Source organism: Furipterus horrens, unplaced genomic scaffold, assembly GCF_987537825.1.
Source record: "Furipterus horrens unplaced genomic scaffold, mFurHor1.1.pri manual_scaffold_13, whole genome shotgun sequence".
NCBI lineage: Eukaryota > Metazoa > Chordata > Mammalia > Chiroptera > Furipteridae > Furipterus > Furipterus horrens.
Genome location: NW_028327183.1, coordinates 209,569 through 326,146, shown reverse-complemented (window position 1 = coordinate 326,146; position 116,578 = coordinate 209,569). Strand labels below are relative to the sequence as shown.

At 61.6% G+C, this 116,578-nt stretch overlaps 9 protein-coding genes across 19 annotated transcripts; 5 read left to right on the top strand and 4 right to left on the bottom strand.

Moving 5' to 3' along the window:
* The first annotated feature begins 7,422 nt into the window (after positions 1–7,422).
* CPNE7 (copine 7) lies at positions 7,423–18,341 on the top strand. The gene is made up of 15 exons (XM_090261206.1): positions 7,423–7,731; positions 9,227–9,409; positions 11,933–12,007; positions 12,182–12,256; positions 12,675–12,758; positions 13,096–13,185; positions 13,276–13,374; positions 13,555–13,641; positions 13,853–13,912; positions 14,709–14,842; positions 15,365–15,419; positions 15,908–15,959; positions 16,023–16,156; positions 17,219–17,455; positions 18,139–18,341. Exons 1-15 carry the CDS (start codon positions 7,558–7,560, stop codon positions 18,274–18,276), a joined length of 1,677 nt encoding a protein of 558 aa, XP_090117332.1. The 5' UTR covers positions 7,423–7,557; the 3' UTR covers positions 18,277–18,341.
* A 9,159-nt stretch (positions 18,342–27,500) lies between these two features.
* On the top strand, positions 27,501–34,558 carry DPEP1 (dipeptidase 1). 5 transcript variants are annotated; one of them, XM_090259937.1, is made up of 11 exons: positions 27,501–27,574; positions 30,109–30,282; positions 31,901–32,033; positions 32,295–32,427; positions 32,540–32,690; positions 32,842–32,911; positions 33,289–33,465; positions 33,546–33,630; positions 33,706–33,781; positions 33,975–34,110; positions 34,192–34,558. In XM_090259937.1, exons 1-11 carry the CDS (start codon positions 27,519–27,521, stop codon positions 34,357–34,359), a joined length of 1,359 nt encoding a protein of 452 aa, XP_090116063.1. In that variant the 5' UTR covers positions 27,501–27,518; the 3' UTR covers positions 34,360–34,558. The 5 variants fall into 5 exon arrangements, with proteins under 5 accessions (XP_090116063.1, XP_090116065.1, XP_090116064.1 ...); XM_090259939.1 differs by lacking the exon at positions 27,501–27,574 and adding an exon at positions 27,660–27,740; XM_090259938.1 differs by lacking the exon at positions 27,501–27,574 and adding an exon at positions 29,748–29,880.
* Positions 34,559–37,167: 2,609 nt separating this feature from the next.
* On the bottom strand, positions 37,168–42,793 carry CHMP1A (charged multivesicular body protein 1A). The gene is made up of 7 exons (XM_090259837.1): positions 42,734–42,793; positions 42,212–42,231; positions 40,744–40,821; positions 39,599–39,745; positions 39,212–39,340; positions 38,687–38,874; positions 37,168–38,266 (listed from the first exon to the last, which is right to left on the bottom strand). The coding sequence occupies exons 1-7, from the start codon at positions 42,738–42,740 to the stop codon at positions 38,245–38,247; spliced, it is 591 nt and encodes a 196-aa protein (XP_090115963.1). The 5' UTR covers positions 42,741–42,793; the 3' UTR covers positions 37,168–38,244.
* SPATA33 (spermatogenesis associated 33) lies at positions 42,744–45,774 on the top strand. Its single transcript, XM_090259838.1, has 3 exons — positions 42,744–43,041; positions 43,294–43,461; positions 44,784–45,774. The coding sequence occupies exons 1-3, from the start codon at positions 42,924–42,926 to the stop codon at positions 44,993–44,995; spliced, it is 498 nt and encodes a 165-aa protein (XP_090115964.1). The 5' UTR covers positions 42,744–42,923; the 3' UTR covers positions 44,996–45,774.
* A 1,336-nt stretch (positions 45,775–47,110) lies between these two features.
* CDK10 (cyclin dependent kinase 10) lies at positions 47,111–53,153 on the top strand. Of its 5 annotated transcripts, none has more exons than XM_090261445.1 (13): positions 47,115–47,267; positions 48,748–48,820; positions 49,405–49,476; positions 49,943–50,045; positions 50,151–50,232; positions 50,330–50,397; positions 50,957–51,009; positions 51,136–51,205; positions 51,620–51,679; positions 51,939–52,062; positions 52,128–52,249; positions 52,565–52,617; positions 52,908–53,153. In XM_090261445.1, the coding sequence occupies exons 1-13, from the start codon at positions 47,181–47,183 to the stop codon at positions 53,003–53,005; spliced, it is 1,065 nt and encodes a 354-aa protein (XP_090117571.1). In that variant the 5' UTR covers positions 47,115–47,180; the 3' UTR covers positions 53,006–53,153. The 5 variants fall into 5 exon arrangements, with proteins under 5 accessions (XP_090117572.1, XP_090117571.1, XP_090117569.1 ...); XM_090261443.1 differs by having other exon boundaries at positions 50,127–50,232; XM_090261442.1 differs by having other exon boundaries at positions 50,127–50,232; positions 52,128–52,267.
* A 1,119-nt stretch (positions 53,154–54,272) lies between these two features.
* On the bottom strand, positions 54,273–57,476 carry SPATA2L (spermatogenesis associated 2 like). The gene is made up of 2 exons (XM_090261441.1): positions 56,438–57,476; positions 54,273–55,217 (listed from the first exon to the last, which is right to left on the bottom strand). Exons 1-2 carry the CDS (start codon positions 56,738–56,740, stop codon positions 54,273–54,275), a joined length of 1,248 nt encoding a protein of 415 aa, XP_090117567.1. The 5' UTR covers positions 56,741–57,476.
* Positions 57,477–58,227: 751 nt separating this feature from the next.
* VPS9D1 (VPS9 domain containing 1) lies at positions 58,228–68,459 on the bottom strand. 2 transcript variants are annotated; one of them, XM_090259397.1, is made up of 15 exons: positions 68,320–68,459; positions 67,026–67,101; positions 65,410–65,502; positions 65,163–65,325; positions 64,313–64,424; positions 64,180–64,242; positions 63,700–63,752; positions 63,514–63,601; positions 63,248–63,333; positions 62,381–62,878; positions 61,306–62,052; positions 60,854–61,062; positions 60,499–60,595; positions 59,189–59,293; positions 58,228–58,943 (listed from the first exon to the last, which is right to left on the bottom strand). In XM_090259397.1, exons 1-15 carry the CDS (start codon positions 68,416–68,418, stop codon positions 58,850–58,852), a joined length of 2,583 nt encoding a protein of 860 aa, XP_090115523.1. In that variant the 5' UTR covers positions 68,419–68,459; the 3' UTR covers positions 58,228–58,849. The 2 variants fall into 2 exon arrangements, with proteins under 2 accessions (XP_090115523.1, XP_090115524.1); XM_090259398.1 differs by having other exon boundaries at positions 59,189–59,296; positions 61,306–61,435; positions 62,385–62,878.
* Positions 68,460–68,832: 373 nt separating this feature from the next.
* On the top strand, positions 68,833–79,426 carry ZNF276 (zinc finger protein 276). Of its 2 annotated transcripts, XM_090259394.1 has the most exons (12): positions 68,833–69,135; positions 69,823–70,126; positions 70,404–70,450; positions 70,548–70,988; positions 71,836–71,914; positions 72,973–73,056; positions 77,307–77,417; positions 77,487–77,562; positions 77,824–77,941; positions 78,332–78,420; positions 78,671–78,770; positions 78,844–78,958. In XM_090259394.1, the coding sequence occupies exons 1-12, from the start codon at positions 68,946–68,948 to the stop codon at positions 78,897–78,899; spliced, it is 1,695 nt and encodes a 564-aa protein (XP_090115520.1). In that variant the 5' UTR covers positions 68,833–68,945; the 3' UTR covers positions 78,900–78,958. The 2 variants fall into 2 exon arrangements, with proteins under 2 accessions (XP_090115520.1, XP_090115519.1); XM_090259393.1 differs by lacking the exon at positions 78,332–78,420 and having other exon boundaries at positions 78,844–79,426.
* FANCA (FA complementation group A) lies at positions 78,172–108,278 on the bottom strand. Its single transcript, XM_090259396.1, has 43 exons — positions 108,188–108,278; positions 107,779–107,888; positions 107,435–107,507; positions 105,572–105,714; positions 105,366–105,461; positions 105,111–105,184; positions 103,617–103,729; positions 103,171–103,253; positions 102,621–102,654; positions 102,088–102,154; positions 101,721–101,833; positions 101,033–101,109; positions 100,724–100,865; positions 100,134–100,267; positions 98,755–98,865; positions 97,664–97,759; positions 97,512–97,571; positions 96,727–96,815; positions 96,558–96,618; positions 96,416–96,465; positions 95,429–95,505; positions 93,961–94,074; positions 92,782–92,918; positions 92,287–92,357; positions 91,959–92,055; positions 91,693–91,880; positions 90,517–90,613; positions 89,385–89,561; positions 88,313–88,386; positions 87,116–87,244; positions 86,206–86,290; positions 85,508–85,674; positions 84,899–85,004; positions 84,233–84,292; positions 83,980–84,084; positions 83,124–83,233; positions 82,272–82,425; positions 81,309–81,371; positions 80,831–80,933; positions 80,423–80,498; positions 80,088–80,244; positions 79,881–79,973; positions 78,172–79,553 (listed from the first exon to the last, which is right to left on the bottom strand). The coding sequence occupies exons 1-43, from the start codon at positions 108,264–108,266 to the stop codon at positions 79,446–79,448; spliced, it is 4,353 nt and encodes a 1,450-aa protein (XP_090115522.1). The 5' UTR covers positions 108,267–108,278; the 3' UTR covers positions 78,172–79,445.
* Between the last annotated feature and the right edge of the window lie 8,300 nt (positions 108,279–116,578).

Below are 116,578 nucleotides of genomic sequence, written 5' to 3'. Positions count from 1 at the left end.
TTTTGGTCGGAAAGTGTGGTCTCAGCGCTAGGAAGGCTCGTTCCTAGGAAGTCTCAGTGCTGTCATTGTCCTGTTGGCCACAGGGGATGGGGCGACACATGACCATGGGACCTGAGCTGAGGCCGAGTTTTCCCAAACACAGAGGGAAGGGCAGGAGAGTGGAGGCACGAGCCGTGTGGCCTGCCCCGGGCACCGTCAGTCAGGGTCTTGCCTCCTGTCTCGTTTCCGTATTTTACATCAGCCGTGAAGAGTATTCGCTGTTCTCTTGTACATCTTCAGTCACTGTGAGCGGTTGGCCTCTATAGAAAAACCCAGAGACCGAATACAACCATGACTATGGCTGATGTCCTTGGCAGACAGGCAAAGACACCCACACAGTTGGTTTCAGGGTTCAAGCCACAGGTGCACGGGCCTTGTCAGGGCCCTGGAAACACGGTCTGCGTGGGATGTCAGCAGGTCTCAGCCCCGAGGCGGCTTTGGGGCCTGCAGGCGGGGGAAGTGTTCACTCGCGGTCAGACGCCCGAGGAGTCCTCTTCAGTGCGGTTGGAGAGTGTCTTTCATTTGATGTCTTTTCCAGGAAACAAATCTCTGGGTCAAATCTCAGTCTCCTGGGAGCTCCCCATGAAAGCAAGCAGGTGCCTATTAGGCATCACCTTCTAGAAACTTTATCAACACGTGTCCACGGTGTGCGATGTCTCCTTTCAGTCTGTCTGCCCCAAAGCGCCTCTCCTCAGTCCGTCACAGACGCATCGGGATCATGAAGGAGCACGAGCCCCAGGAAAGGGGGTTTGCCCCGGAGCTTGGAAGAACCAAGGGTCATCTTAGGCAAATAGATGGTACCAGGTCCATTGTGAGTTGATAGTTTAAACTAGCTTTTCATAATGAAAAGAAAAACACTAGAACCAGCAAAATAAACCAGGAAACTAGGAAGTTTAGAAGATAAAGAGCTCAATCAACAAGAGCAATAGAAAGAATGAAACATTCCCCCAAAAGACAAGGTTTTTAAAGGCCAAGTGATATAAATACCTGATAAACCTGATTAAGAAAAATATACAAGATTTAGGAACGTGAAGAAAGACAATCTTAGAATCAAAATTGGTAAAAAGAACTATATAAAATAATGTATACAATTCTATGACCAAAAAACAAACAAACAAAAAAAAACCCTGACTTCTACAAAAAAGAAGAAAGAAGCCCTTCAGCAGATGGGTGACATCATAAAACAAATCACCCTGGCCGGTGTGGCTCAGTTGGCTGAGCGCCGTCTCGTGGACAGAAGGACCTGAGTTCGATTCCTGGTCACGGTCTCTGCAAGAGAGGCGACTGATCCGGTTTCTCTCTCACATCGATGTTTCCCTCTCTGTCTCCCTCTCTCTAAGCTCAGGATAGAAGAAAACATTGTCAGAATGGCTCCCAAAAGAAGTTGAAAACTGGACTAGACAAGAATCATAGATCTGGAAAGGTGTCCAGTGTTCGGGCAGGAAGGGCGCACAGCCAGCGCCTGACTTTTGGAGAACCGTGAGTCCGTGGTTGTTTGATCCGGGCCGTCGGACGGTGGCAAGTTTCTTCCCCTGATTTCTTTTAGGGAACTGGGCCAATTTTAACACCAGAACTCAACACAGCGTATTTGTTTCTGTTGCTACGTAACAAACTGCCACAAACTCTGAAGCTGGTCTCACAGGTGTCGCGCAGGCCGCCTGCCCATCTGGACCGTGGGTGCCCTTCGCCCCTCGCGCAGGTGGCGGGCGCTTGAGGACGGGGGCGGGCCATCACCTCCTGGGGGCCATCCCTCCCCGTAGACAGTTCACAGCGGGAGTGGCAGAGGGGACACGGGGCCGGCACAGGCCTGGCGCGAACGCGGACCCTCCTTCCCTCCGTCGCACAGAAGACGCGCAGCGCCCGCGTGTCCCCTCTGCAGCCGCAGCCGGGCGCACGGCCCGAACCGCGACTGTCGCCAGCAACGCCCGCCGCGGCCACCCGGGGGCGCTCGGGCCCGTGCAGATCGGCCGGTCCTCCCTGACGGTCGTGTGTGTGTGTGTGTGTGTGTGTGTGTGTGTGTGTGTGCGCGTGCGTGTGTGTGCACGTGTGTGCATGTGTGCGCGTTTGTGTGTGCGTGTGTGTTTGTGTGTGCGTGCGTGTGCGTGTGTGTGCGCGCGCGTGTGATTGACTTTAGAGAGAAAGAAACACGGACTTGTTCCACTTACTGACGCATCGCTGGTTGACTCGGGCATGTGCCCCGACCCAGGATCAGCGGCAGCCGTGGCGGATGGGGGCGCCGCTCTCACCAGCGCGGCCGCCTGTCCAACGCTGGGTGGGCATCGGTCCAAAGGGCCTGCAAACACGCTCTCAAGTTATGATGTTTATTTTGCTGCTTTTTTTTTTTTTTTGCCAGACATTAGGAATTTCCTTTGATTTTCCCAGGCTGAGTTTTCCCTTTTCTGATAGCATTTCCGTTATCACACAGTATTCCTGACTCCGGAGGGAAGGTGTATGTAGGCCTCTGGATTTGGACGCCGGGCATGTGACCTCTGCAGAATGGGTTTCGTTTTGTATCCTGTCGTCACTTTGTTATGGTATACGTAAGTGTGACATATTCTAAAGGAAGAATTAAAATTAACACTAGTTTCCAGTTGCTTCCCGCTGTTATAACGTAGTGGGGAGCCGGTCGTTCTAGGTGTTTGAGACTTTCCCCAGCTTTACTCCACTTAGTTCGAGCCAGAGAGTCGCAGGCCGTTCCCTGCGAGGCACAGACGCTCCCGCTCGACTTTCCAGGTCTCCACGCGGGACTTTCAGTTCACAGGCAATTGCACTTATTTCTTCCTTTAGATTTCTGCATATTTTCTCCTTTAAGTTACAGAAGAAATATATGCTGTTTGTTGAGAAGAATCTGAAAGGAGGCACAGACCTGCGTCCTCCAGACCCTGCTCCAGGCCCCGGAGGCGTCTGCGCCACAGGGAAGGCAGTTACCTGTAATTATTCGGTGAATTAGCGACGGGCTCTTTCTTCTTACACAGGCCAGCAGAGGGCCCAGCGTTTCATCTGAGTAGTTCGGTGGGGAGACTGGAATACGGTTGTGTTCATTTGCATTTCTTTCTCTGTTCGTGAGCCTGAGCCTTCTCACACACCTGCTGCGGTTCACCTGTTACACCTTTGCCCCTGGTGTGCTGTGACATCCGTCATGTGCTTGAATCGTAGCAGCTCCACACATGACACTTGCCTTCTGTCATGTTGACACCTTTGTCCAGTTTGCTCCCCCTGACTAGTCTTGCTCAGCTCTTGGGGTGCAGGCTGGGGTAGAATACCCTCTCTGTGTAGCAGGGGCCACAGTGCGGCCTCTGCCATTGGTGATTCTCTTTGGCTTTCCGGCCTGAGAACCCCCATGGTGGGGGGGGTGTTGAATACGTGAGAGGCTGCAGGTGCTGGGAGGCACCTCACTACTTCCCACTTCTCATGGCAGGCGTGTCCCCGCCCCAGGCAGGGCCCTTCCTGGGCAATGCCACCTTGCTGTCCCCTCCATGGGCTTCGGGATGTCCCCACTCCCCGGTTCCAGGATTCCACAGTGTGCTGTGCTCATGTGCTCATCCAGCTGTGGCCCCAGGCTTGCCTGGCACCAACCGGCGGGAGACTCTCTCGACATGTGCTGGGTGCTGACCACACGGCGCACCTCGGGAAGCCAGCAGGGGCTCGGGGGGTGGCAGCCACTGGGCAGACAGCCAGGTGGGGGCCCAGGGGCGGGACTGCTGTGGAGGGAATTATTCATGACAAACAGATGACGTGAGAACAGGCGTTCACTCACCCAGGTGCTTGGTGAGCACCCATTGTGTGCCAGGCCAGGTCCCAGGCTGCAGGGACACAGCCGTCACCAAGCGGGACACACTGCACCTGGATCTTTATCGCCTTCTCAGGGTTTCCCTCCTGAAAAGGCAGGAGACGCAGGCTCTGGCTGAGGCCTGTCCCTCACTGTCACACTGTGGCTACCCATCTGCCCCTCAGGTTGCTGGGAGGGGGTATCCATCATGAACATAAGAACCTGCGGGTGCCCAGCGGCTCCCTCGTCTCAGGTAAATCCAGCCGTGGGAGGGAGGGCAGGGCTCCTAGTTGGGGGGGATGCACGGGGGAGCAGGCGAGGGCAGATGTGCTGCTTTGCCCCTGCTGCCCAGCCCCAGGGCTCAGTGAGCAGGATGGAGCTGGGACTCTCCTCGCCCACGGACAACACACAATACAGCAGGTGCCGGGCGCAGGTGTGCAGAAAGCCTGGTGGGGTGGCTCGGGACCCTAACGGTGACCCTAACTGCCAGTAAAGACTGCCACCTGTTGCCAGGCAACAGGAGGACTGTCTGGTGGTCCAGGGCCCTCCGCGCAGGAAGAGCGCTGGCTTTCCAGAGCCTTCTCCAGACCCAGCCTCTTGGGAAGGGTCAAGCTGGTCAGTCCCCCCTCTTGGCTCCTCCCAAATGTTGGGGCGGCAGGGCATGTGGGGAGCAGTAGGTCTGGCTGCAGGGCCTCAACAGGGTTCCCTCCTTGTTGGGCTGCATTTCCACGTCTGCTGACTGACGTCCAACTCTATGGTGCTGGGGGTCCCGGGACCACAGCACAGTGCCTGGCCAGCTCCTGCCCTTCTGGGAACTCTCCCGAAAGGGTGGTGCTTCCTGGGGAGGAGGCGGCAAAACTGGGTCACTGATGAAAGGGACAGAGAGAGTGCAGGGACAGGCAAAACCCCATCCAGGCCTGCACATACTGAGAATACCATCAAAAGCCCAGATGAGTCAGAGAGATGAAGCCAGGACACCCGTCAACTGTAGATGTGGCCCTGAGGACTGTCCTGCCGCCCCGGCCCACGTCGCCATTGTTTCCGGGGGTCCCCGCAGACAGCTGTGTCCCTCATGGTCTCTGAGCTCCTGCCCCATGTCCCCACCTCCTGATATTCATGCCCTGGTCTAATCCTGTTCTTACGTGTGAGCTGCACCCGGCAACTCGCACCTGCTTGAACAGACAGAAGTGAGGGTGTCAGGCTGGGATTAGGTGGCAAAGGTTGCTCAGAGGCAGAGCTGCGACACAGGAGTTTCAGGGTGACAACATTCATCAGTGGCATGGAGGGAGGCCATCTAATGCTGTTAATTTTAAAAGGGGGAAACAGGTTACCAAAGAGAAGCAGCATGGCCAGGTGGACCGTGTCCCCACTGAGCACTGACCATGCGCCAGGCAGTCCACGGCCCGGTGACTGGACCCTGAGCTGTGATGGGATGGGACAGTCCCCGCAGCTGGCCGTCTAGCACACCCCATGTGCTCAGGGCTCAGGGGTGGAGACAACTTTAGAAACTGAGTACAAATAGATTTGCACGGGAAAAAGCCGGGGGACAAACGTAAAATGCTAACAGGTTGCTGGGTCTTTATTTTCACTTGCTCGTCTCTGTTTTCTGATTTCTCACCAGGGAATGTGTTATTGTTTTCCGGAAAATGGCAACAAAATCTATGGAGTGAGGGGACCTCATTTCCTGCTGTGGCTGCCAGAGCTCCGGCGCCCCGCTCTCCCAGCCCGGCCCGGGGAGGAGGGGCGGCGGCTGCCCAGGCCCCGGAGACCAGGGCTGCAGGACTCCAGCGTTTCCCCTGTGGTTTCTCCCATCAATGTCACTTTGTCCCGAGGCAGAGGCCCAGGGTCGCTCCGTGGGACCTGTCACTGTGAGGCTGCAGCTGGAGATCCCAGTGGCCCATTAGCCTCTGGGCCTTGGAGACTTGAACTCCCAACTCTGAATTCTCCTCCGGTGGAAACGTCACCTGTTACCGTGCTGAAAGCATGGGATGTCCATGAGCCGACGCGGGGGCCCGCACCGCCATGGCAACCTGGGCAGCATGGGTGAGTCCCGCTGCCTGCCTTTCCTCTTCTGTGAACTGCGCGGGGAGGGTAAACCCGGGTCCCAGCGGCCCAGGGACCTGCAGGTGCCGGTGCTGCCCTTGCTGCTGACATCGGGCCTGGGGCCAGTCCTGGGATCCATCCCCAAGGCCTGGCAGGAGGGAGGAGGTTGGCTGGGAAGACCTGGAACCTGTCAGGAGCTACCCCACCAGCCTTTGCTCCCTGGAGCAAGCCACTCACCCAGGCTTCCGACCCTGCTCCCCCAGGAGCTCAGAAGGGCCAAGGGGCCGGGCAGCTGTCCTGGGGAAGCAGGCTCTGGGAGGGCCTGGGGCCCTGTAAGCTCAAGAGGCACCCCCACAGCCCACGCGCGCAGCTGGTGAGCTAAGGAATCAGCGCTCCGCCCCCCTCTGGCAACCCCTGGAAAGTGGGCCTGGGAAAGACGCAGGGGTGGAAGGCAGGTTTCCAAAGCTGTCTAAACCTGGGCCAGCTTCTGGCAGGGGCAGACACAGAGGCTGGCGGGTAGAAGAAGGGACACAGGGTGGCCCCCACATCCTCTCTGTGTGCCCTGTGCCTCAGCTCATGAGCCCAGGTGATGGGGTCAACTCACTCAGCGGGGCCCAGGACACTCGCCTTCTCTGTGAAGCCTCCCAGCACCCCCTCCCAGGGCACAATGCCTTTGTCCAGCCTTCAGGGGCGCTGCCTGCGGCCTCCCGCCCATGGGCTCCTCCCCTGCGGCGGGGCCTCCAGCCACCCAGGGCCGCTGAGACCCCTCTGACCCCAGGACCTCCAGGGTCCTGGTGGCCGAGGCTGAGCCCTGGTTTTAGGCAAAACTTGGCAGAGAGATTGCTGGGAAGTGGTTTCTGCCTCTGCCAACTCCCCCTCTGTCAGAACCAGGTGGTGGTTGGGGGTGAAGACTAGGGCGGAGTCCCAACGTCCCCCCACCCCCCAGCCCAGACCTCTTGCCTACGGCTCCGGGGCTCGAGTGTGGAAGGGCCCCCAGGCGCACTGATCAGACTCAGACCCCCAGCCCAGGTCCCCCAGGACAGCGAGGGGCTAGCCCTGCTCTCTGACGAGTTTCATGAGAGCAAACACCAGCTGCGCCGTCTGCCGCCCAGCCCAGCACGGCTCCGGGCACACAGCTGCCCCTGCTAAACGCCTGTTGATTGAGGTGGCCAACACCAGGCGCTTCGGAGCCTGCGATGGGGCCCAGAGCTCAGGGAGGGGCCCAGGGATCTGATGCTAAACGGGGGCTCTACTGCCTCCTCACCTGCCTGGAGGGACCCTGGCCAGGGCGCCTGTGAGCTAGCACAGTCCAGGAGGGCGCGCCCAGGCCCCGACCCCTGACCCAGCCCGAGCTTACCCAGGAGATGCCCGAAGGAGAAGCAGGCGGGTCCCAGGTCAGTCCACCCCTGCGTCCTCCTGAGCCACCCTTTTCCCAGCTGCTTCCGGCCCAGGCCCCCCTCCACTGCCCTATCCCGTGCCCCCCACCCCACCCCCACCTCCTAGGCCCCGCCCCCACCACTGACCCCTCCCCAGTCCCACCCACTCCCGCCTCAGTCCCGCGTGGTGGCGGCCCCGGGAGGCACGTGTGCCCGCGCCCGTGCAGGGACGCGCGGCCACGCCTGGCCGGGCCATCTTTAGCCCGCGCGCGGCGCTCACTTGCAGACAGCGGTCCCTCGGTGCACCCAGCGGGGTCCCAACGCCGGAGCATGAGTGCAGGACGGGCGCGCGGGGCGCTGGCGGCCCCCAGGGTGGTGCCCGCGCCCTGCGCCTCGAGGGTGGAGCTGCGGGTGAGCTGCCGGCACCTGCTGGACCGCGACCCGCTCACCAAGTCCGACCCCAGCGTGCTGCTGCTGCTGCAGTCGCAGGGTGGGTGGGTGCAGGTAGGGCCGGGCAGGGTGCAGGGCAGGGCGCCCAGCGCTGAGGCACGCAGAGTCGGGGTGGGGTTACCAGGTCCAGAGAGTGGGTGCCAGGAGCTGAGGGAGCGGGCCGGGGGAGCAGACTGGAGGTGGCGGCAGTGGACTGGGCTCCGGGGAGGGGGGCGCCCGAGTTGGGGTGCCACCCCAGGTTCCACGGGGCCTGGAGGGTGCTGGCAGGAGGTCTGACTAAAGGGCGCAGAAGTGAGCGATGCGGCTCTAGTGGGGTCACGGGTCTCCCTCTGTGCGCACCGCAGCCGGGAGCTTCGCCTCCGTGCGGGGTCTTCCGCCTCCAGGCAGACGCGCCGGCCGCGGAGCCCAGAGCAGGGAGGGGAGCGGCGGCTCCGGGAGCCGGGACTTGATCCCGAGATTCGGGGCGCCCGCCCGGAGGGCCCCGCAGCCTGTCGCCTCGCTCCTGGAGTGCCGCTGGGGCGACCGGGCCAGTGCGCGCCTGAGGCGGGAGTGGGGACAGCTGGAGCACGCGCGTGTGTCCTGCGGACTTAGCTCTGGGCGGGCATTTTAGTTTTAGTTTGGCGGCGCGGGGTTCTCCCCTTGACACCCTCCGGTGCTGAGGGCGACTTCCCCATGGCCGGAGCCTGTCTCACGCCCCCACCTGTCCCTCTGTTTGGGCGGGTCAGGGGCTCCAGCGCTGCGCAGTACAAAGCGCTTTCTTGGTCCCCATCTCCCCAGAAAGGGCTGGAGCAGAGGAGGTCAGTGGTTAAAGGCGTGGTGCCACCAATTGGGGAGGGGGGGCGGTGTTGGCCACCAGAACACAAGGGGGGGCCTTGGAGGGGCCGCGTCAGGCGCACTGCTGCTGAGGGACGGGAGCTCTGACCTTGCACAGCCTCTTGTCACCTCTGAGCCCCCAGCATCCGGGGGCTAAGAAACCAGGAGGGGCGGCAGCTCAGGCGTGAAGGGCAGCCAGGCCCAGACCCCGTCGGCCCTTGGTGCTTGGCTTGAGTGTTGCTATGCAGGTGGCACAGGAGCCCCTCTGCCCAGATGGACTGTGGTGGGGGCGTAGGGGCCGAGTCAGACGGAGAGAGCTGGGCCCAGAGGGCACCCACGCCCCCCAAGTCTCCCTGCTGGCCGGCTGGGTGCCGCGGGGAAGCCTCTGCTGGGGCTCTGTCCCTGACTCAGACCGCACGCAGAGCCGAGCCCGTGTCCCCAGCATGATGTGGGGATGGAGTGGGTCAAGGTGGGCATGAGAGGAGGGCCTGCAGAGAAGCTGCACCCTGTGTGCGCCGGGGGGTCACCTGCGTGTCAGGGGTGGAGGTCCCCAGAGTTCCTGGAGAGAGTCCCACTGGGGGGCGCGCAGGTTGGGTGGGCATCTTCCTAGGGCATGGCCTGAGTCAGCCGCCCCCCACCCCAGGAGAAGGGAGCCTGAGGCAAGGGGGCCCAGGCCTGGGCTGCGCCCGGGAAGCCCCACCCCCACCCCGTGGGTCTGCTTGCCCGGCTGCTGCAGGTCGACAGGTCGGAGGTGGTGCAGAGCTGCCTGCACCCCGTGTTCTCCAAGGTCTTCACGCTCGACTACTACTTTGAGGAGGCGCAGAGGCTGCGCTTCGAGGTCTATGACAGCCACGGGCCCGGGAGCCCCTGCTGCCAGGACGACGACTTCCTGGGGGGCACGGAGTGCACCCTGGGGCAGGTAGGCACCCGGTCCCCTCGGGAGGGATGAGGGCAGAAGGGCACCTGGGCTGGTGCGGTGGCCGTGTGGCGGGGGGCAGGCCCACTGGGTCCCTCCAGGCAGCCTCCTGGCTCTGCCCATGTCCATGGCTCCTTCTCTTTAAAAATCCCTCATTGGTCATTTTTTTAAATATGTCACTTTGAACTGGGTAATCCAGTCACACGCTTCAAAGTTCAGTCTGAAGGGCATGCTGGCAGGTGCAGCCCTGTCCCCAGTGTTCACAGGCCAGCCAGAGAGCCAGATTCTCACAGGAGGAAAGAGCAGGTGCGTTTTGTCTTTATAGATTTAAAATGCAAATCACATGCCCTGGTGTGCAACCTGTTCCTTCCACCTCCAGGTGGGGGGCTCCCTGCCACAGGGGTACCAGGGCTGTCCCCTCCCTTCCTGTGGCAGAGGCCAGCCGGGCGCCGTTCACCTAGTTCCCATGGGCCAGGGGGGCACGTTTAGCCAGAGCTTGTTGCCAGGCTGTGCCCCAAGCCTGTCATGGCCCCGTCTAGTGCTCATAAGAGTGGGGGACACTTTCTGTGCTGAGGTCTAGTTTACATACAGTAGGGTGTGCAGATCTTAGGGGTGGAGACCCATGAGCTGAGACCTGGTGCCTGAGCGTCCCCAGAGCATGCAAGACATTTCCATCACCGGCAGGAGTCCCCCCGCCCCCACCCCCGCTCCTCTGCAGCCTGCTCTAGAGTCTCATGTCCTCATGTCCATGAGTCACAGGGGACGTTCTTACTGGCGTCCTGCACCTGTTATACGACATGGGATCTGCATGACTCATCCCTCGCTGCCTGGGCCAGAGCTGGTATAGGGCATGGCCTCTGCCGCACATTTCACTGATGAGAGGACTGAGGATCAGGAATGATGCGGCCCCGAGAAAATGCAGCTCAGGGGCTAGCCTGCCACCTGCCATCATTAGCATAGGAGGGGACAGCGCACATGTGGGAACACATGCACATAAGACACACATGTGCTCACACAGGCACACGTGTGCAGTGTGTATGTAGATGCCCATGTGCATACACAGACCCGTGCACCCACGTGCATGCACAGAGCCGCATGTGCAGGCAGGCATGTGGCCCGCCAACACATGTGTGCATGCATGTACCCACAAACACCTGCGATAAGAGTGCAAACACGCATGCGCAGGCACGCACGTGTCGGTGCATGTAGAGACACTTGCAGGAGTGGGTCAGGTGCACAGGCACACAGACACATGCACACAGGCGTGGGTGCAGATCCATGGACACACATGTCTGGGGTCCCTGTGAACTAGAGACAACAAACAGCCAACAAGAACCTCCTGCTCGGCAGCCCCTCTGGCCGACCCCCCAGGACTGCAAGGCGATCAGGGACCCCGCAGTCCACAGCCAATGGTCGGGGGCAGGGTGGGAGAAGACACTGCTTTCAGTCCCGGTGCTGTGACCTTGCGCAAGTCCCTGACCTCTGCCTGAACCTCCTTGTCTGGGGACCGGGGACGCTGAGAGGCCACCTCGGCTGTGGAGCATTGGGCTTCATGGAACGGAACCGCACGCCCCGCCTGGCGCCACACACGGGGAGCGCTGCTGCCCTCTCACTGTCGTCAGGCTAGCCGTCCCTCCTTCCTGACAGGACAGCCCAGGAGCGAAGCCCACAGATGGGAGGATCTGGGGGGCGCACGCGGCCCCCGCACTCGCTGAGAGCGTTCCTACCCTGGGCCTGTTTTCTCTTCTGCACAGAATGTTCCCAAGTGTCAGGAGCTGTTAGCCAGGCAGCCCCGGTGGGGGATGGGGCATATCCTGTCCCCCGTCTGGACTCAGCTCCCTTTGCCATGGTCACCCCAGGTCCCCCGAGACAGGAGCCAGTGTGGGGTGGGCCAGGCAAGTGCTGATGCCTGTCAGTGCCCCTGTCACCATGGCGGCAGCTGAGGACACTCTGTCCCCATGTAGGAAGTCACTGGCAGCCGTGGGGGGCTGCGTGGTCATCAGTTATTGGGGGAAGAGCCCCAGGCTGCACAGTGTCCCTCTGTCACCTCACTGCCCCGTTCAGGCCACTGGGGAGGCAGCCAGGTGGAGGGACAAACCCCCAGGCGGTGCCGCCCGCGACCCTCGCAGGCAGGCGGTGGAGAGCGGGGCTGCATCCCAGTCTAGCTCCTGCCCCTGTGCTACCCGCTCCCACGGGCCACAGGCCGCCCAGAGGCCTGCTCTGCGGGCGCCTGAGAGAGGCCCTGTGCTCATCCACGTGTGACCCTGGGTGGTCGCTCGCTCGTCTCCTCGCTGAGCCTCAGTTTCCCCCTCTGCCCCGTGGGTGGTGGAGCCGTGTGCGCTGAAGTGACGGTGGCCGACAGGGCAGGAGGGTTGCCACATAGCCAAGTGTCTTGGGGGAGAGCCATGGGCTGGTGACCGCCAGGCCCCAAGGGCACGGGGCCCCATGTAGCAGATTTGGAGGAGCCAGGGAGACAGGGCACCTGAGGGGCTGGAGCTGACCCCTCCCGGACCTGCCTGGCTCCAGATTGTGGCCCAGAAGAAGATGACCCGTGAGCTGCTGCTCAAGTCTGGCAGGAACGCGGGCAAGTCCACCATCACAGTGAGCGCTGCCCCCCCCAGACTGCACCCCCGTCCTCGCCGTGGCCCTGAGGGTCCTGTCCACACTGCTGCCTGGGGGGACCCTGGGGGCTCAGATGCCTCCCCTCCAGCCTCTGTGGGGGAGGGGAGGGGAAGGTGGGGGTGGGGAGCTGGACTTGTGGCTTCGCCTGCCCAGGTCACAGCGGAGGACATCTCCTCCAACAACGGCTACGTCGAGTTCTCCTTCCGGGCCCAGAAGCTGGACGACAAGGTGAGTGTGGGGTGCCCCCACCCCAGGGCTGGGACCGTGGTGGGACGAGGGAAGGCCCAGCCCAGCCTGGACCTGCTGCAGGGCCTCCGCCCGGAAGACGCCGGCCTCAGGGAAGGCAGTGTGGGGCCTGTGGGGGGCCCGGTGGGGGCCACGTCATGGCGTTGTTTCTGTGACTGCTGTCAGCTCGCGCGCCCTTCGTGTGTCTGGGGGAGGGGCCGAGGGGCAGCAGAGGGTGTTGGTGGCAACTGCAATGGGGATGGAGAGAGTTACAGAGAGGCGGCACTGGGGAGCCAGCGCAGGCTCTAGAGGGAGGGCAGGGCAGGCTGCTTCCACTTGATGGCTGAGCAGACAGAGGCTCTGGGGCTGAAGGGGCAGCGGGCAGAGTGGGACCGGGCCGCACACCCCGCCATCCCCACAGGACATCTTCAGCAAGTCGGACCCCTTCCTGGAGCTGTACCGGGTCAATGATGACCAGAGCCAGCAGCTGGTGTACAGGACGGAGGTGAGCTCAGCCCTGCAGCGCTGTGGGGACAGCTGACCCCCGGCTCCCCTGCGTCCCCTGGACCCCAGGGCCATCAGGGTAGTCACCCCCCCACCCCCCCACCCCCCGTGAACAGGGAGCAGTGCACAGGTGTGGAGCAACACTGAGAATTCAGCGCTTGTCTGGCTGTCCCCACCTGCAGGTGACAGGCACTTCAGGAGGGCAGTCTGGGAGCACTTCCTGTTTAGATGAATTAGTGTAATTAGTATCAGTTCCTAGAAGAGAGTCTACTTTAGGAAAAGGTGTTTCCCAACAAAAACTCAGCCCCGGGCTGAGGCGGCCGCCTGCCTGCCCGCAGGTGGTGAAGGACAACCTGAGCCCCCAGTGGGAGCCCTTCAAGGTGTCGCTGAGCTCGCTGTGCAGCTGCAAGGAGACGCGGCCCCTGAAGGTGGGGACGGACGGCCGTGCAGGGCGGGCAGGGTGGGCGGGGACACCAGGCTGGCCCTTGGGGCAGGAGGCTCAGGGCCCGGCTCCGCAGGGCCTGGTCTGGGACCACGACTCCCGTGGGAAGCATGACTTCATTGGAGAATTCACCACCACCTTCGCGGAGATGCAGAGAGCCTTTCGGGAGGGCCAGGTGAGCCGGCCGCTCCCGGTCACTGAGACTCCGGAAACAGGGTCCTGACCCAGCGCTGAGGGCCCCTCGGAACAGCAGCCACAGGGGGCAGGAGACGCAATGGCGGCTCACGTTGCAGGCCTCCCCGGGCCCCTTGGGGCGGCCCTCCACGTGGGGGTCTCTGCGGTCTCTGTCCCGCAGGCCCAGTGGGAATGTGTGAACGTCAAGTACAAGCAGAGGAAGCGGCATTATAAGAACTCCGGGGTGGTCATCCTGGCAGAACTGAAGGTGAGCGCAGCCCCTGCCTGCAGATCTGCCCCACCCCCCACTGTCAGAGAGACCCTCAGGGGCCTGGTCCCCGTGCCTGGTGGTCCCCAATATGTGGGGGAGGAAATGGGTGGGGCTAAGGGAAAGGGACCACCCCTCCCCACCTCTGCCTCAGCTTCCGGGGCTGGGGTGCGGTGTCCTGGGAGGCCCTGCTGATCCCACTGCCTGGCAGTCCTCCAGGGTTTACTCCTTCCTGGACTATATCATGGGTGGCTGCCAGATTCACTTTACGGTGAGTCCATGGGGTCCCCCACGCAGCCAGCAGGTGGCCCCCAGCAAGATGGGTTGGTGCCCAGGCCGCTGCAGCTCCAGGGGCCCCTCCCTACCCTGGACATGGTTCAGAGCTGGTTTGGCACCCAGGACAGAGGTGGGAAGAGACTTGGGGACAGTGGGGCCCTTCTGCTGGTCCTGGAGGCACCTCCCCACATGCTAAGTTTTTCCCGCGTCTTTTCCGGGGGCCCTCTTGCTGTGCAGGGGAGCCGGGCACCCTTGGGAGGGACGTAGCCAGGCCCTGCCCTCAACAAAAACAAGGAACAGAGAAAATATGTGAGGAAAGACAGAGGGAGCATTGACTCCCAGGGACACCACGAGGGACAGCCCGGGACAGGTAGCCTTGGCCCGACCCGAGGCCCCGGTGCAGCTGGACAGAGCCGGGCCTTGCTTCTGCCCCTCCTGCCCATTCTCCGTTCCTGCTGCTTCAGTGAACGGCACAACTCACCTGAGGGGCGGGACCCAGTGGGCTGGCTCCTCAAGGAGGGTGGCAGGGTGGTATCGCTGAGACGGGCCCCATCCTGGCCCAGCCCCCTCCCCCCCCACGCTGGCCCACGGGTGCAGCGAGTGGCTCTGGGTGCAGAAGGCACTGACTGCTGTCCCCACAGAGCCCTCACAAAGCCCTGGGAACCGCTCAGAGATGCCCCCTTGCTGAGTGGCTTCCCACACCTCGGTTTCCCCTACCGGTCACATGGGGTGCAGGAGCCTCCCAGGCCAGCAGGGCGAGGGGCTCCGGCATCACTGCGGTGCCTCCGCAGGTGGCCATTGACTTCACGGCCTCCAACGGGGACCCTCGGAACAGCTGCTCCTTGCACTACATCCACCCCTTCCAGCCCAACGAGTACCTGCAGGCCCTGGTGGCTGTGGGCGAGGTCTGCCAGGACTACGACAGGTGTGTCCCCCACGGCCTCCGACCCCGGGCGGCCGCTCGAGCCTGGGCCACAACCCAGAGGGACCCGCCCCAGGCCAGGCACCACTGCGCAGCCAACCATGCGGGGGGTGGGGGGCAGCTCCCTGGGCAGGAGGGGGTCAGAGTCCCCGTGTCCACGTGGGTATCGTTCACCCTTCACACAAACCCCGGGGGGTCTGTGTCCCACTTCACAGAGCAGTAAACTGAGGCCACAGAGGGCGAGCCTACTTTCTGGGGGATGGCTGGGCCAAAGTCCAGCGGACAGGAAGCCAACCTTCATGGGGTCAGGCTGCCCCCCCAGCAGGTGCCCAGACCTGGAGCAGAGGCGGGAGGTGTGGCCTTGGCAGGACTCAGAGCCATTGAGGCTCCGTCCCCTCCCGCCTGCCTCAAGCCCTGCCCCGCACTGCGCCCAGGGCCTGGCTGGGTTACAGAGCTCATCCACCCCCCCATCCCACACCCACCTGGAGTCGGGGACCCCGAGTGACAGAACCACCTCTTTTCCAGCGACAAGAGGTTCTCAGCTTTGGGGTTTGGAGCTCGGATCCCCCCCAAGTTTGAGGTAGGCCGGCCTGAGGACCGGGCCTCGTGTCTCCCTCTGTGCCCCTCCTGGCAGAGGTCATCCCGGGTCCGGGACCGCTGCCTCTCCGCTGGGAGCTGCTGCCATGTGACAAAGGACCCTGAGAGCCTGGCCTCCGAGCCCTCTAGAGGGGCTGACCTCTGACCTCTGACCTCTGGAGACAAGGAGACAGGCGCCATTGGTCTGGAAACTCCCAGTTACAATTAGCAGTCCCCCTGACTTAGGCAGAAATCACGGCAGCGGCAGGGGGGGCGGGGGGGGCACTTATTGGTAATGCAGCGCAGGGCTCAGGTCCCTCTGGATGCAGGGGCTGGAGCGGTGCCCAGGACCAGTCTGTCTGTCATCTCTCTGCCATTTGCCCTGGTGACTCCCTTCCATGGAGGCCTTTTCCACATGGGGCTCCCAGGGCTGCCGGCCCGCACAGAGGCTAGGGGGTGAGTGGCTGACAGGGCCCTCTTCTGTCCGCTCAGGTGTCCCATGACTTTGCCATCAACTTCAACCCCGAGGACGATGAGTGTGAAGGTAGGAGCCTGAGGGCCTGGGGGCCTGCAGGGGGCCCGGCTCACCGCCTTCTCCCACCCGCAGGAATCCAGGGCGTGGTGGAGGCCTACCAGCGCTGCCTGCCCAGGGTCCAGCTCTATGGCCCTACCAACGTGGCCCCTGTCATCTCCAAGGTGGCCCGCGTGGCGGCAGCCGAGGAGCACACCGGGGAGGCCTCTGTAGGTGCCAGGGGCGGCGGCCCGGGCCACAGGGGGACTGGGCACACTAGAAGGTGTGGGTGCCTTGAGGCGATGAGGGCCAGCTGTGTGAGCAGTGGGGATAGCGGTGCAAAGGCCCTGAGGCAGGAAGAAGGCAGCCAGGGTGGCCGGAGCTGGGAGGGGAGACTTGGGGCCCAAAGCGGGCGGCTCGCTTCTGCTCTCAAAGCTCAGGGAGGCCTGTCACCTGGATGGGCCGCAGGTCTCCTGACCGGTCCTGGGCCGCCACCCACGTCTCAGGGTGTTCTGTTGGGCAGAGGTCGCTGCTGGGTTTGCACAGACACTGCTGTGCCAAAGGACGCTGCGGCCTTCCCTTCCCTCCGTGTTCCGCAGACCTGCCTGTGCGGCTGTGCACAACTGGTTGCTGCTTTCTTTCAGCCTTTTATTCTGATAAAAAAGAAAATCAAATATACAGAGAAGTGGTAAGACCAGCACGTCCTTCGCTGGGATGGAGCGATCACTGGCTCCTGGCCTAGTCCCTCCTCCTCCCCCTCCTTCCTCTCCCCATGGGCGTCTGTGACTGCGCTCTTCTCCCGGGACCCAGGGAGCCAGCTGCTCACCCCCAACACCCCCCACCCCAAGCTCCCCGCACACGTCTGCTGAGCAGCTTGGCTCTCACGGCCAGGGCATTGGAGGCGGCCGCCTGCTAACTCACCCCGCCTGTGTCCCCCTGCCCCCCAGGATTGTCCCTCTCTGGCTGCTGTTCCTGAGGTCTCAGGGTCTCTCCAGGGTGTGGGGAGCCCCTCCCCACCGGGACCCGCAGATCCCTCCTCCCTGGCCTCAGTCCCTGCCTCTGTGAGGGGGTCACCCCAGCATAGCTGGGTTGAGGGACAGGTAACGTGAGCACAGCTCAGACTCACTCCAGAAAAGCTGGAAAACCACAGCCAAGGGCTGTCCGCAGCCACTCCCAGGTCGTCTGGGAAGAGCACTGGTTGGTGAACTTGGGAGCTTGATGGAAGCGGGGGAGGGGATGCAGCCGCCCTGGAGGGTCCCCACGGGGCCACGACTCCTTCCCTGTGTCCCCAGCAATACTTCATCCTACTGATCCTGACGGATGGCGTGGTGACAGACATGGCGGACACCCGGGAGGCCATCGTGCGCGCCTCCCACCTGCCCATGTCTATCATCATCGTGGGTGTGGGCAATGCGGACTTCACGGACATGCAGGTCCTGGACGGGGACGCCGGCGTCCTGCGCTCCCCGCGGGGAGAGCCCGCCCTCCGGGACATCGTTCAGTTCGTACCCTTCCGGGATCTCAAGAGAGTGAGTGCCCACGGCTGAGGGGCAGGGCCCGCCCCGGAGGTCAGAGGTGCAGGCTGCGGCAGGTCCCACCTGGGCTACACGCGGGAAGACACAGGCACTGGGTGGATGGAGCCCAAGCCCCCCCACTCCCCCACCCTGCCCACCCGCCATGAGCAGGAGCTGAGCCTGGAAAACGTCAAAGCCACACCGAGGCCAGCACCGCGCAGCCCCACGAATCCCAGAGGCTGCCTCTGTCGCTTTCAGACCCATTTGCGCCCCCGTGAGAAAAGCACATCACGTGACCACATGAAGGGCCTCTATGTCGTGTGGACACATTTGCAGCTTCCCAGGGGAGTGTGGGCCTGGCCTGAGGAGGCTTCACCGTCCTCTCCAGGCCACGGTCCCCCCGCGCCTGGCGAGCTGGAGCCCTTGGACCAGGGGTGGGGTCCCTGAGCACATACGCCCCTCAGGACAGGGCCCGGAGGCCCTCAGGTGCTCTTGCCACGCCAGCTGTGGGTAGGACGGCCAGGGCACCACAGTCTCCTGTTTCAGGGCGTGTATGCTAACGCAGGCTCACCTGGCCACCAGGTGAATCCCTGACTGGGCTGTGACAGGTGGGGCTCTAGGGCCTGCAGCTGGGTGTGGCCAGGCAGGGGCGGAGGATGGGAAGGCCACCCTGTACGCAGGCTGTCCCCACTCCACAGGCATCGCCCACGGCTCTGGCCAAGTGTGTGCTGGCGGAGGTGCCCAAGCAGGTGGTGCAGTATTACACCCACAAGGAGCTGCCTCCTCTCGGCCTCGGCGCCTGCACCCAGGACAGCAGGCCGGGCCCTGCACCCTGAGCCCCCCGCAGAGGGGAGGCCGGCCTGGTGCTTCCTGGCTACAGCACACCCGTGGGGCCCCTTAACTCCCCCTGACCTTCCAACGGCCTCCTGTCCCCCAGCCCGGACCCACCCCTCGTCCTCAGGGCCCCCAAGGCTAAAGGATGAGCAAGCCCAGGCCTGGGAAACCCAGGAGCAGGGCTGAAGGTGAGGGGCTGGCAGAGGCCCCCATGCCCGGCCCTGCCCCAGGGAGAGCAGGGGGAGCCGGGGGTCTGCTTTGCATCTGGCCTTCACGGGGAAGGGCCAGCAGCAGCATCCGCCACGGAGAAAACTGGGAGCCCCTAGGCCCTGTCCCCACAGTCAGGTTGCTCTTTGCCAGCTTGTGCCCCTCCTGTGCCCTCCCTGCACCCTGCTCTGGCACCCTGGGGCTGCGGCTGGGGTTCAGGGGCAATAAAGCGTCCTCACTGTCCCCGGCAGCAGTTTGTGCCTTTACTGCCCTCGCCCTCCCACCCGCAGTGGAGGGTCTGCCCCAGCCTCCACCCTGAGACAGGCTCACTGTGTCCCCCTGGACTGAACGAAGGGCCTCCCAGGAAAGCAAGCGTGTGAGGGGGCTGGACCCCGGGCAGGGCCAGATGGCACCGTGGCTGCCCAGCTTCCGAGTGACCCCGCTGGGCTCCGGGGGGGAGGGGCCCCCAGGCAGGGCCTCTGAGGCTCTGGCCTGTATTTGGCTTGATGGGCTTTGTGAGGACCTACTACGTGCCACAGGTTATATGTTCTGCCTGTGAGGGGGCTCCACCTGCCAGAGCCCCCCAGCCCTGTGGGGCGGGATTTCCATTGAGTTCCCCTGGAATGATCTTGTCTGGGAGGAACAAGCTGTCCTGTCCCTGAACCCAGGTCCACCACCCGCCCACCATCCACCCCTCCATCCATCCGTCTGTCCATCCATCCACTCTGGGAGCCTATTTTTAGCTCCTGATTGATTCATCTCCTGTTAGGCAGGGATAATGGGCATTGCCATGGTAACCCGGCTGCGTTGAATCCTGGAAGGGCTGATGGTGGTCTCTTTGGCACTCAGAGGACAACGGAGAAGCAGCGCCCGGTGGGTGGGTGGGGCTGTGGGTCCTGAGGTGGGAGGACCAGTGTCAGCCTCGTCCTGACCCAGCGCTGAGGCCATGTGATGATGGACCAGTGGCCTCCGTGCCCAGAAACCTCCGGCAGGCCCGGGGCCCCACGGGGCGGGGTGGGGTGGGGTGCGGAGCCATGAGGTGGGTCCGTTGAAATCTGGGGGGAGGCATAGAGGGGTCAGCTGAGAAGAGTGAGGGTCCTCACACAGAACGGAGCAGTGGGGGCCCAGGGAGTAGCCTCAGGCCGGTAGGGACCCACTGAGCTGGGGGCCGAGGGAGGGACCTTGAATCGTGACCCTCCCAAGCAGCGGTGGGGTGGGGGTGCCTTCTCCCAGATCTGGGCAGACTTGGGTCCTAGGTAACTTCCAGGCTCAGTCCCGAAACGCCACACTGCTGCCTGCCCCCTCCAGACTTGGGCCCCTGGGGCTCAGGCCACACAGAGATCGAGGAGGCCCAAGCAGCGGCCGGGCCAGGGGCGGGGGGTGGCGGTGACCTCCAGCCTGCTGACTCCATCCTGCAGCCACAGGCCACCATGCGCTAGAACTACCTGCGGGTCCCTCCTGTGTCCCTGATGCACAGGAGTGCGAGGCCACCCTGCTTGCTGCTGCCGTGAGCTGCCACACTTTGGGGTGATTTGTTAGTGGCAGCAGGCGGCTGGCTGGCGGGGCCCTTAGGCAGACGGAGTGCATGGGGTCTCGTACAAAAACACTCTGCGGCCAAGCGGGGCCACTCTCTGCTTCTGTGGGGTGGTCGCATCCCGCTCTGCCAGGAGCAGAGACTTGGGGTCAGCATCCCCTCCAGCGCCTGGCCCACCATCCCCAGTCAGCCGTGGGCGGCCGGGAGCGGGCCCAGGGCCGCTGCACATCCAGACTGTTCTTTGTTCTGCTGCCGAGAGGAGGAGGAGCGCTACAGGAAGCTGTGACTGAGTGCCGGTAATTGGTGCGGGGGCGCCGGCTGTCAGCTGCAGAGCCTGGCGCAGGGCCCCAGGCGCGAGCCATCCGTCCTCTGCCCGCCACCCCCACCCCTGAGTGGTGTCGCCCTGAGCAAGGGCAGCGGGGCCCCGGCCTGGCGTGGACCCTCATCCCCGTTAAGATCTTCAGTGGCCACCAAGCCCCCGCGTGGGAGCTCTTCTGCTCCGGCACCTGCCAAGCTTGGCTTGGACATCCCTCAGCGAATTCTCACAACAGCCCCAAGTGGCCGCCCCTGTGAATGGCATTTCGCAGCGGGGAGCCGGGCCCAGGGAAAGGGGAGCCACCTGGCCCAGGACACAGCAGGGAGAGCGGGGGGTCTCCAGCAGGTGCTGAGCCAGAGCCGGCCGCTCTCACGTCTGCAGGAGCACCTAGCGGAGCCCTCCTGTACGTGGTGGCTGGTCAGCTTGCACCCTTGGGTGACCTTTGGCTCTCAGCTGTGAAACAGAAGTGACAACGCTGCCCAGCTCTGTCTGCCCCCCTTTTCTCTCCGCGTTTTCCCGCCTCCCTGGCTCTCGGGTTGTCGTTTATGCCGATGGAGGCTTTCTGGCCGTTTTCTTGCCGCGTTTTCCCCGTCCTGGTTTGGGAGTTTCACAGTTTTCTACCCTCCGTGTTTCAGAGTTGGGCATTGGTCCACGACCTTGTCCTGCCCCAACCCACACAACGACTCGAGAACATTCCAGGTCTGATCACTCCTTCCCAGTCTTCGTCAGGGCTTGCAGCCGTCATGTGGGTATAAGTGATGTGACTTTACACAGGTGACCTGTGTTTAATTTACCTCCACGCCCTTTCTCTGCTCACCACCCTGTTTGTGCCAGTCCCCACGGCCCCCCGCACCTCAGGAAAGGTGAGGTGCCTGCCCAGCCATGGCCTGCTCACCTGCCTAGTAGGCCACTCCGCTCAGCTGGCCCCTAATGCCCATTGGTCCAGGAGCGGGGCTGCCAGCCACGGCTCACCCCTAGGGGACCCCCACACCCTTGCCTAGGACTTCAGGCTGGCCCCCAGGAAGGAGGAACAGTTCTGTGCTTAGACAGACCCCTCAGACCCCCTCGGCTGAGGGACGCTAAACACCATCTGTTCCTGGACTAGCTCACGGGAAGCCAGGGTCTGTCCCCAGAGGCCACGTGCCCACCAGGACCCTAGGGTGACCCAAGGCCCTGTCCTGTGCACACACCCAGCCCACTGCCCTCAGCACCCTTCCTACCAACGGGCAGGGACTCGTCCACTGGGAGGCGGTGACAGCGGAGCTGTGCTCAGACGTCACACCCGCCTGGGCAGCGCCCCGGCCACACCGACCTCTCCTTGCCACAGCGGTTTGCACAGCTGACAGGCAGGCAGGCCTGCAGACTACCCGGACTGAAAACTACACACCCTCCTCCGCATCGGGGCTCGCTGGGCCTGTACATACGGCCCCCGCCCTCACGTAGCTGCCCCCTTCCCGGCTCATAGGCAGCCCTGGCCTGGCCTCCTCCTCGGAACACGGTCTGCGTTTTGCCTGAATCAAGCTTCCCGAGTAGCTCTTCTTTCTTCATCTGAAATAAATGCTTATTGCCTCTCACTTCGGCTTTTGGTTTTTAGGTTAACACCACACTCACACTCAAGTCCAGGGACATATTTGGGTGAACAGACACACTGGGGCCGGGAGGAGGCTGTTGGTGGGTGCGGGGCGTTTGCGGCTGTGCTCTGGCCTGGATGGAGGGATTTGCTGCCAAGGGGACTGCTGGGGGCTGAGGGGAGCCCCACAGGTGCAGCCAGTGCCTGAAGTTGCCCGTTACAGACCCGGTCCTGCCTACAGGCCCTGCCAGGACCAGGTGCAGGACACCGCCCTGGACAGTGATGGGAAGGGCCTCTGGGCCTGCCCCCCACCCCGTGCCAAGGGGGGAAGGAGGCCCAGGTGGGGTGGTTGGCGGTAGAGACCTGACGGGGTCCTGCACCCGCCCAGCAGGGCCCGTGGGTGCTCTTGCCTGGACGAGAGTGGCTGGGGGACGCTCTGCTGCTCTTGTCCCCAAGGCTCCTCACATTCGCCCTTGCCAGGCCCCCGAGCCTGCTTCTCCTTTGCAAAGGCCTCAGCTCGGCCTGTAACATACCCTCCCCGGTCGCCGCGGCTGCTGTGGCTCAGGGATCGAGTGCCAGCCTGCGAACCAAAGTGTCGCTGGGCACAGGCCTGGGCTGCGGCCGGGTCCCCGGTTGGGCTTGTGTGAGAGGCAGCCACACAGTGATGTTTCTCTCACTCTCTTTCTCCCTTCCTTCCCCTCTCTCTAAAAGTAAATAATTTTTTTTTTAAAATAAAGAAAAAACTCTCTCTGGGACGACCTGCCCCTCAAAGGGTATGCCCGAGCCGTGGCTGCTGCCCAGCACCCCCTGAGGACAGGCCACCCCCAGAGGGTGGGGGGGCAAGGGCCTGGCTGGGACAGGGCCAGCCAGCACGTCCTGACGGGTTTCACAGGGACCCAGCCCCCTTCCTTAACGTGACGTTGGTTAATAAAATGATACAGCCCTCAGGTGTGCACTCCTGTGAGGCAGGGCAATCACCTGTATGTTGTTTGGTGTGTTTATCACCCAAGCCCAGTCTCCTCCCAGCACCATTCACCCCTGTACCGTCTTCTGCCTCCTCCTCTCCGTCCCTGCGGACAGCTGTCTGTCCTCCGCATCTATGTTTCTATTTTGTTTGTTTATTTTGTTCATTAGATTCCACGCATAAGTGAGATCATATGGTGCTTGTCTTTCTCTGACTGGCTTATTGCAACGTGACAACTTTTAGTAACATCGTTCTGTCACACACGGAACAGAGAACGCAGTGTGGGCTGTCAAGACCCTGCCCAGGGAATGAAGCTGCCTGTTTACCACAGCGGCCGCTGCTCTGAGCGCTTTGGTCAGAGAATATCCAAAACAGAATGTCACTTTTTTCGCCCCCTGAGCTTCTTAAGAAACTAGACCAGAATTAGAAAATTTTCAAGGTTTCTGCTGAGTGCAGTGTTTTCCGGTGTCACCGGCCAGAAAAATGAGAACTTGCCGAACGGCCATCACGAACTGAGCACAGTCCACAGCTGCCTTCCACACCCCACTCGCGTCCCTGGTCTCCACCCCAGGCAAACCCGGGCTGGGCTCACTCGGGCTGGGACTCTTCACCCCCTGGTGTTAGTCGGTGCTGATTGACGTTTGTCCGCTCTCGGACCTGCGTCTGCGTGTTCTTCTCTGAGGCGCGCTGGGCAGGCGGCCGCCTGTTTACGGGACTCAGTCCAGCTGCGGTCACTGGGGGCGGCCAGGGCAGGAAGTGCAGACAACACACAGTCCTGGAACAGAGCGTCCCGATGTGATACACGCCGAGGAAGGGGGGCCTGAGCCCTCGGCCGTGGGCGGGCTGGGCCTGCTCCCGCCTCTGCCCCCAACGCGAGTCCCTTCTGGGCCTAGAGATACCCCGAAACCCCCGGCTGGGTCTGCCCACGGCCACGCTGCCTGCTCAGGCCGCTCACAATCCTCGCCTTCAAAGGAAGCGAGGGGCTGCAGTGCGTCCCTGGTGCTCAGCCCCTCGGAGCAGGGCGGGGCAGTTATCAGAGACGCAAGGGCTGACCTGAGAGCCACATCCTCAGGACAAAAGGAAAACAGTCCAACAAACTGTTCGCCGGAGCAGCCAGGGGAAGGAGAGGCCCCCGCCCATAGCCTGGGCTCCAGACCTTCATTGCTCTTGGAGAGAGAAGCCCCCCCCCATGCTGGCCCTGCACCCACACCTTGGCCCCTTGGCACCCACCCCTGCTCCAGGCTGTAGCCTGAGGGGGCACCTGTGAGAGCCCCTCCAGAAGCCTGCCCTGCTTCCCTGTCCACCCATCGTCCCAGCACACAGACCCCTGGAGGCTGGGGCTCTTAGGGCCGCGACCACTTGGGATCCAGGGGGTGTGGAGGACAGGGGGGCAGAAGTGACTTCCTGCTCTCTGACTCCCCCGTCACCCTGGGTCATGATCACCCACAGCAGGGGGGAGACTGGTGCTGCCTCTCGCACCCAGAGGAGACGCCGGTGCAGGCCAGTGGCCCAAGGACCTTCCCCAGCTGGGGGTGTCCTCACCAAGGACAGAGCCTGGTGCTCCGGGAGCCCAACACCCCTGCAGATCCGCACAAGGGGTCTGTGAGCGGACCCCCTTCCGCCTGCTGGGCCACCATCCCGCCTGCCCCAGGAGCTCCGGTTCATCAGGGCACAGCTGGACACCAGCAGCCTGAAAACAGGTGGGATTCTAGCAGGTGACAGAGCTGTCATCAGCCCCGTGTTTACAGATGGGAGCGGGTTCGCCGTGTGTCCCAGCTTGGGGCTCTTCCCTGCACGCAGCCTCCTCTGTCCCGGGACGAGGCCCAGACCTGCGGAGGCCCCTGCCGCCCGTCCTGCTCATGTCCTCAGATTGTCCCCCACCTCTCTGCCCTCTCTGCCTAGAATGTCCCTTTCCAGCTGCCCGCCCTTCAGGACGCAGCAAACGTGTGCCCACGGGGACGGGCTGAGGGGCTTGGCAGACTCACCACTTGGATACAGAAGCATCATTTTCCCGGGGGGCGGTCCCCCCTGAGATCCAGGGAAGGTCTCCGACCTGTCTCCAGCCCCAGGAGGGAGGCAGTTGGTGTCATGGATGGGAGGGGTGTCCGGTGCCCATGTGCCCCCCTCTCTCCTGGCCTCAGTCCCCTGTGCAGAGAGGGCAGATTTGCTGCCGAAACCTGGGTGTGCACACCACCCCTCTGGGGACTGGGGGAGGAGGTGCAAGGTGGTAGCGCTGGGACGCCTCTGACTGCCCACTGGGGTGGGGGCAGCTCTGAGAGGCCTCAGGGTGGAACACAGACCCCCCGGGGACAGGCCGGCAGGGGAGGGCAGGGCCCCCTTCTCCCCACACGCTGCCTTGTATGTTTCAAGACATAAAACAGTCATAGTGGTGGACGCGCAACTCACGCCCTCTAGAACCCTGTGGCCGGGACTAGGGCCAGCTCTGAGCCGTGCGGCCTGGGCACGTGCAGTCTGACCTCAGTTTCCAGATGTGGGGAAGGGGGTGAGAGCCCCTGAGCAGCCTCCAGAGCCCCACAGGGCAGTGACCTCCTGGGTCACACCTGCAGGCAGCCGTGGTTGCCAGTGGGTTGGACACCTGCCACCCAGCTGTTGGGGCCCCCTGGGGCTCACGCCCATGGGGTGCGGCCACAGACAGGACACAGAGGCTCCCACATAGCGCATTCTCGCACACCTCTCTCCTTCAAATTGAGAGTAACCACGCCCAGGGGACAAGGCCGAGCCCAGCAACCTCGGTGCTGGGGTGGGAGCGTCAGACCGTGCTCCCGAGGTCACGATCGGCAACTCCCTGCGCTGGATGAGGGTTGTAAAGGGGCGACCTGCTGACACAGCAGTGACAACCTCAGGTCCCAGCACTGCCTGGGCGAGGACCGCCGGACCCACCCTCCCGGGGCACTTCGGCCAAGGCCTGCGAATCATCCATGAGGCCCACCAGGAACAGAGGCCCAGTAGCCTGGTCGGAGCCCCGAGGGCCCTCAGACTCACATGCACCAGGTCCAACTGTTATCAGAGAAACGCTGTAAAGAATAACAGATCAGTGAGCCTATCGCATGCACGCAAAGTTTATTAGTGAACGGGAGAGCCAGGCAAGGGTGGCCAGCGGCCCTGCAGCCAGAAGGCCAAGAGCCAGGAGAGTGAGTCCTTTGTTCTGAGGACGGATATAGTTGGAGGGATGGGGGTGAAGAAGTTACACGCTGATTGACGGGTAAAGATAGAGCCAGCTTCTCTCAGGGTGTGGGGACGTGACGACCCAAACTTAGGGATGTGTGGGAGTCTGTTAGCACGAACCCCTATCTTGCTGCGGACTCCGTTTGTTCATCTTGCTGTAACCACGTACGTGAAGGGAGGCAGCAAATTAAAAGTTGGGGGAGTGACCCAGAGCTATTCATGGGCTCCCTCTGTGAGCACCAGGGACTCCCTGGGAAACAGACGGTGGCCAGAGGCAAGCAACTAACCAAAGCTGGTTTCTGGGCTCTTCCCTTTGGGCGCCATGGACCCTCTCCCACCTTTCTGGCCTTGGGGTGGAGGCACAGGCTTTCCTTCCCAGATGGCGGAAAGGATGCATAAGTGTCAAGGACTTTCCTCCTCCCATGAGAGCCTGGTCTTTCCTGTGATGGTGGAAAGCCTGGCGATGTTATCAGACCCAGGACCGCTGGGTGGGCGGGTAGGACGCGTCTCCCCCTGCTTCTGGCCTCCTCTATGAAGTTCTTCGTTAGACTGTGACGGTGAGGGTCCTGCCTCTGTCCCCTCTGCTCCTCATTCTCCTGTAACACGGCCACCCAACTGCGGACACCTGCACAGCCCGGACCGGACACAATCCAGGGACCCACAGAGCCGCCCAGGGGCCGGGGAGCCACAGGGCAGATGGTAGGGTCGGCTCCTCAGCCCTCGGGGACAGGAGGTCAGGTCTGGGGACAGCAGGCAGAGGACAGGCGCAGCCCCTGTGAGGTGGAGCCTCCAGGAGGCAAAAAGCAAGGCAGCGAGAAACCCTACCAGCTGTGGGGCTCTGGGGGCTGATCTGGGGACCGAGGCTGCACGGCTCAGAGCCGGCGCCAGCCCAGGCCACGGAGTTCCAGAGAGCACGAGCTGCGTGTCCACCACTATGACGGTTTTTATTTTTCAGGGCAACTTGCATTCCATGATTTACTTTTCAGGGCCTGGGTCTCCAGAGGAAGACGCTGAGAAGGGACGCTGGAACCCCTGAGTCCTTAGCTGACCACTGTCCACGGCGCCTGGGGAACAGCAGGGGTCAGGCCCTGTCCGGGAGCTCAGCTCCGAGCCCCCTCCCCCACTTCCTACATCAGCCTCCCACTGAGCCGTGCCCCACAGCACTGCCGGGGGACCCGACTCCTTGCCACCCACGCCGTCCCTGTGGTCCTGCCTGCCCTGGGCCCAAGCCAGCCTGTGGGTCAGAGGGAGCCCGAGCCGCACCGGCCCGGCCGCCTGCAGAAACCAGAACCAGCTGACATGTGTCAGACGCCCAGCCCCTGTCCTGCACCGTGGTGTTGCAAAGGCCCCTGGGGGATATTTTATTATTTTTAAGAGGTGGCTTTTTTTGTGCAAGTGAAGCTGGCTGAAAAACTCAGGGGAGGGATGAAACTTGAGAGAAACAAACAGCAAGAAACCCCCAAGCTCATGACCGGGGAGCAGAGCAGCCTGACGCAGGGTCTGGCGGCATCTTCCTGCTCGCTGTGAGTCTGGGGACTCTGGGGCTCAGGACAGGGCTGAGGGCCTGGGCTCTGGGGTTCCCTCACCTCTGGAGCCACCTGGGTGAGGTGCCTGCCAGGGCCTCTGTGAGCGGGCACCTGCTCTACACTCGGTGGGGCCTCTGAGTGCGAACCGGGCGCAGACACGCAGGTGAGCGCATAGTGGGGGGGGGGCGCAGCAGGCTGGGGCTTGGGTTCTCTGGTGATGAGTGGGGGGCAGGGGTCACTGGGGCCAGGCTGAGGGGTAAAAGGGTGGCTTCTGGGTGAGGGAGGGAGTGAGATAAGGCTGGGGCCACCCTTCTCTCAGGGCCCCCAAAAGGAGGGACCCGCCGCTGTGCCAACTGGGGGTCCCCGGGCAGCCAGCTGGGCTGCACAACCACCCAGGGAGGGGAGGAGTAGGGCCAGAGCAGGGCCACCTGGAGGGTGTGGAAGAGCCACCGGTCTGTGAGCTGCAGACTCCTCGGGGACAGATCCAGGGGGTAGACAGACGACATGCCAGCCCCAGCCTCGAGAAAGAGGGGTCAACATCACAGCACAGGCGAGCATGTGGGTGCTCTTGAGCCTCCCTTCCACTGGGGACAGGTGACAGGAGAGGCAGGGATCGGAACTGGGAACAAGCACAGAGAGAAGCTGTGCTTGGGTTGAGCTCTGGTGCAAGTCCCACCTAAGGCGGCCGCTCGCTCCTTCTGCACACGGCCTGGCGCTGGGGGCGGCCCGGGCGGCCCACGGGCCCAGTGCAGCCACCTCCCCGGCACTGTGCTCCTGGGAACTAAATACCGAGGCACAGAGGCCGCCCGCTGCTGGAGGAAAGGCTGCAGGCGCAGCCACGGGCCCAGATAAACAAACGAGAAAAATGAGTCCGGTCAGCCAAAAACAAACACCTCAGATACGAGACAATCCTGTTCCCTTAACCAGAACCGGCTGCCACAGCAAAAACATCAACAACCGCCAGGGCACAAGGAACCACTCTTGAGAAATTAAATATATAATGCCCTAAAGAAAATATTCCGTGAGCATGCTGGGGACGGAATAAAAGCAGAAGGAAACCTAAAATGGGAGAGAAACACCGGGGACAAAAGGGACAACGCAGGAGGCCAAGGCCACAGATGTGTCCCAACAAGGGCAGCGTCACAAGTAAACCAAACGCTGAGCCAGCTGTGTGAGGCGCTCAGGCCCGTCGCTGAGACACTGCAGAGCCTGAGGTGACAGTGACTCCACACTGCTATCCACAGAGAAGTGGGACTCAGATGACACCGATGACACCGGCCGTGCACAGAGTGCAGCCTTCAGGCTCTGAGGGGACCGTCTGCTGCCCAGAAGTGCGTCTGAGGGCACAGTGGCAGCCTGCAGACGCCAGGGCACAGACACCCGCTCCCCGCAGGCTGCGGCCATGGGAGGAGTGAGTGCCCGCCCCAGCAAGACAGCAGGGCCCCTGAGGAGGAGGAAGGCGCAGAGCGCAGAAGCCACGTGGAAGCTGCGGATGAGAGCGCAGAGCTTGGGAGTCAAAGGCGACTGGCAACCCCAGGATGAAGAGAAAACCTACGGAGCAAACAGGTGCGACCCACAGGCTGTGGTGGAGCAGGGACCACCGTGGCTTTGGACCTGACTCTGAAGCCCACTCGGCTCTCACGGGGCCACCCCACAGGACACAGGCCGAACGGAGAAGTGACGTCGATGGGCCGGCCCTGCTCAGAGGGCTCCCGCCCACGTACGTGAGCTCTGGGATTCCGGGGACCCCTTATGGTGCAACTGGGTGGTGGGGTTCTCTCCAAGCAGCACCTAAGGACAGTGGTCATGCCCACAGCATCCTTCCTAGAAATGCCGTCCTGTCCCCGACTTGTCCGAGACACTCGCAGCTGAAGTTACGACCCAGAACCTGCCTGGGCGTCCCCGTGAGACCGGAGCCATGCAGAGCCGCGTTCACACAGATTTGTGTTTTTGTTGTTGCTTTGCATTAAAATCCTACTTCCCAAGGTGAACAGGGCGTCTGGGGCTCCCAGTCTGACAGCTGCGCGTGGGGGACGTGCCACGCCCTGTCACCTTGTCCGACCTTGGGCCACCCAACGGGCTGAGCCAACGCACCCTGACGGTGGCCTGAGGAAGGAAGGAAGGCCGTCATCCTGGGGCCTGGACTTCGGAGCCTGAGGACACTGGAGGCCAGGATGTGCAGCCAGCAGGGAAAGGCCACCAACACAGAGGGAACACGGACTTCTGAGCCACAGCCTGGGCTGCGGGCCTGTGAGGCCGCTGCTGCAGGCCCTGGGGTGCGGTGCAGACGCGGAACCTGGCAGGTGCGGTGGGAGCAAAGTTCACGCAACTTTCAGCTCCACTGGCAGACCTCAGACCCGCCCCACGGGAGAGGTGGTAATAACAGCTTGGCCCTGGGCTGTGTCCTTGTCGGCCCCTCCCCAGCCTTCAGCAGCCTTTTACTGCCCCTCAGCCTGGCCCAGCCACAGGTTCTGGGCCAATCGCTGATAAACAGCAATCACCTGAACAAAGGGCTCTGCGCTGTCTTCCAGCTGCAGCTCATCCTCCGTGACGAGCAAGCCACGCCAGGAACAGCCTGGAAGCAGGGCCCTGGGGACTCTCATGTGGACCTGCTGGTGGCTCTGGCCCCTGGTGGCCGTCTGCACCGCAGACACGTTCCGGGAAGAGGCAGAGAGAATTATGCGGGGCACCCCTGTCATTGACGGGTAAGCAGCCACTCATGCGGACGGGCTGGGGCTGGGGAGCCAGGCCAGGCCATGTGTCCCCGACTTGAGGCAGGCACTGCCCCATCTCCGCCAGGATTCAGTCACTCCAGCTGGCACATGGGCCTTGCCCTTTTCTGGCCTTTGTTCTTCGAGGGGTCTCACAGGGGCCCCCAAAGGCCTCCAGGGATGGGGGTCTGCAGGGAACAGAGCGGAAGGAGGCATGTGGCGAGGCCCCTGGGCACCTCACCAACTGGTTCCCGCTCACAGCGGGTGCTGGGTCGGAGGGACGTCGGGGGCCTGGCCGGGGTCATGCCTCACTCTGGCCTCATGGCCCCAGGGACCCGCTTTCCCTCGTGGGCCTCCACTTCCTCACCTGAAGCTGCAGGGGTGGTGGTGTCCACCACAGGCCCCAGGGGCCCCTCTCAGCCTCTTCACCCTCCTCCCTGAGACCCCACCCGCACAACCAGTAGGCATGTGGTCAGCTTGACCTCACGGCCACGCTGGGAGGGGTCCCACAGTTCAACACCCCAAACCAAGCCCCTGGTGTGCCCACGTCGGCAGACAGCCAGGACCCTGGTGACAGCTGTTACTCCTCTGAGGTCACAGCCCACTTGGCAGCACCTGTCCCCTCCACTCCCAGTGCATCTGCGCTGAACCTCTCCCTCCCCCCACCGCCCTGCACTGGTCACCCTGTGAGCCCCCTCCAGCCTTGCCCCAGGGACAGCACCCAGAGCCGAACCCTGCCCACCACAGTGAGGCCGTGACCTCCCCCACTGTTCCCCATCAGGCAGCAAAGGGGGCCTGACCCCCAGCCCAGTCCTGTCGCATCAGTCAAAGCTCACGGTTCACAGAACCCCTCCCCCACCCAAAGAGCAGGGGCAGCTTTCAGGGTCCTAGCTGGAGCTCCCAGAGGAAGGAGTGGCCTGGTGGGGCATCCCAAGGACAAAGCCCTCTCCAGGCCCAGACCGTCCTCAGAGTCCCTTGAATCCAGATGATAACCTGCCTAGATACCCTGTGTGTGCTCACACCTCTATGTGCATGTGCGTGTGCATGTGTGTGCTCACGTGTATGCATGTTCTCCTACTTCTGCATGCATGCATGTGCGCATGTGCTCACACCTCTGTGTGCATGTGTGCTCACATGTATGCACGTGCTCCTACTTCTGTGTGCATGTGTGCACATGTGCTTGTGCCTCTATGTGTGTGTGTGTGCATGTGTGCGCATGTGCTCCTACTTCTGTGTGCATGCGTGTGCGCATGTGCTCACACTTCACGTGCGTGTGTGTGTGTGGCGTGTGCGTACACTCGCACACGGTGCCTGATGAAGCCCAGCTTCTGACTGGGGGGCTGGATGGGCCCAAGACTCTGCATTCTGATCGGCTCCCACAGGAGTGTGTTCCTTCTGCACACACATCTGACTCCTAGGAAAGGCCCATGGCGGGAAGATCCACCCTTTTCCAGCTCTCAGCACAGGTTACCTGGCTCAGGTGTGTCTAGGTAGTGAGTCACCTGTGCCCCACGTGGGCAGCCTTGGTCCTGAGCGTGTGAGAAGCAGAACTAGATAGGGGACAGAGCCCGGGGTCCATGCGGCCATCCTGACCGGTGTCCCCTCGCTCCAGGCACAATGACCTGCCGTGGAAGCTGCTGAACAAGTTCAACAATCAGCTTTGGCATAAGGACGCTGACCTGATACATCTGGCCACCACACACACCAACATCCCCAAGCTGAAGGCGGGCTTTGTCGGGGGCCAGGTACAGCCTGGCTGCCCTGTGCTCCCCCTGTGTTGGGGTCCATCTCCCTCCTCCCTGGGGTCCGGGCTATGGTGCTACCCTCTCTGGTGGCAGCACACCCCCAATCTCCTTGGGGCCACAGATCTTTGGAGGGCAGTCTGACAGCCACCCAGGCTGTGGAGACAGCTTCCAAAATGCGAGGGAAGCCAGACGTTCCTGCGCACGTGGCGGTTGGGGCCTGAGGCCTCAGGTCCTAGCGCCAGCCCCCCTCCTGGCCCCCAGTTCTGGTCTGCATATACACCCTGCGACACCCAGAACAAAGACACCGTGAGGAGGACGCTGGAGCAGATTGACGTCATCCACCGCATGTGCCAGAGGTACCCTGAGACCTTCCTGTGTGTCACCGACAGCAAAGGTGGGTCCTGGCCCGGCCCGCCTCCCTGGCCCCTGTCCACCCCCACCTCGTCCAGAGCAGAGGGGCTGGTGCAGCCCAGGCGCCCACAGCCCCGGTCGGGCTCTGCTCACAGGCATCCGACAGGCCTTCCGGGAGCGGAAGGTGGCCAGTCTGATCGGTGTGGAGGGCGGCCACTCCATCGACAGCAGCCTGGGCGTCCTGCGGGCACTCTACCACCTGGGGATGCGGTACCTGACGCTCACGCACAGCTGCAACACGCCCTGGTGAGCGGCTGGGAGGCCCGGGCCTGGGGAGAGGTTGCGGGGGGTGGGGGGGGTGGACAGTGCTCAGCGTGGCAGCGTGGCTCTGCACCTTCCTCCGGTCCTGCGAGTCCCGATGCAGGTGGGCGGGGACGACAACTCTCCTCCCTCCCAGGGCTGACAACTGGCTGGTGGACAAGGGGGACGACGAGGCCCAGAGCCAAGGCCTGTCGCCCTTTGGGGAGGTGAGTGACGGAGGTGGGGGCCACAGTCACCCTCAGAGGAGACGTGACCCAGGACCACGGTGTCTCGCCTCCTGGCACCTGTTCCCTCACTCGCAAAACGAGGCTGGCCGGGGTCCCCCAAGGGCGGGCATTCAGCTGGAACCCACTCCTTAGCATGGCCCCCATCTCCTAGCCGCTGGGGGTTTACTAACACCTGGCCAGGCAGGGCCCCCGCCCAAATGCTCTCCCCCTGCCCGCCCTCCCGGGGGCAGCGTTGAACCCGACGAGGCTGCACCAACACAAGTGTGCATGGTGCCCCCCACCCCCGGCCCGGGCAGTGGCCAGTGCCCCCACGCCCGGCGTGGGCTCCCCTGGCTCCGAGCCCCGTGTCCCCTCAGAGTGTGGTGCGGGAGCTGAATCGTCTGGGCGTCATGATCGACCTGGCCCACGTGTCTGTGGCGACCATGAAGGCTGCCCTGAACCTGTCCGAGGCCCCCGTCATCTTCAGCCACTCCTCCGCCTACCACGTGTGCGGGCACCGGCGGAACGTGCCGGACGATGTGCTGCAGCTGGTGGTGAGGCGCCTTCTGGCCCGGGGGCGGGCGCACGGGCTCCGGGCTGCCCCGGGCCCACAGCTCCCCTCTGTCCTGAGCAGAAGGAGAAGGGTGGCCTGGTGATGGTGAACTTCTACAACGACTACGTCGCCTGCAGAGCGGAGGCCAACCTGTCCCAAGTGGCGGGTAGGTGGGCGTGAGCAGCCGCGGCTGAGCGGGGAAGCGCCTCCGGCAAGACCCACCCCGCTGCCTCCCTTGCAGACCACCTGGACCACATCAAGAAGGTGGCGGGGGCCGGAGCGGTGGGCTTTGGTGGGGACTATGACGGCGTGTCAAGGTAAGGCCCGAGGCTGCGTCCCATGTGTGAGCTGGACGGTCGTGACCCCCAGGAGCCTGTCCTGTGGGGCTGGGGGCACGTGTCCCAGCAGGAAGCCCACCCTACTGGGCCCCTGGTGCCTCAGGACAGGGAGGTGGCCGGGTCCTCAGGCCCCGACCCCTGGACCGCGGAGCCTGGGTCTCTGTCCTCTCAGGCTCCCCTTGGGGCTCGAGGACGTGTCCAAGTACCCAGACCTGGTCGCTGAGCTGCTCAGGAGGCAGTGGACGGAGGAGGAGGTCAAGGGCGCCCTGGCCGAAAACCTGCTGAGGGTGTTCGAGGCAGTGGAGCAGGTGAGGGCACCTCCCTGCCCATGCAGCTCCCCCAGCCCCGGGCGGGCTGGAGGGAAGGTGACCGACCGTGTGGGCCCGCAGGTGAGCAACCACAGCCGGCCCCCCGAGGAGACGCCCATCCCGCTGGAGCAGCTGGAGGAGTCCTGCAGGACCAAGTACGGCTACTCAGAGGCCCCGCGCCTCCTCCACGGGCCGGGGACCCTGCTGGCCTCCCTCACCCCCGTCCTCCTCGGCCTGCGTCTCCTGTGACACCTGGGGCACCGCGCTCCTCGGGCTCCAGCAGCTCAGGGACGACTCGGCCACCGGGCAGCCAGACTCTGGGAACACTGCTCCCCACACAGGACTGGATGCCCAAGCAGGCAGCTGGCCTCCCCTGGGTAGCACGCTGCGGGGGTGCCCGGGACACGGGCCCGCAGAGGACCCTCGATAAAAAGCACTGACCCTTGGAGTCCCGAGGGTGTGTGTCATTCTGGAAGGGCCTCGTGCGCACCCCAGGGCAAATCTGGTAACACGGCCCCTGGGTGGACATCCAGGCCCAGGAGTGCCGGGTCTTAGGACAGGGCCCAAAGGACTCGGGCTCTGAAGAGGGACTCGCCTCCCATTGCTGAGGGGTCTTTAAAAACAGTCCAGGCTCCAGTGCCCCAACATGTACTTGTATAACATCCGCACCTACACACTCACATCCTCCTAGTTGTCTGCACACACATGTACACACACCTGCACATGTACGTGCGCACACAGCCGCACCCCCACGTGCACACATGTACACGCACACCTGCACACACCCACATGCACGTGTGCCCCGCACCCCCCAGCCCCGCCTCTGTGGAGAGCCGGGAGCAGGGCTGAGCAGGGCCTCTCGGGCCTCCTCTGCAGGGTCTGTCTCCTCACTACAGGGCGCACAGTCCTGTGGGACCTGCCGGGCAGAGCGCACCTGGGGGGACAGCACCTCCTGCTGGACAGTTGGCGGATGTGTCCTGAGATGGATAACCCCGCCGGGGACAGACCCAGCGCGCCAGGGCCCTCTCCAGGCCCGAGAAGGCCCCCTGCACAGGCTGACACTGGGCCCTGCGCCTCCTGCGGACCCCTCTGTGAACGAGTGTGAGTCCTTGGCCGCACAACCAGGTCCTGGGAACCAGCCTGCGGGCAGAGGCCCTGCCTCATTCTCCCCTGGGGCCCTCTCCAGAGGATCCAGTGACCAGAATGCACACTTGTGGGTATTTGCTGATCACTTAAGATCGAATTAATGTTAAAGGAGAAAAAAGGCGAGCCAGAGTCCTCTCCAGAGATGACCAGATCCCGCCAGGGCCCCGTGTGCCGGGGCGGCCAGACAGTAGAGGGTCCCCTGGGGGCTGCAGCAGTACCCCTGGGTTGCTAATCTCACAAGAAAGGTTTTAATACTCATCCTGATATAGCCTCAACCACATCAAAGTCACATCAGAGGGAAGCCAGACCTCAGAACCCCCCAAGGATACATCCAGTTCTGGGGAGCTCTGCTGTCCAACCTCAGCTCAGAGCGACCAAGTGTTCCCTCATCTGAGGGGCAGGAACTCACCAGCCCTCCCAAGGAGGGGCAGCACCTCACGGACAGCCTAGGGGTCCTGGTCACCTGCCACACAAGCAGGCCAGGGCTGCAGCCACCGCACAGCACGGAGCCTCGGGGTGCAGGCACGTCTCAGCAGCATCTGCATCTGTCACTCTGGGAGACGGGCCACCTGCCAGGCCCATCGCCCCCTGGAAGGGTTCACATTAGTGCTCAGCCTGGGCGCACAGCAGCCCCAGGACCATCAATGTGGGGAGCAGTGGAGGAGGGGTCACCATAACAGAACACAAATGACTCTCAGTGATGACTAACCACCACCTGGTCATGGGCATGGGAACAATGGGTGTCGCCAACGTGCCAGAGGCCACGGCAAGGCCAGCACTGTCCCCCTACTTGGCTAGGCTTGGGCTGGGCTGCAGTTAGTGTGAAACTCTCTGTACCAGGCAGACGCGCAGAGGACCACGTGGCAGGCGGGTTTGGAGGAGGGGGAAGGCCAGGTGAGAACAGTTATCAGTGCACACAGGTGTGCAGATGTGGCCACAGAATAACATCAACGCCCACAGTCTGAGCTGACACAGAGATGGCAGTGACAGGCAGGGGCAGTGACTTCCTCAGGACAGAGCTGCGACAGGAAACCACCGCCAGCAGCTACCAGGAGATGCGCGCGTTGAAGCGCCGCGGGGCATGTGCGCATTTGCAGCCTCCAGAGCTCTCCTACGGGACACTCCAGAGGGGAGAGCGCGACTCTCCAGGGGAGATGCTGGCGGGCGCCACCTGTCCCAGGTGGGCAACAGGGTGGCCCTGGCAAGACACAGGGAGGATACTCTGCCACGCTGGGATTCTTGCCCACAGCTGTGGCTTCATAGTCATCATGTGAAAACGTTACAGCAAAGGGGCCGTGTGCAGTCACAGCCAGCACATGACACCATCCAGGTGACGGAGACAAACAGGAGGGACTGTCCCAGGTGGGAGTGGAGGCAGGACAAGTCAGTCGTGGGGGCTTTCCTGCTTTAGCCAGTCGCACACGGCTAACCAGGAAGTGGATGTGCGGGAAGCTGGTCTGCCAAGTACAGGGACGATGCACTTTGCCACTTTTATATAAGTTTAAAATTATTTCAAGGTAAAAATTCCAAATTCTCTCTGCTGGGAAGGGCCCAAGACGCTGCATTCCCCGGGCCCGCCTGCCCCGCCCTGCCCCAGGTGTCCCCTCGGCCACCTGCATGGGGGCTGGATGGCCACACTGAGAGTCCCAGCCATGGCTCCCCCCACCCCGAGGCCACTAAGGCAACCCCGGAGCCGTTTCTCAGTGGCCACCTTGTTTATTTACAACAGCACTTTAGGAAAAGGGCACAGACACCCAACACCCTTTCACACACCGCAGCCCCTCCCCCGACAAGACAGCACACCTGGACCTTTTCTGACACCCAGCACACGGGCACCCCAAGGAGCCATGGCCAGGGAGCGAGGCGGGGTCCGTAGCTAAGGAGAACAGCCAGACAGCGCCCAGACCCGCCCTAACGCCACCCCACAGGCTCCCAAGTCCAGGAGGAAACCAACGCAGAAGTCCAGGTAAAGGTCTCCAACATTCCTGTTGCCAAGAGCCATCGGTGTGAGGAGACTGAATGGCCGGGCCTCGGGATGGGCAGGTCGGGCGGAGCCGGCCTGGTCAGCACCCACTGCGCAGCTCCCAGCAGCTTGTGCCGAGGAGGGTGCCAGCCTCATGCTCCCCACCAGCTGCCCGCTCCTTCTATTTTGGCAAAAAAAAACTAAAAGAAAACCTCAAAACAAAACCAAACAGCTTCAAGAAAACGCAGTAAACGTCAGGAACATGAAGGGGAGAAGTGCATCCCACCTCTCGGCCACCCCAGCAGGTCACCCAGACGAGCCTGCTGTCTGTCCTGGATGCGTGGCCACAGCTGGCCCTGCCGGGGCAGCTCTTTGGGCTCCCATCAGCCCCTCTGGCTTCCAAGGTCAACGACGTGAGCACAGGCAGGAAGGGCCGTTGGGGGAGGCACTGCAGTTCCCTGCCAGGAGCTGTGACTCCGTGTGGCGACTGCTCCTGGGCCAGGAGGGGCCTGGGCTCCGAGGGGTCAGCGTGCACCCAGGGGCCCTCCAGAGGCAGCGGGGGTTGGAGGGTGCACATGTCTGGACTTGGGGCCAGGCACCGCAAGGGCGCAGCCAGCTGGCAGGACCCCCCTTTGGGACGTTCTGCAGAGGCAGCACAGGACGTGTTTGCTGGGGTTCTGCCTGGGCCCACGTCAGTCCAGGGGGTGGGGGAGCCCATGCCTGCTGCTGGGAGGGCTCCAGGTGACCCCAACACCCCCAGCAGACACCATCACATGAGGTCTTTGCAGAGTTGGGCGCAGAAGAGAACCTGCTGATCCACCGGCTGCTTGGCCGAGAGTCACAGAAATTACCAACGGAAGTCAGAAGTTTGTGCAAACTCACCCACCACCAGCCTAAGAGGACAGGAAGGTTCTAGGCCTGGCAGGCAAGAGATGCTGAGAACAGTGAGGGCCGGCGGCCGCTGCAGGCTCAACCCAAAGGCAAGACGCAGGGGACAGGGCCTGGAGGCAGCGCCCCGCAGGCTCCTAATTCCTCAGGGCGGCCAACCTGAAAACGACACCGGGGTTGGACAGGGGCGGGAGGGGCCTGCGAGCCACCCACGGCGCTGCCCTCCCCCAGTCCAGCTTCTCAGGGCCTTTCGGATCTGTCGCCTGTGAACACCCCAGGAAACGGTGGTGACTGACCCTCCCACCGTGAGCCGCGGGCTGACAGCTCCCGCTGGAGGCGGAGACGTGACCACAGCTCAGGCGCGCCGTCGCAGGAGGGGTCTCTGTACACCCGGGTGCCTGGGCCCGGAGCTGCCTGCCGGCCCGCCCGCCCGCTCCCACTGGCACTGCAGAGCGGGGCTGGGGCACGAGCCTGGAGCCTCCTCAGAAGGACTGGGCCCCGGGCGGAAGCCACCTGCCCTGTGCCCCCCCCCCCAAGCCCCCTCCTTCCCTCACTAGCACCCGGCGGCGCCCCACCCACCTGCGCGACAGCTGGTCCTCCTGGCCGCGCACGGAGCTCTCGCCCACGGCGGATGCGCCCTCGGGCAGCTGGCTGAGCTGGTCCAGGACCTCCAGGCCGTTCTCCTCCGCGATCTGCACGATGAGGCTGTCCACCTGCTCCTGCGGCGCGGTCAGCGTGGTGGCCGAGCTCATGGAGTCCTCTGTCACCTGCGGCCGGGCTCTGCGCAGTCAGGCCCCACCCAGGGCCCCCACTGCAGCCCCTCCCTGGCTCTCTGCAGCCTCCGGGGGTGGCCTGACGTGCAGGGGGCGTTTCTGGCCACCCCCCCACTCCCGCCAGCCCCGGGCCTCCCCTGCTGGAGCCGTGTGCTGTCGGCCCTGAGAAGCTGGACTGGGGGAGGGCAGCGCCGTGGGCGGCTCACAGGCCCCTCCCGCCCCCGACAAGGAGGCCCCACAGCAGCTCAGCAGGGAGGACACTTGCTGACACCAGGGAGGGAACGATGTGCAGCAGCCACCTGAGCCACTCCCGGCGCACGGGCGGACCTACCGAGGTGTGCACGTCCAGGTTCTGCACCTGCTGCTCGAACCTGTCCATCACCGCGGACACCTTCTGCAAGTCCATACTGCTCAGCGCTCGGTCCAGGGCCTTGGTCACTTGCGCCATGTTCTTGGTCACCTGGCACAGGAGGGAGGAGGCAATGGGACCGAAGGGGGGACGTCCCCACCAGGCACAGGCCCTCTCAGCCCTCCCTCCGTAGCCCAGCAGCCCCAGCCGGTCCCCAGGCAGCGCCACCAGGTAAACAGCAGGCACGCAGGGACCAAAGCCCAAGGCACCGAGGCCTCAGGCTCTGCGTTCACTGTGGCATGCGCTTGCTGTGCGGAGGGAAGGACCCTTCCTTCCAGCCCCCAGACGCGGCGCAGGCTGAGCACTCACCCCCTTCATGGTCACGGCTGTCTGCACCTTGGAGGCCACTGCATCCACGCGGGATGCCATGCGGAGCCAATTCACGCCTTCATTCTTCTTGCGAATGGCATTCTCTGCGTACACACGGGCGCACTCCACATTCTTCTGCTGCAGGGCCTGAAATGCAGGGGGTCCCAGCCCTACTCAGGGGCTTCGCCCTTCCTGGCGCATGTCTGCTGGTGCCCCTCTCACACCCTCTGCAGACACCCAAGCCCCAAGCCTGCTCAGGAACCAGGCGTCCAGGGCAGGGCCTTCAGACTAGCCTGCAGCGGGGCTCAGACGGGAAAGGCCTGGGACACATGCCTCCAACACACTCCGGCCCCTCAGCTCCCTCCCGGCTGCTCACAGCACCACCAGGGCGGGTGATGCTGGCGGCGAAGACCCCAGACCCGCACTGGGCTCTCTGACCCCCTTTCTGCCCTGGGAGCCATCGCTTAGGTGAGAAGTCATCAGACCCCACCCCCCCATTTAACACCTGTGACAGAGGTCCCCCTGAGAGCAGCCAGACACCTCCAGCCTTTCCTCCTGCCCCTCCCTGGCACGGGGGCCCCAGGAGCCTCCAGCCCAGCCCCTCACCCCACAGAGGGGTTGCCTCCCCTCAGCCCGAGACACCAGCTTCACTGGGAAGCAAGGGCTGCGGGTGGTGGGGTCAGCAAGGGGCCTCCAGAAGCCCACTTCCCGCACAATTTGTGAAAAAATCAAGTTCAGAATGCTGGAAATGAACAGAAGGCGTGGACCTTCAGAGTAAAAGCACAGACAACATCTTTCTGCTCTGGGCACCTTGCTGGGGGGCAGGTATGGAGCCACCGCAGGCCTCGGGCAGGTCCCTTCCTCCGTGTGTGTAAGTGACAACCACCAAAAAAGACACCAGGAGCCCTGGCTGGTGTGGCTCAGTGGACTGAGTGTCGGCCTGTGGACCCAAAGGTCTCCAGTTCAATTCCCAGTCAGAACACAAGCCTGGGCTGCAGGTTCGATCCCTGGTTGGGGGCGCACGAGAGGCAAATGAAGGGTGCTCTCTCTCTCACATCGTTTCTCTTTCTCTGCCTTTCCCTCTATCAAGAAAGACGGAAGGAAGGAAGACAGCAGGGACAGGACAGCAGCAGCAGCCACCTCACCTTCTTCACCTTCGCCTGCTCCGTCTTCGAGTCCTTCTCCGCCTTCCTGGCCAGTTTCTCCAGCTGCTTGGCTGTGAACTGAACGGAGGCAGGGGCCTGAGTCAGACTGGCCAGGCCCCCCAGGCCTGCCGGGCGCCCGGGCCGCAGGGCCTCTCGAAGGTCACCCACCAATTCCCAACCGTCCAGCTCATCCCTCAGGTTCTTTTAGCCAACGGCTGACACTCCTCCAGCGACACCGCCCAGCATGGCAGGCACAGGGACTCTGGTGGCGGGTGGTGCGCCTCTAAGAGCCATTGCTGTGCAGGGCAGGCAGACACCCCCTCTCCCGGCTCTGCCTGTGTTCCCAGGACCATGTCCTCACTGCTCTGCCGGACTGGGGCTACCCACCCACATGGGGCACTTGGGTGGGCACCCTGCCCACCCAGGCTTTCTCGCTCCTCCATACCCAGCCCTGCCCCCCTTACTGCAGAAGTCCAGGGACCAGCTGTGTGCCTCACCCCCACCTGCCTGGCCACCTGCAGGCTCTCAGCCTCCCTGCCTGAGCTCTTCCCTCCCCACCCTCCCTGCCAGCCAAGGGTCATTGGGTGCCCACAATGACCCAAGCCCACCCTTGGCCACATTCCTCCTTCAGAACCCTTGGGCAGCGCCCACCCGAGGGCCAGGTGTCCTAGGACCCTCCTGCCAGCAGCGACAGCAGGGCCCTGTGGCCTGACTTCACACACCTGGCCCCCTCCTGCCTCCACGCTGCCCCTAGTTCCTCACTCCTGGGCCCCTCCAGCCCTGGTCAGAGGGAACCCAATAGTCCCAAACAGCCCTCTCTTGACCTGGAAGCCGGCAGGGGAGCACACTCAGGAGGCCCAAGTCCCCATGGCCCCCGGCCCCCTAACAATGGCCCTGCCGGTACCGTCCCACCGGCCTGCAGCCCCTACCCTCCCTGGGAGGGCCCACCAGCCGCTGGGGCCGTCCCACGGCTCTGGGCTTCCCCCACGCGCTTGGCACTTTCTGCCACAGAGAAAGGGTCTCCTGTCTGTCTCCTGGGGTCTCTAAGGAGCAAAACGCATGTTTCCCTGCGCTGGAGTCTGGCCCTGACCACCTGACATGGCACCTGCCACGCGAGTGCAGTGAACACGGTGCCTGCGCTTCCTGTCCGCAGTGCAGCCAGGGCAGCCCGTGCACGTCACGCGGCCCCGTTGTTCAGAACCAAGCAGGGACGGTTCACTGCCAGAACGTTTCGGGGGACGTGGCAGTAGCCAGGCAGGAGCACCACTCAGAGGCCCACAGCCGCCCCCTTCGAGGGGTCTCCAAGGGCCCGAGGTCAGTGTCAGCGCCCCGGGGAATGGCCTTGGAGGTAACAGCCCCAGCGGCCCCCCCACGCAGCTCGATGAGGCCGCCCCGGTCACCTGACCCTCCGAGCGCGGCGTTCGGGAGCCAGGTCTGGGGCGGGCGCGGGGCCCCCGGCCGTACGTACCTTCAGCTGGAACAGGGTATCTGCAAAGGGCGGAGATGGTTTGAGGGTTTTAGAAACGTGCGGAACAGACCTTCCAACACGCACACAGGATCCCTGGGACCCTCGAGGCCCCAGGAGCAGGAGCGGAGCCGGGCGTGCAGGCCCCGACAGGGCCCCGGAGGGCGGCCTGGCCGCCGCGGCCCCCCACACCTCCAGGCATCACCAGCGGGACAGCCGCCGACCTGCCCGGGTCCCTGGGGTCCCCGCGAGCCGCCCCACCCCCACCCCGCGGGCTCTAGTGGGGCGGCCCGGCGCGCAGGGAGCTGCTGGCCTGAGCTTCGCTACTTCTCTGCGAGGGGCCCTCTGACCTGACACCCCAGGGCCCCAATAGGGGGTGGAGGGGCATCCGGAGGCTGAGGGGGGCCGGGGATCGGGAGTCTGGGGGCCGGGGCATCGGGGGGCTGCGGGCCGGACGCCACGGGTCGAAGGCCAGGGTCGAGGCCCGGGGAGCCCACGCGCGCCCCCAAGGGCGGCGACTCTCACCGTCCATGGCCAGGCCGGCAGCGGCACTCCTCGCAGATGAGGCGGGACGGGTTGGACCAGGGGTCGTCGAACAGCAGAGCAGCTCTGCCGGGTGGGAACTTCCGGGTCGCTCACAACTTCCGGTGGACAGCCACTCTCGCGAGAGGGCTACGGCCAGTCCCGCGAGCGGAGCCGTTGCCGTGGTGACCGCATGGCGTCGCCAAGCGGCGGCGTCTGTGAGTCACTGGGACTCCGCGCCCGCGGGGGTGCTGGCGGGGCGGCGGGCTCACCTATGGGGCTTGGCAGAAGCAAACACAAACCCAGGAAAGGTAAAGGGCCGCCGGCACCCGCGAGGGCTTGGGTGCTGGGAGCCCCTGCCCTCCCAAGCCCGAGCCCTCTTTGGATGACCAAGCCTCGGGAGCCCTTTCTTCCATGGAAACATCCGGTTTCGGAACACGGAGTGACCCGAGTCTTCCGAGCTGCCTATTTCATTCTGAACCAAGCAGGCGACTGGGGAAGAATGGATCCGTTGCCCTGGAGTCAGTAAATCATAGTTCGAATTAATTACCCATGTATTCCAGGTGAGGAGCCAAGTCAGGGGTTCACCTATTCAGGCCCAAGGCTGAAGGAAAGGTCGATGGACGAGCCCTCCCAGGACTCCGAGAAGCCTCCGGACACCCAGCCTGCAGAGGGTTACTCTGGGAAGAAGGGGGAAGCCGAGCAGCAGTGGCCGGCACCTGAAGTGGAAGGTAGGACCCACCCCGAAGGGGGCATGCAGCTTCAAGGAGTTTGGGGATGGAGTCAACAGGAGCCGGAGTGAGGGATCCTGACCGCAGGGGTGATGGTGCGAGGCCCACCCAGAACTCTAGGTGGAGATACAAGTTCAGTAAAGGTTAAGGGGAGTTGCCCAGTGATCAATAAAGAGGGGCTTAGTGCACAGCCACCAAGCACACTGCTGTTGTCCCAGAGGGTAGACGCACAGAGGGAGCAGAACCTCGTTGGGACAAAGGCCTGCAACAGTTTGGCAGGTCTGTTCACTCGGTCACGGCGCACAGTGGCCAGACCTTTCCGTATGTGTGGGGACATGGGGCCCAGCCGAGCCCTGTGCTCAGCTGCAAGACTCAGTCTCCCGCACTGGGTCCTGGTGCATCCAGCTCTGTGTGTGGGCACACAGGCGACATCTGCCAGGGAAGAATCATTCCATATGCAATTTCTCATTAACACATTATTTTAAATGAGATATTCCTAACCTTTTAAATAGCCTTAATGTATAAAAAGCTTGTATAAATCAATGTGAAAAACATTTTTTAAAGATTTAATTATTTTTAGAGAGGGAAAGGGAGGGAGAAAGAGAGGGAGAGAAACATCAATGTGTGGTTGCCTCTCTCGCGCCCCCAACTGGGGACCTGGCCCACAGCCCAGGCAGGTGCCCTGACTGGGAATCGAACCAGCAACCCTTTGGTTCGCAGGCTGGCACTCAGTGCACTGAGCCACAGTAGCCAGGCCTCAATGTAAAAAAAATTTAACTCCCTGCCCTTCATACAGGTATGTTGTGATGGGAGTGTTCTATTTACATACACACATGCACAGAGACCTCTGGGTAGCACCTTAACAGAGGCCTGAAGGGATTGTGCCGCAAACTGTAACCCCAGGTCCACGTGGAGGCAGTGGAAGGCCTTCCACTTTTGTATTTTGTAACATTTGACAAACTGAGAACTTCACAAGTTCTATGCATTCCTTGTAATCTTAACAAGTTTTTTAAAAATGGGACCAACATCAGAAATGTCCATTTCTACAGCATTCTGACAAAGTTCTGTACAGAGAGCTTTTATCAGATTTAGACTCCCGTGGAAATTGTGCACCTTGCCCTGCCCCTGAGGCACACCTGCCTGTCCGCAGTCCATCACCTGAGCCTTTGGCAGCTCAGTGTCTCCATGGTGGGTGGTAGGAGTCTTGTTTTTGCCCTAGAAAGAGGGCGTCTAGTTGCAGCTTTGGGATGTTCATGGCCCTAACAGAGACGTGGTCTGCTTTTCCAGACTTACTAAGTGCCTGGCTGTTTCCTTCCTTGTAGAGAAACCTGAGGCCAAGGTCAAGTCGGGCAAGCAGAAAGTCGCCCCTCCACAGATCTTCATCACCAGAGCCTCCAATGAGAGACTTACCAGCTACAGCTCCATCGGAAGCGAAGAACAGAAAACCATTAAGGAGCCGACAGAAAAGGGGCCCTACGCCCGGCACAGGAATCCCAGCACAGTGGATGCCTATGCTTTACAAACCAAAGAATAAACCACCACCCTACGTAGCTGTCCTCGGTCACTGCGCTCTGAGTCCCGGCTGTGGCAGCAGAAGGGCTGCCCTGCCCCACGGGAAGCTGCTGGTGCCCCTTCAGGAGACAAGGGTCCCTCGTGGCTGCGATGGCCTCACCTCCCCCAGAGCTGCTGGCAGCTTGGCTGAGGACGAGTGACACATAAATAAATAAGTCACATCCCCTGTTGGAAATGGCTGGCTGTGCAGAGGGAGGGAAACAGCAAGCGACATCTCCGGCTCTGACTCTCGGGGGCAGCTTAAGTCCTCACTCGCTTGGAGCGTGTGAGGCAGTGAGTCCTGGGCAGCTGTGGGGAGTGAGGTGTCCTCCACACCTGGAAAGAAGCTGGGGCTCTGAGCACTGAACTTGAACACCTGAAGGCTCCTAGCCTGGCTGTAATCTGACCCAGGGTACTAAGGATCCAAAAGCACAATGTGGACTGGCAGGTGGGGGCCACCATGCACTTGGAACTTTGGAAATCACCTTGTCACAGCAGCCCCAGGAAGAGGAGAGTAGAGCTGACCCTTCCCATCCTTCTGTGAATGAGGCACCCACCCAGGGGACCCCCAAGCTGTCACCACCTGGCCAGCAGTGCTCAGGTGTGGCTGGAGAGCGCACCCTGCCCTGGCTGCTGTTGCCTTTAGTCTAGTGACACTGTGTTAGCTCCTAGTTTGCAGGTGGAAGCAAACTCTACACAGTTCCTATTTCTGTTGATAAAGAGTATGTTCTTTTAGTATTAAACAGTACAACTGACATCCAATCAATTAGTTTCGGTAAAACCTGAGAAATAATGTCGCATATTGACACTTTACTAACATATTTATTTATATGTGCATTCTGCTACAATGATAATATACATTGAAATGAGGCTCATACAGATGGGTATTTGACCCCAGAAGGTCAGCACACCTGCCCTTCTCCATAAAGCTTCCAGCAGCCATTACATTTCTATTAGTAAGCCTAGAAATTGCCCGCCCTCCCCTACCCTGAGCGTCTCTGTCTAGAAACTGTATCTACCGTGGCGCACGGTCTAATCTCATTATCAGCTTGTGAATGAATTCAGAAAGACGAGAACGAACTGGGGCTGGCAGAGGAAGTTGAGGGCTGAGAAGTGCAGATCGGGAACCCCTCTGGGATGAACTAGTGAAGAACAAGGATGACGAGCAAAGGTGGGAATGGAAGGCAGCTGCGGCGCCTTTGGGGGACAGGTGCCTTCTGGGCAGCACCGAACACGAACACCTGGGGGCCAGGTGTCCTCGCTGGGGAAGAGCCCAAAGCCGGCTCGGTGCGTCCCCAGGCCGCAGACGACACGAGGGCAGAGAGGACTTCGGCGCGGGCCTTGGGGAACGGACACGCCGTCTGGATTTCACCCCCCAGTTGTGTAAGTCTCCGGAGGGTCAGAAGGTTCTTCCCTTTTCCGAGCCCGAGCGTCATGCAAAGACGTTCGGTGTTCGGCAGTTAAAGCTCCGTCACCACGTGTAGGCACAACACGGAACTCGTCAGTAACACCGCGGTAACCGTGGGGGTCGCGTCGTCAGTTACACGCGTGTAAATGCTCACCCACCGAGCTGCACAGCTGGGACTAATGTAACGTGGAAAACAAAAGGCTTCGCGAGGCCAGAATGGCTGGTTCGCTCCGGTGAAACACCTGCCTCTGATGCGCCGACCTGACCGGTTTCCGAGTTGGGCGGCGTCGGGACTTGCGCTCACGTTAATTTGCAGCGGCAGCGCGGCCCCTGCCCAGGCGGCTCCTCCGCCGCGTAGCTCCCACGCGCCTTCCGCCGGCCGCAGCCGGACTGCGAGCCCCGCTCCCGCCGCCACACAAGCCCGGCCTCCGGGCGCCCGTCGCGCTCCCGAGCTCGAGCTCCGAAGCCCACCCACCTCCCGCCGCCGAGGGTGGAGCCCCTGGGCCCCACGCCCCCGCCTTCCCGCCCGCGCCGGCGGTCGTCACTCGGCGCCCAAGCCGGGTCAGACGCCGGGGTTAAAGCCGAAGGAAGGCGCGAACCTCAACAGCCGCAGCGCCTCGAAAGGCCCGAGGTCCTCTGAGGCCCCCGGTTCCCTTGGTAACCGCTGCCGAGGACGGAACGCCCCCGGAAGCAGGAAGGCGCCTGCGCCGAGGAGCGCCGTCTGCGCCTGCGCACGCGGGAATCCCGCTCTGCGCTCGGCATGGGCGAGCCGGAGCCGGAGCCGGAGCAGATCCGTCTGAAGTGTATCCGTTCGGAAGGCTTCTTCACGGTGCCTGCGGAACACAGGGTGCGACCCGGGGGTCTCTCGGGACATACCCGCCCTCGTCGGCGGCAGGGCGGGGCCGAAGCGCTCCGGGCCCCCAGTGTCGTGCTGCAGCGCCGCGGTTTCCGGCACGGGCGGGACGACAGTCCCAGAGGCCTTCGCGGCGGGCGGGGAAGCCGGCGGCCGGCCGCGGGGAGCGAGGGGGCGGGCCCGTCCTCCAGCCGCGGCCCTTTCCGAAAAGCGCAGGCTCCGGGCTTGTTTCGCACCCAGGACCCCCGGTGTCGGAGGAGGGTTTCCCTGTTGGAAGCCTCGGAGGCGTCGTCTCCTGGGGCTGCGAACGGAGCTGCCCGGCGCCCAGGGACCTGCGCGGGGCTCTGCCTGTGTCCCTGCCCCGCCTCCGGGGCTGAAGAGGGTGCAGGCTCGGGGCGTCGAGTGGTTTCACCGAGGCCGACAGCTCGTGCAGGGGCGGGTCTGGGCCCCTCGGTGCTCCGCAAGGCCGGCTCGCACGTGCAGTGGGGATCGTTAGCAGCTGCGGCCGAGGGAGCCGCCGCAGGGGCCCCGGTTCCGGGGGCTTCAGGCCCGCTCCGCCGGCTTCCCCGAGAGCATGGTTCTCACTGGGGCCGGGAAGAAACGGAGGAAGGGGCGCTGTTCCTGCCGGGCGGGGGAATGAGGAGCAAGGCCCCAGGGAGAGGGAGTCAGGGCATCGGGTGAGGAAGGAGGGCTGCAACCGCGGGAGGGCCTCCTGGGTCCCGGCCCCTCGGTCCCCGCAGTCGGAGAGGGACGCCGGGGAGGGCGGCCAGAGGGCGCTGTTAGAACACGTGCTTCGTGGACCTGAGGAAAAGGCTCCCTCGGGCACACGGTGAAGGTGTCGGGGTGCAAGCTGTACGCCAGGACAAAGACCCAAAATAGAGCGGCCAAGTGCAGGACTCCACTCTGCTCCCCCCGAACCTTCCAGAGAGGCAGCTGTCTTCCACGAGGTGGGCCAAGCACTCTGGTGGTCTCGTGTCGGCCGGAACTTAGTCACAGGGCTACGAGGGAGGCCAGGGACAGGGCCCCAACTGTGTGGCTGCCTGTCCCTGGGCAGTGCTTCCTCGCTCCCAGGACGAAGGCGCTTCCACCCTGGTGGGGGTTCTTCCTGAAGACCTCAAAGCTGCTGCCGTCCTCGTGAGTTAGACCAGTGCTGCTCATAGGCGCTCCAGTTTCCTGAACCGTCCAGTGGGGTCACTGGGAGCCACCTGGTGGCCGGCCAGTGCAGCTGGGGTGACCGTTAGATGGCACGTGCCTGCACCGAGGGATTGAAAGGCGGCAGTGAGGCCGCCTTTGATGGTACATGCAAGTGTCTGGCCCAGGATCTTCCCTTTTTCTCATTAGAAAAGCCCGAGTGTGTGGTTGCCTTTCTGTTCAGTGAGTGAGACGTAAGCAGTAGAAATTACGTGTGAAACGCCATCTTCAGTTGTTCCCGTAGCTGCCGAGTCCTTGCCCTGCCAGCGCCTCTCTCTTTCAGCTGGGACGGTGCCGGAGCGTGAAGGAGTTTGAGAAGCTGAACCGCATCGGGGAGGGCACCTACGGCATCGTGTGTGAGTGGCCCAGACGGGAGCCAGGGGCGCGGGCAGGTGGCAATGGCTGTGGTAGGGCTGGAAGGAGACAGCGGAAACCTGTCCGAGCAGTTGTTTCCCTGAACAGCCGTACACCCGGTGGCTGACGTGTCACCGTGAGTGGCCGTAACCGTTAGCACGGGCAAGTGCAAACCTCCCCAAAGCAGCTAGAGCTGCGGCAGCTGCGGCATTGACGTGCATCACCCTGCTGAGCGTTTGGAAGCTTCGCAAGTCAGTGCAATGCTTTGGGGAGCCATCTTTGCGCAAAATAAGGGTTTTTCCACGGTGAAGTACCTGATTGGGTATTAGCACTGCATACTGACTCAGAGAGAAGCTGACGGGGAGCGTGTTGTAACCAGGCCCCCTGTGCCCAGTGCGGATGGACCACACGTCTAGTGGGGACACAGGTGTTGGCTGCGCAGCGAGGACCAAGTGTCACTGGCATCTGGTTGTCAAAGGAGAAGAGAAAGGGAAGTCCCAGGTGTCAGGAAGAGGCTCCTAGGTGGCACAAGGCCATGAGGTCAGAGAGTGGGTTTTATTCCATCACGGATGCGTTTCTGTCCCAGATCGGGCCCGGGACACCCAGACGGATGAGATTGTCGCCCTGAAGAAAGTGCGGATGGACAAGGAGAAGGACGGTGAGTGGGGTGGCATGCCGGACCCCTCCTAGCTCAGAGCCGGAGAGGCAGGACGGTACGGGGTAATTGAGGCTCCTTTAGGGCCGGACCCTCAGTACTGACAGTGCACGCAGCCCTGCCAAGACTGTGTAGTGGTTGAGGGGGGCTGATCTCTGGGGGCTCCAGCTCGTCACCTCAACCCCTGCCCCTGTAGGCTGCAGTCCTGTTCTCTGTCTCCCTCATCTTCTCCCTCAGCTCAGCGCACACAGGGCCTTCTCTGTCAAGACCCGCAGGCACCCCTGCGTGCTCAGCACCCCGCACTGCCCTGGCCGCTGGGGTCAGTGGTCAGTGCACAGGGCTGCTGCCTTGTGTTTGGTGAAGAAAGGAAAGGTTCGCGGTGCTTGTTGGGATGGCCGCAGTTCTCCCTGAGCTAGCAGGCGGGGCCTTGGTAGTGGTCAGGTGGGCTCACCGAGGTGGCTGGTTTCAGGGGTCCCCATCAGCAGCCTTCGTGAGATCACGCTGCTCCTCCGCCTTCGCCATCCAAATATCGTGGAACTGAAGGAGGTGGTTGTGGGGAACCACCTGGAGAGGTGAGCGGTCTGCTGGCCCCGTGCAGGGCCCTGCTGAGCCCACCGCTCAGCCCCCACCGGGGAGGAGGTGTGAGGTGGCAGGGGTCTTCCCCTCTTTTCTTCTAGCATCTTCCTGGTGATGGGTTACTGTGAGCAAGACCTGGCCAGCCTTCTAGAGAACATGCCAACACCCTTCTCTGAGGCCCAGGTGCGAGGTGGGGGCCTGGGGGTGGCCTTCACGAGTCCTTGTCCGGCACATTTGTGCCAAACAGGGCTCGCCCTGACTGTCCCGGCCTTCTGCACAGGTCAAGTGCATTGTGCTGCAAGTGCTCCGGGGCCTCCACTACCTACACCAGAACTTCATCATCCACAGGTGGGGGCTCTGGCGGTCCGGAGGGGCTGGGTCTCGGGGAGCTGGGCAGCATCAGCCCGGAGGAGGGCGGGGCCTCAGGCGTTTGTGTTGGTGTGACGTGGGGAAGGGTGGCCGCCAGTACCGACCGCTGCTCCCAGTGCATCATTGCCCAGAGTCCAAACGCAGCAGAGGTGCTGGGTGCGCGGCGCCCCTCCGGGGAGCCGATGGCGTGAGTGCAGTCGAGGTCCCGAGAACCACCCTCCTGGACTCTGTGACACAGGCCAGGAAAAGCTGGGGCTTGGCGGGGTGGGGGTGTGCGTGGAGTAGGGGACATCCTGAGGCCGGAGCAGGACTCCGCCAAGAGCAGGTCCCTGTGCCTGAGGCCTGGCTCTGCTCCAAAAGGCACTGAGCGCACTGGGGTCCCAGCTGCCACGTGCCTGCACTGCCCGCTCCTCGTGTTTAAAAGGTCCCCACAGGAGGAGCCGGGTGGGGCAGTGTTCTGAGTGTCACTGGGACAGTGGCGAGCAGAGTGCCCGTGGAGCCCACTTCCTGGGGCCCTGACGTCCCCTTCCCGCCACAGGGATCTGAAGGTGTCCAACTTGCTCATGACTGACAAGGGCTGTGTGAAGACAGGTGGGTGGGGGCACTGGCTCTGCAGTGGCGTCTTGTGCGGGCCCCTTGGGGCGGGGGCTGGGGGGCAGGGCCGTCCTTCAAAGCACCCTGAGTCTCCTCCCTCCCGACTCTCTGCCTCTGTCACAGCGGATTTTGGGCTGGCCCGGGCCTATGGCATCCCAGGAAAGCCAATGACGCCCAAGGTGGTCACGCTGTGGTGAGTCCCTCAGGAGGGAGGCGTGTGAGGCTGGGTCTGGGCAGCTCCCCAGCAGCGGGGTGCCCGGCCTGGTGCGGAGCTGTCTCAGGAGTGGGGGACACTGCCCTGCCTGAAGGATGGGGGGACTCTGGCATCAGACGGCACCTGCCACGTGTCTAAGAAGCGGGAGGACTACAGGCCCACTGTTGTCCACGGCGCCCCCAGGAGCCTGCAGCGACAGCAGCTGCCCCACAGTGCCACCTGCCTGTGCAGAGCCCCGTGGTGGGGGTGGTCCTGGAGGCCTCAGCCACCCTGCTGTGCAGGCCACCTCAGGCCCCCGGGAAGGCTGGTGGCCGGCAGGAGTGCCGCACAGGTCCGCTGTGCCCTGCAGAGACCCAGGCACTGCTGGTGTGAGATAGGCCCTTCTGTTCGCAGGTACCGAGCCCCAGAGCTGCTGCTGGGGTCCACCACGCAGACCACCAGCATTGACATGTGGTGAGAGGTGGGGTGGGGGCTGTGGGAGCCGGCAGGAACCGAGAGGGGCTGGCGTCTGTGCTCCCAGCTCCCAGGGAGGTGGGGTCCTGAAAGGAAGTGTGAAAACGTAGCGCGTGGGCCCCGAGCAGCGAGGTCCTCAGAGTGCAGGCCCCACCCTCGTGGTCACCCAGGGAGGCCTGCGGGGACCCAGTGCTGTGGCAGCCCACCGCGACATCCGTGGGAGCTTGGCTTTACCCTCTGACCCCGCTCTGCCCGACAGGGCCCTGGGCTGCGTCCTGGCGGAGCTGCTGGCCCACAAGCCCCTTCTCCCCGGCACTTCTGAGCTCCACCAGGTGGACCTGATCGTACAGCTGCTGGGGACGCCCAGTGAGAACATCTGGCCGGTGAGTGCCGAGCCCCGCCCGCGCCCAGCCCGCGCGGCCGCCTGCTGCAGCTCCTGTGTCCGCAGGGCTTCTCCAAGCTGCCGCTGGCCAGCCAGTACAGCCTGCGGAAGCAGCCGTACAACAACCTGAAGCACAGGTTCCCGTGGCTCTCGGAGGCCGGCCTGCGCCTGCTGAACCTGCTCTTCATGTACGACCCGAAGAAGAGGTGCGGGCCCTGTGGGCAGAGTGGGGCTCCCTCACCCCAAGCCCCTCCAGGGTCTCAGAGGAGGCCACACTGCCAGCGAGGTGTCCCCCCAGACCCGTGCATTGTGGGCCAGGCGCCCAGGTCTGGTGGTCTCTGCCCACCCGGGTTGCAGAGCCTGTCCTGAGGTTCCCATCAGTGTCGGGGCCCAGACCCTTCCCACCTGCCCTTCTGCCACTGGGGAATGGGAACCAGGGGCTGCCGAGGCGGGCGGGCCTCTGCAGGGCCCAGGGCGCGCTGATGGAGGGCTGTGCCCTGCAGGGCGACGGCCGGGGACTGCCTGGAGAGTTCCTACTTCAAGGAGAAGCCCCTGCGTGAGTCCCCAAGACCCCTCAGACTTGGGCTGCAGCGCTTTCGGCTGGTGGCCTTTCTGTCCAGGGCAGAGATGTGGGGGCAGCCTCAGGGACACCTCACGCCCCCAGCCCATGACGTCTGGTGGGCTCCTGGCCCAGGCCCTGCGCAGGTGGCATCTGGCCACTGGCCACAGACACCGTCTGCAGGTCACAGCGTTGGAGCAGAGAGGGTACAGGGGGGCCAAGGAGCCTGTCAGGAATGCAGGGTGGGGCTCAGACCCCACCCCGTGCTGACAGCTCCCTCCCTGCAGCCTGTGAGCCGGAGCTCATGCCCACCTTCCCTCACCACCGCAACAAGCGGGCCGCCCCAGCCCCGTCTGAGAGCCAGAGCAAGCGCAGCAGGCCCTGACCTCCAGAGGACCCTGCTGGCCAGCCTGACGGGCGTCCGAGACCCAGCCCGACCCTCAGCCAGACCCACTGGCTGCTTCAGCTGACCGCGCAGATTCCTGCTGTTTGCACGCACCACTGCCTCAGAACAGCTGGCTGTGGATGACGGGGGGGTGCACCGCGAGGCTGGCCCCACTGGGCTGTCGTGGTACCATCCGGTGGCCTCACTGGGTCCTGCCTGTTGTCATGCCCATGGGGCCCATCTCTGAGGGCGTTGCTGGCTTGGGATGTGCAGCCTCTCAGGGACAGTGTCCCTCACTTGCTCATCACGGTCTGCCTGGGGCAGGGAGAAGCTGTGGTGACCCCTGGGCAGGGTTGGCAGGACTTTGTGAGTGGGGTCTGGCCCATGACCACGGAGACACCAGAGCAAGACCCGGGGCCGAGGCCTGAGCCCCCAGGGGAAGCACTGTGGTTGGTGCTGCAGGAACTCGGAGATAAAAGCTTTCCTGACAGATGCACGTGGGTTCAATTCCTTTAATGTACGTGAGGTCTGTCCTGGGGCCTGATGAGCTGGGAAGGAGGGGGGGTGGGGTGGGGCATGCAGACCACTCCCCGGTCATGTGAGCGAGGGGTCCCCAGAATCTGGGAGAGGGGCTGCACCTTTCACCATGGCCTTGGAGCCAGCCATGTGTTTACTATTGGACCTGGGGTGGGCTTCATGGGAATCTGGGTGCTGGTGCCTGGAAGTGGACTCACAGCTGCAGACTCCGTCAGCACCCACCCCTGCTGCTCCTCTCCCTGGGGTGAGGCCTGATGGGTTCTCCTCGGCCTGTGGAGCTTCCCTGCACAGCTGTGACGGGGGCAGGTCAGCCGGGCGTCTGACGGTGTCCTCAGATGGGGCCCAGCAGAGCTCAGGCTCAGCGTCTCCCCCAGGCCCCCCCGGACACGGGGGTGGAGGCAGCACATCCCAAACCACAACCTGCGCAGAGCCGGTCGCTGACCGCTGGGCCCTGCTATGCGGGAGGCAGGGCCCTCCAGGGAGGCAGACTTTGGCCTCGACTGGGACATGGACTAGACTATCCAGCCCATTTGGGTCTGGGTGCTGAGCGGGGTGGTGTGGAGGCAAGGGCTTTCCATGGGAGCAAGACCCCGCCTGCCTGTGGGCCTGAGCTTGCCACACCCCCCTCGCGGGGCCCAGCACTTTCGCCGCCTTGGCCCAGGCCTGCGGAGGGACAAAAGCCAGAGAAGCACCATGGAAACACTTCTCCCAGGAAACCCTGAACCAGGGCCTACGGCCGGGCCCCAGGGCTGTCATAGAGCAGCGCGTCCACCTCCGCACGCTGCAGCCAGAGGCGCTGCTGGGTGTCACCCAGCAGGGTGTGCAGCTCATGGCCCCGACGGCAGGCGGGCAGGGTGGCGCAGTGGGCAGTGTGCAGCTGACGGCACGTGTGGCAGCAGTGGGCGGGCAGGACACCAGGGGCCAGGCAGCTGTGCACCTGGTAGCCCGGGGACTCGGGGACAGGCCCATGCATGGGCCGGGGGCTCCCAGGGCCTTGGGGAGCGGCCAGGTCCCTAGGCTGACTCGGCAGCTCTTGATGCAGGGCCAGGAAGGAGAAGGCTTCAGGCTCCAGCTCCTCTTCGTCCGAGGCCCCGTAGGGTGGACTGCTGGCTTGCTGCGACACCGCAGGCTCCTCCAGGGGCTCCCAGGCCTCACCACCAGCACCCCACAGTTTGGCGCTCTGCTCCCAGAGCAGCGGCCGATAGGCGGGCTCCAGGGACGGTGAGCCTGGGCCTGGGGAGGGCCCTCCGGACAGGCTGGCTTCCTCCGAGCTCTCGCCGTCCTGCAGGCCCCGGTACAGGTCCTGCTCGGCCTGGAACACGGCTGGGGGGCCCCGGGGGGGCAGGGGGGGCGGCTCCTCGTCGCGGGCCCGCCGCTGCTGCAGCCACGCCACGCAGGAGGCCACGTCCACGCTGGCTCGCCGGGCCCGCAGGAGCTCCTCGGCCGGCAGCACGCTGGTGCCCAGCTGCTGCAGCACCTCGCCCAGGATCTCACACTCCAGCCGCAGGGCAAAGCAGCCCAGGGCCACCTGCACCAGCTGGCAGGCCGGCGGCGGGGCGGCCACCGTGAGGCAGTGGTTGTCCCGGGGCACGTAACCCATCTTCTGGAAGCTCTGGAGGAGGAGGTCTTCTGACAGGGCGCCCTTCAGCACGTGCACATAGCCCCCTGAGAACGTCTGCAAGGGAGGGGCCCATCAGCAGCAGTCCAGCCTGCGTGCTCAGCCGAGGCCAGCTTCCCGGGCCACCAGCCACCCTCGCTCCAGACGGCAGTGCCGCGCAGGTGACCAGACAGCGCCTGGCTGTGCTGACATGCAGGGCCCCCCCGGGACTCACCGACTGGGCAGCCCTAGTCAGCACAGGTTAAGACACGAACACACTCTTCTGGCTCATCAGTCAGAACAAAATCAAGCTCCCTACACTGAGGAGTCTCACTGCCTTCTGGGCTGCAAATTGTGGGAGCAGCTAGGACACTTGTCAGGATGGGGCCCTGTGAGTGCTCCTCTGCTCACAGCTTGTGACGGTCCCTCTGTCAGCTCGACTGTGGCAAGCACTGTACCAGGGCTCTGCCCTCCCCTCACGAGCAGCCCTTAACCTGGACTGTTCTTCAGTCCATTTAGGAAATGGGTTTGGAGACATTAAGGAGCTTGCCCAAAGCCACACAGCCAGGAGCCAGAACCAGACTCACCCAGGTCAGCCCAGCACCAGAGCCCAGGGGTGCCTCAAGCCCATGGGGCTGGCCCTGTGCACTCCCCGCACCCCCTTGCCCTCTGAACAGATGAATAAAATTCCTAGAACCCCGGAGCAGCTGGTGTCCTCCACGAGCGGTGGGCTCCAGAGCTCACCTCCCCAGAGAGGCTGCCGCTGCCATGGCAACCAGTAGAGGCATTGCGCCCACATGCCTAGTGACATCATCGCCTTCCTACTCTTCTAAATTAGCACGGGGTCTGCCCCTCTCCTGCTGGCCGGCAGCTCACCTATGGGGCCAGTGCACAACCTCCATACCTGGGCCGAGGGGTGATAAAGATTCATGCCCAGTTTGTGCCCCCAGCCCTGCCTGCTTCCTACGGGTACACCCACCTGGCTTCATTCTCTGTAAATGGAATCGGCCCACATCCTGGATGGATTAGGGTGACCATGGAACCTCAAGTCCCTCCCGTGTGCCTGTCCTAGGGTTTTATGGCAACCAGGGCCAAAAATTCACTTTGCAGAGGGCAGTGATGGGAACTTTAAGGGACAGGATGCCCATCCAGCCCACGTTCTCAGCGCCAGGAGTGCCCAGGGCGACCTTGGCCCCAGAGCTACCCGAACTCTCGCAGAACCCCTGAGCCCACTGGGCTGAGGACACTTGAAAACCCTCGTCCGCGACGCCGCGGTGGCCCTCGGCCCGGCGCCCTACCTTGATGGTGGTGAACTCCTTCCTCCAGGGCAACAGGTACAGGTGCACGGCGGCCAGCTCCAGCAGCTCGAAGGCGCGGGCCAGGCCGCGCAGTGCGGGGGCCAGGTCGGCGCGGCCCCAAAGGCCGTCGGTGAGCAGCGCGAGCGCGTCGTCCTGCAGCGCCCCGTGCAGGTCGAAGTCTTCCACCAGGATCTGCCAGAGCACCGCGCGCAGCGACGGGTCCCCGCACACGCCCGCGCGGCCGCGCCGCAGCCCGCGCTCCAGACACAGGCGGTAGTCCTCGGACAGCGAGCTGCTGCCCATCTCAGCGCGCGGGCGGAGGGCGTTAGAAACCAGGGGCCCCTCCCGCCAGCTGTGTGCCCCCAGAGACCGCACCAGCACTCACAGGCCCCCCTCCAAACTGGCGACCTCGCCACCTGAGCAGCCCCGTTACCTACTGCGATCTCCTTCCTGGAGACTCGCCCCGCCCCTCCAGCTCAGTCCCCGCTCCCGAACAGGGAACCCCTCGCCACCAGAGCCTGCTGTGAGCTCCGCAGGCGCCCCCACTACCTGCCTGTCCCCAGGGGGTGCCCAAGCGCCCGCCGCTCAGCTCCAGCCTGTCCCCAAGCAAGGCGCTTCCGCCGGCGCCGGCTCCGCCCCTCGGCCTTGGCCGTGACGCTCGGGGTGGGGCTTGAATCTGGCACCACCCGCTCAGCGAACGCGGGTGGGTGGGGGCCACACAGGGGCGCGGCCTTTCTCGGGGGCGTGGCCTGTCCGTTCTGCGAGGTGACCGTGGTGCACCTGTCCCGCCACCTGTCCCGGCCACGCCCGGCCGATCCTCCGCGAAAGATTGCGTGCGGGCAGAGCGGGCGTTCAATAAATGGGTGGTGTATCCCACCGAGGAGGCGGGCACCGGGGCTCAGACAGCCGCACCCCACTATATCCGGCCAGTCCTCGGGAGCGCTCGCTCGCCTTGGGGAAGCAGGAGGAGCGGAAGGAAGCTCCTCGGAACCAGCTGGGATGGGAGCAAGATGCAGGGTGGGGCTCCCCCCTGGAAGGGCGGGACTCTCCACCTTACCTGGCAGGGCGAGTTGAGCGGGAGGGTGCTGGCCGGTCGGGTCCTGCGGCGCTGGTGGGCAGGGGAGACCATCCCACAAAAGACCCTGACAGGACAGGGGCCCCAGGGGCCCACTGGCGTCAAAAACTGGCCTGCTGGGCTAAAACCCAGCTCTGTGATCACGAGAGGTGGGCTGCAGAAGGCACTTCACCTCCCCGTGGATCAGCTACCTCCTGGGGTTCTCATGAGGGGCAAGCCCACAGAACACCTGGAACACTGGCCCAGTAAATACCAGTGGTCACTGTCTTGTTAGAGGATTTCCCAAAGGACCTGAGCACCACTCCTGTGACCAGCGTGTTCAGACCCACGCTGCCCGCTTCCATGGCCCCTCCAGATGCTGGGCTCCCTGCTTCCCTGCCAGGCGCTGCCCAGGCTGGGGCCCGGCCACCTGCTCTCCCCTCTCCCAGAGTCGCAGGTGCCACTGCTTGGGTGCCACATATGTTCGCCAGCTGGAGCAAAACCGGTTCCTGAGAGCCCTTCGGGCTGTGCTGAGGGATCAGTTCTGCCCAGGTATGACCTCCACTCGCCCCCTCCAAGGCCCGCAGAGTATCCTGCCCAAGGGGGGCACCCCAGGGCTCTCCCAGTCCTGCACGGAGGGCTGAGAGGCAGGCCTGCTGTGGTGGGTGGGCCGCAGTGGTCCCTGGAAGTTTGGCCCTTGCTGGTCGGCCAGTGAGTGGGGAGCAACCAAGCTACATAGAGCAAGACGTCAGTGACCTTTATTTTCAGCCAGGTCAGTGGCTGCTGGGGACACACAGAGTCAGACCAGGCTGTGGGCTGCAGGCAGGTGCTGACCCCCATGTTTGCACCAACCCAGAAAGGGATGTGCTAGGGTAGTCACCTGTCACAGGATGTCCAGTGCCTCCGGCAAGGGCGGGAATGTAGCTCAGCGCCCCCAGACACAGGCGGGTGCCCAGGTATGCCGGGGCCCTCAGAGGAGAGTGGAGTGGGCAATGCCCAATAAATAAACAGCACAGTCTCAGACCACCTGGGCCCCAGGCCCCCAGGGCCGGAAGGCTGACGAGCTCTCTCTCTGACTCTGACAAGAAACTGGCTCAGGGAGCTGTCACCGGACAGGAGGTCCAGCCCTTGCTCCGCCCCCGCGCCCCCCAGGGAAGCCTGCAGCTCCAGTTCCCTGCCTGGGCCACTCAGAGGCTGGAACAGGAAGGAGAAGGGCCTGGTTCCAGAGACGGGTTCAGCTTATCCCCATCCTGTCAGGAGTAGCCCCTGGGGGCAGATGTCCCGTTCGAGTGGGGACAGAAGCAGCAGAGCCCCGTGCAGGTGCCTCCTGGACAGTCCTCAGTGGGTCCCCTCCTGCTCTACCTGCCCAGGCCGGCCCGGGGCAGCAGCTCCACGTAGCTCAGGGCGCTCTGCAGAGATGTCAGGCAGTAGCCCCCCTCTCCAATCAGGTACCTGTGTGGAGGCGGCACCTGTCATTGAGGGGATGTGAGGAGGCCCCAGCGTTCTAGAAGGGGCATCTGACCTCGGGGGCAGGACCTGGACACTGGGGGCCCACAGGGGCTGAGGGAGGCTGGGCAGGGGGACAGCCCACTCCACAGGCAGACACTGCTTTGGGCTCGGCCCCTGCTCTCCCACCCTCAGCCTGGCAGTGTGCAGAGTGGGGGGTGGTAGAAAGGGCTGGGGAGAGGGGCTCCCACCCCTCGTGGATGAACTCCTCCAGGGCAGCGCACTCGGAAACCAGCTGGGGGAGGCCGCTTCTGAGCACCACGAAGGACAGGATGGGCAGCAGGTCATCAGCACCGCTGCTGGACGGAAGCACGACTGGCCGGGGGCTCCAGGGGCCAGGGGACCACTCAGTCACCAAACCCCGAAGCCCCAGCTCAGTCCCTGGAGAGGTCCTGGGCTTGCTGGCTGCTCTGAGCACTGAGGAGCAGCCAGGCCATCCCAAAAAAAGGCCCCTATGGAGGACAGGTGGGGGTAGCTGCAAGCTCACAAGCTTGCTGAGCCTGGAGTGCAGGAGAAGAGCGGGGAGTGAGGCCCTGTGGGGTCCCCAGAACCCCAACCCAAGAGCCCCACAACCCATGGGCTGCGGCTCGAATCCTCTCACACCACAAGTTCCTTCCTGCTCGTGGCCCGGCCCCCACGTCCCTGGGCACCCCCAGCGGCAGGACACAGACAGATGCCCACAGGAGGGGCTCATGAGGGCTGCAGCCAGACTGGGAAACCCTTCTCTCCTGGAACTGCCACTGCAGTGACTCACTTGGAAGCCAGATGGCAAACAGGTGAAGGGGGCCTGTGGGGGCCAGGCTGGAACCACCCCCTGCCCTGCACGCTGGCCCTGGCACCCGTCTCCCTCTCTTCGGCTGGTGCTCCTCCCTGCTGACCCCACACTCAGCTCTGACTGCTACCCGTCCATCACCTGCAGGATCCTGGTTGTGGGTACGTGCCACAGCCCAGCCACCAGGCTGCAGGGACAGGTGCCCTCAGGATGACCCTGGCCCCTGGCGCAGGGGGCAGAGCCCCTGCAGGAACTGTGGGAGCACCCGCGCAGGAGGCTGGGGCCACAGGCAGGCCCTGTGAAACTGACGCCGGAGCAGGTGTTAGAGCCCTGGGCCCTGGGGTGGGCAGGGCAGGGGCGATGCAGGAGCCCCGGGCTGGCAGCTCTGCGCAGGGTGCAGGCTGGAGACTAGCTCAGCAGCTCCCCCAGGCGGGCAACACAGAAACCAGCATGTGCCTCTAGGGTGAACAGCCCTGAATTTCATCAGAGCAGCCGGAAGGCTCCCGCCCCTAACAAGTCCCAAAGGGAAGTCCTGACCCAGAGGAGCGGGAATGTGTCCTCCGTCCGCAGGGCTGGAGCCCGGTCCTTGTGCTCCCGGGACAATGAGTTGCTAGGGGGCAAAAAACTGGCCCTGGTGCCCGGGCAGAGTGGGAGCGTCCGCTTTTCCCAGCCTCTGGGGGCAGCCGCCCCTGCGCCTCTGCCACCAACGCTGCGCACCCCAGGACTCACATGGCAGCTGCGCCCGGCTGGGCTCCGGCGTCGGGCGCAGGCTCCTGAGCCCGGTGGTAGCCCTCAGCACAGGAGCAGATGGCCCGCAGGGTCCGCACTGCAGCGCAGAAGTGAGGCTTTGGGTGAGGGGTGGGGAGCCCGTCCCAGGACTGCTGGCAGCCAGAGCAGCTCCCAGCACCCAGCACCCACCCCGCCCCACACCCATGAGTGGCTGACTGCCCTCCCCCACCATGGACACCCCTCAGGTCACACAGGACACCCATTGGACAGGAGGGCCTGCAGCTCCCAGACAAGCACACAGGTTGCAGGTCACCCACTGGGATGCTGTCCCCCTGCCTCCTCCCAACGCCCTCACCGATGCACTCCAGCTTCTTCTGGGGGCAGCTCTCCAGGACCAGCAGTCCCAGCTCCTGGGCTGCTGGCCAGTAGGGGTAGGCACTGACTCCCAGCTTCTCTGGGTCCCGAGGGAGCAGCTTACTGGGGATGCCGAGGGTGGCCGGGGGGGCGTTCCTGTAGAGCTCCATGCTCCTGCTCAGGGCGGCCTCCCGGGCGCGGTGCACACTCCTGGGGCCGGGAGAGGCCAGGCTCAGCGGCCCGAGGGGCCCTGCACAGGGCACAGAGGCAGGGCGGGGGCAGCTGGCCAGATCCCGAGTCTGGGGAGGGGGGACGTGGCAACAGGCAAGCAGGAAGCAGCTGACATGTGCTCAGAGCACAGCACCAGGGAAAGCACAGTCACTAACGGGCCCCCGGGTGGAGCAGGGGCAGCGACAGGTGGGGAGACCCGTGAGGCCTGGGCGGGGGCGGCACCTGTAGAGGGCCAGCAGCAGGGGCCACAGTGGGGAGAAGAAGGGCTCCTCGATGCAGGCCAGGCAGCGGTCCTTGGAGGCAGCCGTGTTCAGGCCTTCGAAAGCCAGGAGGGTCAGCGAGAGCAGCCTGTCTGCTGGGACAGAGCCGGCACAGGGCACGTGGGGCCCCTGGATATCCCCAAGATGAGCCCCTCTCCCACCACCTCTCCTCTGCCCCCCAGAGGCAGCCTTGGTGTGGCCGGGGGACACAGTCAGCATCCTGGCGCAGTGGGGTGGGGAAGGCATCTGCCTGGCCCTCCCTCCATCCCCTTCACACCAGCCGCTCCTGAGTCCACGTGGCCTAGGGTCTGAACCAGGATCTGGCCCCTTGTCCCACCCCTGGGTGATCACAGGGCCTTGCAGAGGAGACAGGCCTGGGAAGGAAAGCTGAAAAGGGTTTATACCCAAAACTGCAGGAACCAGGAGAAACTTTAGAAACTTGAAGAAAAGACACCTCAGCCCCAGAGAGATGCGGTACCCTCCTGGGGATAAGGGAGACCTGCCCAAGAAGATGGGGAACCCATTCAGGAAGGAGAGGGACCCGGCTGAAAAGATGGGGCACCTTCCCCAAGTCCCTGGGAGAGCACAGGCCCCACAGGGAGAGCAAGGCCCCCCAACTACCAGGCCTGCATCGCTGGAGCTTAGAAAACCCTGAAACCCTTCCTCCCTGTTAGGGACTTGGAAGCCGCTGGCCACCCTGGGCCCCACCCTTTGGGAACCCAACACTATTCTCAAAATGGAAAATGCTGGGGAGGGAACCCATCGTCACCACCTGGGCGCACACATGCAATGGTCTTTTGTTTGGAAGGAGGAGCCACTGGCTGCCAGAGGCTTTCACGGCAACCCTTCCTCAAGCAGCAGACGTCAGAGGGCCAGGCCCATGAGCACACAGCCAGGGGCGGAGGGAGAGCTGGGCCCACAGCCAGCCCAGCCGCTCCCAGAGGCAGGTGGGCGCCTGTCTGTGCAGCAGGGCGTCTGGCCGCAGAGGCGGCGGGAAGCAGCTCGGGCCGCTGCCGCTGTCCTGCAGGACCGCGCACTCACCCACGGCGTTGTGGATGTCTTTCACGGTGCTCCTCAGCTGCACCAGCAATGGCTCCTCCTTTGCCCCCGAGGTCTGAGGCTCAGGCCGCGCCCCGGGGCCCTGGCCCCACCTCTCAGAAGTGGCCAAGAACTGTTCCAAGTCCTCGAAGGAGCTGTCCTTGCCCACCTGGGGTGAAGGAGGCCCCTTGGGGCTGCTATCCGCCCCACCGTCAGGGAGCCTGGGCTGGAGTGGGGGTGTCGGGGGACTGGCAGGGGGCCTGTCGGGGGGCCGCGTGGCTGGAGTGGGCTCCAGGGTCGACAGCATGCAGTAGAGGCTCTGTGAGGGCCGGAGCCGCCGGCTTCCAGGAGCCAGCAGCCCGTCGGCGTCCGGGGGCAGCGAGCAGCAGCCAGGGGCTGAGGCGGCCACAGCCGCCCTGCTCACGACCGGGTACAGCGCCCGGTACACGGCGCACTGCAGCTTCTTCAGGAGCTGCGAGATGGGGTGGTCGGGAACGCTGCAGGCAGAAGAGGGAGGCTGCGAGTGTGGGCGCAGCTCCGGGAGCCCACCAGGCCCAGGAGGGGCTGCAGGCCCTTGCTGAGCTCTGGCCTGGGGGCTGAGCACGCGGACGCTCCTCCCACACCCCTCCTTCCAGGGAAGCATCTCTCCTATTCTTTCCTCGAGAGAGAATGCTGGAGATAAAGGCTGAGCCATCCCCCCGAGAAAGCAGACAGGCACAGACGAGGCCGGTGGAGGGCCTGGGGCAGCCAGAGGCAGGGGGCGGGCCGCGGGGCTGGGCAGCAGTGGCCCCGGGCCTCCTCAGTCGCCCCTTCCCCTTCCAGCCCTGTGGGTCAGCAGCCAGAGAAGGGCCTGAGGACCCTGGTACCTGAGCAGGTGGGACAGCAGGCTGGTCACCAGGGACAGGTCCCCGGGGCTCCTCTTGAGCTTGGCCCTCCAGAGCTTCGGCCAGTCCTACGGGAGCATGACAGGACCCCAGAATGGGGCGCCCCATCTCCCTGCACCACCCCCACCCCCCGCCACAGCTGCATCCCAAAGACCAGGCCACTCTGGGGTGCAGGGAAGATCCAATGCAATCAGGCCCAAGTGGCCCCCGCACCCCCACCCGCCCCGGCCCTGCCCCATGGGACTCACGTGGTCTTGGTCATATTCGAGGATGGCCGCATAGAGGGCCCGCTGCTCCCGCTCCTCCGGGGTCAGGGCAACCTGACTGCAGAACCTCCTGGGGAGGGAGGGCGGGGGCCTCAGGCTGTGGGTGGGGAGGGAGGGGGCCCCACAAGTCCTCCCCGCTACCCTGAGGCCCGCACAGAACTGACGCACCTGTTGGCAGCCTCCTGGAGCCGCAGCCTGCGTTCCTCCATCTTCCTCTGCAGCTGGGGCCCAGTTAAGGCTGCGTCTGAGGCCCCACATGCGTGTGGAGCCCAGGCAGTTCCAGCTCCCAGCGGACACAGGAGGCAGCAGGTGGGGGCACTGCCTCGGCCTCCCAGGAGCTGCAGTCCAGCCCACGGGCTGGAGGACGGGTACCCACTCAGGGAGGGAAGGCAAGCCCTAGGCACTTGAAGGATGGAGAAGCGGCTGTGGGCACTCGGGGGTGGCATCAGGATGGTCTTTGCCAAGGTCTCAGGGGGCGAGCAGAAACATCTCCCAGTACAAGCCTCTCCCAAGCTGGAAGAGTTCTGCTCCCACGCCCGACCCAGCGACCCTGCCACAGTTACCCGCCCACCCCCTTCTCTCTCACAGGAAGGTCACATCCTGAACTTTCCCCTCTGGACCCCAAGGGTGGATGGGTGGAAAGGATACAGTCTCCTCCCGGGCTCTGGCGATCACCAGGTTCTCCATCACCTGCCGCTGCAGGGACAGGGTCTAGGAGGGAGGAGGGAATGAGGCCTGCTTCCCTCCCCCACCCACACTGGCCTCCCTGGGACCCGCTCACCAGCGAGGTCTTCTGCAGCGCCTGGCTGGCATCCAGACGGGCCATCCGGGCCTCATAGGCGGCCTTCAGCTTCTGATTCTGCAGGGAAGCCTCCTCCAGGGGCGTCAGCTCCCTGCAAGTGGTGACGAGCTAACGAGCCCAGCGATGGCCTGAGGGCCCTTCCTGCCCAGCCCTGAGACCAGAAGCTGAGGAAGTAGTGGCGGGCCAGGCAGGACATGTAAAGGAGGGAGGAGGTCTTGCTGGGCTGGCCGCTGCCCCCGAATTACTGTTGGGGATCGCGTATTCTGAGGTCAACTTAAGTCACGCTCAGATTTTCAGCTGCGTGGGTGTTCCATGCCCCAAACCCCCCGGTTGCTCAAGTATCAACTGTAATTTGTTGTTACTGTTCCGACTTAGTTGTTAACAATAATTTTGGTATTATAGTTTCCATTTCATTTGTACTTGGGTCTTCATTTGCTAGGTCACATTTTATAGTTTCTGGCTCCCTGCAGGTATTTCTTCCCTCTGTTGTAGGTATTTAGGTATTTTCACACTCGCCTTTTTATTTCTCTAACTACAAAGAGCCTGATTGTTTTATACACTGTGTCTGATAACTCGAAGACTTCGTGGGTCTATTTCTGCTGTCATCCCTTCAGAGTCTTATTCCTTTTTGTGCTTGGTTACCTTGGACTGTGTGCCATTTATTTCATGAGGCTGAAGGTGCTTTTCTCCAAAGACGACCTGCATTGTGTCTGCCAGACACAAGGGTGTTTCCACGCTGGGACCCGTTTTAACCATGCTCACCATGGTTAGCTCCCCTGCCCAGCCTCCCCATGCAGACTCAGCCCACCTTCCACTCGGCCCATCTTACTTCTTAGAACTTTGTGGCTCCACCACCTGAAGCCTCTGGAAGATCTCAGGCGGCAGAAATGGGAGGAGCTTCCCCCCTTCATCTGAGCACACACGGCGGTGTCGGCTGGCAGGTGAGGGGACTGGAGCAGCCGCGGGCAAGGCTGGCTTCAGGCATGCCTTCCCTGCAAGGCCACGAGTCAGCACAGGGTGCCCCACTCCACAGAGGGGACCGTTGGTCCCCAGGAAAGCATGCTGCTGAGACCCACCAAGCTTGGCAGCTGTCAGCTGGGCCCTCTCCAGACACTGCTCTGCCAGCTTCAGCATCTTCAAGGTCTCCAAGGGCACAGCCTCCCCAGCTTCTAGGGAACAAGGGACAAGAAGACTGGTTATTGTCACCTCAATCACTAATCAGATTCTTTTGTTGTTGTTGTTGTTTTAAAATATTTTATTTATTTATTTTTAGAGAGAGGGGAAGGGAAGGATAAGAGGGAGAGAAACATCAATGTGTGGTTGCCTCTCGTGCGCCCCCAACTGGGACCTGGCACGCAAACCAAGCATGCGCCCTGGCTGGGAATCGAACTGGTGACCCATTGGTTCACAGCCTGCACTCAATCCACTGAGCCACACCAGCTGGGAAACTAGTCAGATTCTTGCTGGGATAAAACCAAGGGCAAGCTTGCTGTCTCCTGGCCTCCACCTCCTGGGCCAGCCACCCACCCCCGTCTCTGACCATCTGCCCTGGGCTTCTGAGTCTGGCTAGCCCAGCATCTGAGCAGCTGTCCTGTTTTCTTGGTTGGACCGTCAGAGCCCTCTCTCTACCTAACAGGGCATTTCCTGAATTTTAATTTTAATTTTTAAAATTTAATCTTTATTGTGTTTTTTCCCCATTACACACACCCGCCATGGGGTCTTTTCTTCTGAGGACTCCACTCGCTCCTACAGCCCCTCCTCCAGGTGGGCTGCCGGTCATTGGCCATTTCACAGACACAGCTTCATCACGCATTTCCAGGCCTCTGGCTGTGCTCAGCCCACCCTGGCACCTCCCCACAGCTTCCATTCTGCACCCCACCTCTGGAGACTGCGCCTATCAGCAGACAAGAGCTACAGGAACTGCACCCGAAAACCCCCAGATGCCACCAGCCCAGCGCCTGACCCGCCTCCTGCTCCCTTCACAGCCCCTCATCACACACTCCTACTGAAACTGCCCTCACCCCCCATGTCTGCCCTATTGCAAGTGCTCCCCAACGCCTCAGAGTCTCTCTCCTCCAGGCCGGCCCCCTCCTGCCAACGGCTGCTGCCACCAAGCCCCTCCCAGTCCTCAGTCCCGGTGTGCCCAGGCCCAGCTGGGCGCCCTGGGGCCTCCCCCCCACCCCCCGTCCCTGAGCACTGTGCCTCTGTGCACTGGACTGCGGGGCACTTCAGGCAGGACGTGCTCCCTCTCTGTTGCCCCCTCACGGGTCTGCTCCTGCTCCCACCCCCTCTCCTGCTCCTCCCAGCAGCTCCCCATCTCTCCCTCCGCCGAGTCTGGTGAGGGACAGCTTTCAGGGACACGCCGGGCCCGCCTGCCTGCTGGAGGTCTCACCGCTGCTGTCCTCGCCACACCCCCGGGCGGCCCCCCTGCACAGAGATGGCGGACCCTCACAGGGGAAGGGCCCCGGCTCCACCAAGGCCCTGCCTGCCCCAGGGCACCGAACCCCCTCCAGTCTGCCTGCCCTTCCTCGTACCCACTTCCAACTCGGGGCGTTTGTAGACCCCTCTGCTGGGAATGCTGCCCCCAGACTGAGCTCAATCACTCCCCCTGGTATGTCCCTGAAACCCTCCAAGGGCTAAGGTGTCCAAAATCCGCCTGGCCCAAGAGCAGCCGTGAAGCCGAGAGCTGTACCTTTGGTGGTCTCCACTTCTTCCAGCAGCACCTGGGAGATATAATGGATGCTCCTCAGGTATTCGGCATATGCCTCCTGCGCCCAGGGGAGAGAAACGGCAGGGGTCAGGCAGGCCTGGCCAAGGTTCCATCACTTCTTCCTGCCGCCCTTGTGGGAAACAGGAACGGTGGTGTCTGCTCATCTCTGAGACACACCTGGGCATCTAGCCTGAGGGGATGAGCTGAGGAGCCAGTCTGCCTGGGGCACAGACACTGTCCCTCTCCTGCGGCCTTGAGGGAGAAGATGCCCCTCTGGGGGTCCACGCCTTCTCCCGCTGCCTTTCTCTCCAGCACAGGAAGGAACTGAGTCTCACTCAGTGTCCAGGGGAAGCAGCACCCAGAGCTGCCGTCATTTTTCACTCTGTGCAACAAGTTTCCTTCCTGTGCCTTCCTTCAGTGGCTCTCCACTTTTTTTCCTGGGAGATTAATGAGGAAGTGGTGTTGCAGATATCAGAAGCACTCTCTGGCTTAGGTTCTGGGAAGTCCCTTTCCTGAACCCCACTGCCTGGGTATGCAGGCGCCCAACACCTAGAAGGACTGCCAGTTTCAAGGGTGCGAGCATCGTGCTGGGGGCTCCCTGAGCAGAGCGCGGGCCACCTGGAACCCACCGCGCGGTGCTGATCCTCGGGTGCTGCACCCCAGTTCTCCTAAGTCTACACCTCAGAGATCGGGATCCCACGGGCTCCGGGAAGGGTTTCTGACTCGTGGGGCACCTGCTCCCCTAGAAAACCAACTTGGGACTTGGGGCCAGCAGGGGACTGAGGGGCCGAGATGCGTCGCCCCCAGGCTCCGGGGCAGCCCGGTGCGGCTCGGCCGGCTTTTCCACCTGGCCGCCACCCTTTGATCGTTCTCGGAACCAGGCACAGCCTCCCCGCCCGCGGCCGAGGCGCCTGGGAAGACGGCACGGAGGATGCCGTCCCCGGTGGGAATCGGGTTAGCTCCACAGCATTTGCCCGCAAACACGCACACACGCACGGGGCTGCCTGACAGGCGTGGGTTAGGGACGGCCTCGCGGACCCCGCGGTGCCCCCTTCACGGATCAAAGCGCGGCTCTGACCCCCGCCCTGCACAGGCGCGAAAGCCGAGGACCGACGGGCCTGGGAGCTGTCCAAGGTCAGAAGCCGACACCCCCGTCCAGCGCCCCGCTGCCGCTGCGGGGTCCTGCCGGCGCCCACCCCGCGGCCCCGCCCTCGCCCACGCCCACCGGGCCGGCCTCGCGCGGGGGCCGCCCCCGCCGCGCCGCGCCGCGCCTCACCCGGGGTCGGTTGCCGGTGTCCAGCTCGATAGCCGCGTTGGCCAGCTTCATGGCGCACTGCAGCGGCTTCGCCGCGCCGTCCCCGGCCGCAGCGGCCATGGCGCCGGGCGGGGGAGGCGGTGCTGGGTGCCGAGGGGCGGGGCGGGGCGGGCGGCCAGAAGGCCGGAACAAAGAACGCCTGGGTGCGGGCGCCGCCCGAGCCGGGGACCGCCGGAACCCGCGGACCGGCGCGGCCGCACTTCCGGCTGCCACGCCCGTGCCGGGCGCCGGGCGCCGAGGGCGGAAGAGACAGAACTCTCCGATACCCTCTTCACGCAGCTGCCACGAGCGTACGAGTTGCACAACCGGCCCCCTCGTCCCACGTCCGCGACACGCCGGGCGCGCGGGCCCCGCCCCTCCGCCCGCCCCCCGCGCTCCCCGCCCCGCCCCGTGCTCATCACGTGGCCCCGCCCCGCTTCCAGGAGCCGAGCGGCGCCGAGCGGCGGAGGCGGCAGGAGCGAGCGCAGGGCAGCCCAGCGGCCTAGCGTTCCCGGCCGAGCGGGACCTAGCCGGGCCGAGCCGCCGCGCCCAGAGAGGCGAGCGGGCCCGAGCGGAGGCGAACGAGGTGGAGCACCGGAGCGGCCGCCATGAAACGGGACCGGCTTGGCCGCTTCCTGTCTCCTGGGGCTACTGGGCAGCGCGGGGGCCCGGGCGGCGGCCGGACCCGGGGCCGCCCCGCCCGCAGCGGGCCGAGTCTGGACGAGGCGGCGGCCTTGGTGGCTTCGCGGCTGGGTTGGGGGCCGGCGCGGGCCTGCGACGACAGCGCCGACGAGGCAGGTGGGTCCGGCCGCCGCCCGGGACCACGTCGCGCCCCGTGCCCACGGCGCCGGGCCTCTCCCCCGGCGTCCTTGGGCCGCTGGCAGGCAGGCGGGGCCGCCCTGGCGCCCGCGCGGGGGCCGTTTCGCAAGACGCTGACCCTCCCTGGCGCCCGGGCCGGGGCGGCCTGGGCTGCGGTCCTGGCGCTGCGCTGCAGCCAGAGCCCCGGGGCGGGTCCCCGCACAGGACCCGGTGGGGCAGGCGCGGCTGGGGCGCCCGGCCTCGCACCGCGGCGGTGACCCTGTCGGCGTTTGCGTGCCTGGGGAGGGTTTTCGCGTCCGTGTTCGTCAGGGACACGGGCCTGTCGTTCTTCCCTTGCGGCGCCCGTGTCGGGTCTGGTCTCGGGGAGATGCCGGGCCTGTGGGGCCGGGGGCCTTCTCTGGAAGGGTTTCTGGGCCAGAGGGCCCTCCGCCGGCCGCACCTCCCCAAAGGCCGCGTGTCCACCGGGGGCCCAGCCACGCCTATGGCCCAGACGTGGGCTTGTGTTTAGGGGGTGTGTCTGGGGAGGCCCCGCGGAGGGGTCTCCTCCACTCGGGCCGGGAGGCTGGCGGAGCCCCGGCCCCGCTCCCTGGCCGCGTGGCTCCTCTCCCCGGAGCGTGTGTCCTGCGTGCCCCGCGCCGCGAGCTGACCTCTGCTGTGCTTGCGCAGGAACCGGCCGCGCTCTGGCCATGGGGCACTGCCGCCTCTGCCACGGGAAGTTCTCCGCGCGCAGCCTCCGCAGCATCTCCGGCCGGGCCCCTGGGCCGAGCTCCGAGAGACCCGCCCCAGGGGAGCGCGTTTTCGTCAGGGACTTCCAGCACCTGCTCGGGGTGGCCGTCCACCAGGACCCAGCCCTGCCTCAGTTTGTCTGCAAAAACTGCCACGCCCAGTTCTACCAGTGTCAGGGCCTCCTCAAGTCCTTCCTGCAGAGGGTCAACGTGGCCCCGATGAGCCCCCGGAAGCCCTGCACACAGTAGGCCCTCCCTCCTTTATTCCTTGGGGGGAGCTCAGGCCAAGCCCGCGTGTGCGGCGCTGTTCTCGGCACAGCGGGTGCCTGGTGGGAGCCTGTGCACTGTGGCGGCCACGGTGCGGGCGCAGCCGGCGGGCGCGAGCCCCAGGGCGGCCGGGGTGGGAGGTGAGGGCCGTGCTGGCTCTGGACACGGGCAGCTTCCTGGGAGAAGGCAGCGAAGGCGCGAGCCTGCCCCCTGCTTGCTGCGCGGCGCACTCACAGCCGTGCTGATCCTTCGCAGGGTGGGTGCCCAGCCCCCGGCAGAGGCGGAGAACAGAGCATGTCTGGGTGAGTGGCCCCTGCGCGCGCTGGGTGGTGCGTGGGCGGGCTCGCTGTGGGCCGGGTGCTGACCCGCCGCGGGCCGCGTGTCTGTGCCTTTCCTCAGTGGACCTGATCACAGCGAGCCCCGAAGGCCTGCGCGGCTTGGTGGGGTGGGTGCACGGCCACGCGGCCAGCTGCGGGGCGCTGCCCAGCCTGCAGAGAACGCTGTCCTCCGAGTACTGCGGCGTCATCCAGGCCGTGTGGGGCTGCGAGCAAGGCCACGACTACACCATGGACACCGACTCCAGCTGCGGGGCCCTCCTGCTGGACAGCGCGCTGGCGGTCAAGTGGACATGGGACAAGGAGATGGCCCCACGGCTCAGCCAGCACCGGAGGTCCAGCCCCACTGGGGCCGCCCCTCCGAGCTCCCAGGGCAGAGCGACCGCAGCGGCGTCTCCCTCTCCGCCCAGCACGGACGTGGCCCCGCCGCCTCTGGATGGCAGCCCTGTGGGGCCTGGGCCGAGCCCCCTGCCCCAGTCAAGCCTCCCCCTGAGTGGGGCTCCAGGTAGGAGGCTCCTCCGGGCTGCTAGACAGGACTCCTTCGGAGCCCCCCGCACCTCCCGCAGGCAGTGATGTCGGCAGCGTTGTGTGCTGAGGCGGCGGTGCTGTGGGGGTGGCCGGGAGCCTGTGCCCGCGGGTCTGCGGGGGGCGGCGCCTCTGCTGCCCCTCTCGCTCAGTCTGCTCAGCCAGGGGACGGGAGGACGGGCAGCGGGTGCCTCTGAGGCTGTATGGGGTCGTTTCCTGGGCCAGCCAGCGCCACGGTGACCCCGAGCGGGGAGGGAGACCCGGGTCCTGTCTGGGGCCCGATCCCACAGCGCCGTGGGTGTGGGTGCCCCTGTGCATGGAGGTCACGTTGGGAGGCTCAGACCAGCCTCCCGCCTGCTGCCAGCTGCCACGGGTGCACCTGCCTGCGTGTGGGTGCTCGGCCCCTCCTGAGGGCGGGGTCCTCTGTGGCGCCCTCAGCCAGTGCTGCTGCTGTGGGAGAGTGGGGGAGATGGTGATGCTCTAGGGCTGGGAGGGGGCAGGCCCGCACGACTGATGAAATTGTGCAGGCAGCACCATGGTAACAGTGATGTGTTTAAACGTCCTGAAACCGTCAGGATGTGAGTGGTCCCACCCTGAGATGGCTGGACTTGAACCTCAGGGGAGGGGCCGGGCAGCTGACGCTGACTGTCAGCTGGGTTTCTGGGGCTCAGCACCGCCGGTGCCTGGGCTGGCATCTTGCTGGGGTCGGAGTTGGGAGGTGGGTGACGTTTGAGGCTGGAGACCCCAGGCTCCCCCAAAAGGCCACGCCTGCTCAGTGGGGGCCCTGCCTGCGAGCCAGTAACGGAGCCCCGTTCTTTGTTTCTCAGGGCAGCTGGGTGAGAAGCAGCTCCCTTCTTCAACCTCGGATGATCGGGTAAAAGACGAGTTCAGTGACCTTTCTGAGGGGTGAGAGAAGAGTGGGTTTAAACAGCCTAAAATTTCTCCTTGGAAAACCAAATTCCACCATCCTAGGGGCTCGCTGCTCGTGTCCTGGCTGGGGGTGCTTCCAGGATTCTCGGTCCTGACTGGGGGCTTCCTGGGTCTCAGAGGGTACTCCGTCCTGACGCAGCTCCCAGGGGCAGGCCCCAGGCGGTGTGGAGCTCCTGGGACGCCCTGCGGGCATCCTCTGTCGCCGCTGCTGGTCTCCTCCTTCAAGGCCTTAGTTCCGTGCAACTCCATGTGTTCCTAGAGCAGAGGAAGCCAGTGTTGTGATATAAGTGTGACGTGGGGCGGCCTGCTTCTCAGCCCCCCTGCCACTAAGCCAGGAACCACTCACCCTTTCATCCTACCCTGGGGCTGGAATGAAGACGCACCCTCGTCCATAAACTGGAACAGCTTTTAGTGCAGCTCTGGGGGGCACCAATGACTGGGGCGCCGCAAGAACATGAGTGTGTGCTGGAAACACGCGGGCACCAGGAGAGGTCACGAGCTGTCCTGCAGGCCACCGGGCAGCCTCCAGCCTTCCTGACATGTGGTGGCCTGCGGGGAGGCTGTGGCTGCTGCCCGGCTGGGAGTGAACAATGATTCATGCATCAGGGTGAAGGTCACAGAAGCACAGAGCTTTTTCTGGCCTTTGTGACCTTTGAAATGGCTGGCAGCTGAGCTGTCATCTCAACAGGTGCTCAGCAACAGGGTGAGGCAAGGTTCTGAGCATCCACTTACTCAGAAGCCCACTTCTGCCTCTGAGGGTCTTCACACCCGCTGGTGGGGGGCCCCATGGAGAGGTCCTGGTGTGAGGAGAGAGTGGTTTATGGGGGAGCATCTGCTTGTTGGACTTCAGTGACCTTGGCTTGTTCTTTATGTTAGGAGATGGGGTCAGAGATCTGGGGATTTTAGGTTTCTTAAGACCCTTTCAGAACTGAAACATGCAGCATGGGGGTCCACGCGGCATCTGTAGACAGGAAGTTGCATCGGCTCTGTCCCCTACCCGAGGGCTTTGCTCAAGGCTCTCTCTTCTGTCCTAGGGACTCCCTGAGTGAAGGCGACAGTGACAAGAAGCAGAACGCCCAGTCCTCAGACGAGTCCTTTGAGCCTTACCCAGAAAAAAAGTAAGGGCGACAGACGTAGTGCACGTGCCGGGGCTGGAGGGTGGTCTCCCGGGCGCCGCATCTACGCTCCCTCGGCACACACTTTCTGTGCCAACCCGCCGAGCCCAGTGCAGTGCGGCTTCTGGGTGAGCAGAGGCCTTTCCAGTTTGGCTCTGGGACTGGCCTCACGTCACTCGTGAGGCAGCCGACAGCCACATGAGGGTGGCGGGAGGCCGTGGGCAGGACCCTGCCACATTCGGGAGCTCCCGGCCTTCCCTGTGCCAGTCCTGCTTGCAGCCACACCCCTGGCGGCAAACCTGCTGGCCTCTGATTCCTGCCCTTTCTACTCTCTGTGCTGAGTCTCTCAGGCCCAGGGGCCCAGCACTGTGGGGTTCTCAGTTGTGCCTCTGGCACCCATTTCTATGCCACTTTCTTTTTTTTTTAAAGCTTTCGTTCACTTTTATTTTTAGAGAAGGGGAAAGCAGGAAGAAAAAGAGGGAGGGAGACACTGATGTGCAAGAGAAACGTCGATTGGTTGCCTCTCACGACCCCAACCAGGGACCCAGCCTGTCGCCCAGGCGTGTGCCCTGACTGGGGACCAACCAGCGACCTTTTGGTTCTCAGGCTGACGCTCAACCCACTGAGCCATGCCAGCCCAGCTCTGTGCCACTTTCTTGTTGTGTTGCTTCTATGACCTTGTCTTGACCTTCTCTTTTTAGGGACTTGGGCTATCTCTCCAGTTAGAACGTAGAGCCCTGGCAGGCAGGGACAATTTTTACTTGCGCCCCTTTCCCCCCACCCTGTGCCCAAGAAGCCCCCAAACCCTGCAGCTCTTGATGCTGCCATGGCCTCTGCCCTTCAGCACTTCACAACACAGCGAAAACGAGACCCACCCCGTCCACCAAGAAGACACAGCACAGAGTGAGAAGCAGTCACTTCTTTTAACTTGTGACATGGGTTACGGAGAAACTGAGGGACACTTAGGTGGAGAGGTCAGAGTCAACATGCAGCCCCAAGCCCCCCACCCCACCCCCGTCCCTCTCACATCTGCAGGGCCCCACCTGTGAGAGCCACAGGCTCTCAGAAGCCTCCTGCTCTCAACCAACACTGACCTAGGGTGGGAGGGATGTGGCAAGTCACTGGTCACAGTGCAGGTCTGGTGGGCGCCTGTGCCCCTCAGAGGAGGGTGGAGGCCAGCGAGCAAGGGCACATAACCCAGTTTCAGTGATCACAGAGACAAGGATAGTCATCAGAAAGGGTCCTTTCATGTACAGGACTCAGGAGGACAATTACTGATCCTTTTTTAAATTGTGAAATACACATAATAAGTTTACTGTTTCTAAGAGTGTGGTTCAGTGGCATTAGGTACATTCACCGTGTTGTGCAACAGTGGCCACTATTTCCCAACTTGTCATCCTCCAGAACAGAAACTCTGCCCGTGAAGGTATGAGTCCCTCTTGCCCCACACACCTGCCCACCTCTCATCTGGGTGCCCATTCTAGGGACGTCATACAAGTAGAATTATAGAATATTTGCCCTTCAGTGACTGGCTTCTTTCACTTAGCGTAATGTGTTTGAGACGCACCACAATGAAGCCTGTGTCGGCACTTGATTCCTTTCTGTGACTGAATAACACTCTGCAGTGATTTCCAGACGGTGTGTCACGGCACGCTGGTGTGCCACAGGATTTTTAAAACATGCAGTCAGGGGCACTGACCTCTTTTCCCTGAGATGTCAAATAAATGACATCAGGGTGGGCGGGGCAGGGGTGAGCAACAAGAGAAATCGGGACAACTGCCACTGAACAATAAAATTGAAAGGTTTTTACAAACAGAAGAATAGCTGTCTGGTGTTAATGAATCAAAATTATCTTTTTTTTTTTTTTTTTTTTTTTTTGGTCAGACTGGCAAAACTGCTTTGGTGTGCTGCAGTTTAATTAGCTTGTGTGCGCCATGAGGTGAAAACGGTCGGACGTTGCCGCTCTGGTGTGTGGCTGGGCCATGTCTGGTCGCTCCGCCCGCTGCCGTTGCGGGTGGTCCCTCCCTTCCAGTCATGTGAATATGCTCTGAGCGCTGGCACACCGGCGTCTGTCTCCGTCCCTGCTGTGGACTGAGTGCAAACCCAGAAGAGCCCTTGGGCCACATGGGGAGCCCACGTTGAGCAGTTTTCCACAGCCTTTTTGTTCCCACCAGCAGCGCACAAGCGTTCCAGTGTCTCCACGTCCTTGAAACATTGCTGGCCTTTTTATGTAGTTGTGCTAATGGGTGGGAAGTAGTCTCCCACTGTCATTCTGGTTTGCGTTTTTCTAATGATTAGTGATGTTAAGCATCTTGGCACGTGCTGTCCTCTGGAGAAATGTCTATTCGAGTCCTTTGCTCATATTTTCATTGGGTTGTAGGATAGTTTCTCCTACTCAGGGTTATCTTTTTCACGCTCTTGTGTCATTTGGTGCACAAAAGTTTTAGTTTTGAAGTGCAGTTCACCTTTTTTACCTTCATTGCCTGTGGTTTTGTGTCATAGCTAAGAAAGCTTTGCCAAACCCAATGGGATCATGAAGATTTACCCGTTTCTTATGAGAGCTTTATAGTGTTAGCTCTTGTATTCAGGCCTTTGATCCACTTAAAATTTGCATGTGGTGTGTGTACATTAGGGCCCAACTTCATTCTGCATGTGCATAGTTTCCCAGCACCTTTGTTGGAGAGACTGTCCCTTCCCCATTGAATGGTCTTGGCACTCCTGCTGAAAATCAATTGATTATACCTGTGAAGGTTTAGTTCTGTTCTCTCTCTTCAGTTGGTCTACATGTCTGCCTGTATGCCAGTACCACACTGTTTTGATTATTGTAGCTTTGTAGTAAATTTTAGAATCAAAGTGAGTCCTCTAGCAGTTTTTCAAAATTATTTTGCTAGTTAGCATCCCTCGAAATTCACCATGAAATTTAGGGTGGTTTTTTTTTTTTCCCTTTCTATTTTCACGAAAAATGCATGAGGATTTTGATAGGGATTGAATCAGGAGATTGATTTAGGGAAAGTGTTGTCATTTTGACAATATTAGTCCTCTGATCCATGAACATGGGATATCTTTCCATTTGTTTAGGTCTTTAACTTCTTTCATCAATGTTTTGTAGTTTTCAGTGTGCATGTCATGTCGTTCACCTCCTTGGTCAAGTTTATTCCAAGGTAATTCATTCTTTTTGATATGATTGCAAATGAATTTTCTTACCTTCCTTGGGTTGTTCATTGTTAGCATATAGAAATAGGATTGGTGTTTGTTGATTTTGTACCTTGCAACTTTGCCGGACTTCTCATGTGAATTCTTGTGGGTTTTTTACATATAAGGTCATGTCGTCTGTGAACAGAGGTAATTTTCTTTCCTTTCTAGTGTAGATGGCTTCTTCCCTGATTTCTCTGGCAGGATGTCAGTCCTGTTGTCTGATCTGACCTCAGAAGGGAGCCTTCAGTCTCAGCCACTGAGGACGGTGCCCCCAGGAGCTCCCTCCTGTTTCTGACCAAGTTCCTGAAATGGCCTTGTCCAGAAAGGAAAGCACATGTGCATGCGTCTCTAAACCTTCCACAGACACGACAGGAGGAAGCTGCTGCATCTGGGCTAATCCCACACGGTTGGAGGACGGGGTCTCCCCACTACCCCCCACCACTGCACACCCTGGCCCCAGCAGAAGGCTGAGGAAGGGGGGCCAGCAGCTGGGGAAGCGCTGAGCTCTGTTCCCAGCGACAGCACTTCTCACTCAAGGACCTCCCGTCAGGGCCCAGAGTTCCACAGCTGTTGATGCTGATCCTTTTCTCTAGCTTCATGGTGGTTTTGGTGGCAGGGCTGACCCATAAAGCTTTCCGCCTCCATTTTCCATGGTGTCTCCAAAGTATTTTTTAAATTGATTTTGAGAGATTTTGTTCCACTTATCAATGCATCATTGGTGGTTTCTTGTTTGTGCCCTGACTGGGGATCAAACCCACAACCCTGATGTATCAGGATGGTGGTCTAACCAAGTTAGCTACCTGGCCAAGCACTTGGTTTGGTGTTTGGAATAAACCCACTCCCGCAGTTGCTGCGGCCCTCCGTCGTCCCTGCGTGGGCCCCTGTGGTGGCAGCACCGGCCAGCGCCTCCGAGTGGTTCTGCCTGCGGGGTTCAGGGCGTTTGGGGCCCCCAGTCAGCAGGTGAGCCCTGGAGGCTGGGAAGCGGAGGAGAGAGGAGAGGAAAAGGAGCCCAGTGTCCGGGGGTCGGACACATCACCGCATCTGACCGTGTTTTCCAGGGTCTCTGGTAAGAAGGGTGGAGGCAAAGACGCCAAGAAGCCTGAAGAACCAAAAATCCGCAAGAAGCCTGGACCGAAGCCGGGCTGGAAGAACAAGCTGCGCTGTGAGAGGTGAGGCCGGGGTGGGCCGCGCGGCGGGGCGCGGCCAGGGCGGCAGCTCCAGGGTGCGCTGTGTTGCAGGGAGGAGCTGCCCACCATCTACAAGTGCCCGTACCAGGGCTGCACGGCCGTGTACCGCGGGGCTGACGGCAGGAAGGTGAGGCGGGGGCTGGGGGAGACCCACCCAAGGGTGCCCACGAGCCTGGGGAAGTGGGTGCAGCAAGCAGCCCTGCCATTACGGTGCTCAGCAGGGGACGATGCGCCGGCCTCTGCCCTCAGAAAAGCACCCATCTGGAGTGAGGAATGGCTGGGTCTGCTCCTTCCAGGGTGCCGGGCAGGGCCTCGGGGAGGGGCTGGGCTGCCTGACGGGTGAGCGGTCCTGGTGAGCCAAGCGCTCAGGGCAGCACTCTCCCCGCAGAAGCACATCAAGGAGCACCACGAGGAGGTCCGCGAGAGGCCTTGCCCCCACCCCGGCTGCAACAAGGTGTTCATGATCGACCGCTACCTGCAGCGGCACGTGAAGCTCATCCACACAGGTGGGCGCCCGGCCCCCGGGGCGCAGGGTGGGCAGGCCAGCCCGGTTGATCAGAGTGTACAGTGAGCAGCAAAGACATCCCTGGGCCTTTGTGTTTATTGTGGTGGGTCTTAAAAATATATATATTTTTAAATGACATGCTTTGGGCATTGTAAGAGAAGCCACGTGCACATAGAAACAGTGAGAAATGGAAGTACAGGGAAGGCAGAGAGTGGCCTCACACACCGTCACACCCTGGACTCACACGGTTCCCGGATCCATGACCTCCCTCCACGTTGACTGCTGTGACCATACAACCCACATGTCGAGGGACACGAGAGTGACACTCCTGACTGCCTCACGGCTGCTTCTGCCCAGAAGGCAGCTCCTGAGTCAGCGCCTCCTCCTCCAGAGACAGACTTCTTACACACAAGTCCCATGTGCGTGGGTTCATGTACTCAAGACTGGTCCCCTGTTGCCGGCTTCCCTGTGGCCTGTGCAGTAAGTGTTCTTGTACGTGTTGGGCCTAACAGTGATTCCCCAAGGTGCTTGGTTAACTAGGGGACCTTCTCACACAGAAAACAGACTCCAGCTGTCCAGAGGCTGCAGAGGAGCCCCAGCCATAGGCTGGAGGGCTCTGTGGATGGTTTGTATCAAAATTCTTCCATCTAGTGACACTAGGTCAGCGAGGTCCCTGCTATGCCCAGGAGAGTGCGCCTCTCCAGGACTATGCTCACCTGTCTCTCCTCAGAGGTGCGGAACTACATTTGTGATGAGTGTGGACAGACCTTCAAGCAGCGGAAGCACCTCCTCGTCCACCAGATGCGGCACTCGGGAGCCAAGCCTCTGCAGTAAGTGTGGGCCGGTGCCTGCCCGTGGCCACACCAGCACCTGCATCCTTGCCAACCCTCCCCTGTCCCCTAGGTGTGAAGTCTGTGGGTTCCAGTGCCGACAGCGGGCGTCCCTCAAGTACCACATGACCAAACACAAGGCTGAGACTGAGCTGGACTTTGCCTGTGACCAGTGTGGCCGGCGGTTCGAGAAGGCTCACAACCTCAATGTGCACATGTCCATGGTCCACCCTCTGACGCAGGCCCAGGATAGGGCCCTGCCCCTGGAGCCGCCCACCGCGACCACGGAGGGCCAGCCGGTGAAGCCCGAGCCCACCTGAGGATACAGCCGAACCCACCAGGCGTTAGATGGGGTTACAGGATGACTGTCACAGCTTCTCCCACGAGACCTTATGGCACAGCTCTGCTCGTCCTGAGAGCCCCACGCTGAGCCCCCGCCCTGTGCCGGAAGGTGGGGGGCTTGGTGAGAGGCCCAGGTAGCCTTTGTGTCCACTCTGGGACCAGCAGTGTGTTTTCCTACATTGACTTGGGGCCAGATGCAAATTTTAAATAATTGATTCCTGTTCCCCACTGAAGCCATCAAGGAGATTTGTAATCCACTTTTTAGTGCAACAAGAGCTCCACATCATGCTCGTAATAAATTATTTACAAAGGCAGGTGCGTGTATGGGTCCAGTCAGAAGAGGCAGGGCTCCTGGGAGAGGCCCGTGTCAGGTGTGGCCTGCGGCCTGCTCAGGAGGACGGCGCTCAGCTCTGCGTCACAGCCTCCGTGAGAGGCTAGCAACTGCAAAAAAAACAGCGTGCTCAGTGCGGCAGAGACCCGATGCCCAGGGCGCGGGGAGAGGGCAGCTGGTGACCACAGCTGACCAGTAAGTGGCTGGGGTAGCCACAAGGCGAGTGTCAAATCTCCACGTCCTCGCACAGAGGGCTGGATTTAGAACAAACGCCAAGTGGGTTAGAGCATCGTCCTGATGCACCAAGGTTGCAGGTTTGATCCCTGGTCAGGGTACATGGAAGGATCAACCAATGGAGAAGTAAATAAGTAGAACAACAAATCAATGTCTAAAATCAATAATGTAAAGAAAAAGAACAGTGAGCTGCTGGGTGTTACCTCTGCCACGTGTGAGCGGCTCTGTGTGGGACACCGACGCGCTGACTGCAGCAGAAAAAGCCGAGCTCTTGTCACCAGGCTGACAGGGTCACCCTGTAAAGAGGACAGGCTGAGCCACGGGCACAGCACCCACACACGTGCTGGGAGCTCGCCTGTGGGCCTGCAGAGCATGCCCGCTGCCTGGACACAGCTCGCCCTTGCACCTGCCTGGCCCTGGAGCTCCTGGCTCCCTCCGGCAGGAGTGGAGAGTGCACTTGTCTCCCCAGCTACGAAGAGGTGGCGCAGCTTCAGGTACATGTCCACTGCAACGTGCAGGAAGGCGCCATCCTGGATGAGGGTGTCTTCGTTGAAGTAGGAGAGGAGGCTGAAGGCAAGACTAATGTCAGGCGATACCAGGACCTCCCAGAGACGTGTGCAGGCAGCACGGGGACCTCTAGGCCTCCTCCCATCTGGAGGAGACCCACAGTGGTCAGGGGCAGCCCCGTGTGGGTGACCGCCTGTGCAGGCGGCGCGGGGCCTGACTCGGGCAGCAGGCAGTTTACCTGTAGAAGGCGACGGGCAGCAGCCTGACGTGCTGGTCCGGGACCAGGCGGAGGAGGATGCGCCCCAGGCCGGCATCTGCAAACGGGGCTGAGTCAGCCACACGCCTACCCCAGGGCCAGTGTCTTGCAGGACCCCTGTGCCTCCGGGAGCGAGCCAGGCAGACTCCCCCCGGGACAGCCCAGCACCACCGGGGTCCTCGGTGCTCCACCCAGTTCTTTCGTTTAAAGGAGTTCGTACTGCGTCTGTCCTGACGAAAGCTTAGGGTTCTGTGCTTTGCAAGAAGACAACCATTTGAAAGTTGCTTCTGAAGAGAAAGACTCAGATGTCAGGGGTCACGCTGACCCCGATGGCTGGTGACTGGCAGAGAAGCCCACCCACTCACTCTCAGGTCGCAGTGGACTTCTTACCCGTCTCTGTCAGCTGAAAGAGCGGCAGCCAGGACACCTTCCTCGTCTCCAAACACCGCAGGAGCTCTGCAGAAACGCCCAGAGCAGCCGGGGCGTCAGCAGCCTGTGGCCACAGAGGAGAAAGCGGGGCTCACACGCAGCGTCTGCAGAGCGGGCACGCGTGGGGCGGGGGGAACGCCCCTCGTCACAGGAGGGGCCTGAAATGGTGATGAGCTGCAGAGAGTGTCGCCCTGGGGCCTCGGATGGAGGAAGCTCAGACAGGAGGAGGTAGCCAGGGCCCGTGGGCACCCAAGTTCTGAAGACACCAAGACAGGGCCCATGGCCGAAGGATGCCCACTTCAGTGAGACCGGACTCTGCTGAGAAACCCAGGGAAGGTCCCAGAACTGTCCCCTCGTGACTCAGGAAGCCGGGGGCACCTGGGGACCTGCAGTTCCAAGCATCCCGGGGGGAGGCCCCTTCACTGAGGGGTAAACATACGTGTGGGGTCAGACGTGATGACAGCAGGCGCATCAAGGAAAAGAAGAGCAGGACAAGCAGCAGCTGCAACACAGATGGGGACACTGGTGACATGCAGCCCCCGCCGCCCCTGCCGCACCACAGGCGGGCCCGGTGCACACCCCACCTCCACGTGGATCGCCTCAGACTTCCCGTCATGTTGAAACAGACTAACTGAGTTAAACTGTGACTGACTGGGTCATTATTATGCTCATTTGTAGACAGGGCTGTTGCCGGGGGTCTCCCTGGCGTGGGAGCTCCCCCGCGACAGGTAAGCTGACCTGTGGTCAGAGCCAGCCTGGCCTCGGCTCCCTGGTTTTCTGTCCAGAAGTGTCTGTGACGCCCTGGAGGTAACCGCCAGGCCCCACTCCGCCTCTCCCGACCCCGAGGTGTGCCCTGTCTCCTCGGTACCTGGGCCTGGAGGCTTCAGAGCCACTCAACTCCCTTCCAATAAAAACCACCTGAAAACAATCTTGGAAGAATCTTCCTTGTAGATGTTTTACTTTAAAGTATCATGACCAAAATCACTTTGGCTCACAATTCAGTTGCCAGGCAGGCAGGGATGTGCTGAGCTGACAGGTGGACCCAGGCTCGCCTCTGATGCAGGCAGGCATCCTGGGGACAGAGTCCAGATGGGTCCCACATTTCCCTCCACTGCCCTGTCCCTCAGCCCCACCCAGCTGTGGCGCCTGTCAGCCTGGGCTGCGGAAATGGACAGCTGACCGTCCTGTCCTGGGTGGTGGGAGGCTAAGGAAAAAGTAAAAGCTCTTCCAAAATGAAACAGAAGGTGCTTTTCAGCAATAAGCTTAAACCGAATAACTTTTACTTCCAAATAAAGTGACAGTCTCCAAACCTCCCATCTGCCCTTAGAAAAGCTCCGTGTGTGAGGCGAGCGCTGAGGAATCATGCCCAGCATGAGCTGCGGGGGAGAAAAGCAGAACTTGCCTCCTCCTGGGGGCCGTGCAGCCGCTCCAGCCCTCCCCTCAGGGCCCCAGGCCTAGCCCGTTGAATCGCAAAGTGCAGTGCAGCAGCGAAGACCCAGGCTGGGCCCGGGGCGGGGGGCACGGTTTGGGAAGACTCTGCGTCGGGGGACAGGAGGCTGGGAGGAAGAGAGATGTGTGTTGTGTCACAGGAGCCTGGCAACCAAGTCACCACTGAACACCTAGGGTTCTTGTTCAGGAAACTGACAGTGCAGACCCCGCCCACCTCCAGGGTCTGCAGAGCCCCAGCCTGTCAGGGGCCCATCCTTGGTTCAGGGTTGTCCCTGGGGTCACTGTTCTGTGCTTTGGACACGAGGGCCAGCAGGGTCTGACCAGGCCCCTGGTCCCGCTCTCTGGGCTGGAGGGACACGGGTTGAGGAACCTGATCTGCTCTGCAGAATTAGGCTGGTGGGCGGGACTGGCTGTCCTGGTGTTCTGAGCAATTTTGAGCACCCCTGACCCCGCAGGGAGCCACAGTGGGGTGTGGGGACAAAAACTCGAGTCACAGAGATGTCAGGAGGCTGGACAGGACTCCCAATTCCTTCTGATGACCTCAGAGCACCCCCACACCCAGCAGTCCTGGGAGAGTGGTTAACCCAGGTCACTGGCCCAGACCTGGAATCTAAGTAGTGTCTAGTGAACCACTGAGGCTGAGGTCAGTCCTTCCCAAACGCTCTCCACCTTCTCAGGCGTGTCAGCTCCATGCTGCTGCTTCAGTCTCATGGGTCCTGCAGAGCCTTCCCACAAGGCCCCCGCAAGCACCCCAAGGTGTCCTGGAGATAACCCAGGCAGGCCAGGTCCCGGCGTCAGGACCTACCTGCTGGCAAGCCGCCAGGCCTCACGCAGCCTCTGCAGCTCACGGGGCAGCGGGCTCTGGAAGCGCCGCCACCGACAGCGAAGCTCGGGCTCCAGGCGGTGCCACCACAGCTGTCGGACAGAAGGGTCACAGGTCAGCAGATCAGGGCGGCCGTTCTATGACTGCTGAGGCTGGGGCAGGGGATGTCCACCCTGCTGGCCAACACCCCCAGCCTGGCTCACGTTGATCTCACTTCACAAGGTCAAGGGCAGAGCCCCGTGTGCCCTATGTAAGGAAGGCTTGCACCGGAGTCCAGAGGCCCTACCTAAGGAGGTGCCCCAGTGCTTGAGAGCTTGGCCCGGCCCCCCAACACCCCGCTGAGCTGGTGTTTGGAACACAGGACAGGTCACCCACTGAGCAACAGGTGAAATGCTACCACCGCCCTGTGCGGGAGCTCAAGGCCCAGCGAGACAGGGAGGAGAAAGCTGTGTCATCAGGGTGCTAAGAAAGTCAAAGGCACCCAAAGGTCCCCCCAAGGCCAGCTGGCAGGGGCTGTGGTGGGCTCTGTGCTCTGTGCTGAGAGGCAGCGAACACAGAATTACACCCACGGGAGAGCACAGGCCGCTACTGTCCAACTTCAGCCAGCTCAAAGAGGGGACAGCACCCGAACAAATGCAGACGCAGCGGAAACAGCCCCCGCCTCCCCCGCACGCACGTTCCTGCCGCCTGAGAAGGCTCAGGGTGCAGCCTGGGAAACCGGTCACCCCACCTGCATTATGATACGTTCTCTCCCCCCCCCCCACTTCTCCCCAAGTCTTTTCTCTTGAGTGACAGTAACTGGGTGAACGTTCGGCCCCAGGATGACAGCTGGGCCTACCAGAACAGAGGTCAGAACCACGGGGCACTCAGTCTGGCAGGCGGTCAGGGCCAGGTTGGCTGCCAGGGCAGGGTCTGGGCTTCGTGAGCAGGCATCGAACAGCCCCTGCAGGAGAGAAGGCGCCAGCAGTTCAGTGGTTTGCACAGGGGCGCAGGCCCTGAGACCCCACGGCTCCCTCCCACGCAGCACGGACATGAGGACCCGGCCCAGGTGGTCCGCGCAGGCCGGGCCAGGACGGAGGGGGGGGAGTTACCCTGAAGAAGTGGACGGTGATGTCGTGCGTGAGCGCACCGCTGTGCCAGCAGACGTTTCTCTGTGAACAGCACAGGCCAGTGAAAGGAGCGCCGGAGGGAAGAGGGCCTCCAGCAGGCGGCCTCTGCGTCCCGACACGCTGCGCCAGAACCCTCCCTGCTCGCTGCCGCCCGCTGGCTGCGGTGCTAACCTGGGGGCTCCTGGGGCTCGGGGGCAGGAGAGCAGCTGTGTGACTAAACTGAACCTCAGTTCAATCTCTAGTCATATCTGTGCTTTTCTAAGTTAGAGAAACATCCCCCAAGTGTGCAGGGGCACATGTACTTGTCACCTTACCCCACCTGGTAAGATCAGGGCCCCCGACACTGAAATGTCTGCAAAATGGAAGGAAATGAACAGGGCCACCTGCGGTCACAGAATCACCCAGAGTCAGAATTGGAAAGACAGAGAAGGGCATGGTGGGCAGGTGGTCTGCAAGCTTCATGGGCCCCAACTCTGGCGGCCGAGGGCGGTTCTGTGGAGGAGGGAGCAAGCCTGCGAGGGCACCTTGCCAGCCTGTGGGCGAGGGGGCCACACTGGGGCAAGCAGCTCAGTGACCACGGGTGTGCTCGTGAGCTCAGGGCCAGACCACCTTGTCCCTGCATCCCAAGGTCATTCACACGGCACCTACCAGCTCAGAGTTGACCAAGTGGAAGAACTCTGTGCAGTCGGGAGCAGCCAGTGGTTCCACCCAGGGACCACCAACAAGGATGGAGGGAGGGAGGCCGAGGAGGATCCTTGGAGAGGAGGCAGTGCGTCACGGGAGGAGGCACGGCCTGGCTGCTTCTCGAGAACGCAGACCTCGGGCTGAGGGACCCTCCCAACCCGCTCCTAGAACCAGTGTCTTGGTCTGCTGCCCCCATCGCACCGGCCTGGGGCTGTACTGAGCACCTGGACCCCATGGCAGACACTCCCCACATGTGACCCAAACCCAAGACGGAAGTTGCTTAAGCAGCAGGGGCGCCCGTCTGACTCAGCAGCACTGTGACCGGAGGCCGCCAGCACCTCACACCACTGTGTGCGTGGCTGCAGTGCCTCCGCACACGCGCCCTCCTCGCTGTGACCTCAGTTCTCAGCCACGTACGTCTCTCCGCAAGGGGCCTGGGTCTGGGTGGGAAGGTTTTGCTTCGAGGGCTCCTCACACCTCAGGCCCTGCTCTCCGTGGGACTCCAAGGAGAGGATGCCTCATGGGCCAGGAGCAGGGGGACAGAAACGAGCAACAGACTCTGGTGCCATTTACCATTTGTACAGGAGCAGCTCCCGCTGTCTCTGGAGGCGGGAGGCCAAGTCCTGCCCGCCTGCCAGAGCCTCCAGCCGTCTGCGGAAAAGCCGGAAGAGGAAGTGTCCCCGAGAGCCCACGCAGCTGAGGGGCAGTGCTGGGCTCCGTTCCAGGTCCGCAGCCATCTCCTGGGAAAAAGCAGGGCTGAGTCACTCACGCGCTTTCTTCTCTGGTTCCAGGTGGTCCTCTGTCCCCGAATGTGAAGTCCCTGGGGCTTCCTGTCTGCCCGTCGGGACCCTGATATGGCCTGGGAGAGAAGTCTCCACAGCGGCTCCAGAGAGGAAGCAGGACAAGCCTTTTTACTTGAAATCATTAGGAAGTTGCAAGACTTTTCAAAAATAAGAAGAGTAAAAAAGTTAAACACGGTGTTGCCTGGTCACGAATAAACTCGTGATCTCAAGCACGATAAACTGCTATAAGGCTTATCATACCAAAAAAGTTATTAAAAGTTACATAGAAGATAAGTACAAAGTTTCATTTCAACACATTATGTATAAATATAGTATACTGAAGTTTATTTAAATTGTTTCATTTTATCCTCAATTATGAAGAAACAGCTGGTGATATGGGCCTGCTTGTGTATAAATTGCTGGTCAACAATGTTAGTAACAGACAGCGTAATGCCGCAACCACACCGATTTCTGCATCTCCCAGCTCACCTGCAATCGTGAAAAAATATCCCGATTTCCCATGTAGCCACCAAGAACCAAATCAGAATCCTCTGAGTGGTTGTAACTCCTTGAACTGAAATAAAACAACAAAAGCCCCTGAGTGTCTCCAACCTGCGGGAGTCCCTGCCTCCTCGGCCTCCAGAGTGGTGTGTGGCCACAGTAAACAACCAAGAACAAAACCGTCCAGAACAAAATTCCACTAACATGCAAAACAGTTACGTCCCGTGACTCCTGAAACTTACCCCAGAAGCCAGTGACGGTAACACAGGTATCGATGGGAAAACCAAAACCATTGCTCCTCTCAACAGAGGCAGATACAGCAACAGACACAGCCCCACACCCTCCCCATGACTGGAAACACTCAACAAGCTAGAAGGGAACCCCCTCCATGTGAGAAAGGGAACGGAGATGCCTTCACTCTGAATACTCAGACTTGCTATCAAAATGCGTTCAGTTGTGCTTCGGGTCACGCAGGCTGGGCCGAGGGAAATGAAAACATCCTGAGAACCACAACGGTTGACAGCGAGACACTTGGCCCTGGCCAGTGCGGCTCCGAGGGGTGGGCGTCATCCCGCAAACCGAAAGGTCAGGGACCTGCCTAGGCTGTGGGCCAGGTCCCTGGTCAGGAGGACTTGCGAGAGGTGACCAATCCATGTTCCGCTCCCACGTCCATGCTTCTCTCCCTCTTTCTCCTTCCCGCCCCCCCAAAGTAAACAGTAAATAAAATCTTTAAAAAGAAAGATGCTTCGGATGGGTGGGGGAGAGAAATTAGGGGAAAAGGGGACAACTGTAATTGAAAAACCAAAATAAATAAATAAATAAATAAATAAATAAAATGTGAAAAATGAAAAAAAAAAAAAAAGAAAGAAAGATGCTTCTTGGCATCAACACTCCTGACCTTTGGCAGAAGTCCATCAGCTCGCTGGCGAGGACGGTGCACGCTGTCTCCAGGTCTCCGTCACAGCCCCCTGCCGCGGGGGGCGCAGGGAGGAAATGCTCTCGGATGGCCCACTGGTGGAAGTCCCGCCTGCACAGCAAACGCCAGGTCGGGGCTGAGAGCAGCTGCCAGCAGAGGCTCCCACAGGGAGGAGCGGGCCCCAGGGAGAGGCGCAGCGCTGCAGGGCTGGCGTCGGGGGCCCAAGGCCGTGGGGAGGCCCTGCTCATGGATGCAGAGCCCTCAGGGGCCGCCCACACCTTTTGCGTTGAGGGACAGAGGCTGAGAGGTCATCCCAGAGTGCCCGTGAGCTGCCCCAGGTCCACAGCACAGGCATCAAGACACGGACAGCTGCCCCCACAGCAGAGAGGTGCCGACGCCCCGTCTGTGACGGAGTCGAGCCGGAGCAGGACACCCCCACTCCAGTCCGAGTGGGTAAGCAGCCACCGGGGCAGGTGCGGGCCTGCCTGTCTCAGACCTGCACAGGCCCACCTGAGGGTGCCATGTCATTGCGACAGAAAAGGACGGACGCCCCGGAGCAGGTGAGCCGAGCGTCCACATGCAGTGAGCTCAGGCTGAGCTGGACGGCCACGGGCCCCCACCAGCAAGAAAGGAGGCCCCCGGGCGCATGGGCACATCTGCAAAGCACCCCCTGCCGGCCTGGTGCCAGGGAGCAAACCCACGTTGTTGGAAAAGGCAGTCAGGTGCCCTTTTCTGTGCTGGAGCCTTTTCCGTCTCTCGTGCCTCCTGCTCCACCCAGAATGCGACAGCACAAGGCAGGTGTGGGGACACCGCCGGTCTGGGGGGGCCTGGTGTTGTCTGAGCTCGTCCCCACCGCCAGTCCCCTCTTCCTCCTGGCCTCAGGCCCACACAGGTGTCAGCTCCTTCGGTTCATTGGCCAATGACCAGCCAGGAGTCAGGGGCCGAGGTGCCACGTGGGCAGGTGTGTGTCATTTACAGCCCCCACCTCCCCAGCTGCTGGAATGCAACATCCTACAGGTGCCTAGCAAACAAGCGCTCAGTTCTTTGTTACTGAAGAAATGAAGCTGTGCTCACTGGTAGTATGTTAAACACAACACTAATGTAAGGGTGTAACGAGAAAGCTCAAGACTTGCAGACCATGTGGAAACCGTGTTTAAGGCAGGACCCTTAAACACTTACCTTTCTGCATCTGAAAGAGAATCCACTTCGGGGTGAACCTCCAGCTCCAGCTGCAGCCAGTCTCTGTAAGTTAGCTGAGGGGAGGACCAGCTCCTGTCACAGCGAGGACGGGCCCCGAGCAGGAGCCGCGCTGCCGCTTCCTTTACCCCGGACTGGAGGCCGGCGGCAGCAGGGGCGCTGCAATGCTGCCTGTTTATGGGCGCTCCCGGGCTGACTCTTGTGCACGCCCTGCCCGGGGAGAGAGCCCTAGGCCTCGGGGCCCGCGGCCAGTGCGTGCTGGTTGGAACAGCCGCCTGCGGCACCGAGGCCTCTCCGGTGACGGCTCCGCAGCCCCGGGGAAGGAGTCCGGCGGGGAGCTGGCCGAGCTACCACCGGATGAGCCTGATTAACAGCTTGCCCCCAACATTCGTGGAACAACTGCATGTATCAACCAGGACTGACCTCAGAACCTAACGCTGCCTGTAAAAAAGCACGTCACAGAGACACACGTGCAGCGCACTCCAGCAGTGAGGGACGCGCCTGCGGCAAACCAGGAGCAGGGCTGCGATGGCGCCAGGCCGGGCAGGGCCCCTGAGGTGCAGGGCAGACACCCGCATGGCTGCCGGTGGGCACGGCTGTCCCCCGTGTCCTTGGTCCTCACATTAAACAGACCCTCAGGCCTACTCTTATGTAAAGGATATAGTTAACAATAAAGAGTTTTAAAAATCACTGAAACAATTGAAAAGTTCTTCTCTAAAGACTAATCAAATCGTCAGCAGCCAAGAAAGAAATGCCAGATTATGCAAAGGCGGCCGAGGCCAGGGGCACGCAGGCCGAGCGGCGAGGCTCCCAGGAACCAGGCTCAGAGAAGCCGGCCCCAAATCGCGGCCTGGCGGGCATTTCAAAGACTCTTCCACTCTTAAAAACCTCTGCAAAACGTTACTGCCGGGGAAACTGGGCAAAGAGTGAAGCCCCCTGTCTGACCTCTCACGCCTGCAGGGGCGTCTGCAACGACCCCGGCGACAACCGCAACCAGAGCCCCCGTGGGAGTCAGGACGCGGTGGGAGGCAAAGGAAGGGGCAGCGGGACCTACATGGAGCCCCTTCTCCTTCAACAGCTCCTGGAAGGCCGTCTGTCTCCACAGGCCGAGGGCGGCCCGCTGCCAGTCCTCCGGGGGCAGGCACCAGGGCCTCCAGGGAAGGCTGGCCGTGTCCTCGGCAGAGGGCGGGTCTCGGACTTCTGGGAACAATCTGAGCACAACAAACTGAAACTGAAAAGACAGCGATGCGTCTGCTAAGAGGTTCTGAAAACACGTGGCCTGGGAGCAGAGGAGGGCAGCAGACCCTGCGGCACCCACAGTGGCCTGGCCGTCCCCCGGCGGGGCACTGGGCGCCCAGTGACCCGGTCCGGATGGCAGCTGCGTGAGCGGCCCTGAGGCGCACGGCCGCACGTCTCATCTGACTGGCCCTCCCAGGGTGGTGGTGTCTTCCCGGCCCTGGCCGGCACTGGGGTCCCCACCGGGAGGCGGCACTGGGTAAGCCACGCCCATCGGGGGATGAGTTACTGTCTGCCCTGGGCACCGCAGGAGGGCAGCCGGTGCCCCGTGACTCCCAGGTGCAGGCTGCACCACACGAGAGACGGGACAGTGTCACTGGGGACTTGGCTGCTTTTCAGTCTGTGCTTTAAACTCCGGCACCTGGGACTGAGCCCCCCAACACCGACGACAGGCCCGGCTGCCCCCAACACTGTCCCAGCTGTCAAGCTCGGGAGTTGGGGCTCTGGAAGCTTCTCAGCCAACCCTAAGGTGGAGCCTGGGTTGAGACCCGCGTTCACACCTCACCAGGGATGCCGCTTAAACCTCTGCAAAAGGAGCAGAAACCGCCCCTGCCAGGCTGACGTTCACGGTTCTGACGCTTTACGTTTCTCATCTCTGAGTAAGCCTAGTGGCCCTCGCAGGGAGGGAGCCCGAGGGAGGCTGCCGATGCCTGATGGGAAGGTATTCTGCGGGTACTTACATCTCTTAGTTTATCTATTCTATAAGCATTAGTCAGTTTCTTTAGGAAATGGAGGGGCGCCTGTGGGTGTCACTGATGCCCCTCACTGTCACTCGCAACAGGAGAACAAGTGGCATCCAGCCCCACAGACACCTGGGAACAGGGAGCACAGGCCTCAGGCTCCTGCGTGAAAGCTGGGGGCTCAGGAGGATGGGGGGCAGGGAGACCCACCTTCTTTACAAGGCCGGGGGCCAAGCAGCTGTACCAAGCGTCACAGGACTGGGAAGAAAACTTACACAGAGAGTAAGAAATTGCCGCGGTACAAAATCTGAAAACCAAAGAGAAAGTGGACACAGAAATGTGAGCCACAGAAGCAAGCAGGGGAGAGAGAACCAAGTGCGGGTCTCAGACAGGGAGCCCAGGGCCTTCAAACGCGGAGGCCTGAGTGCCCATCCTCAGTCTCCGCTCCTGAGCACGGGGGACACAGCCCCCATCATGCCGTCTGGTCTGAGCTCTGTCCTGCAGGCAGACTCAGAGGAGAAAGAGACCGACCAGAACAGACTGACCCTGGGCCCAGAGATTGATAAGCAGGTGTCGGGAAAGGAAGTGGGGGGCGGGGCACCCACAGGGCTGACGCCGGATGGGGACCGCTCAGTGCTGCCCAAAGCCCATGAAGTGGACGGAGGGCAGGGCCACCTGCCTCCCGGGATGGACGTCCAGTGGGCAGTAGCCCAAGGTGGGCTTTCCAGTGTTTGTCCCTCCTGCTCCCTACATTCCTCATGCCTTTCATCAGCTGTCAATGAACTTTGAACCCAGTCCCAGCCAAGAACTCCCACTTTAGATCCCATCACAGGATAGCCCTGGCCATCCGCCCCCAGCACCTGCCACCCTGCATGATTCCCATTGTCCACGTGGCAACTGTCCCTGCACAGAAGGGCAGGGATGGTTCCACCCCAGGGCCTGGTGCAGCACTGCCTGAAGGGACCAGGCTTTATAGCATGACAGGTCTCAAAGTGCTTTGGGACACATTTACCTCTGGGCAGGGACAATCCACAGGCAGGGACCCCCCTTGAGAAACAGCTGCAGTGGCTGCTCAGCACAGGGACCAGGGACCCAACCAGAGGCCACGACCCCGAGACAAAACGGACCCTCTCACTGGCCCAGAGGACACTGAGCAATGCACTAGGGCACCGCGAGCCAGTGCCCACTGTCACGCAGGTTAGTGTGGTGGTGCACAATCCCGTGTTTGTGAACAAAGAAACCAACGCTCTTGCATAAAGACTCGCACACGAGGTTCTGGAAGGATGTTCACAAACGTTAACCAGTGACATCTGTGTGGCACATCTGTCACTTTTGTCAACAGAGGAGACAAGTGACTGAGAGACTGAGGGACCAGCAGGAACTCACTTGAGGCAGAAGAGCAAAGACTCCCGAGACCCGCACGTCAGGAGGCTGTTGAAGAACTCAGGGACGGAGAGGCCCTCGACGGGGGCGGGAGAGCCCCCGCAAACCTCCAGGAGTGCGGAGCTGGACGCGCTGAGGTGGACGGCCAGGGCAGCCAGCCCCAGCACGTGCGAGGCACTCAGGTCCGGGCCCTAAGAGGGGACAGGCAGTGGCTCTGTAGGGTGCGGGGGCGGAGCCTGCATCCCAGCCGGAAGGAGGCAGCAGCCTACCTGGTGACGGAGCAGCTGGCAGAGCCTGGAGAGCACAGCGGGGAGGAGCGCGCGTCCGCATGTGGCTGCCACGAAGCGGGCGGCCCAAGAGCCCTGCCTGCGGAGACAGTGCCAGTCCCGCTCGTCCACAGCCCTCACGGAGCCTGCAGCGCGGCCACTCGGGCCCAGAGGCCTCGGCGAGGACCAGGCTGTTCCCCAAATAACGGGGTCTCCTGTGGCAAAGTCCCCTTCTGCCACACCCCACTGGATATAAGCCAGCATGGCCCCCACCAGTGGAGGCCCACCCTGAGCACGAGGCGCCCAGAGCCACTCCCACTGCCCAGACTACCTGTCCGGTGGGGCAAAGGTGGAGGCTGCTATCAGGCTCTGACAGAAAGACGTCAGCAGGAGATCCACAACCTGAGAGGAGAGGTGGTGCTGAGGGCCCGGCACCCCAGGGAGACCCTGCCTGGGCTGGGTCCTGTGTCGTGTACGCAACCAACAGGCTGCGTTTGGACAGGAAGCGCCAGAGCCTCCTGGTACACGAACGCCCACTCCCAGGTCCTGGGAGCACGGCAGGCCCGTGTTGTCACGCAAGCTGCAGTCATGAAGTCGCACAGCGAAGAGCGGGGCCAGAGTCGCCATCTCAGGCTTCGGGGCCCCCCCGGCCTCCGCCACGTGCTCTTCGCACACACAGGTGGGCCGCTGGCCCTGGCCCTGAGCCCCCCGGCCGTGGCGCCAGGTCCACGCTTGACGCAGCAGAACAAGAGTCAAGAGAAGGCTTCCAGTGCTTGAGCACAACCTGGCAGGCAAACGGCTGGGCTCTCGGGTGCCCCGCACGCACCTGCTGCTCCCGCTGCTCCAGTCTGGACGCAAGGACGCTGAGCTGGATCTTCGGGACCTGGGAGCTGCTGTCGTCCTCACTGAGGCCCAGGGCGGAGCCCAGCCTTTCAGCAACCACCGCGACCTGGGCCGACAGAACTGCACAGAGCGGCCCAGTCAGGTGAGCGGGCGTAGGCAGGAGGGGCCCGGAGGGGCCCGGGGGGGCCGGCAGGGCGCAGAACCCTCCCGACACCAGCCGGACTGTGCCCCAGGGCCTGCTGCAGGCAGCAGCACCGAGGCCATGGGAGGCATGTGACGCGGCAGAGGGTCCTCGCCATCCACACCCGTCCGGCACGCGAGGGCTGGTGCATTCCGTCCCCACCACACACCTCGCCGCCTGTTTAAGTGTTTCCTCTGAGTCCCACGCCTGCCCTCCCTGCACTGCGACGTCTGCTGGAGGCCTGTGTCCCAGCCGCCAGCGTGTCTGCTGAGGGCAGAGACACCAGAGGTGGGCGGGCACCAAGTGTGCCCACCACGCCGTGTGGTAAGGGAGCTGGCCTGACCTGCCAGGCCCCAGGCCTGGGCCCCACCTTCTGCAGGAGCACAACTCTGAGAGGCCACGCTCCCCACTGCGCACTCAGCACAGTCTCAGCCAAGGCCCTGCAGGCTGGGCCCCAGCAAGGGGGTGCTGAGGTGGTTCTGTCATGTTTCCTCTGTGAGCTCTCGGGGTTCACTCCTAGCTGGGATAAAATGAACTCTTAAGTAGTAAAACCTGTCCCAGTTACTAGGTAAAAACATGGCCTATTGCTTCCGATTCTGCATCTTCTGTTACAACTGTCTGCGAGCGCTGGGACTTAAGTGTTCCACTGCTTGGACGGCTCCGCGCCCTCGGGCTCGGCACAGTCTGTGCTCTGACCCCACAGCATCGTTCGCAGCTCTCGCAGGAGCAGGTGGAGGCTCCGTGTCTAGGGTTACAGCCACTCCGGTGTCAGCAAAAGAACACCCCTCACCTAGCTTCCTCTCCATCACCTGACCCCCTGGGATGCCAGCGAGCAGAACTGTCACCTCTGCCAAGGGTCTGTGACAGCCTGAGACCGGAGGCCATGTCCTGACGCCTGCGAGCACCGTGGTCAGGCTTCACTCCGCAGTGCTGCTTCGCAGCAGTGAGTCCCGTCCCCGCCACCACACAGCCCGTCCTCACCTTCGTGCCGGGTGGGGTCTGCCATGGCGGCCCTGAGCTCTCCAAGTGCAGCTGTGAGCGGCCCCAGGGGGCCTTCCACACGGCCAGGGTCCACCTTCATTCCCAGGGCTGCATCTGAGAGACGGGGGCGGGGGGGCGAGCGTCAACAACAGGCCAGACAGGACACACACAGCTGACTGTGTGCCTCCTTATTTCCATGGCCTCTCTGTCCACGAGGGGGAGATGGAACCATCCTGAGGCTGGATGCTGTCACATCAACAATCAGAACATTTAAGAGCAAGTTTAAGGATAAGCGCGGTCCCCCTGCCCCGTCTCAGCAGAGCGAGAAAGGCAAGTGCCCGACGGGAGCAGACGGGAAGCGCAGTGAGCGTGGCGGCTGGAAGCAGAAGCGCGGGCGATGGTTTAGGCCCTCGCTCTCAAACTCTAAGTAGCATCATTAGGTTACTGTTTACCATAGGCAGTTAAAAAAGTAAAACAAAGAAAAAAGAATTAACTGTTTTAAAGGCAAAACAAGTTCAGTCTGGTGCCAGAGGCAAAGACACTGTGCATGTGCGGCAAGCCACATGGGTCTCCCCACAGCGACAGCAGGGGCCCCGCCACATCAATCCTATAGCAGAGGACGTTCTCAAAGCCCCAGAGGTGGGCCCGGGGGGCGGGATGAGGGGACCCGGCCACATCCGCATTCCCAGCTCAGCTGCTGCCTCAGCACCAGACCAGCAGCTGGGGATCCGGGACCTTCACCTCTGCCTGCCCAGGGGTTCCGGGCTCCGTCTGTTAGAAACCACCCCAGCTGGAGAAGGGGGTTCTGGCAGGCAGAAGCCCCGGGAGCCGACGTGGCCCTGCCAATGTCAGAGGGTTGACGCCAGTGGCCGCCTGCTGCAGGAGCAGCACCGCCCGCCTGCCAAGGGCCAGGGCTGAGACCCCAGCCTGGCAGCACTGCGACGGCCACCTCGTCCTCGTCAGTGGCCAGGAACAGGCGGAGCCTGCCAGCTGCTCCGAGCACAGCTGTCTCACCTCGACAGCCTTTCAGATGTGGCCTACGTCCATGTCGCTGTTCCCTAGAGCCAAAAAGACCCCCACAACCGACAAACTGTCCAAATGGTCTGCCAGCTGCCCAGACCAGCCCTCACAACCGGCTTTAGAAGCAACACGACAGGCCTGGTGCCCGGCTGCGGAGCCTGCGTCACCGAAGTGTGAAGCTAGAGTTCAAGACAGGCGGACGGAGACCACAACAGCCTCCGTGGGGCGCAGGAACAGGAGGGTGGGTTTGTATGGCACCCGCTGTAGGACTGCGCTCCTTCAGGTAGCACCCGGGCCTCCAGGCTCAGTTCATGCGGGGACGGCATCACGGCCGGCCCTGGGCAGGCTCGGCATCCAGAGCGCTGGCGGGACCCAGTACAGCCTGACCAGGCAGCGCGGCCCGCGGTGTCACTGACCCATCCCATGACCGAGGACCCATGACCCGTACCTGCTGGCTTCTCCTCAGCGGCAGCAGAGCAGGCTTGGCAGTAGGTGGTGTATAGAGACGGGGGGATCTTCCCTGCACTGGATCAGAAGAAAACATCAGGATCAGGTCAACTGCAGCACAAGCGACTTCTCGGGCTGACAACCCAAGGCCCACCCTGAAGCGAAAGCATGTGGCAGCGACTGCTCCCAGGACACTGCCGGGACCCTGCCTCACAACACCGCCGCCCCCGCACGCGGCCCCACGCACGCCTGCCCACGGGGCCTCCGGCAGAGGCTGTGGTGCACGCCTTGTCCTTCTCTCATCCACATTTCAGCAATTTCTGAGCTTTAAAAGTGGACTTACATTACTTCTGATGAAGTCTAACAACAACACCCAAATGTGATTAATATCACAAAGAATCACGGGCACGTCCTGTGATAAGGACAAGGGGCGTCTGCAAAGCCTGGACCCCCAGCAGGCACAGTCTCAGGGCACAGGGACACGTCTGAGGACAAGAGCCCCAGAGCCGCCTTCGGAGGAGAAGCCACAACTGCAGGCCACAAAGAGGGAGAGACACATGCCCCCAGCGGGGAGCCGGCCCACAGCCCCGGCCCGTGTCCTGCCTGGGAATGGAACTGGTGACCTATTGGTTCGCGGGCTGGCGCTCAAGCCACTGAGCCACACCTGCCAGGGCTGTATTTAACTCTGACAAAACACTTTTTAAAACTAGAAATAAAGACTGAAAACAAATGTCAAACAAATTAAGAAGTGATACCATCCAAGCACCAAAGAAAGGAAGTGGCATTACGTCCCCTCTCCCAGTGCCTTTGTCCCAGTGGCACCGCCTCCTTCGCTCCCAGACCCCCTCCCACACGCTGAGTGGCAGTACTCAGTCAGGTATGTTTTCTTTTTAAAATCTTCACCAGTTCTGAGCCAAAATAAAACACATGTGTGCTAACACACGTCCCTGCAAAATAGCCGACACGGCGGGACACCGACGCTGCGCACCTCCTCAGGGACTCGATGAGGGCCGCTCGGGCGTCGGGGGTGCGCGGCAGCTGGGGGGACACGGGGGGCCGCGTGAGATGCACACGGGAGCGTCCTCGCTCCCTGCCACCTCGGCCCCAAGTTCACGGAGGAGCGTACTGACCACGCGAGGCGTGAGCAGGGCGGTCAGAAAGTGCGACACGTAGTAGGGCCTCCGGAACACGCTGCAACACAGGAGAGTGCGCTCAGGCGCCGCCGCAGCGGACGCGGCAGAAACGCCGGGGCCCACCCAGGCGGCATCCAGCGCGCGGCGGCCCGCGGCACGGCCCTACCTGGCCTCCATGACGGCCGCGGGCACCTTCCCCGTGTGCTCGAACACCCGGACGGCCTTCTCCACGTCCCGGGCCGCCTGCCTGGCAGGCTGCCCCGTGCGGGCAGGAAGGGAAAGGACAGAGGGTTAGGCAAGGCTCGTCGCTACGGGGTAGACGGCGCTGAGCTCGGCACGCGGCACTCGCGGGGCACGCGGGGCACTCGGAGCCGCGGGCGGCGGGGCGGCTCTCCTCCCGCGTGCGGCCTTTCCGCCGCTGCCCCGCCGCCCCCCCAGGACAGCACGGGGCTCCAGGTCAAGACTTTCAGGTGAGAAGGGACAGAGACTAGCTTTTTGGTATTTGCAGAAAGCACAGCAGCAAAGCTTAAATCGGAGAAGTGCAGTCAGTATTTTAAGTCCCTTTAACAGCGTCCGTAACAGCCCGTCAGCAACTCTCAGCTTTTCAGTAAAAGGGTCTTAAACACCCACGCGTGCCACAGCCACCTGACCCTCGGTTTACATAAACGAGTCGCCCCTTTCTCTGCAATTCCTAACAGCTCACGGCGCCTCCCCGCAGCTCTGCAGACCCCTCTGCCACCCAGCCCTTCCCAGACGCGGGGCCTGCCCTGCTCGGCCCCGAGCAGTGAGGACGTCACAGCACGAGCACGCTGGGGTACCCGTGACGCGCCGACTGCCCCGACGTGCCGCGTCCCAGACAGAAAAGGGCCGAGCACTCGGCTCAGAGTCGCAGGAGGCGGGGCCGCGTGTGGGGAGCACGGGACACGCCCGGGGGCAGCACTGCGCTGTTACCTCTGTGACGTCCCCGGCTGAAGACAGATCCTCGTAGAGCCCCATGTTCTCCACAGAAACCTGCAGAGGAGACGTGAGCGAGAACGTGAGGGCCAGACAGGCGCGGGCGAGGGCAGGCGGAGGGGAGCGGGAGCGGGGAGGCCGGGACTCGCCTTCAGGTCGGCCAGCCGCGTCTTGGCCAGCGAGACGTAGTCTGTGAGGAGGGAGCGGTACTTGCTGGGGACCATGGGCGGGTGCAGGACGTGCACCTGCAGCAAACGGCACAGCAGGACGTCAGCCTGTCGACTGCTCCTGACTTTCGGGGGAGACGCTTGTACCGATAACAGGGGAGTCAGAGAATTAGCTGAAGACCACCAGGGCACAGTGGGAGGAGGGGGGGCAGAACCCTGGGTGCGTTTCCACACGCACTGGCGGGTGCTCCTTCAGACGTGGGCGGGCAAGCGTGCTGTGGCAGCGTCGGCCCCCTGGCCACGGGGCCCGGGCGCTCCAGTGCCTGCCCCTCCTCAGGCCAAGGACACTGATGCTGCCCTAGTGGGCAGGCCGCCCCTCGGAGGCCCCTTCCCATCTTGCTGGCTGCCTGCTGAGCCTCATATGGGGCCAGGGCCACGGAGCAGCATTCAGGCAGGTGGGCACGGAGGCACCAGGGGTGTGTGCAGCACGCTGGGCTTCGCCCCGTGACGGGCACACAGCTCGTTCTATTCCTCTACCTGCTACCTCACCTACTACATTCTTTGGAATGTAATGCAAATTTCTTAATTAAAAAAGGTGAGATTGAGCTTCTAGGTGGCCTACCCCCCAAAACAAATGCTGAGTACAATTATCTAATTAAATGAGACTTACAGAAATAAATATATTTTAATCATAAGATTAATACAGACGTGTAAAAAATTTAGTTTCCCACACCAAGAAGTAATGGCCACTGGCAGTTTGGGGTACATCCTTTCAGATTCTTCAATATAAAAACAGACAGAAACGGGATCATTCGACATTCACGTCCTCCTCCTGCGTCAGCTGGCAGAGCTGCTTCATGGGAGGGCTGGGCTCCCTCCCTGCACGGCCACGGCCCGGGGTGGAAGGGGGGCTGGGCGCCGGTGTGCAGCCTCAGACCACCGCCGGCCCTTGCGCCGAGCGCACACTGACACCCTGGTGGCCGGGCTTGCGCCGTTTCGTGGGAGCCTGCTCAGGAACAGCCTCCCTGGACTGAGGAGGACGTGGGCACAGGGGGCCGCAGCCAGCTTCTCACCTGCAGGTACCGGGGGGCCTCGAAGGGCACGAGGTCAGACAGGAACTTGAAGAGGAAGACCAGCGCCTTCTTGCTGCCGCAGTGGGGGCCCTGCGTGCTCCCGAAGGAGGCCTGGGGGGAGACGGGCGTGAGCACGGGCAGCGGGCGCCCAGCTGCCCACACAGGGGCCTGTCAAAGCAGCACCTCAAGGACAGAAAGCTGCTACTAGGAAAAGGGAAACCACAGAGCCGTTCAGTCTGTACAATTTCCGAACGCCGTGGCAAAGCCCTGACTGCAGAGGTGGCTGGAACAGTGACCGCGGTAGAGCAGAGTGCCTTGCAGGGACCGAGGGCACCTGGGGAGGGGGGCGGGGGATGGTAAGTGCTGGCCCTGAGCACCCTGCCAGCGAGCAGAGAGACCAGGACACCTCGCGCCAGCCATGCAAGCCCTACAGCCAGGCCCTGCGGCGGCCCCACATGCGGAGCAGCTGTTTCATCACCAGGAGACCCCTGGGCAGCTCTTCTCCAAAGAGGATGGGATTCTTTTGAACTGTCTGATGGGGGGGGGACGACTCAGTCATCAGATAAAAAGGGGACCCTCCACATCACACCCTCCCAGCCAAGTTCAGGGGGGGGGTCCCTTCCCTCCATTGACTCCGTCGCACAGAGGGGTTCCAAAGTGTTGGCGACACCCACTCAATGGAGAGGGGGCCTGGACGATGCACCGAAGGCAGGAAAGGAAGTGAGCCCCCGCATCAGGGTCACAGTCTGTGAGATTCCACGGGAAGTGACATGCGCCCCCGCCCAGGGCAAGAGCAGCAGGCCCCTCCAGGCAAAAGGCAGCTTTCTTCGCGATTAGAAAAACCACAGCCACATACATCTTGTGATGAGTTAAGAACTAGATTCCCAACCCCAGAGGCTCAAATGTGCCATCACTGGGTCTGTTTACATTGACATTCTTGAAAAATAAACATTAAAAGACACTTTCAAGCCCTGAACATACACATAGATCTTGGTCAAACACCCCACCACTCACTGGAATCGCACACATTTTATTTTGTGTAAGTTATACGTCAAACAGCTTGATTTAAAAAGGTCAAAGGAAAACAACCCAAAAGAAACGCCCTCGAGGGAGTGCTGCAGCTCCCCTCCCCGCCCTGCGCTGCCTTGACAACTGAACATGGGGCCTAGGGACCCCTGGGGAGAACGAAGCTCCTGGGAGGCTCTGGGCAGATGAAGACAGGCCGACACAGACAAGTCCCTCAACTCCCGAGGACACTGCCACCGACCCCCACCTGTTCCTGCAGAGCTGACGCCAGAACACACCGTGCCCACGACAGCGGGTCAGGGACACGCCAGCTCCCCACTGGGAGCCCCAGCTCGTCAGCAGAGATGACACACCTGGAACCAGTCAGCGTAGGGCGGGAACACGGAAGGGCCCTCCAGCGCAGCCTGGCGCACAACCAGGAACACGGTGACCATCCTGTCCAGGTCGAAGCTCTCGAACGCACGGGCCAGCAGACGGGCTGCCCAACCTAGAAAGGAACGACCCGTAGAAATAACACGCATGCGTTGCTCTGGGGAGCAAGTGTGCCCCTTACGGCCTGCGTGCCCAACACCAATTTCAAGGGACTGGGGACTGATCAGAGGAAGCCAAACAGCAACTACGGGAGGCTGACACCCAGCAGCAGCTGCAGAGCCCCAGGGTGCAGACGCAGGGCGCCTTCTGGCAGGGAAGCACTTCTGCCCGGCTGAGACGGGCACCAGCTCCACCCATGGGCCCCGCCCACGCTGGGGTTTGGCCGACGATACGCATATCACTGCACATACACGTCCTCGCACACACGTACTTGCACGCACACGCTTGCATACAGATGCGCTCGCACTCACATGCTTGCACACACACACACACACACACTTGCGCACATGCACCCGCGGTCACACGCCTGCACACCCATGCACTCGCACACCCCGATGCCCCCGACACTCACCGGCCACCAGCTGCTGTGCCCCGGGGAAGCAGACCGCCATCGTGGACACGCAGGACAGCACGTACTGCCAGTTCACCTCCTGCGTCTCCAAAACTTCTTGTAAGTGGCCAACCAGCTCCTCTGGGCTCAGGAGTACAAAGAGCTGAAAACGAAGTGCCTGAGCCGTCAGAGCAAACACGGCCGGCAGACACGCCTGAGGCTCCTCGCTGCAGCAGCCCGCGCTGGCTGCCGGCTGTGGGGCGCGTGCAGGCCTCCCTCCGTGAGGACTGGCCACAGAGCTGCGCCTGCCCAGCTGCGGCCGAGACCCACCTTGCGGTACAGGCCGGTGAGCAGAGGGTGGGTCCTGGCGAAGCTCCACCCCCTCTGCATGTGAACAGCATCGGAGACTTCGCGGGAGGAAGAACAGACAAACTGTCAGTAAGTGTCCAGTGAGGCCAGTGCTTGAGGGTCTGGGGGGAATGACAGCAGCCTGTGTCCCACTCGGGGACCTGCCTGGGGTGGGCCGCAACACAGATGGCTGGTGGGCAAGGGCAAGGTGAGTGCGGTGACATCAGCCAAAGCACGTTCCTCAGTGAGGGACGACATGGCCGTTTTCTCATGCAGTCACATGGTCTTCTTAAGATAAGTGACACCTTCAAGGAACTAGTACTACAAATGACCCAGGGACATGGGCAGTGGGGCGGGGATTGCCTGGGAGATGGGGGTGTGGGTGGGGCAATGGAGAGCAACGGGAAAAATTGGGACAACTGTAATAGGAAAACAACTTTTTAAAAATAACAGATGATTTCATGTTAAAGATTTCGATTTGGATGGGGATAAGGATAAGTTTTCTTTCTAATGCTTCTTTACTTCTAAATTTTCTCTATGAGGATGTTCCTTTACGGTTAACGATAAAGTGTCCTTCTTGACCTCAAAGCATCCGAGCATTAACGTGGGGCCCAAGCTCCTCCCGTAAGGGACGCCACGGTCCCCAAACAAACAGGGCCCTGGAACCCACCTTTCAGCACAGGCTGGTGAGTGAGTATCTGAGTCAGCGTGTGCCTGAAAAACCTTTTTGGAGAATCTGTCGAAATTATACTGCGGAACGTGGGTCCACTGAACGCGCTGAACCTGCAAATGGAACAAAAGGAGATGCCTGCCAGGTTCCAAATATCACCACATGCTCATCAGAGGCACTTCCGTCCAGCAAAGTCCGGGTCTGGAGGGGTGAGGGGCCCAGAGAGGGCAGTGTGTCCCCGCCTCATCTCCCCTGACACTGACATGACGATAGCGTGCTCAGGAGACACGCGTCGCTGTTGAGGAGTCTGAGACACCGGGGACCGCCGACCATGCGGGAACCACCCCCGAGGCCCCCAGGAATATACCAGCACCGCGCGGCCCTGTACGCTGAGGACTCCTCCGGCACGCCGGCAGCCAAGGCTTCAAGTGCAACTGATGTCGGCCGTGGGGACAGAGGACAGGCGTCAGCTCACCATCCCAGCACATCAGGAACAAGCCCCGACTGAGCGCTCCTGCCCAAGGCAGGCGTCCTGGGGAAGGGCCCCTCACTTCCCGGGTGCAGACCTCCCGGGCACCCAAACCCCAGGTGGCACAAGGCCTTCAGGCCTCAAAGTGTCTCTCAGTGATAATCAAAACATGCAGACAATGAAACCTGCCCACGTTCACCGTTAACCACAACCCCCACACGCAGCTCTGGGGGAACTGAGCCAGGAGAAAGAGTGGGTGGTCACTTCAGGCCAAGTTGCAACCAAAAGAGGGGCTTCTCTGGTGCTTGGACCTCACAGGGGAAACATGCGAACCAGCGGCACAGGTGAGACAGACGAGCCCGCAGGCGCAGGAGACCGCTGGCCCACGAGCCGAGGCAGCCCAGCGGCGGCGGCGGCGGCGGCGCACTCACCCAGCAGCATCCTCTGCAGCACGGCCACGGCGACCTGCACACGATGGGCCGCCGTCACTCACGCACCTCCGAGCACCCCGAGAAGCCAGCTGTGACTCGAGAGTCACATGAAACTGGCTTCTCCCAGACGGGCACCGTGAGCGTTTCCTTAGGTCTGTGCATTGCCCCAGCAAGGAGACCAGACAGGGTGAAAAGCAGGCTTCCTGGAAGTGTCCGTCTGACGCTCCGAGACAGCCCAGGCCCTGGCCGCGTCCTGCCGGCCCCCAGCCCTGCCTCCCACGTGTCGGGACACGCTGTCCGCTGGGTCCTGCTGAGGTGTCTCGGCTGTACCCAGGGAAGAGCACCCCCTTCCCCTGTCTGAAAGCACAGGCCTGGGGGGCGTGGGGGGAGATCCCAGCCTGCCCCACTTCCCACACCTGCTGGACTAGGGAGCAGCGCTTTGGGGGCATCTCATGGTCACAGCATGGCCAGCCCCTGGTCCAGGGACACAGCAGGTGGGCGTGGGGCTAACTCAGCAACCCTCCGACGCTTCCCTTCACCCTCCTCCTACCTGGGGCATCCGTTCAGCCTCCACATTTCTTCTCAGACCCGGGTTTTTCTGAAATCCCCTCAAAACAAACATTTGCATGAAATCTGAAAACCACAAAAGCGAAGTAGTTACACACTCCGTCCCCAACCCCCACCTGCTCCGTCTCCTGCAGCAAGTCCTCACTCAGCACAGCTGGGGCTCAGGTCTGTCCACCCCCGGGGGGCTCGGGCCCCTCACTCAGCAGGTCATAGTTTACATCCTTTTAATTTAACACACACGATGGGCAACAGGCTGACTCACCAACACTGTCACACAATTCAAGCTGAATGCAAACGCCACAAGCATGGCCCAAGATGGCTTCATGCACAATTCACGCCCCAGGAGCCTGTCCTGCCCCACGGAACTTCACAGCAGCCCGCTGGCTGCAGGGAGCCTTCCCCACGGGCCCACCTCTGCAAGGGCCTTACCGGAGAGCATGGCCCCGGCGACATCGGCGTGCGCGCCGCACTCCTCCATCTGCTCACACAGACGGCGCAGGTTCCCGAAGAGCCACGCCACCACCGCCTGCGTGTCCTCGTGGCTAGGGACAAGCATACGCACACCCTGTGCCCCGCTCCACAGCCGCCAGCCCACTGTCTCAGGCCACCAGACAGCGAGAGAGCCAGCCCGAGCTTCCTGCACAGGACGGCAGAGCTCAAGCGTAAGGCCGTCCGGGCCACCCGCTACCAACATGAAAAACAACCCCTTCCAAGCAGTTTCCTTACTGGGAATAGCTTACGATTAGTTCGGGAATAACGTGCTCAGACACACAAATCAGGGGCAGCCCCAGGTCCCAGGCCATCACCCGGGGACCGGCACTCAGGGCACACCGGGGGTCTATAAAGCCGAGGGGCAGGCCCTCACTGGCCCCACCTGTCGGTGGGCACCTCCCAAGGGCCGAGGGTGCAGAGCCAGAGCCCCTTATGTTCTTGGCCACCCGTCCATCCGTTTTAATTGGAATATCCAGTCACCCCACTCCCAGATTACAAAAACATCCTCCCAGGATCCCCTCTAGTGCTTTTATGGTTTGGCTCCCATCTTTGACTCATCAAAACGTATAAAGATCCAACTTAAAATCCAGATGTGGCCCATGTGTAACATCACCAGTGGCTTCAATGCAGCATTTTCAACTCTGCTTAACAATCCCCCAAACGAGAGGCTGTTTTTCCCAACCAGACCCCAGCCTCCTGCTCTGCCAGGGGAGCAGCAGCGGCCCACTGCCCAGAGCAGGAAGCAACCGCCTAAGGCTCAAGTGCTTCTGCACCTGCTTCCAGCCCACGAGTCTCTCCCCTTCGGCCCCATATTCATAGGCCCCTGGGCCGCCAAGCCCTGAGTCTTGGTGGGATTCCAGGAGGAAATAAAAGTCCTTACACACGTTCTATAAACCACATTTACCTGAACACCTTTCTAGTTTTTAAAAACATTTTATAACATAATAGGTGTTACAAAGAAAACATTACCAAGCGTGTGCAGAGGACTTCAATTACAAAAAATGTCCTCTTGAAATAATAAGACACAGTCCACCCTTGAACAACTTTTGACACCCCCAAAATGTAATCCCGTCATCGTCCCTCAGCACCTGCAGGGGACGGGCTCCAGGACTCCCCACCAACACCCAGGTGGTCGTGTAAAATGGCACAGAGCGCAAACAGTCAGCCCTCAGCACCCGTAGATTCCCAGGTTTTTAACCCCTCGGTTGAATCCACAGATGCAACACCTATGGGTACAGAAGGCCAGCTGTACTCAGTGAAGAAAAAAAAAATCCATGTGTAAGTGGACCCATGCAGTTAGGTCATGCTGTTCAAAAGTCACAGCTGTAATAGCTTCTCCAGGCAGTTTCTGGCTCTGATACATAAAGCATACAAGACTAGATCACAAACAATAAGCCCTGTGACATGAAGGTGATGTTACATCATCACTACCTTTCCAGCAGCTCTTGGAGGCTCACGATGTTCTGTATATGAAGACGCCACACAGCTTCCAGCAACAAAGAATCCTGAAGAAAAGAGCAGTATGTGACTCCTTCATGACGCATTTTCCCACAGAAATTCAGCCTGTGTTCTTAGTCACGAAGCTCTATTGGAGATCCAAGTGCAGTAACAGCACAGCCTAAAATTTATCTTATGTACTATGGTTTTAAAACTCACCTGGAGTCAGACTCACAAACTCAGGCTTACCTGTACTTTCCACAGTTCCTGACAGAAGGAGAGACGGGAGAACATGCTCTGTTCCAGTAAATGCCCAGTGACCTCTAACAAGGAAGACAGTTTCTTCTGAAAAGAGAAGTCGTTTTAAAAAATAGGCAAATACCTGGAACAATATAAATGTCCCACTTTCCCCAACAGCTTCAAAGAGGACCCAGTTCCCACAGGCGCAGCCTTACTCGCTGCTCCGGGTCCAGCAGCGCCGCGCCGGAGGGCTCAGCCGGCGCCCCGCAGATCTGCAGAAAGCCGGCCGCCACCATCTGGCTGGACAGGACCGCCGCCGGAAGCCCCAGCCGCGACGCCTGATCCCGCAAAGCAGAGCCTTAAGCCAACACAAAACACGGGAGACACCACAAAATCTACAACAGAACTTGTAGCTTAAAACGCCTTGTAAGCTGGGCACCACAGAAACTTACCGTTGAGAGGGAAGAACTGGCATCCCGGGAAAACACCGAGTATTAAGGGAAGACAATTCGCGATTGAAGCAGCTCACAATCAAAGCGTCTGGCCCACAGTGGCATGTGCAGACTCGTGTGTTTTGTGGGACACAAACGAGGGGGCTTGGCAGATACATTCTGATTAAGGACTTTATCGCCCTGGCCAGATAGCTCAGTTGGTTAGAGCATCGTCCAGATATGCCTAGGCTGCTGGTTCAATTGCCAGTCAGAACACATACAAGAGTCAACCAATGATGCATCAATAAGTGGAATAACAAATTGATGTTTTTCTCTAAAGTCAATTAAAAATTTTTTTTTAATGTTACCAACTTTTTCAAAAAAGCACAATAAGTTGAGTACAGTAGCCTCTTTTAGCAAATATCTGCTTTACAGATTATGCTTACAGTTGTCCCCATTTTTATCCCTTTGCCCCCTTTTACCTGGTACCCCCCTTCCCTCCAGCAATCCCTACCTTAGTTCATGGCCATGGGTTGTGCATGTAAGTTCTTTGGCTTCACCCTTTACTATAATATTCTTAATGTCTCCCTGTCTATTTTGTTTCTACCAATTGTACTTCTTAATCCCTGCCACGTCTGTCTACACTGCAACCCTGACCAGCTCCTCCTGTTTCTCTAATTCCTTCAGCATCAAAGACAAACCAGCTCCCGTTGACACGATGTTCAAGTGGAAACTGGGTCTACTTTCCTAAAGCTGTGTCGGGCACCTGGGGACAGCAGAGGCCCAGGTGTGCTCAGTCCTGGGGCTGCCAGGGAAGCCTGGGTGCTGGGCCCACAGGGAGCCCCCTGCCTCTGGTCTGCACTCAAAGCAAGAGATGCTCGGCAGCCTGGAGACAGATGGTGGCTAGAAGCGCTGTTTTCCTATTATTTGACTTCCAAACTTTTTTTTTTTAAAGAAAGCTGTAGCACATACCAAGAAGTAAAAAACATTTGTGATAAAGGTTCCTAATGACAGTATTAAAAACTACCAACTACTGTTGTGAAGAAATAATTCAGGCTTAAAAGAGAAAATGTCAATTTCTAGTCATTTTTTGCCAGTGTGTGTCTCCATGGGAGTTATTCCTGTTTTTGTTTAAGGCTTTTCTCTTTTTATAGAAGTACAAACCAGTCTGGTAGTCACTACCACCTTCAGCAGGAAACTAAAAAATCTCTGACTTAGGGTCTCTGTTTCCGTGGTCAAAGCTGACACTTGCCAGGTGGGCTCCTCCCTGGATCCTTAGATCAGCGATGCGCGAGCTGGGGGCTTAGACACGCGGACGGTGGAAGCCCCTTTTCCACCCGCTCCCTGACTAAGGCTGTCTGCCCGGAGACCCGGAGATGCCTGCCCCCCTGGATGCGCCCCGCTGTGCCCCCCCAGACGCCTGCCTCACCGCCTCCGCCAGTGAGCAGCACCCTATTTTCAAGGAGTAGCGGCCAACGCGCCCCCGCCGCCACAGCCCAGGCCGGGCAGCCCCGCCCCGCCGGGCTCCTGCTGGAGGAGAAAGCCCCGCTCTCAGGGGTAGGGTCCCCGCTCCTCTCGGGCACACCCAGGGAGCGCTGCCAGGGGGCTCGGGACGACCAGGAGCGGAGGCAGGGCGCTGTGACTCACCGAGGAGCGCGCCGGGGCCGCCGAGGTCCAGCCACAGGTCAGGGCGCAGAATCGCGGGCGGCGGGCCTCCCACCTGCAAGCGGCACAGAAACGGGCAGGGCGCGGCCCCCGTGCACCTGTCGCCCGCATCTGGTCCTACGCTCAGGTGCGGACGCCGCCGCAGGAGCACGGAGCTCACCTCCCAGAAGGTGAGCGCGCCTCGTTTTCTCCTCCCCTGCCAGCCACGGGCGGGTTTGGGGGTTGGCGGTTGGGCGGCCCTCCCGGGGGGTCCCGGCCAGACCCTCGGGGACTGAAGGGCCCTCGCGGGGGAAGCGCCGCGTCCCCGCACAGGCCATGCCCCTTACCTCCAGCAGAAGGTGGCCGATGTTCAGGTGGCGCCTCAGCAGCTGCACGGAGGCCGCCTGAACCTGCTGTCCCCGCTCAGTGCCGGGCTTCTGCTTCCTGACCCTGCCCGCTGGGCGCCGGGCCGAACAGCGGGAGCGCAGTCAGGGACCCCGCCGCCCCCGCCGCCCTGCCCGATCCCGACCCCGTGCCCACCGAGGACGAGCGGCCGACGCCCCCCCAGCGCCACGTCTGACACACGGCGACCTGGGCCGGGGCCGGAGCTCGGGGGCGCAGGGTCACGAGGAGGATCGGGGTCGGGACAGGAGAGGCGTTAAAAGCAGCCCGCGCGGCGGAAAGTCCCAGCCCCCCCGGGCCGGGCCGGCGGAGGATCGGGCGGGAAGGGGCCTCGGGTCCAGCGCGCCCACTTACCCAGCAGCTCAGCCCACGTCCTCTTGCGACCCCTGGGCACCGGGTCGCGGGGGGCGTCCAGGGCGCTGGAGTCCGACATGGCCCAAGCAGCATCTCCGGGCGTCCGGCCCGCGCTGCCTCCCCATTGGCTGACGACCCGCGGTGCCTTCCCATTGGCTGATGACCCGCGGTGCCCTCCCATTGGCTGGAGGCTGCCGGCCACACCCCCGCCGGGGCGAGGCCTGGCGCAGCGGCCATCTTGGTGGTGGCCGGAGCGCGGGAATCGGCGGGCACCCCTGGGCGAGGCAGACGCGCGTTTGAAGTGGGTGTTTAGCCTGTGGCGGGTTCAAAACGGCAACGCCTGCGACAAAACTGCGGCGTCCTTCAGGCATTATTGCTGCCAGCGATGACGCACAGCTGGTCATGAAGAAGCACCCGGACAAACCCAACTCCAGAGGGACGCTAAAAACCGCAGACCGTCGCGGTGTAAACCCCCGAACGGGGAAAGCTGCCCTGCAGGACCTGCAAGGACAGACCTGGGCTGTGTCCCCTCCACCCAAGACGGTGGCTCATGAGGCGGCCCGTGACACCAAGGCACTAAACGCCTACTGTCACTGGACTTGCAGTGTCGGTGCCCACTCGTGGCCGGCTGGGGACTGCCCGGCGCGGCCCCGCCCGAGGCCTCGGCGGTTGGCGGCTTTCCCGGGTACGTGCCCCCGGCTGTGTCGGGCCCCACTGCACGAACACGGAGTTCGCGTTTAACGTTGCCATGTGCTTAGGTTTTGTTTCCTGGATACTCCATGATGTGTTAGCACTTTAAAAGCCTTTCTGGCTGGGAGGGACTGCCGCGGCGGGGCTAGACAGTTCCCGGGGACAGCAGAAGGCCGGCGGGCACGCGTGCGACCTGCAAACCGAGGGGTGCAGAGCCAGACCGGCAGGGGGCGGGCCTCCGCCTCAGCCGTCGCCGGGCCTGGCCAGTCCCGGCTGTGCCCCGGCCCAGCCTCGCCTTTCCCGGGGAAACCCCGCTGGAGGCACCTACGCCGTCCCTGGTCCCCGCCTTCGGCCTCCCGACCACCGCGCTGCAGCCCCGCGGGGGCCTGGGGCCCATGAATGCAATGAGCTTTTCTCCGCCGCGCCTCTTCTGCGTCCCGCCCTTGTGACCATCTCAGAAATGGACATAGGACGCTTTCTTAAAAGTCCATGTGCGGGCAGCTCAGGGTTGGAAAAGTTGAGGCCACCAAGCCCAGCGTAGGCCCCGCCTGGGGCTGCGGGGCACCGGGAGCCGCCTGGCTGGCTCACGCGGGCGGAGGATAAGCAGCAGGACGCCCATCAGATACGGTGCGGCTCTCACTGCGAACAGAAAGGGCGCTTTAGATTTGTGGCGACAGGCTTTACCGTTGATCACTTAGGGCCTGCATGAAGAGACGCCCGTGAAAGCCGTGCTGACGGGGTCCCCGTCCTCTGGCCCTTCTCAAGGGTGAATTAAAGCACAACCCAGTGTGTGAGCAGGAAAAGCCCCGCTTCTGCGTGCCTGCAGGGTCTCCCTCCTGAGTCTCCTTCACTTTCCCACGGGCACTGCACTTCTGACCCTTCCAGTCGCCACGCAGGTGGAGCGCGCCATTCCGACACCAGCTGGTTGTCCGGCAGTTTAACTCAGTTCTGACGCTGTCTTTGCGGAGACGGATCCCACAAGACCACCTCCACTTCAGATGCCAATTCGGAGTCATAGGCCTCCAGCTTATCTACAACTCTGCCTGACTTGGCAGCAAGTTGGGGAGTCCCAAGGCCCCCTCCTCGGGTTCACTTAATCTGCTAGAGTAGCCACAGAATTCAAGAAAACATTTACCAATTTTTTAAAGCAGATGATAAAGGCGGAGGGCTGTGAGGGTCCCGAGTGCCAGAGTTTTTGTCCCCACAGAGCTGGGGTGGACGTGTTCTCCAAACTGGAGGCTCTCCCAACCCCAACAGTTTGGGATTTTATAGAGGCTTCTCTATGTGGGCAGGATCCATCGATAACTCTGTTGCTAGCCCCCAACCCCTGCCCCTTCCTGGAAGATGGGGGTGGGGCTAAGATTCATGGCTGCATCTCTCTGGTGACCAGGCTCCATCCAGAAGCCATCAGAGCCACCTGGAGACACCCCATTCAAACAGAAGATGGTTCTGGTGCTCTTATCACCTAGGAATTCACAAGGGAATTCTGGGCCAGGAATAGGGGCGGAGACCAACGTAGATTTCTATGACCTCAGAAGGGGTTGAAAGAGTCAAATCCCTTTTCACCTCAATCTCGCTGTCCAGATTTTCCCCTGCGTCTGCCACACCTGCTCCTTGCTTCCTCCTGACACCTTGCCCCTTAATTCATGACACTCTGTATGTGGAAATGGACAAGAACCAGGAAAGATGTGAAGCCTTTTTCCTGAGGTGCCAGGAAATACTAGGGACAAGGGTGAGTCTCTTATAGACTCTGACCCGATGCCCTATGGTTGGAAAATAAGGGCTTTTTATATCTCAAAAATCCATAAAAACAGGTGCCTTGGGGGAGAGGCCATTCGGCAGCTCCACATGCACCCCACCACGGCCTTACTGTGCCTGGCACATGCCCCTTCGGACTGGACTGTCTGCCCGCCCCCGGCCATGCTGACTGCTCAGGTCCCATTCAGCACAACCACACTCTTCTTTGTGACAGAGAAACGCAGGGCCAGGTGTGGGACGTGAACGACAATTCAGAACCCGTGAGGTCCCCAGGAGCATTCTCTTAGAGCCTCGAACTCCCTGAATGAGGCTGACTAGGAAACCACAGGGAACATACAGGCTCATAAACAGGCAGCAGCTCTCCGGGGAACCCCGGGGGGGTCCCATAAGGAGTCTCCCCCGGCAGCTCTGCTCCTCCCTCTCCCACTCTGGCCAGCCCTGACAGAGAGACCCCAAACCAGGCGAGAGCTGCCTGTTTTCAGCGCCTTTTAGGTTATTTGAGGGGGGAGCCTATTAAGTTTTAGAGAACACTGTTTCCTCCTGGCCATGAGTCACTCCGCGAAAAGCTTTCCTCTCAATCTCCTCAAGCTGCTGATTGGGAGGGAGCCCAATTATTTTAATTACTTTAATTAGAAACCAAATCAGACGTGCGTTCTCCTAAAGCTTGTCAAAATCTAAAGCGCAGACACAAATTTCTCTTAAGCAAGTGAAGTTATCAAGGGGCTTTCTAAAACCCGCCAGAGGAAAGCTGTGCTCAGAAACCCAGAGGCAACACACAGACCCCAAAGCCACACACTTGCGGCCTGCCGGCTCCGTCTGGCCCGGCTCAGGTGCCCCCATTCACTCCCTTACAGGTTGTGTCATAGGAAGGGGTGGCCAGAGGTGCTTTGTGCTGCGGTGTGGCCCCTTCCTCAGGAAGTGAAGCCATTAGAGTTGGAGGGACAGAAATCACGAGACCCTCCTCCCTAAGCGCCCAGGACGCTCAGGAGAACAAGACAAAGAAACCCTTCCAGCCTGTTTCTCCATTTGTAAAACCAGCCTGACAGATGCTGGCAAGTTTCCCAGGGAAATGTGTGTGTGCAAGTCCATGGTCAAGAGTGACCTTTAGTGTTTTGTCTGGAGCTGAGGGCCGTCTGAGAAGCCCCGCGGTGATGTGGGAGCGAGGAGACGCCCCCTTCAACCGAAGCACTCCCTCCCCAAGGGCCACACCTGGGCAGCCCACGTCTGGCAACAGCCAACATCTATGCTTCCAGGCACACTTCCTAGAAGGACAGACCGATCTCTAAGGACCGAAGAGGGGTTGCTCCAATTCCTGGAGCAGTTTATGAAATGGAGGTGGAGGCGGTGGGAGCTGGTGGGAGGGGTGCCGGTGGGGGAGGGGAGGGTCTGTGTTGAGGTCCTTGTGTAGTGGCTGCCACGAATCTCAGACGAAACCACAAAGCCACACCACAAAGCTCAGTATGTGTGGGGGTGTGTGTGCATGCGCTCACGCGCGCGCGCACACACACACACACACACAAAGTCACTTAAATCCCATGGCTCTGTGCTCTTCCCAGTGAAGTCACCCGTCCATGGCAGCTGCAAACATAGAAGCAGGGACATTACAGCGCTGGTGCCCCAAACCCCCTGCTGTGCAGATAGATGCTGGGGCGGGGGGAATATGAGCCAGAGAGGAGGCTGGTCCTTCTCTCTCCCTTCCCTTCCCCATCCTACCAGAGCAACTGCCTAGAGAGGGGCATGGAGGCCCAGCTCTTAGAGAAACCAGTCAGCCTGCCTGCCCAGGAGGTGGGACCTTGGTGGCCGGTGGCCGGTGGCCGGTGGCCAAGGGGCAGCCAGGGGACTGTTTTGCACTTCAAAGAGAATTTAGGTAGAAAGACAAAACAAAGAAGGGAGCTGGTTCAGCAGCAGAAAACGTTCAAAACACCTACTGCCCTGGCCGGTGGCTCAGTGGGTTAGCGCATCTTCCCGATACACCGAGGCTGCAGGGCAGTCCCGGGTCAGGGCACATAAAGAATTCATCAATGATGCATAAATAAATGGAGCAGCAAGTCCGTGTTTCTCTCTCTCCAAAAAGTTATTTTAAAAGATTAAAATAAAAACACCAAATACTGCCCCAAGCCTGCGTGAGGTGAGAGCCTGGCTTGGTTATCAGAAGTGCCCTCACTCCGCCCAGCCAAGTCTAGAAGAAATTTTTCCAGCAGAAAAATTCCCCCCACTACCCTGATGTTTCTTCGCCTCAGCACAGAAAGGAGATGTGGGAACTTTGTTTCAAGCATGGAAAAGACCGTCTCCCCCATTACAGAAGTAGAAACCTGTGCTAACTGACAAATAAAATTAAAGGTTCAGAAAAGTACTGATATGCCCAAAATCACACTCAGAGACAACCACGGTTAATATTTGCTGTGCATATTTTCAGGCTTCCCCCTTCGCAGGTTTTTAAACTGCTGCATTACAATCATGTGTTTTGTCTACAGTGACTCGCAGGCGTCTCTGGCAACGGAGCAGCCCGTTCTCCTGAAGTCTTGTAATTGGCTCAGTGAGCCCTGCCTGTTGCTGAGTGTGACTCATCCCCTCTCCCTCCCTTTGGGAAGCCAGACACCTTTAAAATGAGCCAACTTTGAGACTGCAGACTTGTCTTTATTGCCTTACAGTGAATTACAAGTCATGAAAATGCTGGGTCGAGACCACACATACATTAATATTCGCTCTTGAGTTTTATACCCCACCAGTGAACACTCAGGCTGAGAAGAGCTGTGTCCCAGCCCAGCCCCAGTTTTCAGGGCTGAGGTCGCTCTCCCAGGGTGCAGATGCTCTCGTGAAATCCTGCTTCCAGAACACGGAATATTGAAAACACATGTCCCTCTGCACCGTCTCCGCCAGCCCAGAAACCTGCAGCTGCCGTCTCAGGGCCCTTTCCTGGGAGCTGCTCTGGGCTCCCATTCAGATATCAGGCACAACCTGGCTCTGTGAGCATCCCTTGGGATTTGTGGCCTTTATCATTATCCCAAAATAAACCTAAAGCACAAAACCCCGGCCTCTCATGTTTCAGCTTTTCCTCCGGACCCCTGAGCCCAGCCTGGCTGCGAGGAGCCAGACAAAGAGGGCATTCAGGGGCCTCTGAGTGCTGGCAGCAGGGCCCTGGCTGCTCCCGGTGCCCGGGTCCCCTGGGGGAAGCCGACCTGTTTTTCCATCTGCAGTGGAATCAGTGAGGGGGCCAGAGCCTCGCACTGAGCCCTCCACAGCCCAGCGGTCTGCCTGTGGCCAGGGGATCCATGGGCCTCTCGGCTCAAACTGTCTTTGATCTTACACCCAACGGCCCACAAAAGTAGGTGACTCACGGTGACCTTTGTCTCAATATGCACAGTGGCCTCCCTGGAGCACCGCAGACCATGGCACCCTGCACCCCACCCTGCAACTGCTGCCCATGACGCACCTGGGCACCCAGCCCCAATTTACTCTCTTGGCCTCCAGGAGCCTAACCTTGGGACCCTCTAGCTCCTGTGTCTGCAAGGATGCTCAGAGGTACAGTTCCTACAGCTTTTTAATCTACTGCTGAGTGCAGTCACGAGCCACTCCCTGCTCTGATTGCACTGCCATGGTGTGGACCCACTACAGCTCCCTCCAAAACCCACAGAGCGTGTGAAAACAAACAACCAGTGTGGTTCCCTCCACATCAAGCACGCAGAGGGAGACTCACCCCCCTGTAGGGGGTGCTCTGTGTGCTGTTTCCCCCTAAGAGCGGGGTGGGGGAAGGGTGTTGGCTGGGTGTTCACTGGTCTGTCCCAGGCATAAGACATCAAGGTCCAGTGCTCAGCGAATCCGTGTGAGTTGATGGCCTGCAGCATACGATGAACATCCCCGGGAGCTGATGTGATAACCTGATAAAGTGACGCTTGAATTCCAAGCACTAAACGTTTCTATTTTGTCCCCAAGCACAGCCCTAATGGTGAGGGGTAATGTCCTGCCCCTGGGATTTCTTCACAGACTGGCAATGAAGTAGAAAGCACACGTTTTTAGGAATAGGTGCAGGTAATCACATAACTGTAGAAATGACCTTGCTCCAAAGCTTTCCAAGCTGAGCTAATGATTGACCTCGATCGATTCTACCATGCTTCTCAGATTAGCCGTCTTTAGCAGCCAGAATCATTTCTAAAATCCAAGGGACAAGTTCAAAGTATGGAAGAACTAACGTATCTCTGATTCCAATCATACTCCTTGGACAAATAGCTAAATGTTTTAACCCTAGTGCCATTTTCAACAGGGATAGACCTGCTACCCCCACTACACTGTGCTCATCTGTTAGAAGCTTCCCTAGGTGTGCAGCCCAGATAGTCATCAGTTTACCCACTTGAGTTCCTCAGCCTGATTAGTAAAAGTGTGGGCACTGCTTGGAACCAGCTCAGGTAGGAAACAATCATCTTGACTTTGACTCGTGACTACTGGGTGGAACTTATCACTGTACCCAAAGCTCCCACCAACCAGCCGGAACCCAGGCACCTCTACTTGCCGTAGCCATGGCCGATCTCACCAGTTACCTCCTCTAGTGGAGGCCAGGCTGCAAGGTTATAACCCCTCTCGCAGCTGCCGTCCCCCGTGGGCCATGTCGGGCCTATTCCTCACCCTACATCCCTCCCTAGGTCTCATGTGTTACTTTCTGGGGAGATGTGGGGGGGGGGGGAAGTGGTCTGGGAGGAAAAGATATGGTTTCTAGAAGCGTCTGGAAAGCTGACTGGTGCTTCTGTTTCCTTTTTGGTCATGGTGGGGGGGCAAACCTTCAGATATCAAGAGATAAAAGCTAATTTTTTAAAACTCCAGTGATCAATGCCAGATCATAAATAGTATTGTACCCTTACTCAGGTGACCTCAAGGGTCAGCCAGGTGAGTTGTCACTAGATCCTTAACAAGGTCCCTGCTCATTAAACAAGATCCTAAAAGCATGTGGTGAGTTAGGGAAATTTGAGACCCTTTGAAGACAGGGAAGGTACTTCTTTGTTTGTTGGTTTTTGTTTTTGTTTTTGATACCAGAACCTGGGTCTGAAGGGCAGGTACCTTTTCTGTCACACAACCAGCTTCCAATCAGGGTGATTACCACCTTCTCTGTCTAGTCACTGCACTGTGGCAGGGGTGCCTGGCCTGCGCTAGGAGCACCACCCCCTCCACCAAAGGTGTTACAGATGGAAGTCTTTATTCTCACGGAGTCTGACCAGCCACGTAGGCTCCTCAGGAGTGAGGTCACGATGCCAGGGGACAGTGCCCCAGTGCGCACACACCTGGCACTGTGTGGAGAGAGTGGACTTTCCTTAAAATGCTATTCTAAAACAGACCTTGAAGTGTGTCCCTACCTTCTACTGACAATGGTGTGTGTGTGTGTGTGTGAGTGAGAGAGAGATTAAGTCACCTGAGTCCCAGCTGCTTGGCACCCTTTACTCAGCAGGTAGCACACAGCCCACGTGCCCCTCCTCCAAAGGGCCAACACTGTTATTTTAGCTGCATAAGCTTGGAGAACTGAAAGTTGCCCAGCTACCGAATGTAGACACTTTGACCACTATTTGTCTTTGTCAAACTCCTTTTTGTTTGAAGACGAAACATCCAGAAAGCATGACTTGCCAGTAGGGCCCCAGGTGACAGCCTGCACCCCACGCCAAGTCTCCTTGAAACGAGGGAAAATTACCGCATCGCCGCGGCTGCTCAGTCAGCAGGGGACTTCAGAACCCGGCTTCACCCGGGCCAGGGAGAAGTCTCCAGGGCTCTGTATTTGTGTGCCGCCCAGGGCATCCGGGCAGAGGACCTCGTTGCCACTTACTCTCCAGTTGTGACCATGTGAAACTATGGCGGAAGGGGTCTCGGGATGAGCCTGTGTATAGCCGTTTGGGGGCCTGGGCGCCATGCTCCCCGGAGCGGGCGAGTGAGATGTGGCGGGAATGAAGGCACAGTCGCCGTCAC

Coding starts and splice junctions, on each gene's coding strand:
- CPNE7 (XM_090261206.1), top strand. CDS start 7,558: ATGAGTGCAGGACGGGCGCGCGGGGCGCTGGCGGCCCCCAGGGTGGTG. Junction 13,186..13,275: donor AGGAGACGCGGCCCCTGAAG/GTGGGGACGGAC, acceptor CCGGCTCCGCAG/GGCCTGGTCTGGGACCACGA. Junction 16,157..17,218: donor AGCACACCGGGGAGGCCTCT/GTAGGTGCCAGG, acceptor CTGTGTCCCCAG/CAATACTTCATCCTACTGAT.
- DPEP1 (XM_090259937.1), top strand. CDS start 27,519: ATGACCGGGGAGCAGAGCAGCCTGACGCAGGGTCTGGCGGCATCTTCC. Junction 32,428..32,539: donor GTGTGTCACCGACAGCAAAG/GTGGGTCCTGGC, acceptor CTCTGCTCACAG/GCATCCGACAGGCCTTCCGG. Junction 33,782..33,974: donor GACTATGACGGCGTGTCAAG/GTAAGGCCCGAG, acceptor CTGTCCTCTCAG/GCTCCCCTTGGGGCTCGAGG.
- CHMP1A (XM_090259837.1), bottom strand. Junction 39,746..40,743: donor AGCAGGCGAAGGTGAAGAAG/GTGAGGTGGCTG, acceptor CCTGCATTTCAG/GCCCTGCAGCAGAAGAATGT. Junction 38,267..38,686: donor GAGGACCAGCTGTCGCGCAG/GTGGGTGGGGCG, acceptor TGTCGTTTTCAG/GTTGGCCGCCCTGAGGAATT.
- SPATA33 (XM_090259838.1), top strand. CDS start 42,924: ATGGCGTCGCCAAGCGGCGGCGTCTGTGAGTCACTGGGACTCCGCGCC. Junction 43,042..43,293: donor CAAACACAAACCCAGGAAAG/GTAAAGGGCCGC, acceptor CATGTATTCCAG/GTGAGGAGCCAAGTCAGGGG. Junction 43,462..44,783: donor GCCGGCACCTGAAGTGGAAG/GTAGGACCCACC, acceptor CCTTCCTTGTAG/AGAAACCTGAGGCCAAGGTC.
- CDK10 (XM_090261442.1), top strand. CDS start 47,181: ATGGGCGAGCCGGAGCCGGAGCCGGAGCAGATCCGTCTGAAGTGTATC. Junction 47,268..48,747: donor CGGTGCCTGCGGAACACAGG/GTGCGACCCGGG, acceptor TCTCTCTTTCAG/CTGGGACGGTGCCGGAGCGT. Junction 50,046..50,126: donor GTGGGGAACCACCTGGAGAG/GTGAGCGGTCTG, acceptor GTGAGGTGGCAG/GGGTCTTCCCCTCTTTTCTT.
- SPATA2L (XM_090261441.1), bottom strand. CDS start 56,740: ATGGGCAGCAGCTCGCTGTCCGAGGACTACCGCCTGTGTCTGGAGCGC. Junction 55,218..56,437: donor AGGAGTTCACCACCATCAAG/GTAGGGCGCCGG, acceptor CCTCCCTTGCAG/ACGTTCTCAGGGGGCTATGT.
- VPS9D1 (XM_090259397.1), bottom strand. CDS start 68,418: ATGGCCGCTGCGGCCGGGGACGGCGCGGCGAAGCCGCTGCAGTGCGCC. Junction 60,596..60,853: donor GAAGAAGCTGGAGTGCATCG/GTGAGGGCGTTG, acceptor TCTGCGCTGCAG/TGCGGACCCTGCGGGCCATC. Junction 59,294..60,498: donor CAGCCGGGCGCAGCTGCCAT/GTGAGTCCTGGG, acceptor TCCGTCCAGCAG/CGGTGCTGATGACCTGCTGC.
- ZNF276 (XM_090259393.1), top strand. CDS start 68,946: ATGAAACGGGACCGGCTTGGCCGCTTCCTGTCTCCTGGGGCTACTGGG. Junction 71,915..72,972: donor TTCAGTGACCTTTCTGAGGG/GTGAGAGAAGAG, acceptor CTTCTGTCCTAG/GGACTCCCTGAGTGAAGGCG. Junction 73,057..77,306: donor GAGCCTTACCCAGAAAAAAA/GTAAGGGCGACA, acceptor CGTGTTTTCCAG/GGTCTCTGGTAAGAAGGGTG.
- FANCA (XM_090259396.1), bottom strand. CDS start 108,266: ATGTCGGACTCCAGCGCCCTGGACGCCCCCCGCGACCCGGTGCCCAGG. Junction 101,834..102,087: donor TACAGGGCCGCGCGGTGCTG/GTATATTCCTGG, acceptor TTCCATTTGCAG/GTTCAGCGCGTTCAGTGGAC. Junction 91,881..91,958: donor GCCAGCTGCTCCGTCACCAG/GTAGGCTGCTGC, acceptor GTCCCCTCTTAG/GGCCCGGACCTGAGTGCCTC.